Below are 122,638 nucleotides of genomic sequence, written 5' to 3'. Positions count from 1 at the left end.
AGGTAATGTTCTATTTATTATTATAAAAAAAATAAAGGTTTTATAATGTTATCTAAAACTGCGCAGCGTAGTGAGATCTGTAAAGTACATACTACTTTTTTAGATATATTAAAAAATAAATACCTTTAACTCAAATTAAAATAAAATTAAAAACAAAAAAGTAAATAATTCTCACATTTACGGATGGAAAGACAATTTTACGGTATATTATGTATATAGTACAAATATTTGGTATTCAAGTTTTATAGAAACAGAACCTGGATGGTCCCGATTTTCCTTGCAAAAATGGAAGATAAATTTTTCAAGGTATAAGAAATGCATACACTATTTTTATGGACATAGCAAATCACCAGCAACATTTGGTTGTTCTCTTTATCTATTTTATTTTGAACATTTATCGAAAATAAATAAATTAAGAGACAACTTTTCAGACAGTGACAAGGTTTTTTTGATAATAGGTGCAATAAATTAGCAAAATATTACATTAGCAGTCGATGCTGCTGGTATAAAAGGCCCAAATTTATTAGCAGCCTATTTCAAAACCAAGATTTATAAATCCAGTTTCGGTGTTAAAGGACCAAAACATTAACACTTATATTCTCATCCATGACATCCAGGCAAAAAAAAGTTATTTACATTCCATCCCTAAGGTCGCACGAATATACCGCACCCCTCATATAGACCATATACGGCCATTTGTAGAGACTTAAAAATAAGTACTTATTGGTGATCGTCGATGCATTTACAAAATTTGTATTTTTAACGGCAGTAACTGGCACATCAAGTAGCCACGAAATTACGACTTAAGAAAATATTTGGATATGTAAAACGGTTAATAACAGATGCTGGAAAAGCATTTGTTTCTAAGGAGTTTAGAAATTATACAAAAGAAAGAGGAGTGACGGTATTCACAACAGCACTAGGAATAGAACGGACGGAGGAAATGGACAAGTAGAAAGAACTAACATAGTTGTATTGGATTCCTTGGCAGCGATGCGCTTCGATTTGGAAAACAATATGTGGGACATGAATTTAAAGAATATTCAGCACGGTATAAACAGTATCAAACATTGGATAACAAAAACGACACCAAGGGAATTTTTTTTTTGGGTTCAAATTAAGAACAGACGGAGTTAGATTTTTAAGTGATGATAAAGACATCAGTAAAATTAATCTCACTATTCTCAAAAAGTACGTAGATAGAAAACTTGAGGTGAATAAAGATAAACAAGACGAGCAATTTAACAAAAAGAATGGTTGAGCCCTCTTGGAAATATTTCGTGGAATATTTTGTGGGAGATTTGGTGCTGACTAAAGTGACAAGTTTTCCACCAAATAATAATGAAAGTAAGAAGCTGTTGGACAAATATCGGGGACATTTCAAAGTTGTTGAAGTTCTGCGCCGAATGATAGGTGCAGAGTGAAAGAGGACATACGCTCTACGAGAACCAGGCACTGATATGAATCAGTTGTTGGCAGTGAACATATGAAACAAATGAAAGTTTCAAAAGATGTAAAATTGGATTGTGAGGTATCTAACGTACACAATGTGACCAAGTAGCGTATTTGACGTAAACGCATTTTTTTTTTTGAATATCTGATTAAAAATTGGATTTTGACATATCTGACGTACACAATGTTACCAAGTGGCGTATTTGACGTAAACACATTTTTTTGAATATCTGTTTTTTTACAGGTTTTCATTAGTATATCAAGAAGCTTTCTTAAAGGCAACAACTAATAGATTTAATTCGACCCACTTTTTATTTTCCACAACCTTCTGTTAATAATAGAGGCAGAGGAAGTAGAGTTACCATTGAATAGGCAGTTTTAGCATGTTAAGATTTTATGCCACAGATTGTTACCAAAGAAGCATTCGACAAGATTTTAAATTTGGAATTAGCGAAACTACTACAAGTCGTTGAATCCATAAAATTACTGAAATTATTGACAATCACCTGCTGAGCAATTCATTTATTTTTCAAATATAAGAAATGAGAGACAAATTAATAAATTAACATTTATAGAGAGATCCAATTTCTCTTGTGTTATAGGTCCTATTGATTGCACCCGTCTTGCCATATTAGAACCAAAAGTGGATGAACACAACAAGTTTTTGTGATTTTCCATGAATTAAATTATTATTTTCCTATGGGTAGCGTATAGTATTAGCGTAGCATATATTTAAATAAAAACACACGGAGGCGAAAAAAAATAAAATAAATATAAATTCTTAGTGTTTATCAATAGAAAAAACAATTGACGTTTCTATCTGTCAAATATTAGGAAAAATAACAAATATATACCATAGTAGCCCAGCATGTAGTAGCCAAGAAACCTAAATCAAATCGAATAAAACGAATTTAGCCGACGATTGAAATTTAGAATCACCTTTCTCGTCACGGCTGAGTCGTGATTCGTGATCGTATCGAGATCGAGTCGTGATTTTAGAATCCCACCATTGTCTAATTTTTGACGTACATCAAATATGACGTTAATGACATTTTAACTGTCGTATTTGACGATTGTCTTTCTTAAGTTAAGTTCTCTTTGGGTGGAAAAGAAGCCAAGCATCGTGATTTTCTTCCAATTTTAGGGATGGTACAGACTAGTATTTTTTTGGAACTGTTCCGGAACAGTTCCAAATACCTGTTACTTAATAACAGTTCCAACCGAGATCATTAAAACAACTTTGACACGATATAAAATTTAATTTAATACCTACTTTAAGGGGAAACGGAACGGTTATGAAAAATTAATAAAGTTTTGGATTTTGCGGTGTAAAAGAATGATGCTGATGCTAAAATCGACCAATACGCCAAACGCCAACGGTTCCATCTTTCGCCTACTCGTCTAAATAAATCCCCAATCCGGCCAATCCCCGTTTTGAGTTTCTTGTTTCGTCGCATTATCGTATCATAGGTCGAATAAAAAAGGAACACCAAAAGGCAGTTTCCTTCGCTATTCTGTTCTCTCTCTTTTGCTATTCCCACTGTTCCGTCTGTAATCTGTTATATTCTATTACTCCGGAACAGTTGATATCTTGGAACTAGTATTTTCTTAAATTTTAAATTAATACCTATTACAGCCGTTACTCGTTTGGAACTGTTCCAAATATTTAAAGTTTTTAAGTAATTTTGTAGTTTTTTGAGTCCTGGGTTGATAAATTATTTTACAAACGTGCCAACATCGAATCATCGTGCAACTACAGAAAGCATGAGCCAGGAAGGAATGAGACATGAGGAGGAAATTTCAATTATGACATACCCAAGTGTTTTCTAATAATGTTTAGGTGTATCTTGGATGTGTTATCATTTTCCAGGATATAATTATAGATTTAATCCTATTTTGGACATATCTATGTCACTGTTCTCAATTAAATTTTTTTTTACAATTCAGTTTTAATTCTTAAACCTTCACTGGGAAAATATCAAGTATTTCCTTTTCTTTGTCTTCATCTAGATTAAGATATTCATGCAAATATCCTTTATTCACTAGTTTGTATATTAGGAATTGCCCAGATAGTCACAGAAATCATAGATTTTTTTAATTTCCATTGAATCCATTTTTACAAAAATCTTGTCTGTCATGTAAGTCTGACTAAAAATGTCACCAATTATTGAGTTTGCTCCAAACACTTTTCTGGTTCTTGAGTAGAAATGATATTCACATGGAGTAGAAACACAACACCTATTTGTTCAATTTAAAGAAAATGATGACACATCCAGATTGACATATCCTTCTCAAAAACTGATTTCCCTAATCAACTTAATCCACCTTAAGTTATATACATTTATGGATAACTATGGTCCTCAAAGGATGAATTGAATTGAATTGACGAAACAGTGGGCTGCCAAGGCAGTTGTGCATATAGGTCTCCTAATGGACTCGTCATGCCCCACCGGGGGTTACCAGAGCGTGTTACCCAAGTATTTGAACCTGGCGCGCGTGAGTGCTGGGCAGTCTCCGACTACATGGTCAACGGTTTCATCCTCCTCACAGGCCTCCACCATCGGCATTCCGGGTTGTCCGCAATACCGATAGTATGGAGATGGCTTCTTAAGTGCCAGTGACCGGTTAAAAGACCTGTCACTAGCCGAATTTCGCGTCTTTTTAGGCGTAGTAGATTTTTGGTGAGACAGGCAGAGGGCCCACCTATGTGCGCTTTGGCCTGTCTCATTTAAAGGATGAAATCAAATGTGAACTTCAAAACTACAACAACAATCTTTAAGTGTTGGTCATTCTAAAAAACAGAAAAAGTTTCGACAATCTAAAACGTTTTCAAAAAAACAAAAATCTTGAATATCGTCACTTAATACTCATGATACACAATCAGAATAATTTTGTTTTAACTTTTTAGCTAATGATACTAAGATTTTAGTATGTAATATCTTATTTTTTAAAATACCTAAATTACCTAAGACATTTTGATAGTAAATGCTATGCTTTTTCCAGTCCTATTTTATTTACTGATCCATAATTTAAATCATGTCATTAGCTAAAAAATATAAAGTAAAATTATAGACTAATATAAAATCCTTTAAAGTATTATTTAGAACCTTAATTGTAATCATAACTAAATGTGATAACTAATAATTACTAATAATAAAAACTTATGTATTTTATTTTAGAAGAATATTGTATACACTGTCTTAATCTGTTTTCTTATGTTTCATGTTCCATACTTACTGGAGACAACCCTACTAACTTGTGACATCTTTACCCGATTGTGACTAACCAAAAATCAAAAGTCATATTTTGTTTTTATTTGCTTATACTAAAAAAATAAAATGGAAAAAACATGTTATTAACTTGTACATATGTATTTGTGTAATATCTAGTCATTATTAATTAACTTATTTACAATGAGAAGCCAGATTTATTTCAAGAGATAGGTTCAGTCTCTGTCTTTATAAGAGTTTATGTTTTCCATAATAAATATTATTTTGTTACAATTGTATAGATGGTTAAAATGTAGATGGTCTAATTTTTTATTTAGGTATGTTTGTTACATATTTCTTATAATGTTTTATACACTTATGGAAACAAAAAAAAGCAGGTATTTTTTTCTGAAACTCCAGAAATTAGGATTTTCAGTTAAAATATGCTTTATACCTGTAAAAATTCTATTTTTTACATAAAAGGTCTTATTAATACCATACTTACAGTTTAGAGTATTTAATTTATATTGTAACTTTTTTATGCATTTTTAAACCCTTTGTTATATTTATTTTAATTCATTTTAAAATAAAAAATTTAAAAGACAATTTAGTTTTGTTTTTTTTTATTTAAAATTTGGTCCCATATCTATCGTGATAATTAATAATTTTTGGTAAGTATCTATAGCTAAATTCTTAAATAAGCAATGTCTTGAGAACCAAATTTAAATTAAATAATATTTTTGTTGATGTGTAAATTCTTGATTAAAGTGATGAGGGATGTCTGAGATGCAATATTTTAATTAGATGTGGGTATTTCTAAACTGATAAGCATATTGTTTTTTTAAAATAAAATAAAATTCTATTTAAATATATCTCATCACTCGTCAGTTAACGCATCAACTTTTGTAATTCTGCAAATTACTTCAAATTAAAATATCAGGCAATAGATCCGGCTTAAATTTCACGCCACCCAAGATGGTTGCCCCCGTCTTTATCAACAATGTCAATAAAGCTGGCAACAGAATTTCTGTCTGTTCATTAGGCAACACGCATTTCTCTATATTTGTGTTCTGTAGTTGACAGTGTGAATTGGGTTAGGTAAGAGCCACCTGTTGACCAGCCACTTCCAAGCTCGCGTATTATCTTTATCGAATCCGTTGTTATTGATATCGTTCCGTTTTATTTTGAAACTGTTGTTTGGGCCCATCTTTCTTCGTGTTTTGAAGGACAAGGTACGTAAACGGGTGATTAAACCAACGTTTCATTAATTCCGTTCGCGAAAATTTACATTCTTGTTTGGAACCAGAGAAACACTCACTGCAGATTCATGTTGTATTTAATTGATAGTTAGTTGACTTTTTATTTTCTGCTCTGTCCGCGGCCGTACCGTTCCGTTTAATTATTTGATTGATGAAAACTACTGCTTGGACACTATCTTTCTTCGTGTTTTGTAGGGCAGGCAGTAACCGCGTTTATTAATTATTACTTGTCTTCTCAAAGTGGTGAGAGACAAGTAATAACCGAGTCCGTGATGTCATAATTACTATCCGTATAGCAACAGAGCAGAGGTAAATGTTGACCGATTGATTGAGATTGCTTCGCTTGATTGGTGTCGAGTTTCTGGCTTTGCTTCACGCATGTCATCCGTAACCGCTTGTACGAAACATCATAACCCCTTAAATCATACTATTTTGCGTCATTAATAGAGTGCCGAATTTTCCACTACATTTTCCCAAACAACTGCCTGCGCTTAATTAAGAGCAATAAGATCTCATTATAACCGGACAGTCTACTTTCAATCTCTACCTAGTTTCTCCACTGTCTAAAAGCTTACCCGAGAGACTAGAGGGGACTCTAATCTCCTTTAATTACTTCGAGTGGCGCCCGAGGCATTTTGTCGGCTTTTCTTCTATAACTGTACAAGGAAATAGTGAGGGGGGTTGACGGATACCCTGCGACGTCAAAGGTTAGAGGGTGGACTTACGGCTAGTACATAAAGAACCCCGCTACAATGGTGGATGCTCAGGAACAGCACTTTAGACCCCTGAACATCCGAATTTTTGGCATACAGTGTCTTAGCGATGAAAACGATTCTAAATTGTAGCATTCGGTATCAAATTTGCTGCAATCCAAAATGCAAATTAGTGACGAGATTCAGACATCAATAGATGTTTCCGCTTTAGACAAAACACCTCCGAGCTCATCATTAAACCGCAGATCGTAATGGTAGAATTTACTAACTTAAACAAAAAATCGTTAGTGCTAAAGAATCGGAGGTACTTAAAAGGTACGGGCACAGATGTAAATAGCTCCGTGCGGAGCTATTTACTAGTACGCTATTTACTAGTACTTAGCTAGTACGGGGTTTATAATAAAAGAGGACTTAACTAAAATGAAACAAATGGTGTTTAAAACTCCATTGGTTCGGTTTTCTAAACATAATGTGTGGATTTCACATGGCAATGTTTACATAAAAAATCGGAGCGTTGGGCATCGTGTGCAGAATGAGGAGGTTTTGAATGCTATTTAAAGGTCCTTTAACATCCTTACTAACATTTCAAAAGAGTCTATACCTATATGATTTTTATTTTTGCGTAATATAGTGGTATTACGCACGTATTATTTCGTCTTATTACTATTAAAAATTTTTTACAAGGGAGCGCCACCAGCAACATTTTGATATATTTTTTCTTTAAACTCTGTAACTTTTTTAGACTTGGCATATTTTAATTTTTTATTTGAAATATGTATTGTTCAAACAGTTTTGCCTAAAAAAGGTACACTTCAAAAATATCGCTACCCGTGGCATTACCTATTATTTATATACTATTCTCTCTATACAGGGTGTCCCTTTTCAAATGGTCAAAAATGCAACAGTACAGGAACCATGAAAAAGTAGTTTGAGATAGAACATCGATGGTCGGAAGTGCCTCGTTTAAAAAATATAGGGTGTTGAAATTTAAAAAAAAACCTTTTTCCCCTTTGTATTAACAACGCATTAAGCGATTTAAATAATTTTTTCAGGTTTTAAATGATAGGTGGTGCAGGCAATTTGCAGGTAATTTGACTTATTCAGGAACGGACTTGCAGCACATGTACGTTAAACTTTTTATACAAAAACAGGTACGCCACTGTTTTTTTGGAAAAAAAGATTCCTGAATATTTCATTTATTTTTAACAAAACACAGCCCTTCCATTTTTGCGCTCCGACGCACCGTCCATACCAAGGTTCTTTATTTTATTTTTTTTTTAGTTTTTTTTATTTCCCGAAAATTGTAGCCAGTTTTTTATGGTAATCTCCTTAAAAAAATAATAATAATGATAATACTAATAATACCAACAACAGAATGTGTACATATTTTTGTGATGTTTAGTGTCGGTGCATACCTACTATCGTATTTTTACGGTAAGGGAGTCACTTTTTTTGAGAGATCGGATTGGAAGTCTTTTTGCAGAAGATCGAGATAGCATACCTAATTGCAAATAATGTTGTCAAGGCGATAACATGAACAAGAGAAAAATGAGTAACAGTAATCAAACAAAAGTCACTTTTATTATTATTACTTATTTAGTAGTAATTAAATTAATTATATGTCTCTAATTGGGTTAAAATAAAACTGGTAAAAATGAATCGATTCATTTTTATCAGAATTTAATAGGGACTTTGGATTGGCTGAGCTTGCATATATGCATCTCTTGTATGGAAAAGCGAGGGGAAATGCTTAGTTGGCATTGTATTAGTACTGTACAGTACTTGTAATAGTACAGGCAGTGTTTTCCATATCGCGAATTGCCCGAACGCAGAATGTTCATAAAAATTGATCAAAGGTTACAGGAGACTGGCTCAATGATGGTAAGTATTATTAAAACTCCAACATGATGACTGGTAAAACTCTGTTTTTTTTCCCTGTCGCTTTTTTGTATAATTAATGTTTTGAAATTTGATGGTTTTTCTTTATAGATTGATCGAATAGTTGCAAGGCGACGCCCGGTAAGAAATGCTATAGAGGATTAAATTATGGCATGTATTCAAATTGAGCCCAATACTAGCACTCGTAAGTTAGCATCAGCAGTTAGTTGTGCCAAAAACACCGTGCACCGTGCACGGGGAGTAGAGCGATTAAAACCCTCACGCTACCTTGTCTTGCCTTGTACCAGAATTATTAAGTTTTTTGGTGAAAAAAACAAGGCTACATCGAATTGTCCATGTAGAACATGTGGATGCTGCAGTATTAGCTAGTTATACCACACCAGTATATCTAACCTTGTATTTTTTATATTTCGATCCATATACGTTTTAGCTTTCACATCCTATAAACATGGGTTGCTGCTACATTTCAATTAATTCTTCCCAAAATTCTCTTTCCTTACTCATCTTCTCGATTATTCTTATAATAGTTATAAAAATTTCTGAACACAACGAAATCTCGCGAGATTGATTAGACTGGCACACACGTTGAAACTAGTCAGATTTTGCCTCGCGCTAAGTCTCAGTCTCCCGCCCGCGTCGGTCTCATTGAGATGGTATCACACGATACATAAATTGGTCGATACTGCAACACACACCACGAGATTTGGTATCAGAGACCTTGGCCTCGCGGCATCTCACGAGGTAGATCTCACAATGTGTGGGCTACTTAAAGCTATATTTTACCGAGTAAGCACCTTACTCGGTTGCCTTACGATATCTTAAGCGTTACGTCATCACATGGTTGCGCTCGAATGACGTCATGTCTAACAGCTGTCACTGTCAGAGTCAGACTCTAAACTCTAAATATGAGCTATACCTCTCATCGGTATTGAATTCGTTTTGAAGACTTACCTAAACCATCAAAACACCCATTTGTCTAAGTTTTCAAAACGTTTTTAGTCTAAATCCGATCTCATACATTTTTAGATCTAGATCGTAACAAAATACAAATTAATTTCACCCTGAAAACGTTTTTAAAGGGCCCAAGAGGAAATACAATAAACAAAAAAGTTACTGGCGTAAACATAACTTCATATTTTTTTTCCACAGAAATAGACACAAACTAATCAATATATAATTTTAAAAAATATACGTGCCACGTGCAACCTCACCTTTACGTTCTTCACTGTATTTTTTGAAAAACCTATTCACTCTTTTAATAATTTATTCTTTTCTGCATTTTAATTTGGTTTGGAGGTCTTAACTGTCTCATCTACATTAATATTAAATAAATTAACACTAATGCTTCTCAACTCTAAAAAAAAATATCAAAAAATTGATATCAATATTGATTGTTTATTTTTGTTTGTATAGCTTATAGCTTCCCTTTGACTTTTACATATCGAGTTTGAAAAAAAAAGCACAGACGCTTAAAACGTCTTAAAGACGCTTATAGGCTCAAATCTGATTGTTGAAACGGGTTGTCAATAGAGATATGGCATAAAGGTTGAAAATTTCTTCCCGTTTACAAGGCAACCCGCATTGGCGCATTTCTATATATTTGTGTTCTGTGCATTTCTATTTATTTATGTTCTGTGGTGTAAAGTTCAAAGTTCTCTCAACAATAACATTTATTGAGGGCTATTTTGATTAAATTTTGTTTTTAGGGCTCATAAAGCTTGATTTGACAAGCCTGATGTTTCTAAGCACTTGAAATTTCAAATAACAATTTCAAGATGATGCAACAGTATTTAAAAGAATTGGAGCAAGTAAGTTAATATTTAAACGTCATAGTATTTCCCACTTCTTTACTTTTGAGTCTCAATACTCACAAATAAATTTATTATGTTCACATAAATACAGGGTGACAATTTAAAAACTTGCAATGGCCATAAATTAGGAACTAAAGGGGAACAAAAACAAGCATGTTATCTCACCCTTATCTGCAACCCCTTGGACAGGGTTTGACAGGAGACACCCTTGAAAATCTGAAATAGAAAAAAAGGTTGAGTGTTACATCATCCTGAAGCTCTTAAAAGATGCTTTCCAATAATACCATAGAAAGCCTCATTTCAGAAAGTGTATCAAGGGAACCAATAAATCAAGACTTTTTTAACTGAAGAAGAATTTTTTTGCTTTAAAAGTAGCTTGTACTAGTATTATTATTTTAAGAACAGTTGACTTTCAAGTTTAAACTTTTATCACTTCTTATCTTTAACTATAGCAGTACCATGTACAGAATAGCTGAAGTTTGCAATGAATTCAACAATATAAATTTGTTAAGGAACTGTAGCAACTGGATTATCTTGTGCATCAATAATAAAGGCACTAAGCAATTTTCATGAGTCTTTTTTCAAACTGCAAATACTGGAAGAACCTGGTGATTACAACCTAGGATGTGAATTCCATATACCTTTGATTTCTAGACAACATGTTGTTTTCAATATTTTGGCATTCCATGTACCATTTTCTACACTATTCAAAGACAACACGTTAAGTCACTGTATCAACTTTGCATGGGTTTTTTGGTGATTTGACACTTCAGACAAGCTATTTTCTAAATAACATCTTTATTGTTTTAAATTAAATTTGAATGTTTGTGTTCTCTGTTTTACAATTTGATGTTAATTTTGTTTCCTTTAATAATAGTAAAATATAAGGAATTGTTGATATGAATTAAAGGTAATACTATACAGTTAATTATCAATTTGTGTAGCTGAAAATCTAGCAGTGCAAAATTTTGTTTCAAACACATAATATTCAACTAAATTATTGGAACAATTTCTCACCAAGCTAATTTTAATTTACCATGACTTAATGGGTAAACAATTATATTTTTAAAGACACAATGATGTTCATGCACAAGCGAGAAATTGTATCGTAATTGGGGTTTTAAAATCAAGATTTAGGTGCTTATTCTAAGGTACTCTCCTAATAAAGTTGGGAAACTTGTAAATGCTTGTGACATTTTACATCACATATGTATTGCGCCAAATTTGGAATTGGATGAACAAATGGTAGGTGAAGAATTTGGATGATAAATGTTTACTATCTTTGTTCATTACCTTGATTTAATTATCATATTTTTTTTTAATGACCATTAACAATATTGATCAAAATTAAAGTCTCATCATGTTACACTTTTGACAATTTCATTTATAGTTTTATTTTCTTGCCTTTAATTAAAAACCCATAGGTACAATATAAATTATGATAAGGTACAATATAAGTTGAAAGGGAAACTTAATGTCATAATTATTATAACATATATAATTTTTATATAAATATATCAAATTGTGTATTCCTGGAATATATTGGTAAGTTGAGGTATCTTAAACTTCACTTCTTTATAGTATTTTAATAAAAGAATCATTTTATTTTAGATACCTACCTGTACTTCTAGTTGACATACATCGACATAAGTGGCTTTAATAAAATTACAGATATTTATTTTAATAAGCTTTATTTAAACCAAATACAAAAATAGTAACTTATTATACCAGCAAAAAACTGCCTTCATCTTAGCCTTTATCACAGTTACAAAACAAAACTAAGCAACAAATTATATCACAAAGTTGTTAGGATTAGAAGTTTACGTTTTTACATTTTTCAAATACTTTTTTTTGAGGTCTTGTTTTCATCAAAGGTCATCACATAGTCATGTTCCTGTGTTTCCTCTGCATTATGTTTGTGCTTCTAAAACAAATTATATTTTATTATTAGAGACTTTTTTAAGAGAATTATTAAAACATTAATTCTTATTCTATTATTTAATTTTTAACAAACCTTTAAGTTTTAAGCCTTATTAATTTTGTTTTTTTTTTGGTCTTATGATACATTGTTTATTTATGGAGAGCAGTGGTAGTGAAAATATGTTAATGGGATCACTCTATTCAAAATATATATCTACTTACATGCTTCAAAAGCTCATCAGGAATTGAGATGTCAATGGATGGGTGGTTGGAACATTTGAAGATTGGGAAATATTGGTCATTGATTATTTGGAGATTGCCAAGAGAATGATATTTAGCTCTTGAAGAACCTATAAATGGAAAATGCAGTATTTATAGAAATTAGTTTTGTATGTTTCTATACTAAAGAAAGTTTTGGAAAAAACCTAATCTTTTATCACCTGTTTGTGTTATTGATACTCTTTAACTTGCTAGCCTTAGCTTTTACTTTGCTTTTCCATTCAGTAACAGCCTATGAATAAGTTAAGATAAACTATACAATATTTTATGCAGGGTGTCACATTTTTGGCTAATTTTAGTTATTTTAATGTTTAGTAGGTCTATTTTACAACTTGTGCTTAGAAAATAGAAATACATAAAGGTATCAGTGTATTTAAATAAACTTACCCTTCTCCATTCCACAATTGATTTCTCTCCTAAACCTAGGGTGTTGAGTTTTGTGGTTACATTTGCCCAAAAAATATTCCCTTCTGCCTTTCCTTGAGCCTAGTTAATTTTTTCCACTTATCATGTTTTTCACAAATATTAAGGAATACTTCCCGTGTTACCCAGTAACTTTCATGCTTTAATTTTAAAAAGTAAACTAACAAATAACTTTGAAAAATCACTTTAAAATAAGTTACTTAAAAGTAATAAATTATAAACATAAGCAAACTTTTAATAATAACCACAAAATATCCGTAAAAAAATGAGGAACAATATTAAGGTCCCTAAAATGTACCCAAACTGTTTTAGAATGGATAGTATGCCTAAAGACATGTTGACAAAACACTACTTCGCCCGAACCAGTATCAAGGGGTGCACGGAATAACTTTTCGGCTATTTCTTGACTCTATATGTGGAAGTCAACCATACCATTTCACAGGTAGAAGCGACAATACACGGAATCTACGTACAGGCAGAAGAATCCAGTTTTATGATATAATAACAGAATTAATAATTGTGGCAAAACCTCGACTACTTAAATATACAGTGATTACACTGGAGTTACAAGAACCCACATATATTTAAAGAAGGGCATATCTATTGACTCCAGAAAATTAAGGTTTGGTCTGGTATATTGAATGGCCATGTAGAATCTTGGACCAACGCCTCTAGACTTCTTTTTTTGGGGTTACCTAAAATATGTGGTTTTTAAAACCCGACCTGAGTCACTAGGCTAGAGCAACTTCAGCATAGAATAGTTCAGAAATGCCATGCTATATTCAGAGAAATATTTATAAATGTACAACATTTAAATTCCAAACAACTAAATAATAATCAAAATAAGATTTTTATTTATTGCTTTTGTTGATAATGTATCTCACCGTATCCAAGGGGTTGCAAGAGATAATATACTTGTTTTTGTTTTATAGAATTTTTTTTCAGCATTTTTTTATTAGGTTTTTGTTTTCTTACGACTGTTATGACCATTTCAAGTTTTTAAATTGTCATCTTATATAAGTAATCTTATAATATGTAAGACGCTGCATCTCCTTTTTGATCCAAATTATGCCAAAGTGAAATTAATCAAAATACATTTTTAGATAATATCAAAGAATATATTAAGTATTTAACAATGAGTGTTCCATTGTAAGTGTAGGATGTGCAGCAGTACTAAAAGAAGCGTTTTATGAACATCTGTATTTTCATAACAATCTTTGATTTCAGATGTTCTTACACTTGTAATTTTTTTAAATTCATAAAACTCATAGCTGTTAGGGAATTATACACCAGTTGAGGAATTTATTTATTTGTAAAATTATCATTTAATATGAAGTGTAAATATGTTGACAACATTATAAATAAGGTAATATAATAATTGCCTCCAACAATATTGTAATTTGTGGTTTATTTATATTTATTGATGATTGTTGGAAGGTATGTTTTCTTTACAGAGTAATAAATGCTACTACAGGCTATCCTTAGTTATTGTCTTCTTACTGTGGGAAGCATTTATTGATCCCAAGAAGAATATACAAACAAATCTATACTAGGCATCATATCTATATATGAATAGAAAAGTAATTATTAAATCTAATAAGTCTTAAGAAAATAACTATCACGGAAAAAGTCTATTCTGGAGTGGAGTCAATATAACATCGAAAAGTTAGCAGGGGAAGTCTTTTCTCCACAAATAAAATGCTTATCCTCTAATTTCAGGAGTAATGCATTTTGGCAAGTGTTCTTGCCATCATCAGACTAGAGTTACTTAACACAAATTTTAAACAATAACAAATAATACTTCTAATTCTGTTTCCTACACAAAATATATGAAGTATTTTTCCTCAAATATTCAATGGGTGCAGACCATGATAATCTGCTGTCTATATAAAGTTCTAATTATTTAATAGTATTAATATTCTTAATATAAGAGATTAACCTTTAAAAATAATTCCTCTTGTGATATTATTTACCATTACGAACTGCTTACTGTTCAGCAGGTAATTTTCAAACCACTCAAGCGGGATGACCCTGAAGCCAGCCTGTTCCAATGTACTAAGAAGGATATTATGATCTACAGTATCAAATGCCTTTCTCAAGTCAATAGATACTAGAGCGCACGCACGGCCTTTGTCGATATTTAGCTGTAGGTCAGAAATTAAATCAATGACTACTAGCTCTGTGTCAGTTCCTTTGAAAACGAGATTGGTATTAATACTGGTCTATAGTTTGATGACAACCAACTATCTCAGCTTATAAAAATATGGTGTACTCTAGATATCTTAATTTTATCTGGTACAGATCCAGTTTCAAATGAAAGCTTTATGATTTTGGTCAAAATGTGAGCACTCATAGTTTAATTTTTTTACATTACCAAATGTAAAGAAATTAAACTAATGTGATGACAACTACGACACATGCTTTATGTGTATTTGTAAAGATGAAATCCTTTTTTTTACTTCTATGGTGACTGTGCTAAAAAACATTGATTCCTTTGGCGATTAAGGCACTAGATTTAGTGGTACATAGAGGATAATTGTTTCGTTTATATTTAAATTTCCTGGTATAAATATTGGGCCGATAATATCATCTTATTAACATGCCCATTTAAATTTAAATAAAAGGTACACTCAACACTGAAGCAAATAAAAAGCCGCAATCTATCTGTCATTATTTCACAAAACGGGATTCTTCTGTCCGGGTCGTAGTCACTAGGCTTTTTATAAGGATGTGACGCCTTTCTACGTTTTTCTCTGGTTTTGATCGGTGTTTGATTATATTTGACTTTAGGTTATCCATCGGTTATCTCAGGCGCTAGCCTCAGTTTTTAATGTGGTTGAGGGCACGTTGGCCCTCAACCGATCGAATAGCTTTTAGACAGTGAATGAAGGAAAAACTAAAGTAAATTTTTATTATAATACCAAATTTTATTGCGAAAAAGAAAAATAAACTATCACTACACAATCAACACAATCACAAAACTACACAATCTATCAAAACAGTTACTTTTAAATGAAATTGAAAAACAAAACTGAACTACTTTTTATGTATAATTAATAAATCCTTTAATATTCAATTAAATATTGAAATAAGAACGACAATCTAAGGTACCACCCATCAAACCTCATCCCAATAAACCCTTTTAGCGACCAGCAGCTTTGGGCATAAATAATCGGTGTGACGACCAACAGTTATGGAGCCACACTCTGGAGGTCTGAGAAAAGGTTCAGACAGAATAACGATTTAAAAAAAAACTCTTAAAGATTTTCACCATTTCGAGTACAACCGTAATAACAAAATAAAAGGTACTTAAAAAAAAGAATAAAACGCTTTAAAGAATAAAAACAATATCTTCCTTGGCTCGCGTTCATAATGTATTATAATTTAGTCTGGTTTATCCTGTAAATAGTTTACAAATCATCCTAGAAGTATAGTCACACTACAAAACATGAAAACGAGAGATTATTCAAACAAAATCATACAAATGCCACTATGAGCCTCTTGGTTGAAACATACAACGAAAAAAAGTCCTCTCCGGTATCCATACAACAATCTTTTGGACCGATAAAACACCATTTAGTGCACCTGTTTACTATATATTTAAACTAAATTACAATTTTCTTTTCGTTTTTTTACTGTCTGGTACTTTGGTGGTGGTGTCCGCCTCCTCCTTTTTCTCTAGGTACTCTGTCACCAGAGGTTCTTTGTACTCGATGGTCTTCGGGGTCACTGAGATGTAAGAATCTTCTTTTTCCGATTGGTATATGCGCTTTGACTGCTCTCACTATGTATTAAATGCCGTTCGTTACCAGCTATCAATTGTATGATTAATTCAGTGGCGGCTCGTGAGATTTTGGAAAGGGGAGGCTAAAGGATAAGTGCAGATAGAAAGTCCGCCGCAGGCGCTTCGCTGAATGCAAAAAATATTGCATGCCACGCCCACTTTTTACCCAATTCTCGTTAAAAGTTAGTCTTGAAAATCGTTTTACAAGTCGTGTTCGATTTTACTTTTAATATTGCCTATTTTAGGTATCCTAATGTAATAATAATTATATTGTAACGAAATTCGGGAACACACTTTTATTGTCAACGTCAAAAACACTAACCTAACTCGCCTTGACTGTCGTTTAATTGTTTCCAAGGTAAAAACTGACTAAACAATTAAAACTGAATGATTTGTCACGAAGCGCGTCCTTTTTAAAACCCGATGGAACAGTTTCGAATTACATTTACATTTTCATAATAATATGTACATAATTAATATTGTTAAATATTTAATTATTAGGTACTTTTTATATATTATTTTTGAAATATTTTTTTAAAAAACAAAAAATATAATAAACTCTTCTCAGTCAACAATTCATACTTTTTTTGGGTCATACAAAATTAGCAGATTTAAAAAAAATTGTTATATTTAATATTGGACCTAAAAGTATATTTTATTGTCCAGCAAGAACCAGCGCGGAGGTGAGAGTTAAGTCTTGCCAGGAATAGGAAGGAATAAGGAAATAGGGATATGGTTTATGAAATAAACAAAAATAAGGTATACATTATATGGGTCTAGAAAAATAGGATAATAAATAAAAAGAAGAATTCTATCATCAACTGAAACCATATAATGGTTTTATATACAAAAATAAAACAAAACGTAAAAATATGTGCCTTGGTAAAAATTTTGGTTAGTTGCTTATATTGCAGATAGCAGAATATGCTTTAAAAGTTTTTAAAAAATAATATATACATATTTACAAAATTATTCTATAAATAAAAAAAAACTCGACTCTAGCAAAACTATGTAATGGTTTTATATAGAAAATCTGACGCAAAACAACGCTGCATCGCTGTTTCGTCGACTAGTCTCGCTTGATTTCTTTTTTTATTCGTGACATAATTAGTTACTTGAAATTTGGCTACTAGTAGGCGAACATACTTCGGGCTTACATTTTGACCTGGATGCTTTTCGTTAAAACGTTGAGCTATACTTAAGAAATATTTATCCTCGGAACTATAAATGAAAATAAAGTCTACACGTTCAGCTATAGTGTACACTGTTGTTAAAGATAAGAACTGCTGCTTAAACTTTCGATTAAACTTAACCGAAGTCTGTTCTTAAAATAATAATACTTGGACAAGTAACTTTTAAAGTAAATGATGTGATAATAAAATGCGAATATACAAAATACCTACAGGCCTGACATTTTTACGATTCGTAAGAGACATGCCAGTATGTAGCCATCATTTTGAACATATAATTAAATAATAATAAAAAATTTCAAAAATGTGTTTTCATTTGTTTTCCTTGATAAACAGAGAAGAATTTTGTGAAATGTGGCTTTCTATGGTATCATTGGAACGCATTTTTCATGAGCTTCAAGATGATGTATCACCCGACCCTCCTTTCTATTTAAGATGTTAGGGATATACCTCACCTGGTCCAAGGGGTTGCAGATAAGGGTAAATTAATAAGCTTGTTTTGTACCCTCTTTTTTCATGAAAACTATTTTCTGTTTTTTTTATTCGGTCCTAATATATAGCCATTTCAAGTTTTTAAATTGTCACCCTGTATACTCAAGACCATGGTTCTGGAAGATTCGCTACCGCGATGATTCGGGAATGACGAAGAACAGGTGTTATTCGCAACGTTGCCAATATCATTACTTTCACACATAGTATTTATTTCGATTTAAAAGTCGCGCCCAGGGGCCGTATTTTCGAAACCATGCCAGAATCTTCGAATGCGAACAAAGTCGAGCGGCAAAATTCGCACACGAATTAAAAAGTGCATTTTTGAACAGCATTCGAAATTTCATTCGCATGCGAACATGAAATGTAGTGGCAACGTAGCAAAAGTCGAGTGCTATGGGAGGCCATGTCAACCGGGATGAAGACGATAAAGATTTTTTAACCAAACCTAAAATTTAAGTTTAAAAACATCAGGGAATTTTGAGGTTTACATGGCGTTTCTTGGGTTTTTGCGAATTGACTTTTTTTTTTAATGAATCCAAAAAATAAAAAATATTGCGGTTTTGTGTCGAGTGAGCAAAAGAAAGAACTAATTTCATTTATGGAAGAGCACCCGGAATTAAAGTCGGGCAAATTCACACAAAATTTTTGGCTAAAACGCCAAAGTAGCGGACAGATTACACAGTCTCTGGAGCACATAAAGAGCACATCAATTCCATCGTAATAGGCTTGCTTAATCTATATAATTTATTGAATTGAGCATCTGAATACATTTGAAATGGGTCAAGAAATGAAGAGTACATCCTATTCCTTCTATCTGCCAGAGTTTCAGTCTCTTCCAGTGCATCAACGACGTTTCTTTGCACAAGATTGTTTAATCTTACCATTTGATTAATGTTATTTTTTTTCAATAAACAATAAAAAAACACTACGAAAATACTTAACCAACTAATTAAAAAAAAAAAAAAGCTAGTTTAAAATCAAAACAAGACAAGTGGCAGAATCGCACACGAATTTTGAAATTCGAATGGTATATACCCATTCGAAACACGATGCGGTCGAATACGAAGCGGTCGAAAATACGAATATCGATTTTTCCTGCGAAATCCTCTAATTTCGTATGCGAATCAAAGTCGAATGGTTTCAAAAATACGGCCCCAAATTCAGACTTCGGCCGCTGGGAGTTCAGTTTAATGCAGAATATTCGCGCGGCTTTTAAAATCATAAATAGTAGTAAATAAATATTTCTAGTGATATTAAGTGATCGTCTTTAGTTTGTACGCGTAAAATAAATAAATGAGTTGCGTAAAATGAGTTGAAAAAGAAAACATGTATTGGGACTTAAATATACAAAATCCCCTTTTAACCCCAGCAGAATAACCGATGCAAAATTTATTGCAAAAGGTGAGACGTCTGCCATTGAAGTACAGGGCGCAAAAGAACGATTTTAACTTTCTATTTTGTACTGTGAATCACTGGCTAGCATGTCTGCTCTGGCCTATGTTTTGCTTCTGAATGGGTGGGAATATTAAGTTCATTTTCTTGGGAGAATGTTTTTTTTTTCTTGGATGCAACCTGTAGTGTGCAGGGCGGGAGAGAAGGATGGGTTTTTCAAAAATTTGGATGAGAGACAAAGGTGCTTTGTCACCGCAAAGAGTTGGTTTTGAGAGCTGAAAGTTCTGGCAGTTTTTATTTTATTTTTATTCTGATATAGAAAAGAGAGTTTTTTTTTATTTGGAGTGTAATTTAAAGTTAGTGATTTTCTTATTATGTATAAATTTTCTTTATATTTTTATTTTCTTTTTGCGAAATTTAAAGAAACTATTAATACATATGCATACTCGTAGCGGCGTCCTATATAAATATGTTTTGCTTTGGAAATCTGGTTTTGTGTTAAAAACTCTTTTATTCTCTTATTTTTGTTGTCTCTTAATTTTTTGTGTTTTGTAAGTAAGAATTCCTCAATTTTCTTGATTTTACGATCGTTATGGATTTTGTAATTTTTTAGGAACTACGGAGCACGCGTTTTTGCTCCGAGGTTTTTTTCGGAAAGTTTTTAGTTTGTTGATGTGTGAATTTGGGGCTCTAATGAATGCATTTGAACCGTAATTTAGTTTGGGTTCTAATTTCTTAATACTTGTTTATAGATTTTTGTTTTATTTTTTAAGTTAAGGGGACTTTTTTATTGAATAGAGTTTAGTAACTATTTTATTTTGATTTTTGGCAATTGCAAATATTTATGTATCACCGGCAAAAAGGTTGTGTTTGTGGCTGGTAAGAACTGTGAAATGTCTGCTTAAAAAGGTTTAAGAGGGTTGGGGATAAGGAGTAGCCTTGGACGACTCACGCTTTTATTTTTACGGAATTTGATGTTATTTATTCTTGTTAATTAGATTTATATTTATATGTTGCTGGTGTAGATTTAGTAGTATGCCTTCATGCCATACTTTGTTGAGTGCTTTTACTATGTCAATTATTATTAGAGCTGTTGCGTTTCTTTTGTTTCTTTATTATGTATTACATTTTCAATTAAATTGCAGAGTTGGGTGGGATTACTTTTTTTTCCTCTGGTTCCTCTGATAAACGATCCAGGATAATTTCATCGGTGATTTTACTTAATGTTGGGAGTTTTTGGCGTTCTACGTACGATGGTTCGAAGCGGCGGATATTCAGCTGCGGCTTCGTCAGGCGCGCTTGTTTTTAGAGACACCTGCGGTTGTATTAGTAAGCGCAAACGCATGGTACTTCGGGACGTCCTACCCTGTGTACTTGCTTGCTTTGACTGTAAGTTTCTCTTGAAATTATTTATTTTTTAAATAGACAAGATTGCCCTATTACCGCATTATAGTAACAATGATTTTTTTAAATCTCATTATTTCAGCCATCGTTCCATATTCGAGTTACGAACGTACGCCAGAATAATACACATTTCTCAACACTGCAATTTTTCAATGTAACGCCAAGAAGTTTAAGGACTTTTCGATGTAATCTGTGGAATATGGTTATTAAAATTAATGCTTTTATTAAAAATGTCGAAAGTCGTCTTGTCCATGTGAACAACAGGAACGCAGAATTTTATTTACAGGTTCATTGTGGCGTAATTTATTATTTATTTCGTGAGTGCTAAAGGTTACCTATATAAAATGCCGTCATTGAACATCTGTTCCATGATTAAGCTTGTAAGCACATTAGGAAGTTTCATGACTTAATTTATTTTTTAAAAACAAAGACTGAACAAGACAATTTTTTCCTGAAATTCATGTCTTTTGTGGTTCCATCAAGAACCAGAGCAAAACAAACCAATTCTTCCAGAAAATCGATCGCGATCAGATAATACAACAGTGATCTAGGATAGGAGAATCAAAGGTAATTTAGATGTGGATTTAACCAACCTATTTAAATAGAGGTGGATTCAATTAACAAAGAAGTGCTTAAAAAAATCCAGGTCGTCAGTGAATTAGTAATCTCTAATTTCGGCGATACCTGAGAAGAGAATGAATTGGGAATCATTTATTTTTTTATTGACTGGGTAGTATTGAGAGAATGAATGAAGAAAGTGAAGTCATAAGAGCTTTAAATGCTGTGTTTTTTCATGTTATAACTTGTCCTATCCATGCAGTCGTACCAAAACTTGTCTTGTCCATTTTATTTTATTAAATTTTGTCGAAATGGAATTAAGGGCATTTAAGTAAATGCTAAAATTACTGCCTTAATTGTTATGGCAATTCTGTAGATATAAGAATTGCTTGTATTCATATTCATAGCTCTTATAAAAAATTTTTTGGCAATTGTGAAATTTAACTCGATGAAATTTAACAAATTTCAGTAGTGGGTTCTGTGAAAGAATTTAACTTATTAAAGAACCTCATTGTTTTTAATGCTTCAAAAAACTCGACATCGGCTTTCCCAGTATAAGATTTACTAGTTGTGAAGTTTGCAAGTATAATGTCAAAACTGACTGTTGGGGTTGTTTGTATATGTTAATGATTGTCTAATTTTATTTTCACATAAAATTGTTTAATGGTGTTATTAGGAGAGGGAATGATTTTTTATTTAAATGTATCGGATATTGTAATTATTAGTCCCGTCCCCACTTTTAGAGCTTGTTGGTTCGCTACTATCACAACTATATATCACACTTTTCCCTCCTGACATATTATCGAATATTATCAAAACGCTTTATTGGCAAAAAGAATATAGAAACTTCAAAGCATTTCCAAGTTTTTCCATGGGTCTTTAAAAGGGACCGTGCTTCATTATAATTTAATCAGTTTTGTTGTTTATTTCGGAAACAATTAAATGACAGTGGACGCGAATCAGCAGAACATTCTAATCTAACTTTGTTAACTAAAAAGAGCATGTATGAGTGTTATGTTTCTATAAAACAAAAAATGCAAACAGATTCTGATCATTTTATGATATTAATTTGCATGATTTGAAGTAGGTAGATAGATTTATGTATTTTTTATTGCTATGAATTCTTCTCTAAATAAAAGGCCTAAAATTTGTGATTTCTTATAATTTTATTTAGCCAAACAGACTAATTGTGTCTTATCAATATATTTTAGGATTATATGCATTTTTAAAACTAAGAAAGCAGTGAAATATTTGCGTTTTTAGGTTACAATTTTGTTATGGTGTTACTTAAATATTATTTTGTAAGGCATTGTGGCACTTTTTCGCATCATTTATTTTATATTCATTGCGGAAACTCTATAACCTAATATACTGTTTAATAATATAAACCAAAGATTTTATAGGTTTTCACTTATAGAACAGTTAAACTATGTGCTCCTACCTGTCATACCTTTATTTTATTAAATTCCTTGTGCACTAATTATTAACGTTAAAAGAGAATCTGTCATAATTAGTTTTGCAATCCTTGATTTTATAAAGTAGCTGAAATTACAATTTAGGCAACCCGAGACCATTTAAATAGCTTAGATATATTATTTTATATTACTAAAAAAATATGTATTTTATACATCAGGAGCCCTTTGACCCAGAAGAATTTGTAGAACGTCTTGCATGGAGAACTATTGCTGAAACCAAAACCGATGGAGACGAGGATGATTTAAATCCTACTTTTTTACATGAATCTTTTGTACAGGCCATAAAGTAATAAGACTCATATAGCTTAACGATTCTTTAATTCGCACCAATTTCAGAGATTTAACTTTGCTAGAAGAGAGACAACAGAAAAAGTGTGAGAGATTAGAGGCAGCAGTAAAGGAAGATGAGGCGATGTTTTTTCAAGAAATATATAATTTGCTGGAGCAAAATAAGGTTTCATTTGAATTTTTACCTACATTACATCATTAATTATTGTTGATAATTTTGCAGCTATCAAACGAAACTTTTCAAGAGTTAGACAGCAAAATAAACCATGTGGCGACAAAAGTGCTGCACCTGGGTGACCAGTTGGATAGTGTTAATGGTCCCAGAGCCCGTGTCGTGGAGGCTTTGAAGCTGATGAATCATTTAAGTGAGTTTTTTAACAATGGCCCCCTCACCAGCTCTATTTTTAATGATCCTTATAGAGTAAGACATTACATCTTGATTAAAAGTGATTACAGCTATTGAGACTTGATTTTGTAGATTGATGAGGCAGCAGATGTAATCCAGAAACTTTTTTTGATATCTCAGGATCTGCCATCACCAAAGTAAAATAATTTATTGCGATTGTTCGTATATAACAACTAGTCTTTATAGGTTTGAAGCTGTTAAAAGAAAAATTGAAAGAACATATTCCGATATTGAAAAGGCACTTATAGATGATTTTGTAACGGCAATGAGTAGAGAAGACTTAACTAGAATGAAAGCTATTGCTAATGTCCTGTCACAGTTTAAAGGTTATAGCCAGTGTGTTGATGCTTATATAGATCAAAGTCAAGCTGTAAGTTTTATTTAAGAGATTAAATTATGATATTAATTCTTAAACATATAAAAAATCCTAACCAAAAAAAATTTTTAGAGTTGCGTATTAAGCAAAGACGTGTTTTCCCACCTGGTGCCCCTGTGCAAACATAATTATGACATAATAAAGGAAGTTTTTAGAAACCCGGATCAAGTGATGGCGAAGTTTGTGCTAAATTTGTACCAGTTGAAGTTATCTGAGTATATTGAGTCAAGACTAAATGCTAAAATTGGAACGTATGCTTATTTGGAGATATTATACGAGTTATATTCTAAGTTAGTATTAATATCTAGATTAGGTAGAGTAAAGAAGTTAATATTTTTTTAGGACGAATCAGTTTTCCAATGAACTGAGCGTATACAATTTAGGAAATGATCAAAATTATTTGCAAAAACTCACCACAAAGATATTTAGCAAATATATCAAAGATTATATAAAGTAAGTTAAATTATCTTTTTTCGATAAGATTTTTATATTAAGATTTTTATAGAATAGAGTTAAAATGGTTAAAAGAGCGTTCAAGTAGCACTTTACAAAAATATTATGAAAGCAAAAATCATCATAAGAAACCTATACAAAGTGGAGGGTAAGCAATGATAAAATAGACTTAACTTATATTTAGAAATAAAACGTAAAATTGCAGTTTTCAAGACTTGAGAAGAGATTTACAAGCGGTTATAGGTACTAGAGCAAACATAAACATTGCACAAATAGAAAACTATGGGGGCGAAACATTTTTAAGCGAAGAATGTGCCATTATGATTTTGCAAGATACTAAAAATGCCTTTATGAGATGCCAGCTAGTGAGTGTGTTTTTGTTTTTAATAATTTTTTTATAGAACTTTTTTTAGCTTTCATTTGCTTCGACAAACGAAGCTAGTTACGCGGCAGCCATCTTAGACATTCTAGTTAATAGTTTACTGATAGAGCATGTAGACTATGCGGTGGAGCTGGGTCTACAAGGTATTCCTGTTGTAGAAGGAGCTAAAAGTCAACCGGTTTTATATTTTTTTACTATTATTCATCAGTGTAATAATATTATCCATTTGGTGGAGAAGCAGTTTATTGACTTGGTTATGCCATTAGTCAGGTAAGTTAAACTACATTTGAATGCTTTATTTTTAAAAGGTCATATCTCCGAACATTTATATTTTAAATAAAGAAAAAAAAAATAATTAAAAAAAAAAATCTGTAACTCTTACTGGTTATATTTCGAGTTGCTGGTCTAACTCTTATTTTGATATTTTTGGTCGATTAAATAAATAATTCATCTATTACCGTAGATCTACACCTACACAGTTCTAATTACTACTGTCAAACAGAAAAGCCGAGTTATAAAAAAATAAATATATGATAAATGTTAAAATGTTATTAAAGTAATAAAAACTCTTCCATATGGAACAAACCAACTTATAATATAGATCGGCCAGACACTCATAATTTTCTAATTAATGAAAATATAAGGTAAAATGAAAATGAAAATCCTGCAGTCTCCCTCCACTTATTTATTAAACATTCAGTTATTTAAAATTCCCGACATGTTTCGGACACAGTGGTGTCCATTATCAGGGGATAAAATGTTTAAAATTGGTATTATATATACGCCCCAGGGTTTGATTCCATGTCAAAAATCTCTATTTAATATTGTTTTTTTAAATTATTTTTAATTATATTTGTTTACATTTTGTTGTTTACAAGGACCGAACAGTATGCGAAAAAATATATATTCTAAACTCAAACGTAGGTGACATCTATGGGAGAAGTTCTAAAAGTACCTGATGATGTGTTACTACAATTTTTTGGTAAAAGCAAGAGGAAAGCCGAACGTTCATAGAGAACATATTAGGTGGCGCGGTTAACATAATGATTCGTACGTTGTGAAGAAGGAAAGCAATGGATTAGTAAAAATGTATGATTATTTAAAATGAATTAAGATTTTAAAATTTAAAAAATCTAATAAACGGATTCGGTCGACATTTACTAAGAATCCTTTTTTTTTACAAGAAAAGATTAGATAATTAGAATTTTTTACTAGAACTTTATTATACACGGGTACACAAAAGTTTTGGTATTTTTAACACATGCAATATACCGCAGGTGGCGCCCTCTGCAAGGTATTGCGAATCCGTGAACAGATTTCAATTTCTCGTTCCAAAAAACCCCCTCACGCCAAATTTTAATTTAATATCTTATGAAACACTCGACTTACATCAAAAAAACGATTTTATATTTCTCATTTTGACGTCCCGTATATTGCGCCCAATTAAAAAATGGCATAACGAAAGTCTCATTATTTTGGTCCATCTGTGTATATAGAGATTACTTTTTTTTGTTTGTTTTATTTTGCTTTCTTGCTTATTTGTTATTTGTAAGTAGTTGCATTTATGTATGACATCACCTAATAAAAAGTGATGGAATTTGGTATGGTGGCTTATCTTACTCGCATCTTTAAAAAAGTATAATACAGTTTTTCTGTACAATATATAGGGAAGCCGATATTTGAAAGTATCCACCACCTGTATGTACCGGGTTTATCACTTAAAAAACTAGACTTAAAATTAAGATTTTTTAAAGGAAATTAAAAGGATTTTTTTAGAGCAGCAGAATAAATCAAGATGCTCTCAGAATAAATGAAGATTCTGCATGTTTGTTGACTGTTGTAGAAATTCTATTGACTGGCTTCTTTAACCAATATGCTGTTCGGCAAAAAGGATATGGAGAAGTAAATGCTTTCTGGTTGAGTAAGGTGAAACATGTCTGAGAGAAGGTAGTTAGGACATCTTTTTATTCCATTTAGATCCTTAAACGCAAAAAGATGCAAAACATACATTATAGTACTCCTTTCTAATGATAGATTGTTGGTACATGGTCTGATTAGTAGAAAGAAATTTCCCTAATCTTGAAACGATAAATCTCTTATCACACCAAAGTTGTCTCAACTTGGAAACGCAAAATTAAACGGCAAAAATTTACTCTTGAGCTTGATTGTGACGCTCAAGATAGATTGAGTATTATTTTATGTAAACTTGAGAGGCTTAAGCAATTAAATTATAATTCTAGACGTCATACTGATATTGACGAACTTGAAATTCTTTTAACTGAAGAAGGTGCTTTAATTTTAGAATTACCCAAATGAATTGAGTTGCAAGAGTTAAAAATACTCAGTTTAAATGCTTCATTCAATAAACAGTATCACAAGACAAAAGATTTGGAGGGAGAAGCGCTAGCAGCTGAAAAAATGTACTTGAAACTTTTAAATATTACTTGATACAAAAGATTTTAAAAAACATAATATTGAGGTCTATTTATGTCCAAACTGACATAATTTGCAACTCGAAAGTCAGCCTTAGTGTTTTGATTGTGATGTAGCTTTAATTGACTCTACTGTATTATCTACTCTACTATTCAAAGGAAGTTTTTCAAAAAAACATATTTTTCATAAGTTTTGGGGTTTCATTTTCTGCTGTCCTCTTTGTGCTTTAGAAGAGTGCTAAAAGGTCTGTTATTTATGACAGTAAATTTACTTAATAATGATTATCATAGCATCCCATAATTAGAAAGATCAATAATTACAAGAAATTCAAGAGTGAGGTTAGAAGGTTGCTGAAGGTTAAGGTTCCTTGTTTTATTGAATTCATTTATATATATTTTTTTAGCTTTGTCAAAAAACATTATTGTTTAAGATTGAGTATAATATTGTGCACAATCAAAAAAATCATAAACTATATATCATTTCATTTGCTCTCTACTACTGAGGTAGAAGGAAAAGATATCTATTTATTGATATTTAACTTAACCTTTGTACCATTTTTTTAAATGAAATTAAATAAAGAGTATCCAATAAAGTAAATTGTTCGCCAAATTTCCAGTTCGATAACATTATGTTTGCCAAACCAATTTTCTAATGACAATCTGTGAAGAGATTTTGGACTTATTTCCTCTATAATTTTCTACCTAGCATAATTTTAAATATCTTTGATGGTACATTCTATTTCGTGTTATATATGAATGAGATAAGAGCCGTAGGAGAACTGTAGATAGGGTTTCTTCAAATATATTTAATAAAAACGTTTCTTAAGATAACAACGAAGTTTTCCTTTCTTATACACAGTTAAGAGCACGGGCGAAGCGAGGGGGTGTGACCCTTCCCCCCAAACAGTCAGCAGTCGACAAATCTCGAATGTTTTACGCAAAATTCGAGCAATTCAAATACAGAATCGGCTTCTTGAAATGCGTTCAAAAATCCTTACCACCTTTAAATTACATTCAAAAAAAGTTACTACCTTATATAAATGATTGCTAGCAGAATAACTGAATGACATTTTTTATAATTGAAATAGAGAGATTTTGCATTAGAACATTGGAATGCAATTTAGGTAATTCCGAAGGTTATTAAAATTTGAGCACTTGATTTGATTTGTTTTTAGATACTAACTTTGAAGTAAAAGAATATGAACAATACGTTTAACAATACTTTAAATAATTGGTTTTACACATACACTACCGCTCAAAAGTATTTGCCCACCATGTATTCTTTTTAATATTTTAAATTAGATACAAAAATCTTATCTTTATACCTATATTTAGATTGTATCTCTTTTGTAAATTGCATATATATGCTTAAACAGCATACCTATCAACTATGGTTCATTGAAAAACACTGAGTATTTAAAATTAGTCTTGCAAATAACAAACAATGTAGTGAAAATATGCACTTCTTCTAAAAAACTAATATGTTTACAGCTCGTTTTCGATGAAATTTGAAACATTTAAAGGTGTTTAGTCTTCAAGAATTGATTTTGTGTAACATTGGTAAATAATTTCGCTTGCTTATTGACGATTGTCACCGTTTCTTTGCTGGTTTTTCAACATTTTTTAAAGTGGCCAAAACAAAAGAGTTATCGGTAGAAACAAAAGGTATTATCATTGGACTTCATAAGGCTGGAAAGACTAACCGTCAAATTTCGACGGATTTGGGAATTTCAAGGCGGACTGTCGATTATAATGTTAGGAAATTCACCAGAGAAGGGACTATTAGCAACAAACCTCGATCGGGAAGGCCAAAGGCAACAAGTTCAAAGGAGCATTTAAATACTATAATTACAAGCAAACGCAATAGACGCCTTACCGCCCCTGAAATCACAGCAAAAATCAACAAGGAACGTAAAAAAGCGGTCAGTGTTTCGACAGTAAAATGACGACTTTATAATGCGGGTCTTAAAGGACGTTTAGCTGTATTAAAACCGCTACTGAAGGATGTTAATAAGAAGAAAAGACTTGATTGGGCCCAACCACACAAACAATGGACCATTGATGACTGGAATAAAGTTCTCTGGAATGACGAGTCGAAATTCGAGGTTTTTGGAACGAAGAGGCGAGTTTTTGTTCGCCGTTATGTCAATGAAAGGGTCGCTGAGTGTACGGTGGTCTCAGTTATATACAGTGGTGGTTCGGTGATGGTGTGGGTTTGTTTTGGAAGATCTGCAGTGGGCCATCTATTTAGAATAGAGGGAATTCTTCGAAAAGAGGGTTACAAAACAATTTTAAGTGACAATGCACTTCCTTCCGGTACTCGAATAATTGGGGAAACCTTCATCTTTCAACATGACAATCACCCCCGGAGCACATGTCGAAATTGTGCAAGCAATATTTAGGTCAATTACAAAGGCAACATCTTCTGAAAGTTATGTATGGCCCCTACAATCACCGGACCTCTGATCCTATCGAATTACTGTGGGATGAACTGGATAGACAAGTGCGAAAATCATGCCCCACATCAAAAGAAGACTTGTGGAGGATCATCCAAGAAGAGTGGCACTAGATACCTCAGGAAACTTTGGACAAATTAATTAGAAGACTACCGAAACTCTGTGAAGCTGTTATTAAAAATCGAGGCGGACATGTAGATGAATCCAAAATTTGATTTTCCTAAATTTAATTAATTGAAACATGTATTGTTTATATTCATTTTGTTATAAATAAACCGTTTCATAAGAATAACTGATGGGTTTATTATTTTTAGTTATAACTTTAAAACAGTCATATGTGGGCAAATACTTTTGAGCGGTAGTGTAAGCTAGTCAGGCTATGATTCTGAATTCTATAGTAAAAGACCATTTACACATGCCTGCTGTATGGCACTCTAGTCAAGAACTTGTAATAATTGATAAAAGTCGGCCTTAGTGTACTAAAATTCTACCTTCAATAACTCATACTTTATTGATTTTTAGATGTGAAATATAAAATAAAATGTAAATAGAAATAAATTGAGAGATTACTATGAAAAAAGAACTTTATTTATTTCTACAAGAAAGGACGTTTACAGGATCTTAAAGAACATATAACACTAAGATTTTATTCCTAAAGGAAATTTTAAATACCTACGCTTTCTGGATTCTACATCGTTGGATTAAAGAAGGGAGTTCCTTAAAACAAAAAAAAAACACCTTTAAAAAATAAGAATATGGCATTTTTGAGCAAAATGGAGTGAACGAAAAGAAATAAGCGCTCTTCTGCGTGATCTAATACTTGTAGATGAGCAGACGATGGCAACGCAATAAACTGAGTTAATTGACCCTACAATAAATATTTTTGTTCTAATATCAAAATAATAGATGTGTCTTATTATTATTCTATTTTGTTGAATTTAAATGTAAAAGCATCAGTAAGTAAAAAACAAGCCCATTCAATACAATTTAAAAATAGACTTGATAAGTTAAAACCACAGTTTTAAAAAATCAAAGGTGGCAAGATATTTCGAAATGAGATAGCGGATAAACGAGTAGCTAGACTTAAAGAAACATTTAAAAGTGTGCGATAAGGGAGAAAACTAAATCAAAAACAAAATGTCTTGATGAAACGAATTTCCCGTTCATAAAATAGATTATTTTGAACATACATAACTTTAAATACATACATAAAAACATAGTTACATAAATAACTATTCTGTCGGGCAATTCAGGTTATAGATATGTATAATAGGAAATTCCAGAGTTTTGAATTGTTTGAAATCTTTGACTATATAAAAATAATTCACTATTTTAAATCAAATTATTTATACCTGTTATTTTTTATAGGAACTCTCCATATTACACCAACATTTGTAAACAAAAAATCGATTTCACCTTGGATGATATTAAAAGAAAAATAAACGTAGGCTTGGATAGATGCCTAACTGCAATTACTGCTTGGGTTAAATTATGTCTACAAGCTGAACAAAAAAAGAATGATTTTAAACCGGAAACTGACGATTTCGATACAGTTTCCTCTCAGGTAAGATGAGTTTTTTAAATTATCCTTTAATTTAAATTACTATTATTAAGCAATTAACCTAATTAATTTATATTTTCCCTTAAAGGCTTGCAAAACCGTTTGTCAGTACATAAACGGCGTTATAATAAAGCAAATCAAAGCGAATTTAGATGGCAATAATGTAACTGCGGTCCTAGAAGAGTTGGGTATCAGACTGCACCGAACAATTTATGATCATCTTTTACAGTTTCAGTATAATACGGCTGGCGCCATGGTGGCAATTTGCGATTTGAACGAGTACAGATCTTGCACGAAATCGTTGGGACCATTGGTGACTGAATTGTTTGAAACTTTGCATGCCTTGTGCAATTTATTGCTGGTGAAACCAGAAAATTTGCATCAAGTATGTTCGGAAGACTCGCTGGTAAGTGTAAATGAGTAAAATTTGTGAGAATGGGAGTTTATTGGAAATTGTTTATAGGTGAACTTGGATAAGTCGATTCTGCATAACTTTATTCAGCTTAGAAGCGACTTTAAAGCCCAGAAACCCACTATATTTAAGAGTTAATATTAGTTATATGTTATTAAAGTAATTTTTTCTATATTACATTAGTGCATACCGACAATTATTGTTTCAATGTTCTTGTTAAACTTATAATACTTTAATTTAATAAGGAAAATATTTTTTTAAATGAAGTGTTTTGTCTTTTTAGATAATATACCTTCTTTTAAGACAAATAAATCCTTATTAAAAATATCTTCCTTATTAACCATCCACTTCACTTCTAAAATAAAATAAATATATAACTAAAACGTTCTTTTGTTAGAGAACATATTTTTCCTACTTATTGAGTTTCTTCCTTTTTTTCTGTAGACTTGTAAAAATGCTATTGTCCCTGGAATTTCACTCAGATATATATAAAATTTAAAGGCCACTAGGGGGTAGTCCAGGCTGTAACTTAACCAGTAGACTCGGGATTTCACTTTGTTCAGCTGAAGGAGTCAATCCATCCTTTGGATAACTATGCTTGGGGATGCCCCGGAACAAGTACAAGTATAACTTCCAAGCAGACGTGGACAGAAGTATCATATTACTTAATAGTCCGATTACTTCCAACAAAAAAATTAATTTTGATTATGAAGATAGAGCCAAAAATAGATTAGCTGATCTTTCGGACAATTCAACACAGCCTACAATATGAAAGCTAAAAAAATCTGTTTAAAAAAAAATAAAATAAAAACGATTGAGAGAAAAAAAATGATAATTTTGTAAAAATGTACAATTTTAGCCTGCTACGTTTTTGTAGTTTTTTTTCCGTAACTGCAAAAACATTTTAATATAGATACTCAATGAAAAAAGGAAAATGTATGTGTACCCTTATTTGTGAAACGTGTATCATTTTATTCTCAAAATGAAAAAAGTTGCAGTGGCTCTATATTACAAGCAGTCATTTTACAAATTTTGAAGAAAAAAGGGTATTATTTTACCAGCCCATTAACTATTCAAAAATGGATTGGACAAAATACCTTTAAAACTACCGCAGTTGATGAAAATATAAAATTAGTATTTAAAATGTGCATCAATGGATAAAAACGAAGAATGTTTAGTAGAATTTGATGAAATGAGTATCAACAAATTTCTAAAATACAATAAAAAGTTTGATATATTTCTGCTTTTGGTTTTGAAGATTTATGTCCTACAGAGGAATAAGCTACCCATGTTTTGGCTTTTCCCATAAAATTGCCATATTTTCTACCCGTAGGTTTATTACCAAGTCGTACCTTATAGTAAAGGTGAAGTAGTAATGGTAATATTATCTGAGTAAAGTAACTTAACAAGCAAATATTTACAAAAATCCTTTTCAGTGAGAATATTGGACTTCTTTGGAATATCATTTTCTGATTTTCTTTTTAGGAAAGTAACAAATTTCATATAATTACCCAAATCGACGTTGCGTTTTATCTTCAGCGCACTTTTGAGTATTCGGAAAAGAGAGTGGAGGAGTTATATTTCTTCAAAATATATTTGCGCCGCATTTTCAGAAAAAGAATTAATATTTTTGTTGTTTCTCCAAACCATAAACTGCATATATCATGCAGTTTCGGTAACGTTATCGAGATTTTTGAGGTAATAGGCTCAACGATATATTTGCGGCTTGCTACGACAATTGAATTACTTTTCAAACAATAGTGATAAATACGATACCGAGACAATCTTGGCAATGTTGTCTGGTTACCCTAATTGGTATCTAAGGCGGCGATCTTAGGTACCAATAGGATAACTAGGAATTTCAAAATTAAAGTAAGCGTGCCCAAAGACTACACACTTCAAAGTTGGCTTTGCAGGAATTTGGTAGATTTAGTGAATAACTATTTGATATTCCAAACAGAAAGGGGCCGTTCGCAAAAAAGCCTTATAATTGTGGTTTTAGTGAACAAAATAAACCAGTTAATGCACTCTTCAACAAAGGTAAATTGCTCTTTAAATATTTACTTAAATTTAGGAAATCAAAAACAAAAAAAAATTGCAAAAATAGGTCTCTTTGTTATGAAATGCTATGTAACAATGCTTGCAGTCCTTGGTAGTGTTGCAGCGAATATAGATGGGCGGTATTTACTGAAGGTTGCTAAATATAGGTCGCTTACTACGATATATACGATCGCTTCTTGGCATCGATCTGCCGTAGCTTTTTCTGGATTTTTGGGGGAGTGGAACCAACGCCTTCTGGAGAGTGTCTTTTTATATGCCCTACTTTGCCACATTTCCAGCACTCAACTTTTCGTCCTGGAAGCTACAGTTTATTTACCAACGGGCATTAAAATCAATATACAATCAAATTAAGTGAAATATTTATATAAATTAAATTAAGTTAGCCTACACTAGATAAAACCAAACGTTACAATTATATCAAATATTATCACAATAACTGATATAGTAATTTAATTTAATATAAGATCATTCGAGAAATCCAAGTTACACAGAAGTCTAAAGGCCACTATTTCTTAACAGTCTAAAATATTTATTTAGATCCTAAGCGAAGGAATATAAAAAGGCTATGATTGGCAGGTTTGACTGGACGGTACATGTTAAAAAGCTGCTAAAAAGTTCAGGCTAAGAACTTCTAAAATATAAAAGACTCTCATGATACCTCCTACGAGTTTCTAAAGTAGTAAGTTTTAGATAAGGGTAAAATTCATGGTAAATTATAGAATGTGGAAGAAGTCTTTTGTGCATCTTCTTATGAAACCCAGCATTAGTAGGAAGTTTAAAAGAGTAATCATATATTGAGAAGCAAAAATGAGTTTGGAATCCAACATCATCCCCAGATCCCTCATATTAGGCACGACCTCAAAAGGAGTGTCATTAACCAGTATCATTGATATAGATATTAAACAAAAGCGGTCCCAGATGGGATCCTTGAGGAACTCCAGAGGGTAAGTTAAATTCATTAGGTCAAAAATTCCATAGTTTGGAAACCTGCCTTCGATAAAAAAATCAATAAAGCTGAGAAAATTCAACATAGAGTTCTGACATAGAGCCAAAGTGTCTATTATTAATTGTCTTATCATAGAACCAAGGCAAGATACTAGATAATTATGCACAAACTTCCCAAAAAATCTGGCAATGGAGCTGGGAATACTGGGGAATACTACTGGTAACTTGCTTATTTCCAGATCTCAAAATGCGTATATTTCGAATATTGAAATAGCATAAGGAAACATAATTATATTATTTCTTCCTAGAATCAATACACTGTGATCAACATTACATATCAGATCAATATGTGTAGGCAAATGTAAAGCATAATTTCTGAGAAATTAGCTGCAAAAAGATTGATAATATCATTGCCAGTTGAACGCCTAAAATTCTCGTAAAAGACCTTGCTAGGGACTTCATTGTTTCTTTTTCATGGACATACAAACTTATAGAAATCCTTGAGATTATGTTAAAGGATTTTAATTTCAGAAAAAAACTTAATAGTCAATAACTGAATGATTTAAGATTTCTTATGCGCCTTTTTATTTAAAATTATTAATTTCTTTAAGCTCTAGTTAAAACCAGTTAAAAACATGTTCACCAACCAGTAAATGTTGGTCTTTGTTCCTTTCATTGAATATATTCAACATATTATTTAAAGTTTGATTAGGTACTAAGGTATCACAATTAAATTGTGACATATAATATGGTCTCCCAATTGACAAAATTAAAATCCCTATAAAAACCACAACTGAGCAATTATTTGAAATTTTTATTTAAACTAGTCTACACAAAAATATAATGAAAGATGTCTATCTGGTCCAAGTAAGGGTAATGGAGTAATCTACTACTGACATCTACAGATTTTCTCTGATCCAAAAATTATGAAAGGTTTATAATTAGATGGTAAAATAATGTAAATATCTGGTCGTTACTCTTGATTAGAGAATTCAATTGCCAATGTTTTGTAAAAGATATTTGAATAAAATCTATATTGATGTGATGAATTCATAATTAGTTATCTGTTTTGTATGGTTTTTTATATTTCGTATTGTTTAAAATTTGTTAAAGGTTTTGATGTTTGAAGACATTTAATTAAATTATGGCAAAGTTGCGTAATTGATGCTTATGTAAATAAAATTCACAAGTTTGAAAATTTCCAAATATTTCTTGTTTTTTATTTCATTTCACTCAAACTATTTTGATAATTACTGTTTTTCAACAACTACTTTTTAAGAATGTGTATGTAATTGTAAATTAATCTTTTTTTTTACTTATGCACTTGTTTCTTAACAATCCTCTGAGGATTTTCTTGGTGATTAACAATTAATGACCATAAAATTTTCAGATTTTTATATTTACTTATGGACATAAATAAACAATGGTATTATGGTAGTTTAACTTTAATTCTATATGAAATAAATACAATATAACAATACAAAAACAACACTTTTTGAATGTAGTTTATCAATTTCCTTCCTCTCTGCGGCCACCTGACATGGTGAACCTTTGACATCATAAATAATGTTAATTTAAAGTGCTTGACTGAACTATTTTTTTTTTAATTTAGTAAAAGGTACAATCAATAGAACATTTGAATCCAAAGAAATTTTTGGATAAATCATATTTTGTACTAAAAATTTTTTTGGATTTTCACTTGGAATTTCTTGTTAGTGAATTTCCTATTGTTTAATGTTCATATTACTAATAGAAAAATTTGTAATAATTACCCTATTTTAACAAGTACTAGCTGTCTAGATTAATTTATTTACATTAAAAATGTTAAGGATCTTTTATTTAACATGTGAAATTTTATAGTGTAAGGGTTGCTAGGGTTGTTAGCCATGCCTACGGCCCATGCAAATAAAATGAGATTTATAGAATTACCTATTTTGACAGTTAATTAATTATAAACATTAATATTCCTAAATTAAACAAGTCATTTGGGGAAACAACTTTAAAAGTTGTTTTTTTTTGTTATAGTTTATTTATATTGAAATAGATGTATTTAATAGTCAACAAATATGACTCAATATATTTCTATTATTGGAGAGGTTTATGATGTTTATATTTAGTTTAAGCCAATATCCACATCATCATCTTTCTTTATGAAAACAGAAAGCAATGTAATATAAATGCCTTTGTATAATAACTGACATAGTGTTTTTACTAATACAAAGACCGATTCATTAGGTCCATATTAGTCTGTATTAAAAGGGATATATTTAATATTCATTCCTTTTTCGACTTTTGCTTCATTCGCTGCTTAAGTAATAAAAATAAAAGAATAGTTATTATAATTTGTGTTTTTGTTCTACCCATATTCTTAATAATTTAATACAGGAATAAAGTAAAAATATTTGATATAAATTTAAAAGTGATTAGCCCCTTACAATACTATTGTCAGTTTATATATAAATAGGAGCTTAGCAAAATCTTCATCCATCATAAATTTTGCTTTTTTTTTTAGGAAATGGTTAATTTTTCACAAAATTTGTTTCTTTTAATTTAAGCTTCCAAAACTTCAAAAAAATTAAAATTGTTGTGTCATAATTGCCAATTGAAGTTTCTGAGAAATTGCATGGCTTTCCTTGGTCGACATAACCAGTAAGATGCAGAACTTTAAGGGGTTACATAAGGTCAATGAAAAATAAAACTAATACATACTTACTACTTTATTCAAGAAAGCACAAGACTCACTATATACAAAAAAAACTTCTTCATTAACATCACCATTTTGGATAACTACTTAGAATTTTATTAAGTTGCTTGGCAGGTAAATTCTTTTCACCAGGTATGAGAAAACCCTTTGTTTCTCTCTCCATTTTCAAATTTTTGTTTGTCAAGTGATTGTTATAGCATTTCTGAAAACCTTCAATCTCTTTACCGCAGGGCGCCTGTTGGAATTCATTTTCTTTCAGACATGCAAACATTACAGACATTTCATGGACGCAACAGACTTCTGAAGTTTTTCCACCTTTACCTGACACCTTTGGTTTCAGCTTGAGGGGAAGAATTTCTCTGAAGGGGACTGGTTCCTGGGGAATGGGCCGACTCTGTATCTTTGACAAAGCTGGATAAAGACGCATTTTGCTAAAAAAAATTTTTGTCAATCAATAAAAAACAGGGTGAAGATTTAGGGTTAATGTAAGTGTTCACAACTAAAAGTGTTTATTAGTTGCGCTTACCAAAAAGGGTATCCAGTATTATTCAAGCTAAATTAGGTAATTTTTTTATTGGTTTTCTTTATTTAAAATTTTCTAGGGTTTTCTAAATTAGGATTGAGGTTATTGTTATTACCACAAAATCACTAAAGTATAATTTATATAGGTTATTACTCAAATCACAGAACACAAATATAGAGAAATGCGAGTTGCCTAATGAACAGAAATTCCATTGACTTTGATGACAAGAATGGGGGCGACTATCTTGGGTGGCGTGTGGCGGGAAATTTATACCTGATCTATTGCGCGATATTTGAAATTATTCGCAGAATTACAGAAGTTAAGGCGTTAACTAAAGAGCGATATATTTAAATATAATTTTATTTTATTTTAAAATTAACAATATATAACAAATCTAGACTATTACATAGAAATATTATTTTGAGGGCCAACAGTTATTACTAATTTAGTATCAGCTATCCCTTACATAGGAAGAATATTGTACAATGATTATGAGCAGGATTTGCGGTAGATAACGCTACTCTTACTCGATTTTTTGCATTTCATTTCCTTTTACCTTTTATTGTATCAGCCTTAGTAATGATTCATTTACTTTTTCTTTACCAAATGATAAGAAAACATGACAACAAATGATAAGATGGTATGATAAGAAAATAATACAAAAATCTTCACCACCTTTTCTATTCTATTTAAAATTAGGGTAGTTCAGGGCTAACAAAATACTTTTAAACATTTTTAGATTAATTCTAATTCACATAAAGTCGATTATAATAAACTATTGTATATTACTTATATTTAAAATTAAATAATAAATGTATTAAAGAAAAACATTGTTTTATTTCCATTTTATAATTGGTGATATTATGTAGTACACTATTGTTAATTGATTATTACAGTAAATTAACTCATTTAGATATGTAAAATAAAGCTGCAGAGTCTTATTTTTATTCTGATCAATATCTGATGCTAACACCCAATCAAAAAGGCCATTTTCTGCATAAGTAATCTTTCAACACAAAACACAAAAATATAGAGAAGTGGTTTTGCCAAATCAGCTAGCGTCCTCTCACTTGGCAACGAAAACTGTTGTAACTAACTTGACAGTTTGACGTGCCTAATTGGACCTATCAAAGTGGTAGAAAGGCGTGGCCAAATTAAGGCGGGAAAATCAAATTTCATTTAATCTGATAATCCTATTATTGAAGTAATATCTTAAGCAAACACCTAGTCATAAAGGTTACTCATAGAAAAAAAGGAAGATATTAATCAGGATAAAAATATTTTTTTTTTTAAATTAAAATTGGTTACATAATAATATACAATAATTTATTGCAACAGGCATTATATAAAATAGAATTAATCTAAAAATGTTTTAAAATATTTTGGTAATAACTACCCCAACCTAAATAGAGAACCAAGATTTGTGTGCCATTTTCTTATCATACATCTAAAGAAATTTTCATATAATATGTATTTTGTTTTGTTTCCTAAGGAAAAATTAAGTTTGAAAACTAATTAAAAATTGTATAACAAAGTATGAATTTTAACGAAAAAATATATCTGTAAAACCAAATAAACTCTTTGAAAATGAAAACAACTTATTATAGTATCATGTATATACTACTTACAGACAGTCGTGGATTTACACTAGGGGCAGTCGGGGCAAGTGCCCAGGGCGGCAAAATTTTGAGGGGCAGCAAATCTCAAGAAAGAAAAGAAAATATTTTCAACGGTTGTACTTATAAATTACCATGGGGAATTTTTACATGTCAAATATTAAGAGTAAAATTAATTAATGAAGTAAATCGAAGGGCTGATAAATACTTTAAAACGTAGACTAACAACTGGCAACATCTTTTTGACCCAAATATCTATTTTTGGTTCTAAATGAAACTCCATATTGATAGTAAATAATGAACTTTTTTGAATATAATGTAAATTACCTATTGAAAAATTCATGCATACATAAAAAGCAGACGCGCCTTTCGATGAAAACGACACGCTCATATACATCTTTAGATTTCTATAGCTATCGGATCGTTTTTCGAAACAGTTAATAATATTTTCATTGTCTACATGGTCAAATAAGTAAATCAATTAAAAATCCGTCTCCATTTTGCAATTGTATTAAATGACAGAACATTTTACATCTTTCAATTCTTAATAAAAAGTATTTTTCTCCTGTTATTTTATATATTTTTTGTCTTAACCTCCCTTCGTGGTAAAAAAAAAGACGAAAGCAAATTATATTTAATTGGATATAAATTAATTTCTAAAATAAGGATTTTACTAGTATTTCAATATGATAGTTTTAGATCATATGCAATCTAATATTCAAATTGATCTAGCAACCGCACTCGTCAGGACAATAAAACATATATAAACACCTTAAAAAAAAGAATAATAAGCTAGGATGTTGTCTTACCATAGAGGTCAGGTACAGAGTTTTCCTTCAACTACAGTAGTACGGCACGTTATTATATAAGTAGTATTACAGATTTGTGAGTTAAGTTCTTCAAAAGTTATGTTAGTTTTTTCTCAAAGTTAACTTAGGTTAAAAAAGGAACGTTTGGCTCTTAAAAGTGTGAAAAAAAAAGAATAAAAAAGTTATTAATTCAGCTTATAACAGATCGTATGAAGCAAGAGATAGATCGAACGATAAAATATAAGTGTATTTACGTACAAGTATTTTTATTTGTAGAAACTTGAATAGAATTTGCTACTTCTAGATCGTTATTGATAAGGCACAGTTCACAGGCCACAAATAATCTTGTCACTATTTTCTGTTTATTTTGCTATTCCTGTTTTGCAGAAAATACAATAATATGTACATCTGTGATATAAACGTAAATGTACAAAATAAATCAGTTGACCAGCAACAAATAACAAACCTCAGCATACGATTTTACCTACCCTAACGTCGCAAGCTAAAATCATCTCAAAAAAAAGGGCGACATTTTTCACAGTGCCCAGGGCGGCATTTTTTGTAAATCCGGGCCTGCTTACAGAGTAGATATATATTTGATGGTTTCTTATAATAATGACAACATATTACCTTGGAGCTGTAATAATAACAAAAAAATGAATTGAAAAACAAATGTCTACATAAAATATAAATAAACTCTTAAAAACAAACAAGTTATAACAAAAACATTCATTCTGATTGATTCTGGGTGCTCAGCCCTTTTAGTCTCTATACCTGTGTCTCATCTCAGTAAACATGGGAAGTGATATGATACGAGCAATGAGCATGTACTGTAGTGTAACGCCAGCAGTAATATCGGCGTTATTATTAATTTGTTGGAGAGAAGTGACCAGAACAAATTCTATAGTTTATTCAAGTCCTAATAAAATTTATATAGCATATGCTCCATGTTTTTCTTGGAATGGAGACTGAAGAATATTGACAAAATCTTTTATTACTATGTTAAACCTTAAATCCTTAAAACAAACCCAACGCACCCTTTCGGCATACATTAAAAAACTCAAATGATATGACAATGACAAATGAATCAATCAATGTCAACAACGTCATTTCTGTCAGCTCCCTGCCAATTTTGCCAAGCAAAATGGCCTCTCTCGGCGTGCAGATTGGTTTTTGATGCAAGCGCAATAAGTGAAGCAGGAATCTCGTTTAATGATATAATATTGGTAGGACCGAGAATACAATCTTATCTTTTTTCGATACTTTTACGATCTAGACTTAAAAAATAAGATGTATCGATGCATCCTAATTGGTCCTAACGAATTCTTTATAAAGGTAATCTTTATGTAAGTGTCGACACGCAAGACGAAATAAAAGAAATTGATTGTGAACTTACACATATATTATCTGAAGCTAACTTAAATTTAAGAAAATGGTCATCTAACGAAAAATCCATTTTAAATTTTATTTTAAATCAAAGCGAAATTCATCATGAAGCTACATGAAGTACATTTCCGATAAAAAAGAATTAAAAGCTTTAGACAAATTCGGAGATGCAAATCGAGATGTATCAAAATATTCTGTAAACGTAAAATTTAATGAAACAAAAATTACGTACTTTCAGTCATATCACAAATATTCGATTCGCTTGGACTTATTGGCCCGACTGTAATTAACGCCAAATTACTAATCCAGAAATTATGACAGCTACATTTAAATTGGGATGAAAATTTACCGCTTAACTTAAAAGAATATTGGTTACATTTTTTTCGCAAATTCCTGTTTTAAATAAAATCTAGATAGATCGTCACGTTTTAATGTCAAACGCCAGGAGTATTGAATTATATAGATTTTCAGATAGCTCTGAAAAGGCATACGGGGCATGCTTACTTGTGTTTTGCAGCTGAAAACGGTGAAAAAAAAATACGTAAAAACTAAAGAAAACCCAGCAGACATTAGATCCAAAGGATTTTGTTGGCAAATCAAATGTGGTTTCATGGCCCGGAATTTTTAAGAGAAAATCTAGAAATATATATCCAAGAAGAACATTATGACACGTTACCGGAAATAATATAACTAAATTTCGAAAAGTTATTGCATATATTTGTAGGTTCAAACATCGGACGCTAAATAAAGTTAAAGCTTCTTCAAATACATTATCTGTTGAAAAATTGAATGAAGCTAATTCTATCTTAATTCGAAAGGCACATTCGAAATGTTTTCAGCAAGAACTTAAAGATCTTAAAAAATCGAATAAGGTTTACAGTAGTAGTAAAATTTTAAGCTTACACCCTTTTCTAAACACGGACGATATTATTAGAGTAGGCGGAAGATTAAATAATTCAGAGTTAGGTTATAATCAGCAGCATCCAATTATTTCACCCGATAAGCATAAGCTACCCGAATTAATAATTTTAGAACAACATCTAAAGAACTTGCACGCGGAAATTCAAAATTTACTATTAGTTATTCGATTAAACTTCTGGCCTATAAATGGGAAAAACTCAGTCAAAAGAATAATACGCTTTTGTATAGGCCATTCACAAATATATATATATATATATATATATATATATATATATATATATTATATATATAAGACAGGTGCGTCGATAATGTATATTTCTTTATATATTTTATTTATTCTATTATTTTATATATTAAGATGCGCAACCTTATGGACGAAAATGTACAATAGGATGGCGACACCGTCGCATCGATCGAAGTGAACCCGAACCCGAGAATTTTGCCAAAAGCTTGCGGACAGTCTCTGTCTGCCTGCTTTGCATCATCTGCCCTGAAAACACAAACAAACTCGGGCGCTTTGAGCTGATAGCTATATATTTGTGTTCTGTGCTATTAGGTCTAATACATTAAAACTAATCCGTAAGATTCAACTCGCTAAATGTGTATATGCAACACAGAACACAAATATATAGATATGCAATAGATGAGTAGCCTACGCAATGCGAGTGTCCGGCGCGCAGTCATAGATAAAGAATATATATTGGGTATTGGGTTTGGTGATTGATCTCGATTGTCAAAATCGGTAGAGCTGTGTACTCAATATCGATATTATTTGTGTATGTGCATATGTTAAACTATTTTCTTGTGATACCTCTTAGTACCGAAATAAGGAACATATGCCTATAGGTTAATAAGCAAAAAACGTAAAACGTTTGTTTTGGCGAGATCTACGCACCCTTACATTTTGGCAAAATAGTTTCGGAACACCCTGTTTATCTATATACAATAGGCAATACCGCTTCTCGCTTACTTTCTGCTTAATAAGCGGCGCAGCGACTTCGGATTGTCTGATTCGCTATTTTCGGCTATATATTTGTGTTCTGTGTATGCAACCAACCACTTCTCTATATATTTGTGTTCTGTGATTTTCGGCACGGCACAATCAGCAGACCTCATTTTGCTGTGTGCTTGCATACATTGACTATAAAAGCGCCATTTTAATTTTTTTAAATATTTATCATAAAGAAAGTTGAATTCATTAAATGGTTTTATGGAGGCAATTCGGCAGTACAATGTAGAAATTTATTCTCAGTAAATTTTGAAAATAGACCGATTCTTTGTGCTAAAACCATTTTAAATGTCATGTCAAATTTTGAGACATCTTTTTGCCTCCAAGAATGTAGAATTTGTCACATCAAAGCTCAAGAACCACCAAAAGGATCCAGCAGATAGAATGGCGGGAAGAAATGGTTTGTTGTACTTTAGTTTTGGATTCAACACGATCGAGCGCATCACATCAAATTTTATTCAAATTTAAATATTCATACAATATATTTGAGTTCTTCATAGACATTGTTTTTTTTTATAAAAAAAGTTGTAAAATTTTGGTGTTAAAAATAATTGCAAATTTTAAATTTATAGTTTTCTTATTTGGTGGTATAATTAAGTATTTATTAACATTTGCTCTCATTTGATGGTGGTGGATTACGAATTTTTTTAGTGTTTCGTTTTTATGTATATAGGTACAAATATAAGTATGTACAAACAAGTTGCAGATTTCGCTATTACACAATAACTTATTTAGTTGGATATCGCCTATCTTTCCTAAAAATTATCTTTAATATGGAGTTTTGTATTACCCGTAATGGTTGTAAATTACTTTTGTATGTTCTTCCCCAACGTAACGGAAACATTTATTGTATGTTGCCAAAAAAAAAATGGCGCAACAACAGATCGTTGTATATCAACACGAAAATCCGATCACGGGCTCAATCACATTGAATTCCCAGCAGCGTTTTCCCCGAACCGCGTTGAAAAGTCCAGTTCAGACATCTATTAAGGTGCGCGTCCACATTGAAATAAAAATGTCATGAAAATTTTATTTCATGAGACATTTATTTCATCATGGGTTTTCACAATGAGGATAAAATTTCTTCACTCACAAGTTTTCGCGATACTTGACATTTACTATGACATTTGGTCAATTACTTTGAACCGTTCTAGAAACATCCCAATAAGAAACCCGAAAAAGGCCAATATTTTTAAATTGATTTTATGATAAATATATATATATTTTTTTGTAGGTGATAGCTACCACTCACTTATGTATTTATTTCGTATACCTGTTTGTACTATATCAAGAATATCCGCAATTTATAATATTCTAAAAGAAGAATACCTACATGTAAGTTCCATAAATTATATTTATTACAAAAGTTGTATTTTACATTTTAAATAATGCAGATCCGCTTTCCTCATAATACTTCACAAGACTAATGTCATTATCCTCATCATTGGCAATGTCTTCTACCGGGGTATCATTAACTGCAGGTGCCAATGGAATTATTTACACAAATGGATTGAGACTGTGAAGGTTTATTATAAGTAGACAGCTGCAACTGTGAAGAAATATCGCTTGAAATCGCTAGATCTTCATTAATAGACATCCGCGATTGAGACAAATTATCATTATGCAGCCTGGACCCATAGCTGTCATTCATATTTAAAATGATTCGCTGTATTTCTTTTTCAAATGCATGTTTCACAATTCATCCGCCACATAGTCTCCAAATATTTCAAAGGAATCTGCTGTCTTCGACATAACTCCAAGACATCGTTCCAGCAAGATTTGCTCTTGGTCTTTTTGTTTCTTTTTTCTCAAGCTTAAAGATGTGGTTGTATCTTGAGACATACAAGATGACGGTGTAACACGTGATGTAAAAGCCACTGGAGTGTTGCAATTCGAAGCATCTGACGTTGAAGAGTCTCCCAAAACTTCTTTGCTATACTCTGAATAATTACTTCCTTGATCTTCTGATAAATTACTTTGTGAGTTATCATCAGTCATATTGTCTGAAAACAAAACATTGTTTCAGGAACATAGTACCTAAAAAAAAGAGTTTTCAATACGTGCTCCTTGGCAAGAACTCTAGATAACAATAGTTTGAATATTCCAAAGCCTAGGCCAACTTTAAAAAATTACCAATCAAGTAAAACATTACTTTTTTATCTAAACTTTTATTTAATATAACGATGAAGTTAAACCAATAACAATTATTATTATCGATTATTAAAAAAATAATTTTATCATACTTAGAATTTAATTAAACCAATAGCAGTATCTGAAATATTTTCAATTTATTTTCCCATCAAGCCTATCTGGTCCATTTCAACCATTAAACCTATTGTTAGTAAATTCGAATTCAAAGACATTGCAATAAATTATTGTAAATGTTTAACTCAGAAGATCGAAAATATATCCAAAAAAAGAGAGAACATAACTCTTAATATTTTACTAAGTGTTGAAAAATAAAATATAATAACTTTTTTAAAAATATTAGAGAATTACATAAAAACATCAATTATTCAAATGTTCAAACAACCCCCATTAACAGCTAAACAATATACTAACCGATCATAAATTTCATTTCTAACGTTACTAAGTTGATATTGGGAAATTTTATTACATTCTAACGAAATAGCGTTTTGTAACTGTTTTAGATTCTTAAATTTTACACTGTTATAAATGACACTTTTTAAATGACCCCACAAAAAGAAGTCATTCGGTGAAAGATCAGGTGACCTGGCTGGTAATATTAAACCAATAATATTGCCGTTAAAAGCATTTTCCAACCACTCTCTAACCATACGGGCATTATGGGCCGGGCAACCATCCATTTGGTACCAAATCATTTGATCTTTCTGAACAACTTCTTCCAAGGCGGGTCCAATTTGATTTTGAAATAAGTCCAAATAGGTTTCAGCTGTTAGGTTATAGTCCAGAAAAAAGGGTCCAATGATTAATGTCCGATAATTCCCACGAATACCTTTTTTTTTCGGGGATATTCTGTCCGAGTATGAACAAAGCGATGTTCATTTTTTTGGCTCCAATACCAGCAATTCTGAACATTTGGTTCATTGTTGAGAGTAAATGTACATTCATCGGTAAAATAAATATTTCTTAAAAAATTCCTATCATTTTTGCTCTTTCCATCATTTCAAAAGAAAATGCCATTCTTCGCTCTTCATCTCCTTCCTGCAGCTCTTGATGTTTTTCGAATTTATAAGAATAATATTTGTGTTTTTTTAAAGTGCGAAATACCGTTGTATGATGTTTATTTACCTATTGCCCAAGAACCCTCGTACTAACCATCTTGTTTTCCTCCACACTCAGTAGAATATTAAGATCTCTGTTCTACAATTACCCTACTACAAATACCCTATTAGAGAAAAAGGCAACATCGCAACGCCGCTCAATCGTTGATTCCACAGGGCACAAGGAATCTTTACCAGTGACATCAACAAAAAATATTTACATGATAAATATTTATTAATATTAGATTATGCTTTACATTATAAACAATATTACCGTTTATGACTTCATTATGCGTTTTTTAATGGACTTCATGAGAGTAAAGGTACCTATCTAATAAAAAGCATTTTTACGGAAATATTTTATAATTATTATGGATTTCTTAATAAGTTTTTTTTTAGGTTTATTTTTATCATCCCCTATTCTACATTTATGATGAGGTTCTCCCTTGATATGATGTTATGACAATATCGGATTTACTTGTGAAAAGATCGGCAAAAATCGCCTTTTTTCCATTTCCCACTAATTCTTTACAATTGTTCACAGCGTTACAATAGTTCACAGAGAACTAAAAAAGACAGAACTTCACAAATGCTGAATATAAACACAAAGCCGTTTGACAAGATAATATTTTGCAAGATTACATCAGCTTTTGCTTGAGGTGTTGCAATTCCAAATTTTTTAGAAGCGGTTTTAGGAATATAAATAATAATATATTTTTTCTTGCTTTGAAGATGATATTTTTGCGTTTAGAATAAGATATATCTATTTCTACTTAATTATAATTCAATGCAAAATCTAGCATCAATAAGTGAAATTATCACTGTAAACAAAACGCCCCCCTTGCCCCTGTGCTCACGTTGAACCCAAACAAAGATGTTTTTTACTAATTCTAGTCCTTTGCTTTTTGTTATTAAGTACAAGTACGTTGGAAAAAATACGTTAAGAGTTCATAAGCGGTAATATTTATAAGCGATTATTAATAAATATTTAACACGTAAATATTTTTTGACGACGTCACTGGTAAAGATTCGTTATGTCGGTAGCATCAACAATGCGAATCAGTGTTGCGATGTTATTGCCCTTTTCTCTAATATACGTTATCTACATTCATTTAACTTTGAATATTGACTTTTTTATAGAGTATCTTATCATATTTTATTTAAAAAAATGCTTGATATTTAATTAAAGGGGAACAGTAGTGTTGTTTTGTGCCAGATAATATAGTGTTTTTTTGTCATGTCTATATAAGCCTTCAACATCAGAGATGTTGCAAGCAAACAAATTGTCTATAGTTCCACGACAATGCTAATTCTACCCTTACAATGTTCTAGGAAAATACAATTTTATTGTTAGATTGCAGAATTTTTGAGTGTGCACTATTATTAACAATAAATTCTGAAGGTAATTGATTTTTCTAAAAATAGAAAAGCAGTTATTTGTTTTACAAGGATTCTTTTTCCGAGAAAAACGATGAAAGTGCCTTTTCAATTTATTTCATTTCAAAGGGTGTACATGTGAAGCTATCTAATTTTTTCTAACCAAATATAAAATTAAATAAAATATCAATACTCTACAGGAAACTCAAAAACTTTCAAGGCAAATTTTCAGAAGATACATCTAACATAGTTATAAGATGAATCCAAAAAGCTTTTATTTTAATATCGATTTACCAATGTATTAAAAGCTATCGACAATATTCAAAAAGTCCATTTTATTATGTTGCCATCAAAAACAAAAATTTTATATTATTAAATATAGTATTACACAATTATATATTTACACAATCATTCATTATTTGGACGCAGCCTACAAATCATTTCCTCTATTTTAAAATAAAATTAATCGATACCTTTTGTCACTACAACTTGTGGCTCGAAATCTTTATTGTCTACGATATCAATAATTTCATTCTTGTTGAAGTTGATTAAATTTCGAGTAACAAGCTATGATCGGAGCGTCACGAACTGGTGCTGTTTACAACATTCACATTTACATTATTTTTCTTCAAGGATCTCATGCAACTACTACCCTAAAATAGTCAGAGATTAATCAGAAATTTTAGGTTTTATGAAGGCACAACATTATTTATTCCCATTTGTGTCGTTTTGGTAATCGACTGATCAAATACGAACCAACGATTTTTTTAACGACACGAACTTTCAGGATTGTGCGATAATTCTTCCGACGCGTATAAGAATGCTGACCTATTTTTAGAAATGGTACCGTCTAGAGTTGTTTTGGATTGAGCGCACCATACATAGGGAGTAGAGGAAATATTTGGTTGATAAACATGCTTAATATCCAACGTTGCCAGTGATAACTCAATTTTAACAAAAGAAAAAAAATATAATAAATTAGTGTAATTACCCTAAATTTAAACATTTATTATAAGGCAAGAGGAAGAGTAAAACTCATTTAATAACCAAAACTATTTTGTACTATATTTATACTCAGCACTAATATAATTAAAATTTTTTAATTCGGCTTCTTTAAAGCACCAAATTTCCCTTCGCCCTTAGATAGTCTCTCGATAAAGATGTTTGGCAACTGCGCTCGGTCTATTGAACCATTAATAGTGGGAGAATTAGAAAATCAGAGGTATGTGCACGAGAATTTATCTTTGGAAGAATGGTTACTACAATTCCAACAGAATAATAATAAGCCTTTATTACCAACAGGCAACTTGCCCAATAACAGGAAACAGTTGCAAAATAACGAAAAATATAGTTTAAAGAAAAAAAACACAACACAAACCTAAAAGAATGAATGAAAAGTAAAGTCACAATCTCAAAAGTTATCCAAAAAAATAGAACAAATAACTATTAATATGATATAAAACCCAATTATAAGAATGAAGCACCTCCTCATTATGTAGTTTTCGTTAGGCAATAGTTAGATAATCATTATCCTATTATGGTTGGAAAATAATGGCCACCTAGATCGCCGCACCTAACCCCTCTTGACTTCTTTTTATTGGAGTCAACTAAAATCTGTGGTTTTTAAAACACAATCTGAGTAACTAGAGCAACTCCAGCGTAGAATAGTTCAGGGATGCCATGCTATATCCAGAGAAACATTACGTCAAGAATTTGAAAATAGGCGTTACTATTGTCTTCAAAATAACGAAAATCATTTTCAACATTTAGTTATTTATTATTTATAAAATAATAATAAACATTTCAAAACAATGTTTTTATTATTTTCCTTGATAAACGGATAATTGTTTGAAATGTGGCTTTCTGTGGTATCATTGTAAAGCATTTTAAGAGCTTCAAGATGATACATCACTGCACCCCCCTTTACAGTATGTATCAAAACGTTTCCGATGAAATAAAATTATATTACAGTTTTTTTTATTTATTTGTTTTTATTTTGTATTTTAAAAAATACAACTGACCTATCAAAAAACAACATGAAATCTTTAAAATTCCATAAGGTTTTACAACGTTGAATGGTATATAAATGTGAGTCCATTTTTTTCGAGAAATGAAACACGAAACGGTCTCTTCTCACATTCCTTTCTAATTGCTACAAAAAAATATTTCGTGTTTCATTTGTGGAACAGCATTTAAGTTAAAATTTGCTTACAAAACTATACAGACATTCACTGCGGCAATCAATCACTGATCTCATATTTCACAATACAATCAATGAACCACTTAGAAGTTTTATGCTGCAACTCCTTCATGTTGTAAATTAAATCGGGGGGATTATTGTGAGCGTACAAAATAAAATTGCAACAGCTGTATGTGTTTGCCCCCATAGGCGCAAAAAAGGGGTGTGTGTATTCACTTTCACAAGTTCGGGTGGCTGGAGGTCTGTGTAACACCTTTCCACCACCAGCCTTTATCAGTTTAACCAAATACTCCTTCTCCACCTACAAAAATTATTTTTTAGGATGCAATGAATTACCAAGCGAATAAATCTGTTTACTTTTAAATGGTATATTTCCACAGGTTTTACATGGTCTTCGATATAAAAATTGATGCCATCAAAAAGCTTTGGCAGTTTTAGAATAGAACTCATTGTAGCTTTTTGTATTCCTTTATTTAATGTTGGATCAGTTGATAGAAAAGTGTGCTCAGTAATATTTATGAAACAGTCACCTTTTATGAGATTATCTGCCATGTCTTGCGTTACGAACTGCAACCCTTCTAGCATAGCTTGAAGAATTTTGAAAGACATTATATGGGTCGTTTTAATCATAAAATGTGTGAGGTTTCTTTTTACATCCATTTTATTTGCAACTTCTAACTGCTTGCAACACTGTAATTTTACTTTAACATCATCATCTACTGTATGACAATAAAGACAAACTTGTTGAGGCAAAAACACCTCAAAAGTTTTGCCATTAATAGTTAAACATTCACCTTTCAATATATCCAACAAAGGTTGAAATTTGGTGCAATCTTCTGGTTTAAGGCCTGTGTAATCCACCATATTTTTATCTGCCCCATATTTTAATAGCAATTGTACCATTTCTACATTATTAGCAGAAGCAGCTTGGTGCAAAGGAGTCGTGTACTCTGGTCCTGGAATGTTTATCAGGCACTTCTTTTTCAAGAGATATTCTACGATCTCGAGGTTCCCAGTTTGGATTGCTTCATGCTGCAATTATTATAAAAAATAATTCTTATTAGAATATGTGAAATATTTCCAAAATTGATTAATTCTGTACCCATTTATTATCAAGTTCGTTTATCAAGAAATTCAATTTTATCGAATATTTTGAAGGGAATAGAATGATGTGACTTAAAAATAGTAATTCATACATAAAATTATTATACAATTAGTTTTACAATATAATCTGAAACCACATTCAAATTTCAAACTTCCTAAATAGTATGTACTTATGAGAGGGGATTAATAATTCTTTGGGTGTATTTCAACTTCGTTACCAGTCTAGAAGTAAACTGTGCAAAAAATGGAACCAAAGGTAGGCGACTAAAAAGTTCTTAAATTAACTGGCTAACATTAACTAACAAAGGGTGGTACTCCTAATGAGTTTTTATAATAATTGAAAATAATTTTAGGTGTATGCAGTGTATTTTTACTATAAAATAAAAACAAATTGTATTTTACTTAATTGTGTAAAAAATGCTTTTGTGGCACATGCATTGGTGTATCTACTATAATGCATGCAGGATGCAGGTAAGGAAAGTACCGCGCTCGGGCAATCTTCGCAAGGACACTTGACATAAGCGGCATGATCCATATTTATTATACTGATTAATAAGTTACTTGTAGTTTTAGAATAATCAGTTTTATTTAAAGTAACCCTTAGGTTTCAATTTATATATTAATACCATAATATTAAATGCCTGTGGAACTTAAACCTGTATAGTTAATTTTTCTTAATGACAGCTTTATTTTAAAATAAACATAAATCATTACAGTCCATATAATATACCTTAAAATTGTTCATTCAATTTTTGTAAAAAAATCATGAAAGCCTCATCAAGCTGAATCAAATATTGTGTATAAGTAACTGATATCGTTTATAACAAGGATTTTAAAATTTTTATGTAAAAAGTTGAATTATTTTGTTTTTGTATGAATTTTGGAAATTACAGTGGTTTTAAATTTATATTAAGTCTTGTATATTAGATTAACTTATTGATAAGACTTTGTATATTAGAATGTTCAAAAAAATCTAATAAAGAACTTGATCAGTTTCTGAACTGCTTTAAATTCAGAAATACATTCTAGTTACCGAAAAAATAAGCAACCTTTTACCAATCATGTTTATTTAAAATAATTTATTTTAATGGCAGTTGTTTAATTTAAGCATTGTGAGAGGGTGTATAAAGCAACATATAAGACCATAGCCTCCCTAGAGCATCTCAAATTTCATGTTACTAATTAGAGAAACTGTTGTTCAATTTGTTTTCCTCAATAAGGGTCTGATCACAGTAAAAAAAAACTATAAGAAAACACAAGTTTCTTAATAAGATAAAGAAGAGCAGTAGTCTAAATGCTAGCCTGGATGAACACCAGATGGGACCCGAATTACCTAGGCTAGAAAATGGCTTCTATTGGATTAGTAACACCTGAACCAAGACAATAAAGTTTCATCAATCCCAAACAGGTCAAGCTTACAACTAGTTTTTGAAATAAAAGATAAACTTTGATATGGGAGATTTAAGTGATTTAAATAATGAAGCTGGCGAAAAAATTAACAGCTGGTATAGTGGTGAAAAACTAAAAAAAAACGCGAACTTCGGCAGCAGAAATCAAAAATATTATTTAATTTTCAACAGGAATTTTCACATTATTGAATATTCATCTAAAAAATAGAAATCGATTTAAATGAGCTGTTTCAACCTACGAACTCGGTAAAGGGTATACCATCAGCAGCAAAATAAGCACAATAAACAATCAGTAACAAGTTGTGATATAAATAAAACCGATACGACGGCAGAAAGACTTAGATCAGAAAACACCCCTGAGCAAGCCCCTGAATAAAAGAAAGATAGTGCTGCAAAAGGCTAGAAAGGGAAGAGGAGGTAAACTTCGTGAAATAATCCAGAATGAAAATGTGGAAAATGTGATATCTATTTTTTTTATCGATTATCTAAGTATTTTTTTCACTAGCTGATAACCAAATATGAAAAACAATATAAAGGAGCTTCTGAAGATGAGGACTGTAACACTCTGAGAACCTGATACCGCAGTAAACATCTGCGGGGGTTTAGCAACCTGTCAGGCGCGTCTCCAGGTGGCGGATAGGAGAACGGCCGGAAAACCAGAAATGGTTCCGGTTAACGGTGACTATAAGGGAAGCCAACGGGCCTACACCCGTCCGAGCCAACTGAAGGTCATCGTCGCGGACCAGCTATACACCGTAAACCGTCCATTCGTCGCAACGACCCATGATCCTGAAAGGGAGCGTGGGGTACGTGCTGATGAACTGCACGGGGGTCTGGGCTTAACCACCCGGATCGCGTGGTGACCAAAAAACCAAAGAAGGGGGCCAAGAGCAACCTTTGCCAGCAATGGCGGGACCTAAAGGAACCGCTGTTGAGAAGTCAACGGCGGGGCCGCTGAGAAAGCCAAAGAGGGACCTGCCGGGAGGAAACGACCGTCGGGGGCTCAAAGACGGAAAGCCAAACTGTTGGCGGCCAAGGGAAGGGGGGGGGGGCGGGGCCCAAAGAGGCGCTGACACCCACCCAGACCAAGGCCAATACGAGCGAGACGCAAAAACGACATCGCTCGGAGGGAGAAACTCCGCCGGAGTCAAAAAGACCCAGGAAGAAGCCCAGGGGCACAAGACGGGAACCAGGGCTGTCCTATCGGGATGCTGCGGCGGGGCTAAGAATGGCCATAACAGCCAAAAAATACCCCGAGGCATTCGTCTCGGAGGAGCAGGCAAACACCCTAAAGGGCTGGCTGCTCAACAAAACGCTCGCTCTGTAGAGCGGATCACAAATTGCGCCCAAGTTTGCAGGCGTAAGCCACGGTGGGGGAATCCTTCACATCACCTGTGTCGATGAGAGCTCCCTGGGAAGTGGCTGAACTCCAGATAACGCAGGACGGCAAACTTCCCAGACCGGTGAAGGCAATAACCTGGGTGCCGGGACCTACTGAGGAACCTAAAGCACTCCTACACAAGCTGGATGTTCAAAACAATATCAACACCAGCTTGTGGAAAGTGCTCGACATGAGGAAGGACCAGGACGATAAGGGTTGCCTGGTAACGCTCCTCATGGACGAGAAATCCTGGGCCAAAGTAAGGGAAGCGAATCAATCGCTATACCTCAACTTTGGCAGCATAAAAATCAGACTCTTGGCCGGCAGCCAAGAGAAAGAGAAGAGGGACCAGGCAACCCCTATGAAAACAGAGGGATTGCCGGGAACCTCTTCTTCCTAAAATCGCTCTCCGCAATGGGTGCGAGGCTGATACAAATAAACCTCCACCACTGCAAAGCAGCCACTGCGGCCTTACAAAAATGCATAGCCGACAACAATATTCAGATAGCCCTGATTCAGGAACCTTATACTTATAGGGGCCAGATAAGGGGACTAGGAAACCTCAACGGGAGACTAGTGTCAGACCCAAAAGAGGGACCTAACCTAAGAAGCTGTATCTTTATAAGAAAAGATATAGAGGCCACACCGCTGTGGGAGTTTTGTGACAGGGACACAGCGGCGGTCAAAGTACAAATCAAAACAGCGGAGAGGAGCTACGATACAATAATAGTATCAGCATACTTTCCGCACGATCAACAAGGGGAACCACCTCCGACAACAGTTCGGAGGTTGATAGACCATCAAAGATTAGAAAACCTTATAATAGGCTGTGACGCCAATGCTCACCACACTATCTGGGGAAGCACTGGAACAAACAAACGAGGCGAATCATTATTAAATTACTGTGCTGCCTCCGGTCTAAATATACTTAATGTGGAGGACGAACCGACCTTCGTCAACATACTCCGCAGAGAACTAATTGATCTAACCATTGGCAAGGGACGCATCTGCGACCTCGTTAAAAAATGGCATGTATCTGACGAACCAAGTTTGTCGGATCACAGGTACATAAGATTCGATCTAGAATCTATGGATACAAATCCGGAGACCTACAGGAACGCCAGGAAAACGGAGTGGGACCTCTTCAATGAGATACTAGGACGCGAACTGGAGAACTGTCCAACGGAGGCAAAAGACAATGTAGAGCTCGAAGTGCTGACAGAGTCAGTCACTGAGGCTATTAAAGTTGCTTTTGAAAATTCATGTCCACTAAGCAAACCGCGTCAAGCAGGGAACACCTCATGGTGGAACCAAGAATTGGGCGAGCTAAGGAAGACAGTAAGAAAGCTTTTTAACAGAGCCAAAAGAACTGGCGAGTGGAATCTATACAGACAACACTTAACCAGGTACAATGATGCTATAAAAAGAGCAAAGAAAGAAGGGTGGAGGAAGCTATGCCGGGACCTAACAGAGACACCAGCATATGCTAGACTCCACAAGGCAATATCCAAAGGGCCACGACAAACCCTAGGCTCTTGTCTAAAACCCGATGGAGAATATACGACAACCGAGGAAGAAACGCTTGGCTTAATGCTGAACACGCACTTTCCGGGATCGAAAATTCTCCACCAACCAGAACATACCCAGGACCCAACTCCTATCATTCCGAACAGGGGCAAAAGGGAACACTGGGAACTAGCAAAAAAGGTAGTAACCTACGAGAAGGTTAAATGGGCGATAAATTCCTTCAAACCATTTAAATCTCCCGGAATGGATGGCATAATGCCAGTCATGTTACAGCGGGGTAGCGAACTGCTGCTGCCTGCACTATGTAAAATAATGCGGGCAAGTCTAGCCACGGCGCATATACCAGAGAGTTGGAGGGAAGCAAAGGTAGTATTTCTACCAAAGACGGGACGCGACTCCTATGCGAAACCTAAATCCTTCCGACCAATCTGCCTTACATCATTCCTCCTAAAAACAGAGGAAAAGCTTATAGAAAGGCATATCAGGGACAATGTATTACGGGTCAACCCTCTACATCGACACCAGTATGCCTACCAAACAGGTAAATCTTGCGAATCAGCGATTCACGAGATAACCCAGAGGGTCGAACAATCTCTGAACAACAAAGAGATCGCCCTAGGAGCTTTCTTAGACATTGAAGGAGCATTCGACAATACATCATATGACTCAATCAACCGTGCGATAGCAGCACGAGAAATACATCCCATGATTGGCGGCTGGATAACCCAAATGCTAAATCATAGGAAAGTAGCAGCAAATCTCAACAGCACAACGGTTAAGGCCAAAGTGTGCAGGGGAACACCTCAAGGGGGCGTACTGTCACCGCTGCTGTGGAACCTTGTATCGGACAGCTTGCTGACACGACTGGAGAGGCAGCTTATCCTCGCTATAGGATATGCTGACGATATAGTCATCCTTACACGAGGGGGTAGTCAGGCTCATGTATTCGAAAAAATGCAAAGAGCCCTGACTACTATCGAGCACTGGTGTGAGGAAGAACAACTAAGGGTAAATCCCACAAAAACTACTCTGGTTTCCTTTACCAAACAAAGGAAACTAGAGCCCATTAGAAACATAAAATTTTATAGAGAAAATCAGCGACTTGAAGATGAGGTCAAATATCTAGGTATAACCCTGGATAAAAAACTCAGCTTCAAGAAACATGTAATCCAGGCTACAAATAAAGCCACGAAAACTCTTATGTACTGTAAGAGAATGTTCGGTAGATCATGGGGACTGTCACAAAAATGGTACATTGGATGTACACGGCAATGGTTAGACCCATCATTACATACGCAGCACCTATATGGTGGCATGCGGCAGAAAAGAGGACTGTAATACAGATACTTAACAAAACACAACGAATAGCATGTCTGGGCATAACAGGAGCGATGTCAACAACGCCGACTGCTGCCCTAGAGAACCTGATAGGACTAAGCCCGCTATACTTAGTGGTACGGGCTGAAGCTATAACGGGGGCGAAAAGACTGCTGTCAAATGGCGCAACAATCCTATCGAAAGATGGGCACAATGCCTTATTTGACAAGATACAGGACCTTGGGCGCCTGGCCCTAATAACATACAGAACCAAGGTCACATACCTAGACAAACCTTTTGTCATCAAAGAGAAAAGGGGACCACTGGACGCAGAAGCGGACAGGCTCAGGCAAAGAGGTTACTCAGTATGGCACACGGCAACCAAACGATCCAAGATCGGGGTAGCTGTGGGCATGGTGGAGGACGAACAACAGGGCAGACAACTTATGCTAAACCTGGGCCTCGAAACAACAAATTTACAGGCAAGCATAATAGGAATACAAACCTGTGTCCAACTGATGAGAGAAGGGCTGCCAAGAGGCAAACCCTTCGCAATTTTCACAGGAGACCAGGCTGCAACACTTGGACTACAACAGTTCGAGACTAAGTCAAGGACTGTGCAAAGCTGCTGGGAGGATCTCAGGAACCTCGCCGAAGCGCAAAATAGGCCAGAGATAATCCTAGCAGAGAATATGGGCAACAATAAGGCTGCAAGAAGGGCTATCCAACTTGCAACCCAGGGAGCCAGCAACAGCCTGGTAGGCCCTGAACCAACATGTTCTGTCAGCGATAAGACCTGGAAGAGGGAAATCGGCAACTGGCTAACAAACCAGAACAAACTCTACTGGGAGCAGCTGCCAAAGATGGAACAATCCAAACAACTTATAGGCAGCCCACCCTTCAAGAAGGGTGAGAACATACTGGGCCCCTCCAGACAACAACTGCGAAGGGTCGCAGGGCTATTTACAGGCCATGCACCCAGCAGGAAACACCTGCATACGCTAGGGAAATCAGTTACCTCGCTATGTAGGGGATGCAATGAGGAGGACGAAACAACTCTTCACATACTGTGCTTCTGTGAAGCATTTAATCAAACCAGGGCAACATTCCTGGGGGAAGAGAAACCCTCACCAGAGGGTATAAGAAATCTACCACTGGGCAGAATCCTGGACTTCCTTGAAGCTACAGAATTAAACCTGTGGGACTAAACATATGGGACACAATAGGACTGCCTCTTAGCAGACCGCAGTGTAGGGAGCCACGGGGCACCACTCAGCGGTGGAGTTTTAGTGGGTATAGGACGAAACAGACTCGACACTGAGTCCCACACTACTGGGGGCGGCGCCGCGTAACCAGTGTTCATAAAGAATTTCTCCACCGACCCCAAAAAACACTCTGAGAAATGCTTGACTTTTTAGCGCATAGAATAGGACATCTTAAAAAAGAAACGATTTTTTGAAGAATTAAAAATTCCTCCGAAATAGCAGAAAAAGAACTAAAAAAAAATGAGAAAAAAAATTGTATGCTTCGGTTAGTTTGAAGGAAAAACAATTAAGTTAACTCTGAACAAAAAGAAATTGAGTAAACCAAAAATATAAAAATTGAAAACAATGAAACTCATTCTCGAAGTACTGTTCAAATGGTAAAACAGCACATATCTGGAGAAAAGGTAGGAACTTAAAAAAAAATGGTGCAATACTAAACAGCTATGACGAAAGTCAACGAGGAAAACTAATAAATATTATTAGCAATAAAAAAGTGGTGTAAACAAGTACCCAATGTTTATGATTACACAGTTAAACTATTATAATAACAAACTATTATATTCTTAAATATTTTCCTACCGTTAAAATAATGATAGGGCTTATACTTTACATTGATACTTTTTTGTAAATCTTCTATAACTTAAATACAATGTGCATTAAATGTATATTAATTTTTTTTGTTTCCTATGCTAAACATAAAGAACAGGGTCACTCTTTTCATGCACAGCGGTCTATCAGGGTGGCCTCTAAATTGACAAAAACACAAAGTTGACCACGGATTAGATATATGGGAAATTATTTGTTTTTTTTTTTATTGTTTAGAAAGTCAATTAGAGCCGTATATATTTTGATATTTTCGAGCGCATGCGAAGTGCATGACTTTAAAGGGTTATTCAACTTTTACTTTCTGTTCTAAGTTTTAATAGTAATGCTTCAGTTTCTTGAATATATTTTTTACACTCTAGAAATACGTGATTTAAATCGCTTATAGTGTTGCAGACGATACATTTATCAGATGGTAAAACTTGAATTTTATTGAGATAGGCTGGGAAACTAGCAAGTCCAAATTTAATTCTGATAATTGTTCTTACAAAGCGCAATATTTTCCTTTGATTTGTTCGACTTATTAGATACAGCTTTTTTAATATTAGAGCAACATTACTAACACAAGGAGAGTCTGATAAGGGATCTCTTTGAGTTACTCAATTTTTGGCTAGCGTATCTACGATTTCGTTACCCCTTTACCCATGTAAATGTTAGATTTTTATTCTGATAAGTTATATGTCTAATTAGTTTCTTAATTTCCCATATTATAGGATTTACTTTGACTATGTGTATTCGTTTTCAATTGCTTGAAGTCTGACGAAATTAGTGGATTTATATTTTAATGCTGTAAATATAAATTCCTGCTTGATTATCTTCAGCATTTTTGAAGCATCTGTATATAATTGTAAGCTAATTGCAATTGTGGTTTTCATTAATCATTGGATAGTCAGTAAATAAAGGGTAGTTCATTATTGTGCTTTGTAAGGAGCTAATGCTGCTGCTTCTAATGCTTTAACTAAAAATGTTTTAACAGACATAAAGCGCATATCTACCTTTATAGTAAGCTATTGGAGGCAGATCCATTAAAATAACATCCATAATCAATTATAAATCTTATGTAAGACATAAAAAATTAAAACCGTCGTTACGTCACGTCCCCACCAAGTTTTTGTTACGTCTCTTAGAAAGGCCTTTTTCACATTTAGAAGATATGCTGTTAACATTCGCTTTCCAAGTAAGCGAATTTGATTTATCTAGAGCAATCTCAAAACCATTTGCTAATGACCAATTTGATATTTCCCTATACGTTGCTCGTTTTATACATTGTTTATATTTTTACAAGTATTGTATTATGCAGATCTCATCAGCATATTGAGTAATACTGTAGGAACTTATATTATGTACATCAGCAGTTAACATTTTTCAAGAGGAGATGGCGTAATACAGACCCTTAAAGTAGACCCGTATATTTAAATCTAGAGCCAATTTTAGAAGTTTACTTAAAATTAATGAAAATTTTCCTGTCCGAATATACAGATAATTAATGGATTGTGCAATATTATCTGGTAAATAATACCAGTGAATTAGTTTTTCGTATACTATGTTTAAATCTACGGCATCAAAAGCACTGTAATCAAACTTATAGTCAGGAGCCCTGTATGTAGTTTCAAAATACCTAGTAAATAAGTTTACAATATCTTGACCATTACCAGCAACCTCGGCTTCCATATGCATGCTATTGGGGTATGAATCAGACCTACGCAATCTATTGATGTGTTTCCAAAATGAAGAAGGTTCATGAGAAATTTCAGTATTTAATCTTTCAATATTTGACCTAAAACATTTATCACAAAGAGTTTTACATTTATTCCTCAAATTTGAAACATTAACAGAATCCATGGGATTATTTTTGAACTTTGTGTGAGCAATCTTTTTTTGAATAACAAGATTCTGTAAGTAGTTTCTACTAAACCAAGTGTGAAAATTAGATGATTTAAAATGTTTAATTGGAACAAACATCTCAATAGCAAAATAGAGAGCATTGTAAAAAATATCAATGCATTTATTAATACCTTTCTGATTAAAGGCAGTAGCCCAATTCATGCTAGCAAGGTAATTATTAATTGCAAAAAAATCAGAGTTTACAAAATCATAATAATAAACATCATACTTAAGATTTAAATCACAATTAATAGGCATACTTATTTCATAGGCAGGATGGTGGTTTGTTGCCAGTGATAAATTTTCAGTGGCATATATGACTTGCAAAACAAAAAAACAGATCAAGAATAGTGACAAGAACTACATAGCACATTTGCAGATGACTCAGCCATCTCAACACGCAGTCCGTTCGATAATAATAACAATAGAATATCACAACTAGTATGAACACTGAATGAACACATGATGAATTACAAGATCCATGGATGTAGAGGCAAATTCCTCATAAATTAATAAAGGAGAAGCAGGAGGGATGAAGATAGCACCAAAAATAATATTCTTGTCACTGCAAGATACAAGCACAAAAATGTGTTCCAGGGTTAAATCACTGGTCTGTAATAACCTGGCTTTAAAACATTTACAAACAGCAATCAAAGTGCCGTCACCCCTTTGCCTCCCTGTATTTGTGTAACTTCGATCCTGATGAAAAATATTGAAGTCAGTGAACTTTAACTCCGAGTCCAGAAAGTTTTCATTAAGCCAAGACTCCACCAAAATTACAACATCACATATGCAACTGTTGACAGCATTCCGCAGATCAGCTATTTTAGTTCGCAAACCACCCGCATTATGAAAGTATACATTTAGTTTTTTGGAGTTGCTTAATAACATTATTACACTTGTTGGATCACCTTAGGAATGCCATTAAAATATTGTATGAATAAGGACTGTTCTGTACGTGAGCGCAAAGTAAGTTCTTCATAAGCATTTTTTATTTGCTTACGTTGAATAGATGTTAGGACAGCTTTTATTTTAATTTGACAATTACCAAGTGATTTATTATTTTTTAAAACAGAGGATGTCAGCTCACTATTAGGGAAAACCACTCTTAAAGGTCTCAATTTATTTTTGTTCAGTTTGCCAAGACGATATGCTTTAGAACTTGGACAGGTAATGTTTAGTCTTAGAAAGCGTTCAGTTAGATAATTCTTGTCGTGATCTAAACGAACTGGATTTTTTAGCGTTACTCTCAGGGATATCATAAAAAATAACATTCCTGGATCTGGAAGCTCTATCATGCATTTTCTCGTAAATCTCCGCAGGCGTCTGCTCAGCAGTCATGTTAGCCTTACTTATCCTCTGAGAATTTAATCGATCCTGCTCATACTTGAGGTCCTGGACCTCAGATCAAAGATCAGATACCACTGAGCCAAGCTCGCCTGTTTGAATAGCCTTAATTTCATCCAACAAACATGTAAACTTAGTGTTCTGTTCATTAATAGCATTAAAAATATTTAATATAATCAAAACAACATCCGACACCTCAATATTGTTTGTTTACTAGATGATCTTGAATTTTCTCTCCTAACCTCGAAAAGTCGTCAGCTGTTTCAGCGAATTAATCCTGAGCACTGTTCGAAGCATATGGCTTTGAAACACGTTTACAGGGTGTAACGAAATCGCTGTTGGCGACCGCAGTAATGGTCTCATTCAGGACCAATTTTATTCATATTTTTCTGCTAGACCTTCTGCTGTGCATTGTCAGGAGCAAAGTATTAATGTTTGCTGATGATATAAGGTTCTTTTGCCCAATAAAATCAGATGGCGATTGTCTACTTTTGCAAGCAAACCTAGACAGATTCCAGCAGTGGTGCATCTTAAACAGGATGGATCAGAATGTTTCCAAATGTAGCGTTTTTTCGTTTTGTAGGGGAACATTTACTGCAAATGACCTCAGGTTAAATGGCATTTCTCTCTCAAAACCAGACAAAGTTAAGAATCTCGGTATAACTCTTGATTCCAAACTTTCTTTTACACCACATTTCCACAATATGGTCATCAAAGCTATGGCAGCTTTGGGCCTTGTTACAGTGGTTCTTTCATTAAATATTATAAAGATTTTATATTGCTCATTGGTTAGACCTATAGTAGAATACTGTTCTGTAGTGTGGTCACCATCCTATCAGGTGCATGTTCAATGTATTGAAAGGGTACAGTGGAATTTCAATAGAGTGGCTCTAGGATGGGTTTAGTTAGAAGGAATTTTACTTATGAGGAATTTTTGTCCATTCTCAAGCTAAACACATTGGAATATAGGCGGGATGTGCTGGACATGTGTTTTCTACATGGTGTGCTCAATTCTCATATAAATTGTCCTGAGATTCTGGGCAACATAAACTTGTAGCTTAATGTTGCGACCAGGCAAAATTGTCACACTTGCAACTTCAATATCCCCTTCCATTCAACAAATTTTGGGCAAAATGAGTTCTTTACAAGGATTTTGCATAAGGCAAATAACTTAACTTTAGAGAATAAGTGTTGCCTCTTTGATTCATCCCTTTGCTGTCTTATAAGTATATATTGAAAAATAACTTGTGATGGTTCACATATTGTGTGATATTTGACCTCTTTTAATCTAGGTATTTTAATATTTTATTTAAAGTTTAGGAGTGTATGTGATGTTTTAGGATTTTAAATGTACTTGTATGTATATGGATATGTGTATTTATGTTAGTCTAGATATAGCTACTTTTGATAACTTTGTATTGTAAATGGAAGAACCGTTGATCAATAAATACACAAAAAAATACAAAAAAAATAAATAAAATTGTAGTAGTAGTAGTTTATTGATGCTAGTAACCTTACAGTCTTACACAAGTCATAAAATTAAAATCAAGAAAAACAGTGTATGTAGAAACTAAAAATACAGTTCAATAATAATTGAGAGATTAAAAATTACATACCTACAAGTCATTACACAAATTTAAAATCAAATACCGACAAAAACATATAAATATGTATATTTATATAATATATTATTATGACTTAAAATATATATTTAATATATATCTTATTATGACATCCCAACAAGAACATAAATACTGTTGCTGAACAAAATTATCATTGTAATAAAAAAGCACAATAAAATTTAACAAAAAATCTGAGCTCATTTGTCATTCATCCAGAGGCATGGTTATAAACTCATCAACAGAATAAAAGTTGTGTTCTAGAAGAGTATCTCTGATGAGTAGTTTGAATTTTTTAAGAGACAGCTGGTGAGTAAAACATTGTAATTTGTTGTAAAGACTATGTGACAGTGAATTATTCTTTGATTTTTGTAGTTTTAAATAAGGGGGACATATTTGTTGTGCACCTCTTTTATAACTCTTATCTTCTATCTAACTCTAATCTTTGTTTTTATGAATTTAAACAAGATAGTTAAGAATGTATAGACAAAGGGTTAAAATTTTTAATTATATGAAAAATGGTCTACAGTGCTCCCTACAGTGAAAATTTAAAATCATCCTCAGAGCTCTCTTCTGGAGTTGAAACACTCTTATTGAGTGAGAAGAGAACCCCATAAAATTACACCATATGAAATGTGTAAATAAAAAAATGCATAGTATGCACTTAAAAGACTGCCTATCCATAAAGCCTCTAAGCTGTCTCAGAAGAAATATGCTTGAAGAGAGTTTTTTGTGTAAGCCATCTATATGGGCAAACCATGTTAGCCCATCATCCACAATCAAACCCAGCAGTTTAACACACTCTCCCACTTTGGACTCGAGGATTACTTGACACAATTAGCTTCTGAGTTTTGCCTCAGTTCAAGCTAAGTTTATTTCCCTCAAACCATTTCTTGGTCATTTATATAATAGAAGTCATATTGGTCTGCAGTTCCTCAAGACGCTCATATGACGAAAGCAATGTTGTATCATCAGCAAATAAAAAGAGGGATTCAGCTTCAGAAAGGTACACAGATTATTAAGTATAAATAGGATAGGTGATAGATAGATGACTGACCCCTGTGGGACTCCAAACTTTACAGGACAAATACTAGAGACATTACCATAGTTTCCAATGCTTTGAAGTCTCTCAGTAAGGTAAGATCTGAAGAAAGAGAGGACCACTCCTCTAAAGGCCTTGCTCAGGCTGCACAGAGTCAGAGCAGTGTATTTGCCTCCCTCAAAGCCGTCAACTACCAGGCTGATAACTGCTTAGGTTGTTGATAGACCAGTTCTAAAACCAAACTGGCCAGGGTGCAAAATGTTATAAAGATTTATGTACTTAGTCAATCAGGTCTTAATTAATATCTCAAATACCTTTCCAAAAATGGGTATAATGGATATGGGTCAATAGTTTGATGGGGTCCTGTTATCACCCCTTTTGAAGATCGGTATAACCCTGCTAACTTTGAGATTTGTTGAAATTGATTGACAAAGACAAACAAATATTAACACTGATAATGATAAAATAATAAAACATATTTCTTAGCAATAAAGTAGTCAATACAATAAATACATGTTATAGACAACAAAACAAGTATTTCATCACAGTCATCTCTCATCCTCATAAAAATCATCCAAGCTATAATATGCTTGACTCAATAAAAATGTCTCAACTAACTTACTAAATTGCTTATCATTACGAATATTTTTATATTCTAAAGGCAAGTTATTGTATATTTTGATCCCCTCATAGATGATTGAATGTTGGAATGTAAGAGGACTCTTGGGGATGCACAGACCCAAGTTATTAGAATTAAATCTTGTCATATGTGCATTTTTTTGAGACTCATTAACCTAATGTAATGAAGCTATTCATGCTGATGACGGCTAGATCATTTATGTAAACAAGAAACAGTAGAGGAGTGTAGAGGACTAAGTACTGACAATATATAATGTAATAATCACATAAAATGCATATATCACATAAAATTATATGCACTAAAATTATAAAATTATATGTACCTTTATCAGAATATCTTTATGAGAACACTTTAAATATTGTAAAACAACTGGATTTAAGTTTGCATAGCAAAAGTAGAATCTGTGGGCAGATTGAAGAAAACAGTATTTCTTTAATTTATAGTTTTTCTTTTAGTTCAGGTTTACATTAATTAAAAAGCATGTGGAAATCTTAAATAAATAAATTGGCCAAGTATTATTGAATTAAGTATTATGAAGTGGCAGTTCAAAAAAAAGTGTATAACATAAACACATATGGGGATTAAATTTTGCTTTTCACAAAAATACTAATGAATATAAAAACTTACTAATGGAGCCCACCCAGCATAGTCCTTAGCATTAATATCCACTTTGGACTCAACCAAGTCCCTCACTTGATTAAACTTTTGTTTTTTACATGCCAAATGTAGTAGGGTCTCACCTTTGGCATTTCTCTTTGCTGGTTTCTCGATAAAGTTGATATGATAAGTATTTCCATGATATAATAGGGTATGTAGTACCTGACAAGATTTCGGAATAGTTATCGTATTGGAATCCTTTTTATTTGTATCTTTAGGGATAACATTGCTAGCCTCTTCAAGCAATTCACACAGTTCTAGTAATTTCTCGTTACAAAGAAGCATTATATTATCGTAGTCCAGATGCTGGACTTCGTAAAACTCATTACAGTCCGGGCAATTGTGGTCTTTTTTCGAGGATTCCAAGCAATTCGTGCAAAAATAGTGGCCACACGTTTTAATTCGAACGGGGTTTTCACATTGTTTCATGCACAGGCGACAGGCTCGGCCGTTTTCTAAAGAGTCAAAAATGTCTATTATGCCTGTTACTAAATCCATAATTCCCTCTCAGTTGAATATTTGCATATTTTTTTAAAATGTAATCCTAGGGAACCTGACCTACACCACAAAACACTAGAGAAGTGAATCAAGTGAAGTCGTTGCATACAAACTGATGTGTGTGAAGCTAGCGTCTGATCGATATCCAGCAACAAAATCGAGAACGCAGCATATGTCGGTTGCCAGAAACCAATTTATAGTCCGAGCTCCCTGTTATTTAATCAATATAATGCCCGTATCTCCTAAAATTCCCAAGGTACTTTAATAACTTTTGTCCAGATATTAACAATGAATACCTAAATCGACATACGATGGTCTCAAATATAAACTAATGTTTTGTTGTGAAAATTAATTAAAAAGTCAATCCCTTGGGAGTTTTGGAAGTTATAGTCGTTTATATTTTTCTACATCTAACACTTCAATAATTTTTACCAAAAAACTTTCGTTTGTCGAGGTTTGCAACCACCTAAAATCAGTTTAGATATTTATTATCTTTTATAGAAAAAAGTTTTATCCAAATCCTTTTCTTTGATGAATTGAATTGAATTTCAGATGGTTGCAAATCTCTACAAACGAAAGTTTTTTGGTAAAAAATTATTGAAATGTTAGATGTAGAAAAATATAAACAACTATAACTTCCAAAACTCCCAAAGGATTAGAATGAAACTTTTTTATGCAACTAATAATAAATATCTAAGTCGATTTTAAATGGTTGTAAATCTCTACAAACCTTTTTTGGTAAAAAATTATTGAGTTTTGCAACATTCCTTAAATCTCATCACTTAAAATGTTTATTATTAATATCAAAAAAAAGTTTTATTCAAATCCTTTGGGAGTTTTGGAAGTTATAGCCTTTAAGTTTTCTTTTCTACGTCTAACATTTCAATAATTTTTTACCAAAAAACTTTAATTTGTAGAGATTTGGAACCATCTGAAATCGGTTTAGATATTTATTAGTAATTGCACAAAAAATTTTCATTCGAATCCTTTCGGAGTTTTGGAAGTTATAGTCGTTTATATTTTTCTATATCTAACATTTCAATAATTTTTTACCAAAAAACTTTCGTTTGTAGAGATTTGGAACCATCTGAAATCGGTTTAGATATTTATTAGTAATTACATAAAAAAGTTTCATTCGAATCCTTTGAGAGTTTTGGAAGTTACAGCTTTTAAATTTTTTTTGTACATCTAAAAATTCAATAATTTTTTACCAAAAAACTTTCATTTGTAGAGGTTTGCAACCATCTAAAATCAATTTAGACGTTTATTATCTTTTATCGAAAAAAGTTTTATCCAAATCCTTTGGGAATTTTGGGAGTTAGAGCCTTTTTCATTTTTTTAACATTTGACTTTTTAAGTAGTTTTCACAACAAAACCTTAGTTTGTAGAGGCTTATGACCATCGTCAGTCGATTTAGGTATTCATTGTTAATATCTGGACAAAAAATTATTAAAATCCCTTGGGAATTTCAGGAGATACGGGCATTATATTTATTAAATAACAGGGAGCGCGGACTATAAATTAGCCGCTGGCAACCGGCATATGCTGCGTTCTCGATTTTGGTTGCTGGATATCGATCGGACGCTAGCTTCACACACATCAATCAGAATCAATCGGTGTGCAGCAAGTCGAAAACGTCATAAGAAAACGTAATATGATCTATTTTTATTAGTTCAAGCTTCGACCAATGGACGAAGAACGTTTTAAGCACGCGCATAACCCTTAACTCCAACTAGATATCTATCTCACCATGTTGGCTTCATTCTTCTCGCGATGTTGGAAGCATCGAGTTGATAAGTAAATGTTTTAAACATATTTAAGGTTATATTTGTAATTTTGTGAGTTCCAAGTAAAATGAGCATACAAAAGTTAGATACAAACGTAATATCGAAATTAAGAAGCTCATTTAACGTCAACAGTGTAACACAATGTGTAGTCGAACTGGTAAGCAGTAAAATTTTGAAAAACAACGCTAAGATGGTTTTTTTCAGGTTTGTAACTGTTTGGACGCCAAATCGTCCGCCATAGCAGTTAGAACTAACCTATTAACTTTTAAAGTTCAAGTGGCTGATAATGGCGAGGGCATTAATAGGGAAAATTTGGAGTTTATCACGGTCCGATATACCACCAACAAATGTAGGACGATAAAAGATTTAGAGAGACAATTAAAAACCTACGGGTTTCGAGGAGAAGCGCTCGCCAATATTGTTGAAATGTCTGATAGTGTTCATATCAGCAGCAGACACAAAGATTCTGTAGCCACATTTACAAAAGTTATATCGAAAACCGGAAGCGAAATTAAACAGGTGAAACAAAGACCGAGCGTGGGGACAACGGTAACGGTTTTCGGCTGCCTCAGTTCAGCACCAGTGAGGCAGCAAAGAATCGTACCGGAAGTGGAATTGGAGGAAATTAAGGGACACTTAGAGAGTCTCGTTATAATTAATCCAAGAACCTCATTTACATTAAGAAATGACGCAACTGGAGATATGCTACTGTCCAGTCCGAGACATGATAGCATCATCCACGCTTTTGAATATTTGCATCCAGAAGTTAATTCTCAGTTCACTCTGCTAAAAGCAGTAAAAGACAGGATCTTGGTGGAAGCCATTATCCAAAAAGAGCTGATTTTAAGTAAGAATTATCAGTATTTGTACGTTAATAAAAGACCTGTAAAGAGCCAGAAAGTGACTAGACGTATAAGAAAAGCATTCTTAAGAAAAATGAGTAAAAAAGGTAAAGATCCCACATTTTATAACACAAAAGAGCACCCTATATATATAATGCACATTAAATGTCCCCAAAAATGTATTGATAATATTGATGAAGAGGTCGAGTTAACTTGCTGGACTTCGGTACTAGCTTGTGTAGATAAGTTATTAAGTACTTTACTGGAAATTCCTGAAAAAAGTTTAAATAAGCATGGATTTCAGCCTATTCAGAACCCTCATAAAGAAAACCTAAATTGTGGGGTGTCACAATTAAGCTGTGCAGTCCAAGCCACCGCTTACAAGAGAAAAGCTACCCTAATTGATAGTCCGAGGAAATCACAACGTGTAATAGAAGACGTAATATCACTTACACCTGGAAAAGTACCTGCAAAGTTGGGATTTAGGCATACACAAACCACCGGAGACTATCAGATTCAGAATTCTGAAGCAAAAATAACGGATGAGCCTAAGATAGTGAAATCGATCATGAAAAAGCCGCTTGGGATCAATGTTAGGCCTGCAGTTGAAAACTGTAAGGAGATGAATGCAGTGAATTTTGATCAACGTTCAGTATATTCAAGGTGAGTACCATTACTACTATATTGACAACCCTATAGCGTAAGCCAGACAAGAAGTAAATATAGGATTTTTAAAATTTTTTAAAGTAAAAATAAATTATTATAAATAAAATTAATAGATTTGGATAAAAAATACTTTATTATTTTTATTTCTAAATATTGTATAAGAATAAACCTTGAAATCTCTATAAAAACTATTAATAAAAGTGCAAATCTTGCAAATACGTAGTAAAAAAATTAATAACTACCGACACACTTACTTAATTAATATATTATGGACCGCCCCCATCAACCGCATGACGATGCTGGAAATCTTACTAATCTGTCTAATGATTAACCAATAAGATTAAAGATATCTGGGAGCCAAATACGAAATGTTATAATTGCCTGCACCAATTCTCTATTTTACAGTTTATTTGTAAAAGGCGCCGCTCAAAGGCTTTCGTTATATACAAAGTAGGCCAACCAACTCGAAACAAGGCTGATATTTCATAATATTGCTTTTCTAAAAAATCGCTTCTTGGACCAGTCGATTTTTATTTTGAGGGGGAAATATTTTGTGCATATCATTGCGTTGAATCCTGATGTAGCTTTGCAATTTCAACCTTCAACCATCTTATAAGAACATCCGAAGAATTTTAAAGATACATACATTTCACTCCTACAAATTTAATCTTGTACAACACTTGATAATTTTAACGGAACCATTAAGGGCCACAATTATCGATAATGTTCTTGACGAAAATCCCCATCTAGTCTATGAGGTTCACACTCTATCTTGAGAAATTAAATGTCTGGATTGGAATTTATGGCAATTTTATAATTGGCGTTTTTTTTCTCCAAGGAAATCTTAGATGAATCCACCGAAGAGGATCAATAACTGGCACGTGACTTGACCACGTTAGATTTTGTTATAAGGTCGCTTACGCCAGCGTATCGTTGATGAATGTCGGACCATTAAGCCAGAAATGCTTCATAATGTCTGTTTTGAACAAAATCTTTATTATTGTATGGATGTAGGAGGCCAAAACTTTGAGCACTTAATGTCATAAACAATGAATTATACAAAAAGCAAACACGTCTTTTTTTAAAATATTTCTTGATTTTGTCGTTGGACTTATTGAAAAGAGAATTTTATGACCTTCATTGAGGTATCACTTAAAATTTAACCCAATTTCATTTAACGGATGAAGCTGACACCTGCGTAAGGTTAGTACTAAATTAATTTCAAAATAAAGCACAAAAGACATTCGATAACAAATTTAACGGATTTTAACATTTCTTCAAGAAACCGTTCGAGAAATAGTTTTTTTTTAATTTTTTCTCCCTAATTTCTCAAAAATTGCTGAAAAGGCGCGTTGAAAAGGTAATTCAATTACATTTAAAATAAGAGGGTTTGTTTGACTTGACCCCTGATCGCATTTAGGATTTTGGAGAAGGAGCTCACCACAAAATCTTAAATTTCACCCAGCATCGCAATTTCAGCCAGGGGATTGAAATTGCAAAGCTGATCGATAAGCAGAAAAACTTAGCCCCTCGCAATAAAAATCGACGGGTCCGAGCAATTTTTTTAACAAGCGGAATGGAATATCAGCCCTGTTCCGTTTTAATTGGCCCGTCTTGTATACAGGGTGTTACTTACTGGCATGTCATCATGTCATAACTTTAAGAGGCAGTTCCTGGATAAATTTTATACCTTACTTATTACACAGTTTTTCTTTTTAGATCAACTAGGTAAATTATCGGTATTATGCTGAAAAAAAATCCGAGTACCCACCCGGATTTTGTTTCTTCAAAATTATCATCGACCCGGTCGAGCAGCAGATGTTGTGCATCATCAAACAAAAATTAATGTGTAGGCTGGTGACAATTTTTACAAAATACCTTGGTACAGAAATAACGCGACTATGACGTATTCCCTACTGAAAATGCAAATTTTGAATCTAGTTTCAGCAAGATAGTGCACCTCCTCAGCATGCTGCTAATGCATGTACGATAAATTCTTATTATTTTTTACTGCGATAGATGGATTAGACGTAAAAAGACAATCAAATATTGAGCAAGATCACCTGACCTTACTTCATAAACTTAGGCAGTACCTAAGTAAAGTCCATGCTACAAGACCCAGAAATATTCTTAAATGAAATTCAATTAATTACGCCGAATGTTTTAAGAAGTTACAAAAAAAATATTGTCATCGTTTAGGGCTTTGTCAAGAAGTAATTTTAATTATAAATAGTTACTTACGAATAAATAGTTTTTGTACAATTAATTTTTAAAAACATCTTTTAAGACACCAACAGCGCATCAACCTCGATTTTAAACTAGCATTCGTACAAGGTGGCACAAAAGGTATCATTCAACTTTAAAATATATATGAGATAGGTCCTGACCCCTTGTGGGATGACTCAGGTAATTTTTTAACGATTGATCACTTTCTCAACATAAAAAAAATACGAGTCAGGTTTTTAATTTTCATACCTATAAAACATCTTTTTCAATTTAAAGTCAAGGGTTAATTTGTTTCAGAAAGATAAGTAATGAAAAAGGCTCATTCCCTGATTGAAATTTCTGTCAGCAAAAGTAGTGTATCATATATTGTTAAAGTTTTTTCTTAGGAAGCACATGTTACAAGAACCCAACCTTCTTTATTAAGTTTTTTGTCCAACAAGTGATATAACCTTATAAAAATTTGATTTTGAAGAAGAATCAATGTACAAGTAATGAAATAATCTTTTTAATTGCCTGATGTAAATTCAACAGGAAATTCTTTCGAGCGAGACATAATGTCTATCTCTGGTACATCTGGTCATCATCTTAGCAGTTAATATTTTAATAAGAGTGACACTATGATCCTAAATCAAATCCTTTAATTTTTGTGAGCCAAGTTTTATTTCTTATGCATATTTTAGTGTTTAAATCAAAAGTGAAAAAAATATATCAATGGACCCACTGCCGTTAAGATTTATTTTCTGGTATAAAATGATTTGATTACCAATACTTTCTACTGCAAATTGTTATAGATTGATTATATAAATTCGCACCCTTTCCACACCGATTATTTTTCCAACCTTTAGGATTATCTGTTTTAGATTAACAACAGATGAACACAAAGGTAAAGGCCTAATAATGGACATGTTCCTAAAATCAACTCAAGTTTACAAGCAAGATGACCAGGAGGTATTATTAGACGAGTCAAAAGAAACAGTGGAAGAGTCAAATTTTATGTATGAAAATAATGTGAATGATCATATCCGTGGAATCAACACGACTATGTCCATAAGTGTAAATCTCAAAAAAAGAAAATTAAGTAACAAGATACCATCTGCTGTTTATAATAATCAAGTAAATTGTTCGGAACTTGATAGTTGTTCCAACTTATTTAGAAGGTCAAATCTCGATAAAGCAAAAATGATTTCCAAAGAAGTTCAAACCAGCCAGATATTGCTGAAACAAAAGAGCTTTCAAACAGAATTAGCTGAAAAGCTGGATCAATTTTCTTTGGAATCATTTTCGCAAAGAAACGGCGATTATACAATACTTATGAACAATGCTGAGCATAAACAGAAATTCCGAATGGTGAAAATTGCCAGAGATATGGTTAATGCAGAGTGGCCTGAACCATTTAAGCCGTTGAAAATATGCCATTGTGAACAAAAAGGAAATATGTTCAACTTCAAAAATGCAAAGTTTAAAATTCCCGAGACGCCTAGGTTGTTTTTCAGGGGATTAAGAAAAGAATCACCAAAGCCACCAAGGTATCACGAATGGAATCAGTGCTCCGAAAGTCCGTATTTTAAAAAGTCAAATATATGTGGTTTTCAAGTAAATCAAATTGAATGTAGAGATATTCCTTCTTACTATAAACGAGATAAATTTCATAATCTAAATAATATGCATGCAAGCTATCAGCATCACGGTACTGGAAATTATCCAGCTGTAGTAAAAAAAGGCAATCAACCGTTAAAATATTGTGAAGTGCAACCTCATCTAGAAATTTTTAGGAAAAATTATTTAAATCTCCATACAATTGAGAACGATAATCAGATAAAACAGTACCATCAGCAAAATGGAGTTCAAATTAATCGTGAATTAGGAGATTGGAAAAAGCAAAATCACCAACAAAGCAATGTGCTTAGAAATCATTGCGAAGAAAATTATAATCCTGTGTTCGGATGTCCTCCTTTTAAAAATTTACCTATAAATCAAGTTGAAAATCCCTATTCCGTACCAGTTCATCAAATACCACGCCATTTTCCAAACGCTCAACACATATCGGAATACTGGTTTCAAAACGAGCCCGAGTCAGAATCTGTAATCAGACATATTAAAGATACTAAAATAACACCTAACAATAATTTTAAAAATGCTCATTTGCATAACCTAGACAAAGACTATCAAAAAGCAGCTACTACATTATTAAAAAGTACTCATATACCCCAACATCTAAAGCATGAACCTTTTGGATTTCAGCTGCAAACAAAATATAATGGATTAAAAAATGTCAATCAACAAGACGAACAAAGATGTAACCCTGAAGATATACCTTTTGGGGATAACCAGAAAACATCAACCAGATATCAAAACCAGGTTAACTTTAATATGTACGGCCTGCAAAATGAATATAGGGTTCACTCTGGTTTTCAAAAGGAATGTAGAGATTGCAGAGATAACGAGCCTGGACTAGCATGCTGGAAACATCACAATCAAAGGGAATATTTACCTGAAATTCAATACAAAGTTCCGAAAGAAATATTTAGGAATTGTACTGACATAGATGCTCTATGTCAAAATGAAAATCTGTATGCGGAGTCGAATCCATTTCCCGTTGGTCGTGGGCAACCGCGTTCGAATAAGCAAATATTTGAATCAACTAGACAGGAGAGCGAACAAATAAATAACAGTGAATGCTGTCAAGAACACTACAAGCAGAGAGAAAACGTTAAAAATGTGACCAGAATTGAAAGCAAACACTCTGGAAATATCAAAATATCATCCATTCATAATAATCCATCTGATTTCATGGTCCACCAAACAGCAGATCAGTATCAGTCGCAAAATGAATTCAGATTTCATGAAGAACCATTGCCGAATGATAAAATGTTTAGTTTGGAACAGTGCAAGGAACCCAATGCTATTACAAAATCTTTAGGATTAAACTATCACGAGTCTCATCTAGAAAGGTACTTGCCCGAGAGAGATATTAATATATCGTCCAAGTATATGACACTACAAGACAGCCAAATACCTTTAGTAAGCAAACCTTTAAATAAAAAAGACTTTAATAAAATGGGAGAAATAGAAGATAGATATTGTATGGGCTCACCTGACTTATTCTTTACCATTTCCCCCGTCAAACAAAATTCAACGGATCTACAGGAACTAGGTCAATATTGTGATCGGCAAAATATTATGAAAGTGAAAAATGAAATTTTACAAGTGAAGAACAATCCTAGAGAGAATTTTTTAAGTTTTGAAAATACAGTAAAAGATAAAAGCCAAATCTTAATAGATTCGCAAAACGAATGGTTGAAGCAAAAGAATGAACACGGCAGAAAATTCTATATAAATAAACGAACTGGTAAGTTAGTTGATTTCATTAGTGTGGGATAAGTTTCAGTGTGATTTGTAGGTGTAGTAGCAGTTAAAACGCCAACCATTTCAAATGACAAATTTATTTTCGAAGAACGACTGGGTTTTATCCCTAAAGGAATGTCTCCTGTGATGGTTGGTCACAAGGAAGTAGATAAAACTCTCAGTGTAAACGCTAAGAAAAAGCTACATAACATGATTCTACAAGCTTACGAAGACGAGCTGCTGTTTGTTAAGTGGAAACACTTTATTAATGATGGTATTAGACTACTCATTAGAAACTCACACTTTGTTAAAATATTTATTGTAGATCCCAAGTCCTTCTTTGAACAAATCTATAAAGAAATGTCCAATCAGTCTGAGGGTTGCGTACCTGTTATTTACGAATCCGACTTTAAAATGTCTAAAAATAAGCATAATTTTAATGCGAATATATTTGGCGATATGGTGGTGTTAGGACAGATCGACAAAAAGTTCATTTGCGCATTATCTGGCGACATTTTGGTCATGTTTGATCAACATGCTGTGAATGAAAGGATTAAAGTGGAGAAATACATTAAAGGTAAGTCTACAGATTTTTTTGAATATTCGAATCAACTTTCCTTTCATAGAATATAAAGGTATGAAAATTTCATGCGTAAAAAAGGTAACAGTGTTTCTACCCAACAATGACTTGGACCTATTAAAAACCCACTTGCCTTATTTGGAGTCTTTAGGACTGGGGGTAGATTTTTTTACAAACGGACTGCATGTTACTGGAATGCCACTATGTATAAAGGAAAAGTTTTCGGAACAGGTAATTTCTGCTCTATTAAAATTTCGGAATTTATATTTTCACTTCCAGGAAGACATTGCCAAAATCCTCAACTTGCTGATAAAAGACACAGTACACTTTTTGAAGACTACTCGTGGTTCGGCAATCAATCATTTGCCCAAGATAATTCAAAACATTATAAATCATAAAGCTTGTAGAGGTGAGGGAAATTAAAATATGACTTGTAAGTTATAAATTGTATTTTTTCAGCTGCTATAAAATTTGGAACTGAATTATCCAAGAGAAAATGCCAGAATCTTTTAGCAGGCTTAGCGAAATGTCAATTGCCATTTCAGTGTGCCCATGGCAGACCTACTTTGGCACCCATCTTGAGCTTAGGAAAAGTACCGGCAATGACAAAAAAGGTAAATGTTTTATTTTATTTGGATTTCACGCTTCGAAAGGGAAGAAAGTGTATTTTGAACCTAATTAACTATTTAAAAATCTAACATTCTGTAGAACCTTTTAATATTTTTGAGTTAAATTACTTGATCATAATTAAAAAACGTTATGTTAAACTCGGAAGCTAAAATATAATCTTTTAATTTCTGCTTACAAAAAAAAATTTTCTAAAGCAATTGAAGAAGAAGATTGAAGTTTTACCGTCACCTAAAGACCTAAGGATGTCTCAGATAAACCAAAATTCATCATTTTAGACCTAAAATGTCTTAAATAATTCGAAATTAAAGTTTAATAAATAAAATCGATGAATTTTGGTAATAAATTTTTGAATACTAATACATTTTTAAAAAAGTTGGATATGAAATATAATAATTTTATAGCTTATTTATTAAAAATTAGCAACAAATGATAGTTAAGAGTACTTCTTTTTATAGAGCGACTATAAAATTATCGTCGCGTTTTTACCGTTTGTTAATAACTTTTCGCTTCGGTAGCCAATAAAATACTCGACATTTAATTCAACTTAATTATTTTAATCTCGAAAACAAATACATTTTTGCAGGAGGCGCTTAAACATTTTCCGACTCAACTCAAATAAAAATCGGTCCCTCGGTTCAACTTTCAGTCGCCGACTGAGACTGATTCTGCTAAATCTATCTAATATGTGGATCTTTGCCGGGTGGCACAATTTGCAATGATTCCAGAAGAAATTTTACTAATATTTTATAATGTATTTAATCTACCGGTTGGCAAAAAGAAGACTACACATAGGTATTATAAATGACAACACCGCTTCTCGCTTACTTTCTGGTTGATAAGCGGCGCGGCGGTTTCCGATCGTCTGATATAAGCCATATTTTAGCGAGTAAGCGGCTATAAGCGTCTTTAAAACCGATTCCAAGCGATCTATCGGTTTTAACCGCGGTTAAGCCCTTGACCAGTCCCTTTATAACATAACCAATCGTGTCCGCTTGGACGTGTTTGGTTGAAGTAACTTCGTAACATCTGGCAATTGCCTTGCAGCAGAGCCATCAATAAAACAACAAGACAACTTCGTAACTTATCAGCTGTCGCTGTCATCATTTTATTTGTTTGAAAATAATACCCCAGACGCCAGTAATGTTATATGTAATAAGTTGTTAAACATAAATATCAAAAAAGAAAACTAGCCATAATAAATTTTGTGTCATCTATAAAAGGAAATAATTTGTTGTTTGTTTTTTTTTTTTCCCGCAATTTTATTTTGCCGCAAAGGGCAAATTGGTGACGTCACGTATCTCAACACGGTTATAACTATAACCACTTGGACGTGTTTGGTTAATACCATTTAGGAACGGTAATTACCGATAGACCGCTTGGAATCGGTTAATGACATCTCATTCGAGCGATCAAGTCATGACGTGACCGTATAAAGCTACGGTTTGTTAGAACAGTACGCGGCGCCACACACACACATTCTGCTGAACGCTGCGCACGTCCGTTGAATTCAAACGTGTGTAAATAAAGAAGAGCATTTTGTTAAGTTCTGCTTAGGTAGGCGCACGACAGACAGCGTCGACTGTGTGCGCTGAAATCAAACCGAGTTTGACGCAGTCGTTCAGTTAAGCTGAAAGTGGGCAGATAAAAAACACATTGAAAAATGGCAACCAAATTTTCTTTAGAGGAAGATGAAAAGTTGATTGATCTTGTACGAGAACCTCCTCCATTGTACACTGTGAAGAGTAAAAGTTTTAAGGATAATGTTGTAAAAACTAATATATGGAAATAAATTGAAGAAAAACTTCACAGGAAAGGTAAGGGCATATTTATTATTATAAAAAAATAATACGTTTCATGTATTGCACATATAATATTTTGACAATAATAATATTACTCGACACGAGACACTATATTGCCTTGCCATGGTACAGCCCTAATAGTATTTAAATAGATTTTAAAGTTATCTCTAACCTCAAATGCTTCATATGATGCTCTTTTGTCGCAAGTGGCGGTTAACTTTAACATACTTTCTTTTGGAAAATCCGGAACTCTATTGGCATTTTCGTTTGGACAAGAAATTTTGTGCAATATACAAGCAGAAACTATTATGTTGTCAGCTACCTCTGGAGCCATGACTATAGGTGTGTAGAATATTCTAAAGTTTAACAACAAACACATTATACCAAATGCATTTTCTGATGTTCTTCTGGCCCTGAAATGTCTGTAGTTATAAATGGCCTTTGTCTTGTCATGCTTTGCTTGATTTCGTGAATATGGTTTCATCATATTTCTTGTTAAACTGAATGCCTCGTCCTCCAATATTACATAAGGTTGCTGCATATTAGTACCAGGAATAACTCTTAAAGGAGGTTAATTAAAACAGTTAGCAATCTGAAAAGTAGGAATCTGCTTTCTTATGTTTGATTTTATAAATATCTCCGCATCGCCCTCTCTGCTATAGGATCCTACGTCAATTGCCACAAATCTATACCTTGCATCGACGACTGCTAGCAGAACAATTGAATGAAAGTTTTTGTTATTAAAATAGAGATCCTGTATTGGATGGAAAACGAATTCTTATGTGTTTACCATCAATCGATGCACAACAATTTGGGTAATTCCATAAGCTATGAAAATCTGAAGCATTTGCCTCCATTTGTTCTTTACTAGGCTGAGGTAAATAGATATGAAGCATACGTTTAACAATACTTTGAAAAACTTGTTTTACACATATGCTAATCCAACTATGGTGAATTCTGCATTGAAAGGATAGTGACCGGTATGACTCTCCAGTTGCCAAGAACCTGCAATAAAAATATTGCGCATTAGTGTACTAAAATTCTTCTTCCGATGACTTATTCTTGATTGGTTTTTAGATGTGGAATGTAAAAATAGGTGGAAGTCTATAAGAGATTTTTACCAAAGAAAGAGAAAGACTACACCAAAGGCACGAGTACAGGATCTCAAAGAACAGATGACACTGAGAACTCATTCCTGAAGAAATTTAAATACCTCCGATTTTTGGATTCTACATCATTGGATGAAAGAAAGTATTTACTCAAAACTTTAAAATCCTTAAAATCCCTCTGCTTTGATAGTGGGAAATAGTTACATTTTTTTTATTTCAGCACAATAAGTAACACCATGCATACTCAAGATAGCATTTAACAAGAATCGGATTTTTCGCCAGATTAAACACAATCTGAGTAGCTGGAAAAGGAAAACCAAGAGGATGAAACCCAATGTCATATAGAAACAGCAATACCTGAACATACTGAAACCTCAAATAGTTCGAAGCGATGTAAGGATACTGAGGAAATCAATATTGAAACTCCACAAAAAAAAAAGAAAACCACACATTTAAAAGACAAAAACATGATAGTTCTAAGCGAAATTAGAAAGGGACGAAAAGAAAGAACTGCTCTTTTACGCCATTTATTAGATAACGAGAAGACTGCAACCCAACCAACCGAGTCAATGGACCATGCAATAAATATGTTTTTTAATAGTGTGGCATCAACAGTTTCCAAATTTCCACCAATCAATAAAGCAAAAATCAAAGCCAAAATTATGTCTCTCGTTTCAAAATATGAAATTGATGAAATTACGCAACAAGAAATTGAATCCTTTACTAATAAACAATGGTCCAATACATTAGCGCGTCAAGGATACTATTCCGAGTCAAATTCAGCATCAGATGCCAATTTTCGCAGCCAGACTACCGCATCTGGAGCCATCTCGAATGTTTTTTCAGAAGAACCACAGTATGAACTTTTATGAATATTGTTAAACATGCATTTAACATAAATAAGTTCTATAAATACAGTAAAAGTGCTTTATATTACTTTTATCATTTACCTTAAAGTCAAGCTGAGTTTTTCTTCTGGACTAATTGGATTTTGACGCCTGTTGTAAGGATGTTTGGTAACATCAGCTCTTATATAATCTAACACTAATTGAAATAATTCTGTGGATAGTCGAAAATATTCCCGAAATTTGTAGTCGTTTCCAAATAGTCTTTTTTCTATTATTACTTTATAAGCCCCTTTCAAACATCTATTAGAAAACATTCGATTTTCAGTTTTGTTTTGGCGACGACAACTAATTAAACTCAGAAGATCCAATTCATGTTCTTCTTCATATTGATGAAGCATCGCCAGCAAAAATTTTTTAGACATAATGATCATTCTTATATTATACACTATAAATATATGAAAATGTGACAAAATACGTTTGCCTCCATCTGCACCCACCAGCATACAATTAGGAACTAACAAAACAATTGTGTGAAAACTACCGTGCAGTGTTGCCAGATGGCCCAACAAAAATTATTGTCTGGGTGAACCGAAATTATCGTACGATAGATGGCGTATAGTATACGGGATGGAGTCAGTAGGAATTCTTAGTGCGATTTTTTTATGAAGCGCCCATTTATTCAAAACTTGTAAAAAAAACGCAAAATATACACAAATAATAATATATTGAAAATAAATAGAATCTTTCAAAAACAAAACAGGTATAGATACAAGCGAAAAAGATAACAAAAATGTAGGTACGTAGTACATGTTTCAACCTACTTAAGCCTTATCTGTTTCAAAATTTATTGAAACATTGAATTATAACACCTATATAACTATGCTTCATCAAAAATAATATCGTCATCAGGATCCAAGTATTCCAAGTCTATATTAGTTGGCTTTTTATTACAACCATAAAGATTGTATGAAGTCATCGAGCCTATCATTTCATTACTTGGTTCAAAACCAATGCAACCTTTATCAAAATTTTTAACATGTTGTGATGAGTGCATAATACCATTAATTGTCGTTGTAACTAAACGATTTCGACTTTTAGTTTTAACTAAATTAATTTTGGAAAATTGTCTTTCACAGTTTGCACTAGAATGCAGCAGTGACAAAACTGATAACGCAAATTCAATTAAACTGACTCACTTAACTAACTTGAACTCACTTATTTCAAGAAATAAGTGAGTTCCTTGAATATCTTTTATTTCTCCAAGTTCGAAATAAAAGGTATCTAAATCTTCTGTTGCAGGTAGATGTTCACTAGGCGTAATTTGCAACAACCTCCATTGGTCATCGATTTTTTCACCCTTTTGTAGATCATCTTGGTCACAAATACGTAGCACCTCTTTTATTAAGAGAAATATGCTAGAGTGCAATTTTATTTGATTTTTATTAAGCATACCTAATTTGCTTAGGATAGGATCATTAAAGTCGTATCTTTTTTTATTTCTAAGCATAACGTTATTAAAAATCTTCGGCACCTTTCATAAAAGTCAATTTTCGTTGACTCATCCACGCTGTTGACATTTTGCGCAATGCCTACACCAAGATACATATTTTGGTAAATTACAAATTTACTGTCATCACTAGGATTAATATTTTTTATGTCATTTTGCCTTATGTACTGGGGATTCGTATATGTGAGAAGAAGATCTTTATAGGTGCTAACCATTTTATCATGTAGTGATGTTATTACCAGTTTATCACTTTGAAAATACTTATTCAAATCTATAAATTTTGGCAAAATCCAGTCCAGAAATATATAAAATAATTTTATATGTTTATCATGTAAATCGTAATATATTTCTTCACTAGCTAGCAAACGATGTTCAACATAATTGGACGTGAAAAATAGTCGTAAAGGTTCCCATTGCTCAAGTATTCTCTTTACAACTGATAAAAGCGAAAGCCATCTTGTTTTCGATGGGCGAAGAATTTAGTGTGGATCAACTTGACAAAAATCTTGGAATTCCTTAAACATTGCTTGTCGTTTTGAGCTATGCTTAAAATAGTTATAAATGTTTCTCGCCATATCTTTGCACCTTCTAGGCAAGTTTTTGCAAGCCTCGCTGGCACATAAATGTAAAGAGTGACAGATACATTTTTGCACCATAATGCCGGGCAGTTCGTCTTTTAATCTGCTCGATACCGAGTTTTTTTCCCAAACATACTGTTGCAGCCATCAGATGCGAATCCAATAATATTTTTTAATGGAATTTTGTCTAACACTAAAGCTTTTTTAATTTCATGAAATAATCTCTCAGCTGTTGCACCTTCATTGGCCTGATCTGGATTATCTCCAGAAAACATTTGTATTAGTTTCCAATAAAGAGTATTAATTTTTTTATTTTTTTTTATCAAAAAATCTCACGCAGACACATAGGGTTTTAATCGCAGCTATGTCAGTAGACTCGTCTATAATGAGACTAAATTTATTTAATTGTAAAATGGTATTTAACTCACTCTCAGAGCAATGACCAATAATATTTTTCATTACATGAGTTGCTTTAGTTCGATGCAAATCCATCCCTTTTGCTATTTTGGAATCCGGGAAACATTCTTTGATTATATCCGTTAAATGATCAACACAGTTAAAAGCAATATTGTGCTCTGCTAAAAAACCAGTAAGTTTTATTTCTGCCCATTTTATTTGCTTCTCTTTGGATGTACATGCCTCTTTTTTCTTAAATAAATCTGCGACTGATGTTGTTGGCATTCCTTTGATTTTTAATAAATGTTTTGCCAATTTTGAATGATTTTTTATGACCGTAATTTCCTCCGTAAATACAACATTGCAGGCACGACATCTTGCTTTTCCATTATCTACAAAAACACAACAACTCGTGCAACATCCGCTATCCGGAAACAACCACCCTTTAAATTCCTCGTTTGCTTCCCATTCTCTGCGGTATTTCTGGCTTCTATGTTTACCTTTTTTGCTCTCACCTCTTCGAATTTTTTTGTATTCAGGTGTCCTACATCTCTTTCTTTTTTCTCCGCATTCAGAAGTTTCAGAGTCTGATGAAGACATTATTTTACCTTTTTTATTGAAATTTATAAGCTTGTGCTTTTCACAATTCGAATTCACTAACACCACACCACTAAACTAACCGGAATAATAAAATAAAATCCAAACTAAACAAAAGATGGGGATTCCCCGAAAAACATAACAGTCGTGCCAACCTTTAAAACGCAAACATGAGGAAATAAAAATAGACACTATTATTTGTTTATTTTTACTTTAAATTTTTACATAATAATTTTTTTTTTTTTATAATTATGTGTTTTAAAGCATATTTTCGGTAAAGTCAAAATTATCGTACATTTTAATATTATCGTGCATGCGGTATCGTACATCGTACGAAGGGCAAAAGTATCATACAAAAACGATAATTATCGTACACCTGGCAACGCTGCTACCGTGCGTAGATCAAGGTAGATTCTGTTGAACGTTTATGCTATGCGTCGCGCAGTGTTCTAACAAACCGTAGCTTAAGGCGCTTTAAGCGTTTGTAGCAGTCTCCCGCGACCACTACAAACAATAATAAACAATAAAAAATAAATATTGATATCAATTTTTTGATCTTTTTTAGATTGAGAAGCATTATATTTCTTAGTATTAGTTTTAATTTATTTAATATTAATATATATGAGACAGTTCAGACATCCAAACCAAATAAAAATGCAGAAAAGAATAAATTATCAAAAGAGCGAATAGATTTGCAAAAAATACAGTGAAGACCATAAAGGTGAGGTTTTTCTCATCATCAATAATTTTTTTAAATTTATTTTTGATTAGTTTGTGTTTATTTCTGTGGAAAAAAAATATGAGTGAGGTTATGTTTACGCCAGTCGCACTTCCTTTTGGGCAAATGTCTGCCCTTTATAAACGTTTTCAGGGCAAAATTAATTTGTATTTTGTTACGATCTAAGAGATCGGATTTAGACTCAAAACGTTTTCAAAACTAGACAAACGGGTGTTTTCTTGTTTTAAGTCAGTCTTCAAAATGAATTCAATACGGATGAAAGGTATAGCTAATATACTATTTATACTCTATTATATTATACTATTCTGTATTATACTCTGACAGCTGTTAGACATGACGTCATTCGAGCGCAACCATATGATGACGTAACGCTTAAGATATTGTAAGGCAACCGAGTAAGGCGCTTACTCCCTAAAATATGGCTTTAGGGATTTGGCATTGTCGGCACGGCACAATCAGCGGTTCTCATTTTCCTGTGTGATTGCATACTGCACTGTTAAGTCTTAAAGCGCGATTTCAATTTTTTTTTAAATATTTATCCATTATGGCTGTTTATACTTCTTCGGAAAAAGTTCAATTGATTAAATAGTTTTATGGAGGTAATTCGGCAGTACAATTTTTAAAATTCTTAACAAATACTTCTTCTAACCGCCTTATTAGTGGGACTGGCAATATTGAATGGCCCCCAAAATCTCCTGATTTTTCATCAAATGACTTTTATTTGTGGGGTTATCTTAAGGAGACTATTATAAACATCATAATGGTAGGACGAATTTAGAGGAATTGAAAAACTGTTTTTTAAATCTGCCAATTCCATTTTACCTCAAACTCTTTTGGAAGTAAAAAACAGCTTTTACGATAGGCTAATCTTTTGTTTGGAGGTCTTTTTGAGCCTTTTATTTAGAGAATTATATGTTAGGCTTCTTATTTAAAATTTTATTTCTTGTTTTTTATAATGTTTACATTCTATTTTTATTAGAATTTTTATTTTATTTTAATAAGAACAACGCTTTAATTTTCAATAAGCAATACACAGTATAAAAAAAATTGTAATTACAAATCTATGCGGGTTTTACACATGGTATTCCTGCATTAGAAAAATATACCAATAAATATTTTTTTACCTTTTTGCCGCAAGAGAAGCCTGAATGTTTCCCTAAAACTGGATTTACACTATTTTTGGGATCAAGAGCACCCAGAAAATAGGGACTTATAAATTTTCAGGAAATTTGATGCATAACTGTAATCACTGTTCCAAATAATCGATCCTCTTCAAGCAAATTACGCAGGCTATTTCTCGAAGGCGGTGCATTTTAGAACATATTTTAATAGGAAAAAATAGTCTTATTTTGACTCCAACAATACGCTCTTTAAATAGTTTCGCCGAATTTTGTAACTTTTCATTAACACAATCTGTAACTTTTTTATTTTTAAATATAAAAAGTTGTAAGAAAATATATTTTTAATAGTTATAGGACCACTACCCAAAAATTACTTTACAAAACTACCCCCGACAAATTCATCCCTTAAAAACCACTTCAACTTTTTTTTTTCAAATGGCACCACCATTATTTCTTCTAATGTTTGGAATGCTTGTAATTATTTCAAATTAATTTATAAAAAAAAATCATGTGTTAACATCAACGTAAGGCACAAAATATTTTTTATTAATTTTCTTATTAGTTGACTTATGCCTTTGTTAAAAAGCTTAGCAAATCTTGAAGTTATTAGTATTTTATTTAAGTAATTCAAATAAGTTAAAAAGAACAAGAGTATTTGCCAATAACGGTCGAAACACTATTGACACTAGTTAAAAATTATCAGCGGCATAGCATATTTTTGAATCTGTAAACAAATAATTTAACTTGGTTTTCAGTATAAAATATTTAGATATAATCCGTCTTGGTATTCTGTTATTTTTAATATTCATTATTTTTTAATGGGAGGGGGGAGAATGGCGGCAATTCCCCCGGGCCCGCGGTTTTTGAGGGGCACGAAATTCTGAGGTGATGATTTTTCTTTTCTTCAAATGACGTGTTTAGAATTTTATTTCTATGCTTAAATACACTCAAAACTGTTAATTTACAGTATATTCTCATATTTTTAGCTCTCACTCCCATGATTTGCTGGTTTATACACGTAAAAACTTGTTCGATTCGATTCATTGATTTGATTAATTTCATGTAGGTTTCAAGTGTTCATTATTTGCGAATTAATAGTTATTTATAAAAAATATTGAAATATATTATTCAATATTCAACATCATTAAATACATGGTGTCCAATAACTTAGTGGACATAGAGTAACAACATATTCTTTAGTTGAAAATATTACGATTTGACCAAATTTGTGTAGTCAGAAAATTAATAATAACCGAGTTACAGGTTGTTGAAGTGTTCGTTTTATTTTCATTATATCTTAATAATTCATACAAAAAGAAGCATCAGTACAAAATTTGGTAATAGAGGGTCTTTGGTGTCGAGAAATTCGAAGTCATTGAACGAAGTCATGTTATTTTATGTGTAAATCCTAGAGGGTGCTCTCGGGGTCACTCCGATCAGATAAAAACTTTGTTCAGATTCTCTCACCCTGTACAAATTACTACTCGTTTTCCTCTAAATTATAATACTTAGAATTTAATATTTACGGCCCCGCGGCTCTTCACAAACGACATAAGTTTAGTCCTATTGGTCGGTTTCGACGCCGCTCCACCACTTGATCGGCAAGTCTTGGAAAAAAACACCGAAAATAAGATTGAGTATGTTTTGTCAATTCGGGCAGGGAGTGGCCGTCAAGATTTTAATAGGGTAGGGTTTAAAGTCACGCGCGCTCTCATCGTTCATCCGCTAAATTGGCACAACTATGCCTCTAAATCTCCACTTTTTGTGAAAGAATCTCTGTCTAAAAATCTCTCTTTAAGTAAAATAACTCCCTATCGATCTCTAAAGCCCTATTTCACTAAATTAAATAAGTAGTGACCTAAAACGTTTATGGATGTAAACTTTAAGAATTTATTAATTAGTTTAAGAAGTATTTGCCCGAGTGTCCGCCGAAGTAAGAGCTGTGTTTTTTCGGATATTATTATTTCATTAAACGGGTCGAATTTATCAGAACAAATTGTGTGCTGTGATTTCTTCCCCATCCTTTAAATCACCGGATAAATTAAAATAAAAACAGAATCAGTTCCTTTGGAAATACATATAATTTTTTAAATTCTCTATCTATTATGTTGGGAAAGGACTTAGAGCCCCCGACAAACGTATACAACTTTTTTGTGCCTTACTGTATAAGGATTTTTTATAGAAATCTTAAAATTTCAATCATTATTACTTAAGAAAGGTATACCTTTGTCGAGTCCCTCAGAGCAACCGTTTTTGATATAATTGAATTTTGAATGCTTCAATTTTTGATTTTGTTCAATTAATGAATAGTATGGAAATAAAGTGTCAGTCATATGTTTTGTAAAGACTACTTTATTTAATTGCTAAATATGTGTTGGATAGAAGAATGTGGACAAGAACAAAATGGTAACATCAACAGCAATGAAAATGTATGTATTTTTTATCTTACAACAAATGCTGAAGGTGATCTCCGTTAACTTCTATACACTTAGCTACCCGTTTATCGAAGGAGTTATTGTCTCAAAACAATTCTGCTGCATTCTGGTTCTTTCCCATATCTCTTCCGGAGTATTGATTGTGTCTTGATAAATAACTGATTTCATGTATCTTCCTATGGCAAAACCAAGGGGGTTAAAATCAGGGCCTCGAGGCGGCTAGTGGCTCTCATGACCGATTCGGTGGTTAGCATAAACTTGATCGAAATATTCCCTGACCGGTCTGGAAAAGTGAACAGGGGTACTATCCTGCATGAAAATCATGCGTCTCCGTAATTGCAGTGAGAGATGTTCCAAAAGCTCGATCAGCTTATTTTGTAAAAAACTAAATAGAGTTCGCCATTTAAATTCGGTGGTAACTTTGTTGGTCCCGGAAAGTAATTACCAGTGATAGCATACCAAATATTCATTTTAAATTCATGCTGAAAGTGACGTTCTATTTTCAAGTGTTTTCAATATTCCAAGCATGTTTATTTTTCAAACTGAAAACTCCGTCTCTTCTGTAGTCGGGGGATGAGGGGTAGCAAATTTTGAACAGGAGTGAAATGGTAAGAAGAGATAAGCAGTTTTTCTTTAATGAATATTCGAGAAATTCGCGAAGGATAAAAAACCGCTTTCTCCAAGTCTGTCGCACAGGTTTCTGAAAGTTTTGAAATTAGGATGCCTTTTATTTGGAAACATATTGATACATCGCCGCCGTGCTCCTCGTGCGTTAAAATTTTCTTGAACATATACACATATCATATCCCGCATTTCTAGGTTAGAAAAAACATCGTATTGTGGCGTTATCGACTTTCAAGAAAATTGTTGCTTACAGATGCTAACTATCCAAGCCAATAAAAATTTAAAGATATTGGAAAATTAAATCCAAAAGTCATGGTTTCAATAATGCAGAATGATAATGCAAAATAAAATTAAAACTTCAGCATCCTGTATAATACTTATATATGTATTTATATCTTGGCTACTATCGTTTTTCGGACTCGAATTTGGTCAAAACATAATATTTTTGAGTGAAAAATATGCTGTTGCTCTGTGTCCATTAAGTTATGAGACACCATGTATACATAATTAACACATATATTTCATGGTTTATTATACATCATATATTTCAATTTTGTAAAACAGATTAATATGATGTTAAAATATTGTATAATAAATGAATTGAATTTAAAAAGAAATTTTCTAGTTGAATAGAAGTCCATATTTTGTAGGAGAATGCGTATATAAAGATAACAAATAGGGGAAGTCTTTATCTCCAAGAAAATTTTCTTAAATTTTTCTTTCTTCCCCTATTTGTTATCTTTAGAAATTTTCTATTTTAATTTTTGCAACAGAAACAGTTTAATTTTAAAATTAAAAAATTCCTTACGTTGGTTAATACATGATTTTTTAATGAAATTGAATTAATAATTTTACAAGCATTTCAAACAGTAGATGAAATAATGGTGGGGCCATTTTAAAAAAAAAAGGTTGGGGTGGTTTTTAGGGGATGAATTTATCGGCGGTAGTTTTTAAAGTAATTTTGGGTAGTGGTCCTATAACCCTTAAAAATACATTTTCTTTAAAAAATTATATTTGAAAATAAAAAAGTTACAACCTGTGATGTTGATTGTGGGATATATATATGTAGGCTGTTTCTTGTTGTTTAGGGGTTTCAATTAAAAAAAAAGCACTGAATCCTTTACTTAAAACTAAGTGTTTTTGTCAGTGGAATATTTAAAAAAACAAAAACACTGGTTCTATGGTATTATGTTTGCAAGACAATGAAAATGGCATGGTGTATGGTAATGAATTTTTTGGAAATCGAAAAACACGTTACGTTTGTGAGATGGACAGGTTTTAACGATAATACCATACACCTTCAACCCTCTGATTGAATGTGTCCTCCATATTTTGTCAAATAGCAATGAGGATCAAGTGATACCTTATTGTAAAACGCTTTTAATCCTCTATACATACCGGCTTTATATTTACCCCAAAAAACCGAGGTATAAAAATTTACATTTCAACATGGTTAGCGCATACTTAACTTAGATAATATATAACAGTGTGGTCCTTGAGCTAAGAATTATACATCGTAATATTGGATAAGCCTAATAATTATTTCAAGGAATGTAAATGCCGTTTTGCTGTAACTGTAACTAACTTTGCTTTAACTAAAATATTGAAAATGTCAGTTTTTAGACGCCATTTTCTTAAAAACTTTGGTTTTTGGCCGTATTGAGCCCATTTCCAGGGAAAAAAAACTCCCATTTTATGAATTAAATTCTGAAAATTCTGGAACGATGTTATTTTTATGGACGAAAAGACAAATTGACAATCGAGAATTTCGTGCCGAGTAAAAATTTATCGTCCGTACAACACCCGATACGATCCTAAATATGTTTGTCAGAGACGGTCCTGGAGTAATTTGTCAAATAGAGAGCAAATATAAAATTTGGCAAATGCTGACAGGAGCTCAGTATAAGATCATTCTCGAAAATATGTTGCTGCCGTCCGTTAACATCATCTATCCCAATGGGTTTAAAATAATTCACCAATTCATACCTCACGTTGTCAGGGAATGAATTGGGCGACAAGAAAATATGCAGATGCAACTGGACAAACTACTAGATATTTTATGCCATATCCATTAGTATTTTTTGAGTTTGAATTAAAATTAAAAAATTCAAACATTTTTTAAATAAAAAAAAATCAACTCTTACATAATTTTATTTTTTCTAAAAATTTTTTTTTACTTAAGAAACTAAGGTATAAGTTAGCTTGAAACCGTCGGAATATCAACATTATTAAAACTGTAAAGACGGATCGCTCCTGAAGCCCTTTTAATATCAAATAAAAAGTACGTTACAAAAAAACTTACCTTCAAACTTCTCAAAATGAAATTCTTTCTACTTTTAAAAGTTTATTTACCACAATATTGACTCCTATACATTAACATGGCCCTTAAATTCTTTTTAAATTATCATTTCAGGTCCGCAATGTGAACCTGAAGAAGTTGCTGGATCCGTAAATGTTATGTAGAGTATAAGTGCAATAACTTTTGTAATTCCTTTTTTCATGTTTATACAATAAATTTGACAATTACATTCGCAGGTATGTGGTTTTATTTATAAATTTTTTTCAAATCAAACAATATCGGATCAACTAAAATAATTTTGTTCCAGAAACTTTACATATATAAGCTAATATTAGTGGTACTTATTTTTATAAAAAGAAAGGTAATTACTTACGCCTACAGATCTTTAATATATAAAAAAGGATTATACACAGGTTTTCCTGGTTCCTAAGATCACACTTTCGGACAGGTAGTGCGCTTTGTTGATAGATAGTAGTTGAGTAAAATTGAAAAATATCGAGATCATATTCGGTCTATAATTGAATTAAGTCTTAAGTTTGAGATTTCCTTAAGCACGAGAAAATGCGATAAAAGAAATTAAGTTACTTCGATAATAAGTAATTTAGTAGTAAAACTAATTAAGTTATTAAAATATAATAACTTACAGCTTCTTTTATCTTAGAGACAAATAAATTAATAATAATAATAATAATAATTTTGACAAACCATATTTTAGTCCACATTTTTTTGGTTGATATTTACTCTTACTTTAGAAGTATTAGTTTATAAGATTAAACTAATACTTCTGCATTAGTTTCCAGATACAATTTGCTTCAAATAAAAAAAAAAATTACTTCGTAATGTTCACTATGACAAACCAAATACAACAAAACGCACCAACTAATTAAACAAAAAAGAACCTAGAATAATTGATTTTTATACTGCTTCAGGGGGTAAATAGTAAATGAATTTCAAGAAGCCACAATGATAAAACACATGAACTAAATATAAGTGTCTTAGCGCATCCGATACCTGTTCTCCTCGTGCACTTCGCACAGCTCCCCTTTGAAGTCCAATTTGATAACAAAATCGAGATCCCGATTGTTTCTGTTATTTGGTTTCATTGTGAAGGTGCCGTGGATTTCTTCACCCTTTTGTACTGTCATATAGTCCTCGAAATAGAACACAGTTTGTTTCCAATGGGTGTAAGGAGCATCTGGCGCGGTCGTGAAACCGATTCGTTTGTGGCATTTTGTGAACTCCACCGTAAAGTAAGTTACTAAGGCTTGGACGTAGTCGTTTCTACGCACACCTAACGAAAAATTCGATGAGAATTCTAAGTCTTCTTTTTTCACGGTATAGAGGTCAACCTCCTTAACCAGGGCAGGACTGGTGACTACTTGTTTCGGGTCCACTACGTCGACTAGCGGTTCACTTATTGCTACCTGTAAAATAGCAGGATTTAAGTAAGAATTTATTGACAGCTTTTACGGGAATGTTACTTTTCTAATTGAGCTCATGTCGAAGCCATAAACGTCGTCCCACCAATTAATTTTCTCATCTTTATATTGACGGTCCTCGATCGCCGTTATGAACAAAGAGCAACGGTCGGGGAAAAGAAGGCCGTCAGGTTTTAGCCATTTATCTCTAAAATAAAATAAAAGTAAGAAAGAGGACACGTTTATTTGTAAAAATACACACAGATACAAATCTATGTAGATTTATTTTTTGATTATAGTAATCCAATAATACTTTTTATTAACAAAAACCTAAATATTAAATACCATTTCTAAAGTTGATTGCTTTCTAGGGGTTTTCTAATACAGGTTTTTTTTGGACACCATTGCAGTTTTTGCCTTTTTTTAATATTGCATATACAGGGTGTTTCATTAATATTGCGAAAAAATTCAGGGGGAGTTTCCTTGCTTAAAAATAATAAAAAAGGCACCATAAACCTATGTCCGCAAATCCTTAATTAATTTCTAAGATACAGGGTATTAAAGTTTTATTTTTATTTTTTCTTAATAATTTTGGTTAAAGCTAACTTAAAGTTATGCAGATAATATGGTTTTTTGATATGGTAAATTCAAATTTAATTTTACGAGGGTTCTCACTTGTAGAGGGCGCTACATACACGGTTTTTTATTCTTTAAAGCGTGATAATGTTTATATGGTTGCTACATTTTTTTTTTTTACAAAAAAATTAATTTATCTATCATTTTCACGTAAAAAAGATATCTTAGTCAAAATCGCTACGAGCCAGCGTTTTCGAGATTTTTGGAATTAAAATAATAAATGCATTACATTTTAACGTTTTAGACTAGAGATATCATCATCCTTAAATATGGAATCTGGAGTTTTTATTCACTATTCAAAGCTCTTTTGAAACTTCAAAATAAATGTCAATATTTTATTAAGATTTATTTTATATTTTTTTGTTGCAAAATATTTTTTATTTAGTGAAAAAAAATTACTCAAAGTTCTTACGACAAATATCTACTTTTAAAAAAGCCACTTGGTCGAACATAAGTTATAACGGTTGTTCAAAATGTGAACCCCTAACTGCAATACAGGCCTCTATTCTACGACGCATCGATTGGCGAACTCGTTCAAATATTCCGGGTGTGTGTTTAATTGTTTCACAGGATGCGATAATGCGATTTCGTAATTCTTCCACAGTATCTACTGGGATTGTATAAGCCAAATGTTTAAGGTGACAAAAAAAAGTCCAAGGAATTAAGGTCTGGAGATCTGGGAAGCCAAGGTTCAGATCCTCCTCGGCCTATCCAACGATTCGGGTATACTGTGTTCAAATATTCACGTGCAACCAAACTGAAAAGAGTTGGGGCTCCATCGTGCATGAAGTACATTTGCGATCTTAACTGCAATGGAACATTCTCCAAAATTATGGACAATTCGTGTTCGAGGAAATGACAAACTTCTCCAATAAGCCTCAATGGCAAAAAGAATGAGCCTATCAAATGGTCTGCAACAATTCCAACCCATACGCTAAGAGAAAATTGATGTTGATGACGGCCTTCTAAAATTGCATATGGATTCTCATCCGCCCATCGGTGATTATTGTGAAAGTTCATTATGGCTTCTCTGAAAAAATTAGCTTCATCTGTGAATAATATTTTTCTTAAAAACGGGGGGTTTTCGCCAATTTTTTGTCGCATCTAACGGCAAAAATTTAGTCTTAACGGAAAATCAGTCGGTAATAGTGCTTTTACCTGCAGGATATGATAAGAGTATAGAAAGTTATTCTTTAAAATTCTGAAAACCGTAGTAGGACTTACAGTTAAGTTTAAAGCACTCTTTCTAGTGCTTGTTGCAGGATTTTCCTCAATTTTATGAAGCACATTTTCTTCTACTCGTAGAGTTGCTGCTGTGCGCGGTCTTATGTCCCCAGTAGTTTGTTGTTAAAAACTTCCAGTGTCACAAATACGTTGATGGAGACGGGCAAATATCGTATGATGGGGAATAACACGATGAGGATATTTCTCCTCATAAAGACGCCTGGCTGCTAATGAATTGCCGTTGGCCAAACCATAAACAAAATACATATCGCACATCTCACTATTTGTGTAAACCATTGCAAAAAAATAATAATTTAAAAATTATTAACCTCGTTCGGTATAATAGATAAATGGGTACTAAATGTATGTACGTTACAGGCATTTTCATACATATTTTCTTTAGTATTTCTGTTGCCTAGGAATTTGTTATACATAACAATCCTTTTACATTTATTATTTAAATTTTTTTTAAAGGAATTTCACACAACTTTATTGTGACTTTTAAAATGTATGCATTCATTATGTTAAGTCTAAATATCTCGAAAATGGAGGCTTGTAGCGATTTTGACCAAGATAACTTTTTTTCCGTAAAAATAATCAATAAATCTACTTTAAAAAAAATAATAATTTAAGCAACCATAAAAAAGATATGACACTTTTAAAGTATAAAAAACCATGTATATAGTGCCCTCTACAGGTGCGAACCCTCGTAACATTAAATTTGAATTTATCATATGAAAAAACCCCCAGATGCCAATTTTCGTTCAAATATCTGCATAACTACCAAAATTATTAAGAAAAAATAAAACTGTAACACCCGAATTTTTAGCTCTATACGTTGTTTCGCTGTGCGTGTGTGAAACCCTCCGTTTGTTGCCGACATGAAGTGCTGCCAAAAAGTTGTCTTGGAAAAGGAAAAATACAGAGTTCGCTGTAGCGGGGAGTGCCGTCGTAATTTCTGTATGAGCTGTACTAGGCTGGATAAGACAATTACAAAATCATTGTGCCAACAGAGGTACCATAAATTGCGATTTTTTCTGTACTGTTTTTGATTCTCGTACGTTTAAATATCTTCACGATAAGGTCTCACAGCTTACAGAATACACAGATTTCCCCCAAGAACATATGAAAACTTTGAGATATTGTTTAAAAAAGAACAATGATCTTTTTCCAATCATAACGGAAATTTATGACATTTTCAGTAACCACGACTCTGAATGGAAGTTACTCCACAATCAAATAGTTGACATTCATGACATACAATATCTGAGAAGGGCCAAGAATCTGTATTTCACTCTATGCGTCAAATAAAGGAAGATATTATCAACCTATCTTCTATTTTAATGGACAACCACGATGGATCCGTCAAGGTCCAAGTTCATGACTCATCAAAAGAAGATTTAGTAAAAGAGGTTAGCGACCTACAAAAAATGTAAATCAAATGGCACTTGCAGTTAAAAAATTGACGGCGGCGGTGGCCAAAATATAGAATGTTTGCAAACCCATTGTAAAAAAGTCGGTTTCCATTCAGACATGCAGCTCTAACCACAGAGTCCCAAAAGTTGCTCCTTCAGAAAAAGTTTTTATTCCACCCACACCTAAATTTTCTAAATTAGATTACTGGCATTATGTAGTAGTGTCGAAATTACCACCTTATTACTCGGCAAATCAAATTGCATATTATGTAAAGGAAAAACTGAAGACAACCGACTTTATTCGTTGCTTCTCTATGGTAAAAAATAAGGACACTTCTTAGCCTGATGTCACCAGCTTAGCATGATGTCACCAGCTTTAAATTCTGCAAACCACACCGCAATAAATCAGCAATTAGATTCCGAAGCTGGGGAAAGCCAATGCCCACGCCCGCACCGCAATTCAGCAATCCGATCTGGCGCTATGGAGCGAAGAACCATTAAATTTTGTCGTAATAAGGAGGAAATAGCTTCTAGCAAATCCATGGTGTCAGAAAACTCATCATCACTATTATCAATGTAGAAAAACCTACATTGAAGGACAAGCTAGATTCGGACCCAATGACGCCACGATGCGATTGTCGCGTGCCTTGGATACTGCTAATAGTCGTTACTTATTGGCAAGACTAAGAAATCCGTTAATATTAAAACCTCTTAGGCTGTTTCTTGCCTATCTTCACGACCAACTCTCTAATGTCTGCTTTGAAGGACATACTTGTACTAGCATCAAACTGGCGTACCGAGTGACGTCGATTCCCTCCGTAAGTTATATTATCACTTTCACGACGCCTATGGGATAAATCAAGCTGAAGTCAATGCTGCCTTTAATTGCTACTTTTCATCCGAGAAACTTCTACGCCTGCAAAAAATTGGGAAAAGCCACAACAATTACTATTCTAGTAGTTCTCCAAATAGAACAATCATTTTTAGTTTTTATGACCCGATCGGAGGATCCAGCACCCTCTGTAAATTTGGACGAAACCAAGCTTAGTTTGTTTCTTATCAATATTCAGTCCTTAAGACACAAAACAGATAAATTATTTCTTCTTCTAGAAGAGCTTAATTTTCCAAACATAATTGCCATAACTCTTAATAAGCCTGTTTTTGTTAAAAATTATACAGCAATCGCTAGATTTAATAAAAGTAATTTATCTCATGGAGGTACCGTAATAATGTCTACCAACAACGAATTTTCAACAGTTACCAAGTTTGATAATCTACTATCTGAAAAAGTATTCGAATGTTTTATGATTTATTATAATAATTATGATAAACTGTATATTATTTGTATTTACAGAACTCCCGACGCGGACGTAAATATATTCTTCCAGGAATTGCTGAGCTTGCTCGAGTCCCTACCTTTAAAAAGCTTTTAAAATTATTTTTATGTGGCGATTTTAACATTGACTTCTGTGTGTGTCCTACTCAAGAATCTCTTCAGTCGATTTTCGGCTCATTTGGTATAGTCATGCATATTAACTCACCAACTAGAATTTCTAAAACTAGCTCCAGCACTATAGATTATGTAGTTTCATCTTTCGGTCCAGGACTCATTGACAGTACTGTCTAATTCAGGTTTCTCTGCCCATCTGTGACCAATCTTTGTGTTTCGTCAAACACCAGCAAAAATTACTTGCGCAGATTAAGCCATACTTTTTCTAACAAAATTTTTATAAATTTCAACAACCTCAGTCTAATAACTGACTGGATGTTGATACCGAATTCTCTACCTTTATAAAAACATTATCTAGTTTAGCGTTTAAATCCTTTCCTCTTAAGCCTGTCCAATTTAAAAAACATAAACCTTGGACCACAAAAGACCTACGTACAATGGCGGCCAGCTAATTAAAAACGACACAAAATTTAATTTTTTTGGAAAACCATTTTATGCAGTTTTACGAATGATATTTATTTATAAGGGTTAGACATATTAAACACATTCTACCATAAATCAATAGTAATCTATTCAAAAATCTAGGGAAAAAAAAATGTTTACAAAATTAATGGACAACAAATTAAAAACGAATTCAATATTTTAATTTTACACCAAAAAAAATCAGTATTTGGTAGGATATCCTTTAGCTTCTTTTATTGCTAGACATCTTCTTTGCATAGATTCTATTAAAGTTTGACAGCGAGTAATTGGGATGGAATACCAAGCTTCTTGAACACCTTTCACTAGTTCGTCCATGTTTTTAAATTGCTTTGGCTGAATTATTCTTTTAAGATCATTCCACAGATTCTCTATCGGGTTGAGGTCTGGACTACACGAGGGCCGTTCAATTACATCAACGACGTTTTGTTCAAACCACCTTTTTACTGAACGTGCTGTATGCTTGGGGTCATTATCCTGTTGAAATTTCCAGGTAATAGGTAATTTTTCTTCTGCATATGGAAGCATCACATTTTCTAATATAGATTTGTATTTCTCCTGATCCATAATTCCATCTATTTTATAAATTGGTCCAACTCCATACCATGACATGCAGCCCCACATCATGATTGAACCACCTCCATGTTTAACAGTTAATTTTGTGAATCTTGGATTTAATTCCTCACCACGTGGTCTTCGTACGTAAGTACGACCATCCGATCCGATGCGATTAAGTTTTGTTTCATCCGACCAAAGTATATTTTTCCATTGGGTAAGGGTCCAACTCAAATGATCGCGTGCGAACTGCAATCGGAGTTTACGATTCTTCTTTGAGACAAGTGGCTTCTTTCGGGAAACTCTTCCAAATGGTTGAAACTCATTAAGTCGGCGGCGAATTGTTCTTACTGATGGCTTCGGATCGTTTTGTGCATACATTTCACGTCTGATATCTACTGCTGTTAAATGGGGCGACTTTTTTGCTAAACGTACCATAATTTTATCCTCTCTTGCGGTTGTTATTCTAGGCCTTTTCTTCCTAGGTACATTTCTAACCGTGCCGTGAGTTTTATAATGTTTAATAGCATTATGAACCATAAATTTGGAACATTTTAGCATTGCTGCAACTTTACTGTATGAATGCCCTTCTTGAATCAAATTTAAAATTACTTGTCTTTTTTCAGGGTCACAACTCTTTTTTTTACCCATAACGTTTGTTTTATATTGACCTTGTATTACTTAAGTGAGACACCAACTAAATGATAAATAAATGCTACACATTCATATTCGACAAAAATTGATAAAAAAAAACAAAAGATGAATCGTTTTTATTTAGCTGTCCAAGGTATTTCTAAATTATTAAAATATCAGATTACAAACCTGTTTCAAATCCAAATATTTATGCATGTGCAAGCTTAACATGAAGTGATAAAAACACTTATGTTCAAATAGAAAATATACCGTATGATTTTAGCATAAAATATTAAAAATTGTATCGTTTTTAATTTGCTGGCCGCCACTGTACATCAGCTAAAAACATGCGCTCATTATCCCACTTAAAAGAATTTTCAGACAGCACTTTCTTTCCTAATTACGTAAAACTCTAACAGAAAAGTTAACTATAAGACTATAAAGTCCTCCAAGGACATTTATTATAATACTAGGTTGGCTAAATCCGGTAATCTTGCAAAAGAAACGTGGTCTATTGTCAATCATTTGAGAAATAAGGGTCCCACATCTCTACTTCACCGAACAGCGTAAACGAGTACTATAACCCCGCCAATTGACATTTTAACAGCGACCATCTTTTGTGATTTTTCAAAAGCATTTGATTGTGTAAATCACAACATCCTAATTAATAAGTTACAGTATTACGGATTAAGAGGTACGCCTCTTAAATGGTTTAAGTCGTAATAACAGAAATCAGCTTGTAGGGGTTGATTCGACGATGTCTTCTTGCAAGCCAATTGAACGTGGAGTACCTTAGGGATCTGTTTTAAGCCCTATTTTGTTTCTGCTGTTTATCAACGACATTGCTAACCTGAATATTAGCGGGAAAATTTGACTCTTAGCGGACGATACCAGTTTCACTTGGAGCAATCCGGACAACACAACATTCCATAGAATCCTTTCTATTGACTTGTTGACCATAAATTGTTGGTGCGATTCTAATCTCCTGTGCCTTAACATTTCTAAAACTAAGGCTATATCATATAAAGTACGTTAGAATCTTTTATACTAAATAACACCACTATAGACGTCGTTGATTCAGTAAAATTCTTGCGGCTTGTTGTGGATAACTCCTTAAAATGGGACTTACATATTGACGCTTTATCAAAAAAATTAAGCTCTATCTGTTTTGCGCTAAGATCAGTTTCTAAGGAGCTTTATTTGCCCACTTCTAGAACAGTGAATTATGCCATTTTGAATCGCATCTCCGTTACGCCCTTTCTGGGGTACGTGTTGCGTTACTCAATTTGAGCGTGTTTTCAAGCTTCAGAAAAGAGTTATTCGTTACTCACTTGGGCTAAACAGTAGAACCCACGATATTCCGGGCTAGCATCTTGGCTCTTGCCGGTCTTATGAGATGTTTCTTTCATCGAGATTAGGCGCCATCTTTTTATGATTCTGGGTCGCATCTAGGTGCCTGGACTTTTGACTCGCTCGGAGAATAGGAACCGACTCAACCGACTGGTCGGGATGAGGTTTGGTTAGATGTATTTCTAAGGTCTGGGTGTGATGTTATTGGACGCGAGCCTGCGGAGCAGACCACGCTTCTTCAAAATGCGGAACTATTGGCTGATGAGAAAAGGTCGGGCGGAATGTGAACGTAACCGGTGTTTTACGGTGCTTTTTGGTGATCTTGTAGGTTTATGACGTTTGGATTGGGTTTTATGTGGAGTTTATGTGGTTAGTATGGATGGGAATTAGGATTTGAACACGTTAGGAAGGAAACGAATGGACACTGTGAGAACTTAGACCTCGACTCCTAGCAATAGCTTAATCGCCGGGTTAGAATTTAACTTTTCAAGTTTTGCCATCAAGTTGTCGATTTTCTTTTCCAACATCCCGTCAGGCAAAATTAGAAGATTCAAGAGGTTTGTATTTTTTGTGTTTTTTATTTAAAACTCGGGACGTTTCATGTGCGATGATAAAGTACCATCCTTTGGCTCCGCCCTCCTGTTGTTAGAGTCCGTGTCAGTCGTTTTTCTCAAGGTCTCAGCGAAACTTTTTTTTTGTTTGTTTATGTTTGGGTTTTTTCCAGTGGTTTTTTTTGAGTGATCGGCCTTGCATTTATGGCAACGCGGCTTTGCGTTGCAATTGCTCATGACGTGACCATATTCGTGGCAGCGATGACACTGCCCAATTTGCCTCCTATTCTCAATGGTATGGGTCCTTAAGCGCTCGACACGGACCCTAATGTTTAAAAGGTTTTCAATTTCAAACACAGCCTCTTGCTCCTTCGGAACGAGGAACCTGATGAGGTCCGTGAGCCTTCTACGGCCTGGGCCAGTTTTGAACCAACCCAGTTCCTCCGGCTCGAACCCAATTATTCCTCCTCCACTTCTTCAAGTTTGAAGTTTTGATATCAAGTCCTCTCAGTATCACTCTCAGTTTCCTGTCCTCTTCAAGGAAGAAGGATGGAAATACCATTCCCTCCTAACCCTTGAGAAGTCCTGTAAGTGTTTTATGATCTTTGGGTGTTTTGGGGAAAAGCGCTAATCCCAATCTATCTTTTTGGACTTTTTCAATGTTGATTTTATTGTCACAAAATAGTTTATACTTTGTGGCCCAGTTCGTTGTGTCTCTTAACACTACCTTTGGGACTTTGCTTATATTGGCATCAGCGCTTCTCCCCTTACCCGCTAAGGAAAGGTTGTTTAGGGGCATGTATAGTGGATTTTTTTTAAGCTTTGGAATGGAATTTTCAGTGGAGTTTGGGATAGGGTTTGAGGCTGATGATGTTGAGGGGACTGACTCCCTGTTTGTTGTTTTTTCAGGGTAAACCGGTTCAGAGGCCCACATCTACCCTGGTTCTGTTCTTTTTGATTACTATTACTAGCCAGACCTCCCTGCACCGTCAGGTGCTCTTCGAGTTTGGTGATTTTGTTAGTAAGGGATATGTCATGGTTCAGCACCTCCTCGAGTTTTCTACTCAAGTCGGAGATCTACGCCTTGAGAGAATGGTTTTCTGAGATCATCAAGTTTATTTTATATTCAAATAGTTGTAGTTTCTCGGTGAGCTGTGTGTTTTTGAATTTGACTTCGTCAATCTCGTTTTCCCTCCTCTCAATACGCAAATCTCTTTCCCGAATTTAGTATATATATAGTTATATTTTAGTTAATTTTGGTGTTGTTGTTATCGTTACTGTAATTTTTAAATTGTTTGGTTAAAATGGCATTTTGGCGGCCAATTGAAGTCGATTATGTTTCTTCAAGAGCTTTGGAGTTATCTTCTTCTACTCCCGATACATATGCAAGTAATGAGCAAAGCCGGGAATTTAAATACAAACACTTACACGTTCAATGTCAAAGACTTGTTCTCTAAATATGTTTGATTATCTTCGACGCGAAAATACGGATCACCCGGAAGCAACAATTATAACCCGAATTCAACAATTGAGGGAAATATCTTGGTCTACAATTTATCGTATTGTTAAAGTTGGAGATATTATAGATCATTCCATAAAGCGGAAGCAGGTTAACCAACACCAGAAGTTGCGAAAAATTGACAACGCGACGTTATTCGACGAAAGTGAATAACAAACTAAGTGAATATCTAGACTATGATTACAGTAGCTTAGAGACCCTCTGAAGTATTTTACTGGAGTGCGAGTCTAAGCATAAAAAACTTGACAATAGGATGATTATAATGGAATCACGGAGTATTATTAAAACGTGTAATTATTCTCCATGCTGGTGAAGAAAATGGTTTTATTCCCAATGCACAGTTTTATCAGCAAAAAACATTGCGAAATCATCGGCCGATTACTACCAAGATATGACTATTTGAAAAATGGTTCACAGATCAGCTTTTGCCGAATATTCCACCTAACTCTGTTATCGTAATGGACAATGCTTCTTACCATTCCCGAATATTAAATAAAATACCGAATACCAGTTTTAAAAAAGAAGATATTTAAAATTTTATGAAAACTAAAAACATTGACATTCCAGAAAAAGTTTCCACTAAAAAAGATTAATTGCAAATAATTAAAAATTATAATTTCAAGCATGAGTACGTTATTGACAGCATTTCTGCAAGTCATGGACATACTTTACTAAGACTGCCCCCCTATTATTGCCCTTTTAATCTGATTGAACTGGTTTGAGGAACCATAAAAAAACAACTAAGGAAATTTAATCGCTCGCCTACTCTAAGTGGGGAAGTGATTGAAAACATTCGCCAACTTGTACGAGACTTTGAGACAAACGTATGGAAAAACTGTGTTAACCACGTTATTAAAAAAGGGAACTATGTTACTTTCGACTCCCGCACCACCCATAGTAATTCAACCTGATATAAATTCCAGTTTTGACGAGTCAGATTTTTCTGAATAATCAGCCAGCGATGGTAAGTTTTTAATTATTTATTGTATTATTGGACAAAATAAAATATTTGTGCAATTTTTACGCAAAATCGATACACACATTTCTGAAAAAGTAGGAGTTAGACAAATTTTAAAATTTGGTCCTTTCTATTTTTAATGAAACACCCTATAGTTTAAATATATCAATTTTGGATTTTACGTCAAATTCTAAGAAATTTAATGTATGATATGACATACTCTTATCCAACCGTTTTTAAGTGATAAGTTTTTAATATTATATGATATTAAGCATAGTGGAACAAAAAATTCCTATTTTAACTTTTTAAGACCTGTGAAATGTCGTTAATTTTAAATCTCAACTGTCAAAAACACTTTTTCTGAAAGATGACAGAGAAAAAAAAGATCAGAAAGAAAAGGGGAATTTGTTTAGTTTTGGCACCATAGCATTCATAACCTCTTAAATTCGTCATTAATCTACTAATTTAAAATAATAATTGTAAAAACACCTTGAAAAACAAAAAATATTGATATAAAATATCTTCAGGCTATATTTAGTTTTATTTCAATTTTATATATGGGACGCTACTTACTATAGTCAAAATCGCTCTTATCGTGCGGGTGTATCGGATTATTAACGACAAACTTTTGTAGTTACGTTTCATTTCAATTTGCGCAACAACGTTTTTTAATTACAACGCGTCAGATAAACGAAACAGATATATGCAGCGTTAATGTATCAAAAGAAGATAAAATGATAAATGTCAGTGGTTCTAAAACAATTACTTTCATAACAAACATGCCTGTCTCGTTTCGATTGACGGATGACATTATTTGTCACAAGATAATTTAAATGTCAAATTATGGAAAAGAAAAAGCCTTTTTGTGGATTTCTAAATCCTCAAGCCAAAAAAATGGTACTTAATGTTATTAATTACTTCGAGAACGAAAAAGAAAATAAGGGATTGCTTAGAATGTACAAGAAGAAGTAGCTAAAGCGCTTGGAATTAGTTTAAGAATGGTGCAAAAGGTTGTATATGAAAACAAGAACAATCTTATTCCCAAGAAGGAAACAAAGTTTAAAAGGAAAAAGCCGAAGACTGAAGATTTAAGTGAATGTGTAAAAATGGAAGTAAGGGATAGGATTTATGAACTATATAGGCTAAAAACAAATATAACACTGCCATTTCTGAGGGATGTTTTAAAGCAACGCGGCACTTTGGAAATTGGACTTTCTGCTTTTTCAAAATTAAATAAAAGCATAGGTTTTCGCTATAAAAAAGACTGCAATAGAAGATATTTGTGTGAACTACCAAATATTGTGAGCCAACGAATAGGATTTTTAATACAATATACACAAAATGAAAAATCAAAGTTAAGGAATGTGGTATTCTTAGATGAAACTTGGATATTTTTAAACGGGAGTGGAATAAAATCTTGGCAAGATCAATCTGTGAAAAGCGTGAAAAGAAAAAAAGGATGTGGTCAGGGAAAACGATTTATTATTTTACATGCCGGGTCTTCAACGGGATTCGTTCCAGGTGCAAGTTTAATTTTTTCTTCTAAGTCTAAAAGTATGGATTATCATGACAATATGAATTGCGAAATGTTTGAAAAATGGTTAAAGGAACAGTTAATACCGAACTTGCAAGAACCTTCCTTAATAGTATTAGACAATGCGTCGTATCATTCAAGAATTTTGAATAAACAACCAAATGGAAGTTGGTGGAAAAGCGAAATTTATGAATGCTTAGTAAAAGAAAATGAGAATCCCTTGCCATATATGCTAAAATCCGAACTTCTTTCAATTGCAAAATCGCTGAATAGGCCAAAAATATATGCTGTTGACGAAATAGTACGTGAATATGGCCATGAAGTTTTAAGATTGCCACCATACCATTGTCAGTTTAATGCCATTGAGCTTATATGGGCAGGGTCAAAATCTTATTATGAGAAGCATGTGGGTGCTGGGCTTCGATCTGACCAGGTTGAAGCTGTTTGGAATGAGGCATTGAATCACATCACAAAGGAGTATTGGCGGAAATCAGTGGATCACACAGAAAACATTATTAGAACCTGGTGGAAGAGAGAAAAAGTACTCGATATCCAAGTTGAACCATTGATCATTGCTCCATTTGAAGAAGATTCGGAAAATGAAGAAGAGTTTTCCGACTCTGTTAGTGATAATGATAGTTATAATTAGTTTCTTTTTTTAGTCAAATTTGTTACTTCATTTTTACACATTCACTTAAATCTTCAGTCTTCGGCTTTTTCCTTTTAAACTTTGTTTCCTTCTTGGGAATAAGATTGTTCTTGTTTTCATATACAACCTTTTGCACCATTCTTAAACTAATTCCAAGCGCTTTAGCTACTTCTTCTTGTACATTCTAAGCAATCCCTTATTTTCTTTTTCGTTATTAAAATAATTAGTTTTCTTTTTGCATTTCGTTTATTATTTAGGTATGATTAAAAAGTACAATTTTTTTTTTAAACAAAGCTAAGCAAATAAATTGGTGAATGCGCTGGGAGATAGATATGGCCCGGTGTATTCTCAATTTTTTTAATAGTTTCAATCTTTTTTTGCCTTGTAATGTGTAAATAAATAAATATTCATAAGAAAACGACGTTTTAAAGAACTGTCGTAGCTCCCCTCGTATTTATCTTTTAAAAAAAAGCTAAGTAAACAAATTGGTGAATGGCCTGGGAGATAGAAATGCCCGCCGCATACACCAGTTTTTTTTTTTGTTATTTTTAATCTTTTTTTTGGCCTGTAATGTGTAAAAAAAATTGTCTTAAGAAAACGACGTTTTAAAGAGCTGTCGTAGCTCGCCTCGTTTTAAACAAAGTTAAATAAATGAATTGGTGAATGCGCTGGGAGATAGAAATGCCCGCCGCATTCACCAGTTTTTTTTTAGTTATTTTTTATCTTTTTTTGACTTTTAACTGATATAAAAGAGAAGATAACACAACTTTTTTAATTTTCTGTGCATCAACGTATAGATTGGGTTGAACGACAAATAATAAATCATAAAAATTAAAATGTTATTTTAAAAGTGAGATTGTAACATGAACTTGCCTTTAAACAAAGAAAGTAGTTTTCTGGTCTCTGACTGCACTGCATCACACACAATACAAATTAATTGTTTGTCATTATACCAAAATGTATAGTTTCCCAATAATTATTACAAAAAAACACAATCACACATAAACAAAGAAGACAAGATCAAATAATCGTTAAAAATTAGACACTGTGCCCTGAAATCGACAAATTAGTATGTTATGCACATACATAGGGTCATGCTAAATCGTATACTAATTTCTCAAAAATTTAGGTAACAACCATTTTTAAATGAAATATGTACAATTTTAATGAAAGGCTAGGGAGGCATTTTTGCTCTCATAAAAAAATATAAAATGCTTAGATTTAGATGTTATTGCGTAAAGAAAAATTGTTATTAAGAATTCCATCTATTTCGGACAATTTTTCAAAAAAGAAAAGTAAATATTGTCTGGCAACTTAGCAGAATATCGGGGACTCTAGGCATATACCGATGAGGCGTATACCCAACGGGCTTTATATTTATGGGCTTTTTCACGTCATGAAAGGAAATAACCAACGTATGTTTTACATGTCGAATCTCGGATACGTAGTATTTCGCAGACATTTTTACGGCGTTAAAGGCATCACGTCAGTTAATAATTATGATCTAAGGTGTATACGCGGCTTTAATATGTCACATGACGGCGTTCAATGTATTGTTAAACTCTCAAGGAAATAACATTTTGGCAGCCACTGATTTTTCAATTTGATTCATATTACATGGTGACCTTTGAACCCGCACGATAAGAGCGAAGGCGACTATACTACAAAACCTCCTGAAATAAAATGTTTTTGCTTTTTCATTTTGGTCTTGTTAAACTATACCCACTTAGGGACGCAACGCATGCTCTTTATCTTCTAACCCCTCGCTCAAAGCTAGTGAAAAAATCGATTTTGTATAATGCAAAAAAATGCACAATCATCTGCCATTAGAATGCCTTTCCCTCATTTCCCAAAGCATTAAAATCGTACTTACTGGAGAGAGCCTTGTATGCAGTAAACGATTACATACTTAAATTTAAATTTCCCACACACTTATTGTTCGAGCTACTGTTGCATACTCTTGATTTATTTACCTTTTGACCTTATATATATTTAAGTATATATTGATTTTCCTTTCTTATTTTATTTACTAATTTATTTGTTTTTTTTTTCGTATTCTTCGTAATTTTTTTTTTTTTCGTATTCTAACCCCATACAATTTTTTTTAATTTGTATAAAGTACTGTATGTTTATAGATTACAAAATGAGGAAGTCTATATCGCTAAGAAAAAATTCTTGTAGGTCATTTAGTTAAATGTATTATGCATTTCGTTGTTATCAGTAGTATCAGTTACTAAAATAAAATACAGGTAATTCAAGACAATTTTAAAAGGACCTTATTCACTATAACAATACAGGTTTAGAACTTACCAGAACATCACAAAAAACATATACGTTCAACAAATAAAACTCAAAAAAATTATTCGTTATCGGGAATAAAAACAATAAATAAAAGAATTAAAATTAAAAACATAGTACAATAAGGACATCTACAATTCAAAATATAAAATTTAAACTTAGGACGATACAGATTTCTACATATTAAAAGAAGGTACTATAAATATATGTACCTAAAAAAGGTTATAAACCTTTTTTAGGTACATATTAAAGGTTATAAACCTTTTTTTATACTACTCATCTGTTTTATGCTTGACTTATTTAATATTTGAAATTTGGTTGTCTTAAATACTTTTGAGTAAAAACTTGTAGTTCTTGACCATTTTAGCTTGATTTTACATTTAAAATTCTTATACCGAAAGTTAGAATAGAAAAACTGCATGTTTGACAAAAATCCTAATAAAAGTAACACAGATTCAAATTTTTTGATAAGTTTTTTTTTTCAAATAAGAAAATAAATATATTTTCCATTTAAATTGGTTTGTATGATCTAAAACCAATTAATAATATCTTGAATTGCACGCGTTAACCATTAATTAATATTTCAGCATCAATATTTCGTTACTGTTTAAATATTTATCTCTTGAAAATTCCCCAATGTGTAATTGTGGCTTATCCGTTCAAATATAGTTTTATTTATAAACACTGAATCCTGATACTCTTTTAAGTATGGAAATAGCGAGCACCTTTTAACCTTGCAGACAACATTCCAATAAATATAATATAATATATATATTATATAAGGAACTATTGTGTATTAACATTACGTTAACGGAAAATTTAAATTTTGATTAATACAAATGTTAAAAGATAAAAGAGTTAAAAACAATAAAAGTAAAAGTTATTTTCTAGGGCTAATTAAATGAAAAAAAACGTAAACTGTCGAACTTAGTTGGCTCATTAATGAATGTGCAGTTTGGGGATCTATGAAAAGAAAGAAAGAAAGAAAGAAAGAAAGAAAGAAAGAAAGAAAGAAAGAAAGAAAGAAAATGTGCTATATTACGTAAGAATAATCTTGTGTACAAGCATCCTACAAGCTAAAAGTATGACCCTATTTATTTCAAATGCTTCTAACAAGTCCAATTGTAACCCTTTCTCGCATCTCCAACCTCTTTCTCCAACATGCAGAACCTCAGTGTCAGTCCCGGATCAAAATTATGGCCAGACACTAATATGTGGTTCGCAAAACGAGAACTGGTATTGCTAATAAAAGTATTTTCATTTCGGGTAATAAGGCTTAAATGTTCGTTGACTCTAATTTAAATTTTCCTTCCGCTTTGGACGACATAACGGATATCACATAAGGGGTGGGAACAAGTTAACTTGTAAACTCCAGATCGGTGCGTTATCGGTATTTTTTCTTTAGTGTTTACTAGTGTTACTTACTTACTGTTTTGCCAAGTAGTTTTTGGTTTTTAAGCAAATATTAGGTTTAGTGACAAATTCATTGGACTTAAAACACTGTGCAATACTAGAAGAGACATTGCCAAAGTAAATAATACATAGATGAGATGCGAGAAAGTTGGGTTCCCCGAGCAATATTAGGTTTATTAAGTTTTTTGAAAAAATGTTTGTTATATAGATTCTTAATAACATTTATAGGTGTTATGTTAGCGATTTGTAAAAAAAGTAATATCGTTTAGTCGAACAATCTATGAAAAAAACAATTAAAAGCGAAAAATTTTTGGCTAAAGGGATGATTAGAGGTAAAGGGTATTACTGTATTGGTGGCTGTAGGTATACGATATATTTGAAATTCAAAATGATTATTGCGATTGGCGATAAAAAAGTCTAAAAATAATAAACTTGATTCTTTCTCTAACTCATAGGTAAACTGTATGTTGGGCTGACCAGACTTAATGAAATCAACAGTTTTCTAGGTCGTCTTTGGTTCCACTAAAAATAGTAAAAATGTCGTCTATGTAGTGATCCCATGTTTTTATATGTTTTTTAAATAAATGGTGTTTTAAAATTTGTTGTTCTAGTTTATACATAAACAGTTCGGCTAAAAAAGATAACAAATTAGAGCCCATTGCCAATCCAGTTTTTTGTTCGAAAAAATTATTGTCAAATTGAAAAAAGGTTTTGAAGGAGCACACAATTGACTAGAGAACACAAATCCAACATAAAATGACTGGGTAAATTTAGTGTTAGTATAAAGTAATTCTCTGAGTATTAAAATGCAATCACTCGGAGGTATGCGCGGAAACAAGTTAGTAACATCAAAAGAGATAAGCCAGGATTGGGGTGGTATCTAGATAGGAGACAAATGTTCAGTTGATTGAAAAGAATTTTTTATAGAAAAAGGATTGTTGAAGTTTAATGTAGAAGGTAAAATGGAAGATAACCAAGAAGAAAGTATGGAAGCAGGAGAATTCATGTAGGCAACTACTGGACGAACAGAGTAGTTAGCTTTGTGTATTTTCAGTAGGCAGAAAAAGGGGTAGGAGAAATAAAGGAGAGGAGGGGTGGGATTCATGGGAATGAGTTTTCTTTTGGAGATGAAAAAATAATCAAGAGTCGACTTTAATAGGGCTATAAACTGATTCCTAGGGTTGTTAGTTAGGCTGTAAAACTTAGGATCTGGTTTGTTCATTATAACTGTTTCCCTTGTTGGCTTTTGTTAAAACTACATAATCTTTAACAATCTTATTTTTTAATTGTTTTAAAACTAATGTTATTTTGCTTATTATAAAGATGATTAATATTGTTCTTTGTTAATCTTTCAAATATTTGTTGATTTTAAAGGATAGTTCTCCTCTCACACACTCTGGTTTGTAAAGTTCACTGGCTTTTAGAATTCTTTCAACATCAATTATAAGTTGTTCAGAAACATATTTTGAATCAAAATGTGGTAAGTTGAACTTTGGGCCCATATTTAAAAGATGTATTTCCTGGTTACAAAGAGAACTATTGGACAAGTTAAGAAGTTTTTTGTGATGTTCTGGTAAGTTCTAAACCTGTATTGTTATAGCGAATAAGCTCCTTTTAAGATTGTCTTAAATTACCTGTATTTTATTTTAGTATCTGATGATGGCTGTTTACACAGCCATAACGCATTCAACTAAATGACCTACATGCATTTTTTCTTGGAGATAAAGACTTCGCCATTTTGTAATCTATATATACACATTCTCCTACAAAATAAGGACTTCTATTCAACTATTGTATGTTTATTTTCTTTCATGTGTATATTTTTTTTTGTATTTTTGTATGTTTTGTATTCTCTTATTCCTATTTTTACTTAAGGCTTTCTCTACAAATTGTAAAATTTGTTGACAATATTATTATTAAATCAGAGCCATTGAAATTATTTCTTAAAGTTTGTGAGTAATATTTTACCAGATATCAACCTAATATTGTGGTAAGTTGAATCTTTCAATTTCTAAAGTTTAAATTGTATTACTAAAAATCTGCTTACCTAGCAAAAAGAACTGTGTCTAACATGCTTTCATAAAACAGGCAATAACCCATCCATTCTGAAATAATGATGTCCACTTTCTCTATGCCATCCGGAAGGGTGATTTCTTCCACTTTGCCTTCAGAACAATTTTTTTTTGTTAAAATTTGCATAAGCATTTTTTTGTGACATTATCTTACCTTTAACAATGGTAATAATATGATCCAACTTATTAGTTTCCACAATTTTCCTTGCATATTCGACAATGTTGGAGCACTCTACTGCTATAACTTTCTTTGCTCCAGCTTTTGCAGCAAACATGCTTAGAATTCCTGTGCCACAACCTATAATAAAATAACAATAATATTAATGTTTATAAATTTCCAATACTGTAAAAGAAATAATAATAATATAATTATGCCGGATTAAATGGCCTAGTTTTCCGCCTCGTTATCCTAACAATTAAGTAGGGACGATTAAAGTCACGAACTGTTTATTTATTAATATTAAATTTTACATTGCACTAAGACAATGCAATAAGATCATTAATAAAATGATACCTATGTACATATTAATTAATGACAATAATATTTGTCTAATTTATATTTACCTATATCCATTACAACTTTTCCGTTAAATAAATGCTTATTATGGTACATTGAATTTCTATAGGTGAGCGTGCGCACTTCGTCTTTCAACATTTCTTCGTGAATGCCAAAATGAGCGTAAGAATCAAAATAGTAATCTCTAGAAGTCATTTCATCTGCAGGCACATCCTCCATTTTCTCATCTTTCGAGATATGGTTATTGGTTGGGGTTATTTCCATTGTGTCCATATTATTTGATAATTTTCTGGCACTAAAACAAGAAATACGCTTTAAGAATATACAGGTCGCTTTTTTTTAATATTATGACAAAATTAAGAGACATGTTCAAAATGCAGGATGAAATGAAGCTAAAAAAGTTCTTTATGGACATATGTTGAAAATCTCTTAAATTTTAAAGATGCAGATGATAAACATATTAAAAATATAATAATTATAAAAGAAAACTTTTTTGTTGTTTGGGTAAATTTGTATAACTAGGTGACATTAAATCGAATGAAGTAATAAAGCCAGAATCTCATACACTGCTAAGCGGGATCGTTTAAGTATTAAATATACCAGAATTGTGCGTTAGAAATATTATTAATTTAAATTGAAAATAAGTAAATCTAGTAATGTTTTTTAGCATCACTCCATTCAAACAAGGTCTAATGAAAATGGAATGCTTAGAACTCTACTACTTTTTTTCCTGCAAAGATCCTTTGCATCCTTTTTTCCCAAAGGATGAGACTAAAAATTCCATGAGTTTCAATAAAATTAAAGGCAAAGTAAATTTATAACAAAAATAATATGATGTGACATCATATCACTTTATTTAAAATACATTTTTAAATAAATAATTTTTTTTAAAATAAAGTGCTATGATGTAACCTCATAGCACGTACATTAAATTATAATCTGGTATTCCTATTCTTTTTTTCTGTCTTTAATTAATGTTGGGTAAGGCCCTACTTACCCATTGCAGAACTTTATTTCTAGATCTTCTTTCTAGGCTTTTTTCTTACATTGTATCATTTTTTTTGTAGTCATATTGGTATACAGGGTGGCCTATCAAAAACGTACCGCAAGGCATTACAGGGTGGGAAAAAACTTTCGGCAAAATCCAAAAATACGTCAAGTATGTTTGTCAGGGGGACAACTTTTGACATAAAAACCATTTTAAAAAACTCAACCCCCTAAACGGGGGTGACATCCTCATTTTTTTCAAATGGAACTAGGGGTCAAACATTACCTCTTTAAAAGGGCCTTGTCATTCCCTATACAACGCTGCTTAGTTTTTAAAAATCGAGTTACTCGTTCAAGAAATATGGGCCCTTCAAAGTAAAAAAATAATGTGTGACGATATCATTAAAATTTATTGAGAGAGTGAGACTGAACCCAGAGTGAACATAGAACACATCTTTAAGTCAAAACACTAATTTAATAATTTCTAGTAAACAAACGATCGATAAGAATGCGAGAAACAATTTTTTGTCTTTTAAATGAACTTTTTTGCGGCAAATTCTTTAGGCACATTTAGTGAATAAAAATATCTGGTTTCTTTATAAATAAAATTTCTTTAAAAAGAAAATTATACTCTTTACACAAATGGTCAAAAATGCTAGAGTATATACAGGAGCCATAAAGAAGTAGGTTGAAATAGCCAACACCCATGGTCGGAAGTGCGCCGTTTCCAAAATACAGGGTGTTTCGGGCCTGTTCATAATATATGTTTAATTACTTAAATCAAGGTTATTTCAAACTTAATTATTATTAAGTTATCAAGGCCAGACTAAAAAAAATAGGGACGCCGCTCCAATCACACGAAATAAGGTGATCCTTCTGTTTTCGACGCACACCCTTAGTGACTATGTAATGAGCGAAATAAAATAGAAACAAAATAAGAAGAGACACAATTTAACGTGAAAGGAAAAAAATGACTCGATAGTAATAAATGAAGTAAAGGATGTTGATGCACTTTGGTATCATCTCGCATGCGATTTAGGATAAAGTAGGATAAAAGAGCAAGGCTTTATGGAAGGGACATTGGGGTAAGAGAGTAAGGAAATGTTAGATAGGTCGAGTTTAAATATTAACAATTTACCAAGAACCGCGTGTGTTATACCGGGTGAACTTTTATATGCAAAATCAATGTAAATAAACCAAAATAAACAAAGTACTACCGAACAAATTATTAAATATCTTAAACTTTAAAGAAAACCTATGTTAACTAAAAATAAGTAAAATTAGCAAAAAAGTAACAAAAGGAGAGAGAACGAAACACAGGGAGTTGAAATTTGCCAAACTCGATTTTTTTCCTCAGTGTTAAACGCTTTTAGCGATTTGAATGAAATTTTCAGGTTTTAAATGGTAGGTGGCAAGGCAACTCTCTGAGCTATTGCAGGTAATTTCCCTTGTCCAGGGACGGACTTGCAGCACATGTACGTTAAATTTTTTATAAAAAATAGATATGCCCGCGAAGAAAGACCCCTGGATCGTTTCTCAGAAAATCCGCAACCATCACAACTCTAGCAACTAGGTCTTCTCTGCTGGTTACAGGTGTTGCGTAGATAAGCTGTCGCCAAGAATACCTGCCCAAACATTAACGTGAAATTTCTGCTGATACTCTCCTACGTTTATGCGAGGATTAAACCTGTAAAATTTGCCTTTTTGTTCTGTTTGACAAAGAAACTATTCGCAGAACTCAAGAAGGCGAGGAGCGTCTCGAGGGACAAGATGCTCAACCTTTTGCAGTTTAAACGGATGAAGATTATGGCTCTTATGATTATGATTTGTAATACTCGATGCACGGTGTTTTTGGCAAAACCAATTGCTGATTCTGCGTTCGGACAATTCACGATGTGGAAAACGCTGCCTGTACAATCGCTGTGCCAACAAAGCATTTCCTCGGGCTTCTCCATAGGAAAGATGCATATCTGCAACATCCGCCAAAGCGATTAATTTTTACTAGTTTTATTTTAAAACAGTTAGAGACAATTAATAATTAGTTAATTAATTTAATTACTACTAAATTAGTGATAATAATAAAAGTGACTACTGTTTGCTCATTTTTCTCTTGGTCATGTTATCACCTTGACAGCAATATTTACAATGGAGTATGGTATCTCGATCTTCTGCAAAAATTGACTTTCGATCTGATCTCCTAAAAAAAGTGATTCCCATACCGTAAAAATACGATAGTAGGTATGCACCGACACTAAGCATAACAAAAACATGTACACACACTATCTTATTATTACTAATTTTATGCAGATTATAAAAAACTGGCAAAAATTTTCCGGAAATAACAAAAAAATTAAAATAAAGAACCGAATGTTGATTTTATTTTTTTGCACCAAAACGGTGCGTCGGGGCGCAAAAATGCAAGGGCTGTGTTTCGTTAAAAATAAACAAAATATTCAGATTTTTTTTTTCAAAAAGCAGTGGTGTACCTGCTTTCTTATAAAAAACTTAACGTACAAATGCTGCAAGTCCGTCCCTGCACAAGTTAAATTACCTGAAATCCCTCAATGTCCTATTCAACCTACTTTTTTATGGTTCCTGTATATACTGTAGCATTTTTGACCATTTGAAACGGGACACCCTGTATATATACTATGCCGATAAAAATCCATGGGCCCAAATATCCTCGGAAACGTTTCACTGTCTTTACGAACTAGTACTTTCGCATGCACGCGCAAGAAAATATTGCAGGGTCGAGCGCGTTTGGCGGTAGTGGTCGAGAACTATCGATAGTCCCCATATTCGATAGTTATCGATAGCATGGTACTTCACATTCGATAACTATCGATAGTAATAAAAACCATAGAGAAAATAATAAAAGGTAGGTAAATATAATATAAAATAATAAAAAATAATCATTTATTATTTTCTCGATAGTAAAAACTAAATAAAAAACAGAATAATTATCAATAAACATCTGTTTTATTCCGAATCAAATGTCAACTTTTTGTGCAGAAAAGTTAGCATGTTCACATATGTCGGATTCATTCTGGAACGGCGATCACTAACTATTTGCCCTGCAGTACTAAATGTCCTTTCACTTTCCACTGATGTAGCAGGGATACAGAAGTACTGTTTTACACCAAACTCCAAACCAATGGCACTCTAATAAATTACAGAAAGCAAAGCACAAAAACAGGGAGAAGACCAGAGAGCAAGAACAAAATTTAATGTAAAATAATAAACATAAATAAATGTCTTTTTTTAATTTATTTTCGTTTTTATTTTCTCACTTTCTTCTTCTTTTTCTTCTACTTTTCCAAATTAACAATAGAGTTGAGGGTTATGGTCTGAGCAGCGACGCTTTTAAATGTTTTAAGCCTAGTTCAAAAGCTCGCGATTTGCGGATAATGTTCCTATTGGTGGATTTCCTGTTTTTGGTGAATTCGCGATTCGCGAGCTTATGAACGCTTTACCTTTTGGATGGCAAAGCCTTAAGATTTTAAATTTGTCCGTGAAAGAGTTTTTAAGTGTTTGGCTAATTTTACCAAACGACACGACAAACAAAACTATCGATAGTAGTCGATATTTAAAACTATCGATAGTATCGATAGTTCTCGACCACTATTCGGCGGAACGTTAGTCTTTGAGAGGCTACCTGCTTGAACTAATGAATGACAGTAATGCACCCTAAACATGATACAACGAATTTCATTCTGATCGGTAACTACGAAATTTATAGGATTTATTTTTTGATCACTCTGATATGTACAGTTTGTGTCTGGAGACCAAGAAATTCGAATCAAATCGTTTATTTCCATCGACATCATAACAATGTATAAGAATTGTCAATAACAAGCTACAAAGTTAATAAAAATAGTATAAAATTACAAAGATATGAAAGGAAACAAATTTAACTAAATTTAGTCAATAAATCTACAGTTATATTTTTTTTGTAGATGTTTGCAACCATCTCAAATGTGTTTAGATAATTAGATATTTATTATAGAAAAAAGATTAATTTAAATGCTTTGGGAGCCTTTTTCATTTCTTTAACATTTGACTTTTTAAGTAATTTTCACAAAAAAACTTTAGTTTGTAGAGGTTTATAACCTTATTTGTAGAGGCACTATAAATCGGTTTAGTTATTGATTGTTAATATCTGGACAAATATATTAAAATTCCTTGGGAATTTCAGGAGATACAGGCATTATATCGATTAAATAACAGCGGGCGCGGACTATAAATATGTTGCTGGCAAACGACATATGTCAGCAAATAAATGAAACTTTTAAAGAGTATATTTTTTACCTGTTACAAAATACAACACATTAAAAAAATATGTAGTGGATTAAGAAAATTATATATTGAATGAAAAATTAGAAAGTCAATTTGACATCATTGTCTGAGAGATGGTGAACTCAAACAACCTCGCCTATGGTTTGCAGCTAGGCTTATTCTAGGCATGTTCTAAGATATAAATCAAAAGAGAACAACACAAAGTCTCGGTCTCCGAAAATTCTTTTATTGGTTAAAGGGGTGACACTTGTTTCACTCCTAAGAACATTATCAGACCTAAAAAATAATGCGAACAAAACCAATTAAAATTACAAAAAGACAGTAAAGTAAAATGAAAAAGTAGACCTTAAGGTTATAAACACACCCGACTGGGTCAATTATACACACACACTGAACAGTAAAATATAAGTTTACAAAACTGATATCACGAATATATAAAAAACAATAACACAGAAGTCAAATACAAGAAAATAAAAAGGAACTATCAAGATTTGAACCTACAATCTCACAGCAAAAATGTTAAGGTTTGCTGCATTGACCTCTAGGCCACAGCTTTCATGCAATAGCTTGAAAAGAAAGGAGGGGACTAGATGTTACATGACCCACTGATAGGAATATTACTATCAGTGGGTCAGCGGTAACCTGAACCTACCCACATTAGAGTCACAAAGAACAAACAACTTATGTTTTCTGCATAAGGTTTTAAATGCTACTATAGATTGTCCCGAGTTATTGTCGCTTTTTAAACTAGAGTGCCTTCCAGATTAATAATAATAATAAGCCTTTATTTCCAACAGGCAACTTGCCCAATAACAGGAAACAGTTGCAAAACAATGAAAAATATAGTTAAAAAAAACAGACACAAACAAACCTAAAAGAATGAAAAGAAAAGAAAAAAAGTAAAGTAAAGTCACAATCTCAAAAGTTATCCAAAAAATTAAAACAAATAACTATTAATATGATATAAAAACCCAATTATAAAAGTATAACAAGATAATCACATATTCAACAAAATTAAATTAAATTAACTGCAATATACCTACTAACTATAACTTAAACACATGGGTCTTAATCCCAAGAATAATGATCCACCAAGATATCGACAATCACATGAACCGGAGAGAAATTTATATCGCACATGTGACAGATCCGATTAAATATGGCGCATATTGTATATAGTGGCGATTTCAACAGGATGTTAGTATGAGGCCTTGGCAGAAAGAATGTTAGGGGATGTCTAGCATTAGGCCTAGGCACCAAGATACGTACACCAGAAAGAAGTACAGGACTATCAATGAATCCATTCAGTAACTCATGCAGGAATTTTACAGAGAAGATCATTCTTCTGAGATGTAATGGATGTAGATTGAAGTGTTCCAATAGTTGCCGATGATCAATTATGAATCCAAGCCTTCTTAGGGCTGACTTGACTATGTTGTTAAGTGTGGAACGAATATAAATTCGGAGTCAAAGGTGATACCAAGATCAGTAATTTGCACTAATCTACTCAAAAAGGTATCATTAATAAAGTAATCAAAATTTAAGGGTGTTTTTGATCTAGAGTAAGTGACCACACTACATTTAAGCCTAACCTGTTAACAGCGCACCATACCTCTAATGTATTTAGACAGTTCTGAAGAAAAACACAATCCTCCAAACCATATACATTTAAATATAGCTTCAAATCATCGGCAAAAGCCAGCCTATGACAAGTGAGTGACTCAATCAAGTCATTTATAAAAAAACTAAACAAGAGCGGACCCAGGTTCGAGCCCTGTGGCTCACCCGACGTTACGTTAAAAAGTTTCGATTTAAAGTCCTCATATTCAATATATTGAGATCTACCAATCAAGTAGGAATGAAATAAATTAAATAATCTCCCTGAAAAACCATACTGAGTTAATTTATGCAGCAAAATATAGTGATCTATCCAATCAAAGGCTTTTTGGAAGTCGGTATAAATAACATCGACTTGAGTATTAACATCAAGTGATTCACAGATGTGGCTAGACAGACAGGATAAGTTAGTAACAGAAGATCGCCCACTAAAAAATCCATGCCGGTCTACAGAGTAATGACATTGGCCTGTAGTTCATGATTTGATCCCAGTTTGAGTCCCCAGCTTTTAAAATTGGTATTATTTTAGCAGTCTTCCAAATTTCAGGAATCTGTTCTGTTGACAGTATTAAGTTGAAAATGTAGGTCAGCGGATCAGCCACGACACCAATGCAATCTTCAGTCTAGTCTACACTAGATGTTAACTTATTTTTGAGTTTTTTACTAGCCAAAATAATCTGGGAAGCATCAACGTTGGAAATGTCAAAGTGGGGCACATTATCAGACGTCGATGAATGGTTAATTTGATTGTATAAATGCCTCACCAAAGAACAGTGCAAAAGCATCAACTATGTCTTGTGGGTCTTTGATTACATGTCATCAGGTAGCCTCATCATACCAGGAATTCTGGTGCCAGCCTTCTTAGAACCAATAAAATCCCAAAAGCTAAATGGGTCCAAAGAAATATTCCTTTCTGTGTTTGATATATACAACTTATATTCATTGTGTATTTGTAGTTTGATAAGGCATCTAAGAGAATGGAATTTAATTTGAAAGAATGGAGAGTTGTACATTTTAAAGCCATTAAAAGCCTTTTCTTTCCTATAAATGTTCTTAATCAATTCTCAAGAATAATAATTTGGAAATCTTCTTTTATGTTGCTGCTTAAGAGGAATGTGTGCTGCAAATATGCCATTCAATATATCATATAGGGCTCGACATGCATCATTAATGTTAGAGGATAAATACACAGTAGACCAGTCAGCTTCAAGGGTCGAGTTATAAAGGAGATGGAAGTTGGCCTTTCTAAAGTTAAAAGAATGAGATCAATTTTTATTAAATCTACAATCAGAAATATTTTCAGTCCCATTCCACCATACCAATTATGGTATTGATGAGCCAATTACATGAATGATTCAGAGTGCTAATAGCTTGTCCAAACAGATTACCTTTTTTGACTCTTAAGATTTCATCTTTTAAGGGGCAGTTAAAAAATATTATTTCATAAAGTCTTTAATTAATAATTAATTAATTTGCCTACACCATTCCTTGATTTATTGATAGTTTTGTAACTGTATATATATGTATATTTGTTTTTCTTAATGTTTGTATAGGTATGCCATGTAACACTTACATAAATGGATTCATTAAATAAATAATATGATCAATGTGATAAGAAAAATGAAGCCTAGCAACCAAATAGATACTAGAATCCTTTATCAAGCTAACATGCTTTTAAGTTGCATTATTAATTGAGTATTCTACAGGGTACAGACTCTATCTTACATCATGAAGATTCATGTTATTCAATTAACACCAAGAAAATATTATATTAATGTCATATTGCAGAATTTCAATATCAAGAGAAGGGCAGACTATACAGTTATAATACAGCAAATGCAGACATTTTGAATTCAGGAGAAGAACAAGATTCTTTATAAATAGAATAAACAAGAGGGGATCAAGATGTGAACCTTGTGGAACTCCAGAAGTAGCTTTAAAGCATTGAGACAAGCAACCGCTAATTTTAACTTGCTGCTCACAATGGCTTAAGTATTATTTAATCCAAGATAACAAAGCTCCAGTGATGCCAGGCTTTGACAGTTGATGAATAAAAATAGAATGGTTAAGCTTGTCAAAGGCTTAGTCAAAGGCTTAGTATTAGTTCAAGTCAAGTTTTTTTTTAGAAAACTGCTCAGATTAATGGTAAGTTGGTGATATACCATTAGTAAGTAGCTTCTGCACTAGAAATTTGTAGCCTGCTCTTCACTTTTTACAAACCAACTGTCATTTCATTACACTTATATGTCCTTTATGTATTATGAGTACTCTTTAATTTCCTTATTTAATTAAATAATTTTTTGGATTATTTGTTGTGTTTTCCATTGTAAAAACTAGCAAAAGCAATAAAACAGTTTTGAAATATATATGATATTTATCATTATTATCAGTAAAGCCACCAATGTCAACTAATAGAAAACTAATTAATTTTACAGTAGTCTGACCTGTTATTTTTCAATAAATATTAATTTGGTGGAAATTACTAGAAATCTCATTTTTTTATCTCATAATTTGGGAAAATGTAAGGCTGGTCACAATCTGTCATAGAATATGATTTCAATAATTCTAAATAATTATTCTAAATTAATTAAAATTAATTTCAATAATTCTAAAATATGATTTCAATAGTTGCAGTAAAATAACAAGTGGTGGTTTTCTCTTAAACAATAAATGTTAAAACCTCTGCAGACAATGATGGTTATATTATTTTGAGAAATATCATGCAACAAATCATGGCCTTGCATTTTAGAGAGGAAGAACTGAAAATCTCCATTTGGCAATCAATATATACATATAACATGAAGTCTCTAAGAAAAACAGATTTCAGATACCCAAAATTCAAGGGATTAACTCTTACATGTAATTTACAGTTTATATTATTGTAAAAATTGTTTGCATAGCAATAAATGCAAACTTGAGTCAATTCAACACCACACACCTAAATTATTAATTAGCCTCAGGTAATCTTATTGTTTAAAATATTTTGGGCCAGTATATCATGTGTTAAAATTACTAGGTGCTTGAGAAACCAAAGGATGTATCAAAAAAGGCCAAAATTAAGAAAATAACCACACATGAATTTATGAATATTGGTAAAATACAACTCAATAAAACTAAATTTATAGAGAATAATTAGGAATTGAATAAAAAAAATTGTTTACTAGGATTGAGTAATACATTAAACCAAAAAACACCATGCTTTAAGGATAGTTTTAAAGTTAATTAATGGGATAAACGAGCTGCCAAGCGCCGGCTATTGACACTAAGAAGAAGCATTAAGAAAAAAGAAACACGTGTAAGGAATTCACGGGAAAAGCACTTAGGACCCGGGATAGATACAAGAACGCAAGAGGATAAACACTAAAATAGTTCAAATCATGAATAAATACCTGTTTTTTCGGTGGATTCGTCGGTTATTTCTGTTTTCTTGGCGCCGAAACCAGCAACGGTTTGGCGTTTTTTGATAAAAGGGAATGTGACGTCTTCTAGGGACTTTTCGTTTTCTTTTATGACTTTTCTGTGACATATGTCAAATGTTTACCATTCATCCGGAATACTTTTGTGTGTTACCATTCCGTATCTTTAAGGTGCATTTACAATAAATTATATTTCCTTTGAAATAGGCCAGTAATGGTGTGCAACAGAGTTTCGTGCTTGTCCCTGTATTATTTATATTGTTTTGTTTAATGTCTCTTGACTTTAAAGACGTTTATTCCTCAAACTTTAAAATCAATATATGAAATTTCCCTCGTACCAGGATAGAAATATTTCTCATCGCAGGAATTTTGTCTTCTATTATCGTGAGTAAGAGAAAATTAAAAAA

At 32.8% G+C, this 122,638-nt stretch overlaps 4 protein-coding genes across 7 annotated transcripts; 2 read left to right on the top strand and 2 right to left on the bottom strand.

The window, feature by feature from the left end:
• Positions 1-10,154: 10,154 nt before the first annotated feature.
• On the top strand, positions 10,155-32,222 carry LOC126739943 (exocyst complex component 5). Of its 2 annotated transcripts, none has more exons than XM_050445773.1 (14): positions 10,155-10,340; positions 23,419-23,546; positions 23,597-23,714; positions 23,772-23,969; positions 24,027-24,091; positions 24,141-24,324; positions 24,403-24,620; positions 24,673-24,783; positions 24,836-24,931; positions 24,989-25,148; positions 25,197-25,435; positions 31,422-31,617; positions 31,703-32,020; positions 32,078-32,222. In XM_050445773.1, exons 1-14 carry the CDS (start codon positions 10,308-10,310, stop codon positions 32,162-32,164), a joined length of 2,151 nt encoding a protein of 716 aa, XP_050301730.1. In that variant the 5' UTR covers positions 10,155-10,307; the 3' UTR covers positions 32,165-32,222. The 2 variants fall into 2 exon arrangements, with proteins under 2 accessions (XP_050301730.1, XP_050301731.1); XM_050445774.1 differs by lacking the exon at positions 10,155-10,340 and adding an exon at positions 21,194-21,212.
• A 13,162-nt stretch (positions 32,223-45,384) lies between these two features.
• LOC126739944 (BRCA1-associated RING domain protein 1-like) lies at positions 45,385-67,248 on the bottom strand. Of its 3 annotated transcripts, none has more exons than XM_050445777.1 (3): positions 66,588-67,248; positions 51,617-51,854; positions 45,385-46,003 (listed from the first exon to the last, which is right to left on the bottom strand). In XM_050445777.1, the coding sequence occupies exons 1-3, from the start codon at positions 67,113-67,115 to the stop codon at positions 45,693-45,695; spliced, it is 1,077 nt and encodes a 358-aa protein (XP_050301734.1). In that variant the 5' UTR covers positions 67,116-67,248; the 3' UTR covers positions 45,385-45,692. The 3 variants fall into 3 exon arrangements, with proteins under 3 accessions (XP_050301734.1, XP_050301735.1, XP_050301732.1); XM_050445778.1 differs by having other exon boundaries at positions 45,900-46,037; positions 66,588-67,245; XM_050445775.1 differs by lacking the exon at positions 45,385-46,003 and adding an exon at positions 50,594-51,123 and having other exon boundaries at positions 51,180-51,854; positions 66,588-67,243.
• A 1,506-nt stretch (positions 67,249-68,754) lies between these two features.
• Positions 68,755-91,478, top strand: LOC126739195 (uncharacterized). Its single transcript, XM_050444760.1, has 9 exons — positions 68,755-69,059; positions 69,107-70,407; positions 73,497-75,985; positions 76,037-76,255; positions 76,307-76,558; positions 76,608-76,792; positions 76,841-76,970; positions 77,021-77,175; positions 91,358-91,478. The coding sequence occupies exons 1-9, from the start codon at positions 68,970-68,972 to the stop codon at positions 91,394-91,396; spliced, it is 4,860 nt and encodes a 1,619-aa protein (XP_050300717.1). The 5' UTR covers positions 68,755-68,969; the 3' UTR covers positions 91,397-91,478.
• A 48-nt stretch (positions 91,479-91,526) lies between these two features.
• Positions 91,527-122,329, bottom strand: LOC126739196 (protein arginine N-methyltransferase 1). Its single transcript, XM_050444761.1, has 6 exons — positions 122,205-122,329; positions 111,963-112,210; positions 111,553-111,696; positions 111,374-111,491; positions 92,725-92,869; positions 91,527-92,667 (listed from the first exon to the last, which is right to left on the bottom strand). The coding sequence occupies exons 2-6, from the start codon at positions 112,186-112,188 to the stop codon at positions 92,239-92,241; spliced, it is 1,062 nt and encodes a 353-aa protein (XP_050300718.1). The 5' UTR covers positions 112,189-112,210; positions 122,205-122,329; the 3' UTR covers positions 91,527-92,238.
• Positions 122,330-122,638: the final 309 nt, after the last annotated feature.

The sequence above is a fragment of the Anthonomus grandis genome, chromosome 8, assembly GCF_022605725.1.
Source record: "Anthonomus grandis grandis chromosome 8, icAntGran1.3, whole genome shotgun sequence".
Classification (NCBI taxonomy): domain Eukaryota; kingdom Metazoa; phylum Arthropoda; class Insecta; order Coleoptera; family Curculionidae; genus Anthonomus; species Anthonomus grandis.
This window is presented reverse-complemented; position numbering and strand designations above follow the sequence as displayed.

Excerpts from the sequence above, each read along its gene's own strand:
- LOC126739195 (XM_050444760.1), top strand. The coding sequence starts at position 68,970 with ATGAGCATACAAAAGTTAGATACAAACGTAATATCGAAATTAAGAAGC. Across the intron at positions 76,559-76,607 it reads AGTGGAGAAATACATTAAAG|AATATAAAGGTATGAAAATT; the intron begins GTAAGTCTACAG and ends TTCCTTTCATAG. Across the intron at positions 76,971-77,020 it reads AAATCATAAAGCTTGTAGAG|CTGCTATAAAATTTGGAACT; the intron begins GTGAGGGAAATT and ends GTATTTTTTCAG.
- LOC126739196 (XM_050444761.1), bottom strand. The coding sequence starts at position 112,188 with ATGGACACAATGGAAATAACCCCAACCAATAACCATATCTCGAAAGAT. Across the intron at positions 92,870-111,373 it reads GACACAGTTCTTTTTGCTAG|AGATAAATGGCTAAAACCTG; the intron begins GTAAGCAGATTT and ends ATTTTATTTTAG. Across the intron at positions 92,668-92,724 it reads ACATGAGCTCAATTAGAAAA|GTAGCAATAAGTGAACCGCT; the intron begins GTAACATTCCCG and ends GCTATTTTACAG.
- LOC126739944 (XM_050445775.1), bottom strand. The coding sequence starts at position 67,115 with ATGGATTTAGTAACAGGCATAATAGACATTTTTGACTCTTTAGAAAAC. Across the intron at positions 51,855-66,587 it reads ATGCTGGGTGGGCTCCATTA|CATGAAGCAATCCAAACTGG; the intron begins GTAAGTTTTTAT and ends TAATAATTGCAG. Across the intron at positions 51,124-51,179 it reads TGGAAATATACCATTTAAAA|GTGGAGAAGGAGTATTTGGT; the intron begins GTAAACAGATTT and ends TAATTTTTGTAG.
- LOC126739943 (XM_050445773.1), top strand. The coding sequence starts at position 10,308 with ATGATGCAACAGTATTTAAAAGAATTGGAGCAA. Across the intron at positions 23,547-23,596 it reads TCTTTTGTACAGGCCATAAA|AGATTTAACTTTGCTAGAAG; the intron begins GTAATAAGACTC and ends CACCAATTTCAG. Across the intron at positions 23,715-23,771 it reads ATTTGCTGGAGCAAAATAAG|CTATCAAACGAAACTTTTCA; the intron begins GTTTCATTTGAA and ends ATAATTTTGCAG.